The sequence below is a fragment of the Equus quagga genome, chromosome 4 (genome assembly GCF_021613505.1).
Source record: "Equus quagga isolate Etosha38 chromosome 4, UCLA_HA_Equagga_1.0, whole genome shotgun sequence".
Taxonomy (NCBI): Eukaryota; Metazoa; Chordata; class Mammalia; order Perissodactyla; family Equidae; genus Equus; species Equus quagga.
Window position 1 is genome coordinate 53,878,619 of NC_060270.1, and position 144,179 is coordinate 54,022,797.

The window sequence follows — 144,179 nt, forward strand, 5'->3', positions numbered from 1 at the left end:
AAAAGCATTTATGTACCTCTGTTACAGTTCTGTATTTTTCTTTATATTTGTTTTTACCAGCAAACTTTATATTTCATACATTTTCATGTTGCTATCTAGTGCCCTTTTCTTTCTGCTTGAAGGATTCCCTTTAATATTTCTATGGCTGGTGATGTGATAATGAAATCCTTCAGCTTTTGCTTATCTGGGAAAGTCTTTATTTCTCCTTCATTTTTTAAGGACAGTTTTTCAGATATAGTATTCTTGGTTGGTAGTTTTTTTCTTTCACCACTTTAAATATATTGTCTCATGCCCTTCTAACCTGTAAGACTTCTGCTTAGAAACCACTGATAGTCTTATGAGGGCTCCCTGTATATGAAGAGTTGCTTTTTTCTTGCTGCTTTCAAACTTCTCTCTTTGTCATTGAATTTGGCAATTTTATTATAATGTAATTCAGTGTGAACTTTTTTTGGTTCATTCTAGCTAGAGCTCATTGGAATTCTTGAATCTGGATATCTATTTCCTCCGTCTTAGTTTTGAGAAGTTTTCAACTGTTATTTTTTCAAATAAAGTCTCTGCCCCTTTCACACTCTTTTCTCCTTCGGGGACTCCTATAATGAATATTGTGCCTCCTTGGCAGTTCCCATAATCCCTTTGGCTTTCTTCACTTTTTTTCATTCTCCTTCGTTTTTGCTCTTCTGATTCCATAATTTCAAATGATTTGTCTTCAACTTTATTTATTCTTTCTTCTGCTTAGTAGTCTGATGTTGAAATGTTCTAGTGAAATTTTCAATGGAATTGTTGTATTCTTCAGCTCTGAAATTTCTGTTTTCTTTCTTATATTTTCTATATCTTTATTTATATTCTCATTTTTTTATGCATATTTTTCCTGAGCTCTTTGAGTATCTTTGTTACAGTCATTTTTTATTCTTTGTTAGTCAGCCATATACCTCCATTTCCTCAGAGTCAGATTCTGGAGATTTGCTTTGTTTCTTTGATTTTCCATTTTTCCTTGTTTCTCCATGTGCCTTGTAACGTTGTGTTGAGTTCCACACATTTGAAAAAACAACTGCTTCTCCCATTATTTCCAGACTATCTTTGTACAGGGAAATACAGGATTCTCTTATCAGCCCAGATAGAGATTCTAAGGGCCTCTCAAAACTTTTCTATGGATATGTTTTCTCTGGACTTGTGTGCATAACTTCACAATTAGAGGGATTTGCATTGTTTTATTTAGGAGCTCATAATCTCTTTCTCCCTTTTGTATCTTTCTCTGGTACTGCAGATTCTCTGGAGCAGCCACACATGGATCAGCTCTTTTTTTATCTAAGCAGCTACTGAGCTTCTAGAGTATGCTGGCTCTTCTCAGTGTCCGAGTTTGGTGAGACAGAAACCAGTCCCTTGGGCAACCCCCTGAAAAGCTGGAATGTTAGTAGATGCTCCAAATCTTTCCCGCCATAGGCAGAATTTCAGAGTTGGAGATTTCATCTTGCTTATTCCATGCTGAGCTGGGAGGAGGAACTATGATAAGTGAGTGTTTGTTACACCAAATCTTTGCCTTTGTTCTTATTGGTCCCTAATATAGCACTCTTTCCCATCACTTCTTATATTCAGGCAAGACAGAAGCCTGTCCTTTGGGAAGGTCCCCCCAAAAAGGGAGAACATTATATGTACAGTTTAGACTTCTTTATCATTTCCCAGGGAGAATCTGATTGCTGAGCATTTCCTCCTGATCACATTACACTGTGCTGGTGGGGAGGGTGAGTAAGTGACACTATGGCAAGCGAGTGCCACAAATTTTCCTACTTGCTTTGAATTGCCTGGTTTTATACTGGCTTAGAGTGCAGGTGCATCTTAACTGGTTTTTGGATTTCTTAAAAAGGGCACTGGTCTGTGTATTGTTGATGAGTCAGCATCCCCCTGAGGGAAGGAGATTTGAGGCTTCCTATTCCACCATCTTGCTGATGTCCTACTGATACAGTCCCTGATATCAGTTTCCCTACATTGAAACCAGCATATATAGGGTTAAAACCAAAACACTCATTCTCTGCTTACTCCCTGGCTTCCTGGCTCAAGAATCCACTATCCTCCATGGAGACAGACACTGCAAGCACAAGGATCTGGATGCATTATATCCTCCCTGCAAGGAGATACAGGCTGGTGGGAAAGATGCTGGACAGCAGGCTGCTGGGAAAGATGTTGGCCTCTCTGCGAGTAGTCTCAAGGCCAAACACAGGCTTGTGGGAAAGCTCTGACTAGCAAGGCCATAGGCTCCCCATCCTCTACCTAAAAGCCCAAATAAAAACCCTTAGTTTTAGCTTTTCAGGGAGTTTGGGATTTCAGCATCAGCTGCCCTTTCTCCTTGCTCAGCACTGTGCAATAATAAAATTCCTACTTTCTTCCACGACACCCAATGTCAGAGATTGGCTTGCTGCACAACAGGTGAGTGAATTTACTTCAGGTTGGGTATCAATAGGGACATTTTTTAATTTCTTATAATATGTGGTCACTTGGGCTCTTCCTAAATCTATTCAACCCACTTAATAACCCTGTCAAAATGGAATTGAGATTATTTAGAAATGACTCAATGAATCCACCAAAGATAATTTTTCTAATGTTTTCGCAAAATTATTTTAATGACTTAAAAATAATATATTGTAGAGTTTTGCCCTTGATTAACAAGTTTTGACAAGAATTATTGAAATGCTCCCCAAATAATTAGTTGTAGAATTTTTCCCTGAATCAATATGTAAACTTAATAGTATTTAGTTCACAGATTCAGTTATTGTCCTTTGAAATAAGATTTGCTCATTTTGATAACACCATCTCTGCATCTTTCATTATTCCTTATATATAGTAATAAATTGTTAGCATTTTTCTAGGATTAAAAATTATCTTAGATAATATTAATCCAGAAATGAAATTTAATTTCAAAGTATAGAAGCCACATGCTGTTGTCCATCTTTGCCTATGTTGGGATTTATTCTTTCATAGTTCTATTTTAGTGTGAAGGTCATTTTATTTCCCAGAGAAGATCTTCTTACACATAAGGAATAAAGTAGTTCTGGTGTCTGTCATGCAATACTACTAAACTGTTAGTCAAAAGGAGTAGGATTTTCCTTATTTATTTGTTAGTACAAATATAGTTTGTGGACCATAGTGATTTTCACAAACTTCTCTTTTAAGACATTATGAGTCAGATATTCTTCTGAGTCAGATTATCCTAATGATTCATGTGACTCATACTTGTCTTTGTTTTTACTCTTTATTTCTATCATTGCTATATATGCTTTATAAAATTTAAGCTTTTTTGAGACCTGGCCTTGCAGTCATTCTGGGATTTTTTCTCATTTTACTCTTCAGCATATTATTTGATTTCTATGTTGAAATTATGCCTAGTGAGATATTCCCCAAAATATTGGATTATCTTCTTTGGAGCATCCTGAATGGAATGAACAAGTTAACAGCATGAAAGAATATATAGCCATTTATTATTCTTAATTCTTCTGTAAGTGAAATGAAACAACAGTATCTGATCAAAATCAGGGGCTGGCGCCATGTCCAAGTGGTTGAGTTCATTTGCTCTGCTCCCTTGGCCTAGGGTTTCACCAGTTCAGATACTGGGCATGGACATGGCATCACTCATCAGGCCACGCTGAAGCGGTGTCCCACATAGCAACAACCATAGGCATTCACAACTAGAATCTACCACTGAGGGGCTTTGGGGAGAAGAATTAAAAAAAAGAAGATTGGCAACAGTTGTTAGCTCAAATGCCAATCTTTAAAAGAAAATCAGATGATTACTTTTCATGCAAACAAGAGTATTTTCAGAAGAATGCATAGGTATTTGAATATAATTTAAGCTGATTAATTTTCTTGCAATTTGAGGGCAATAAAGGGCTTCACACTTCAAAGATATAGAATATCACTCCTTAAGGCTTTAGGGGGAAGTTTCAGTTTATTTGAAGAACTCATTAGCTTAAAGAATTTGATGGGAACACCATTTCCTTAGATAGAATAGACTCATCCAAATGTGACATGGGTCTCCTTTCCTTTTCTTTCTTTTCCTTTTTTTTCTCTCCATTTTATTATTTTTTTAATTTAGTAAAACTGAAGCATAAAATGACTTTAATTGTCAGGAATGAAACAGAAAACTACTGAATAATAGTTTAAAATCCAGTGAGATGTAACAAATAGTAAATAATTGTCTTTTCTGTTATATACCTTGAATTCCTGATCCCCTCAAAATAACATTTGCATATCAATAAGGCAGGATCAATATATTGTTTTCACAAACTGTCTGATAAAACTAACAAAAAAGGCATGTAAAAATTTTTTGATTTTACGTTTCATTTTCCTGTATATCTAAAGGAAGGATTCAAATGAAATTTCACATTAAACATATTAAAATTTGCACTTTAATGAAAGTACCATTGCCCTGTTGAATAAGAGTGATTTCATCATTAATTTTAAAATATTTATGTAATGTATTCTGTTATTGAGTAGTACTATGAAGAATAAGGCAGATACAATGGACTTGTCTCACACAGATTCCAACTGATTAGAAATTAGATGCGTAAATTATTAGATTCTAATTGAGGATGCAACCAAATAAACTGGTCATTACATTGAAGTGTCATTAGTGTTATGATGAAGTCACTTTACATTTTAGCTATTGTATTTCGATTTAAATTTAATTTGTAATTTTAAATACATTTTCTTCAATAGATTTAAAGTTGCGTGACTTTAACACACTTCTTTTGGGTGCTTACAATATACAGGACACTTGATAAACACAGAGATAATTAGTCCACATTAACATATAGTTCTCATTCTGAAATTTGGTTGTAATCCAGCTTGAGAGACAAACTTGTAAATTGCTATCTATATTCTAAGGCTGAATAAAATAAGTTCTACTTTAGAGATTTAAGGAAAAAACACTGTATGGCTGGGGTAGGACTTTTGCGTGGAAAGAATGAAAGGAGGCACGGGATTGAGAAAAAGACTCAAGGGACATGGTGACGGTGTGAAATGACTTGTATATGGATCCCTCTAAATTCCTGAAACCTTGATACTGAAGTGTGATGTTTATTATTTCTAAGCCTCCTCCTCAAAAGAGGAATATTTGTATTGACTGATGCTGCTCTGAGCTTCTGCCAACCTAGGAGGTTAAAAGCCAAAGCCGTTCAAGGTCCCTTATTCTCATCGTGGCTTAATTGTCTCTAAGTGAAATTTTAAGAACTAAAGTTGCTCAGGCAACTGGAGACAATCCCTGGAAACGGACTGAGAACAGACAGTCCTGTTTAATTAAATGTTGAGTAAAGGATTGGTTCCCTATATAGATTACCAATTTAAAATATTATAAATATAAATTAATACACAATAAATGCTGATCATTAGAGAACATTTTCTGTTAGTTCTTCTGAAGACACTTTTGGAGCGCATCTAAATTACACGATATGGATTAAATAAATTTTCATTCTCCAATATTTTGAGGAGATATTCTAGTAATATTTTATTTTCCTAATTGTTTGTATCAGGATATATGGATGCTTACTAAGATTGTTAACCTAATTTTGGTATGATTCTTTAAAAATCAAGTGTGATGGAAGCATCAATGGAAAGTTCAGAAATGGCTGGAAAGCCAAAGGATGCTAGGTAGTGCTAGGAAACAGCCATGATAAAGCCTAAGAATGATCTGCTTAGGATGCTGTCAGCAATGTTAGACCCACCACTTTGCTATTTCCCAGTGAATCATCTCTGGTAGTTCATGTAGAGAATGGTAGAGCAGGGAAAAAGACTGTCTGCTCTTTTTATCCTGAGGGACAGTCCTTATTTCCCATGTCTTGGGGTCTTCCCTCCAACAAGGGTTTTGAGATGTTATTCTATGCTTTTCTTTTAGCCAATCTTTATTTAAGGTAAAAGTGATTACATTGAATGTCCTTCATTGCTAAATGATAACATTAAGTAATGATATTATAAAAGAGGTGTTATAGACAATTTAAAATTAATCAATGATGTCCTTTTTGAACACCCTCTCCAATATTTTGTTTTACGTAGTTTTCACATGTTGACATTTGGCAACCTGTCTTTCAATTTCAGATTTTATTATCTGCGCATATTATCTATGACTCAGTGGGTTTTAATTGTGACTATAAATAACCCAGAATATACTTATATATGCACAATGATTTTATTATCCCTGCAAGATGGCATTGCTTTACTTATCATTAAATGGAATAGTTTCATTTTCGCAAGACTCATGTTCATTAACTTACCAGTCAATCAAAAGTTATTTATTAAGTATCTGCTCTGTTTTCAGAGTGGAGTAGAGTTTAAATAAAAATGAAATGTTTCTTGATATAGAGGGAGAAAACATATTATGTAGAAAGTTTTTCAAATTATAAATTGGAGTAGAATTGGACCCAAATTTTGCTGTGTGATTTTAGGGTAAACATTAATCTCAGTCTCAATGAACCATCTGTAAAATGGGAATTATATTCTACTTAGCAAGGTTTACTAAGGATGAAGATTACCTAGTTAAGTCATTTAGGACGTAATATTCATAACTAAGTCGTACACAGCTGAAACCACTAGGGAGCAAAACAAGATACACCTAATCTTAAATGCATTGTCCAAAGGTTATAGAAATTCTGGTAAGACAAAAACCCTTAAGAGCTGAGATGATCAAAATGCTTGATGCAAGAACTGAAACATGAAAAATGATGGGTAGATTTTGAGGATGCTTACTATAGAAATGGTGGCATTAAAAGATCTTGAAAAATTTTATGATAAATTTTACAAGAAAAATGCTAAATTTGATTTCAGAGCTGTTGACTTTGAAGGATGTAAGTTCATTCAAATAAAAACGTGCAGTAGAATGTAAGGTATATTGCTGTTTAGGTGTGAAGATGAAACAAGAAAAATGTACAATAGAAAGTTAGGCATACTGTAGTTTAAGTGAGAAGATAAACTAGAAAAACAAATTTGGTAGTTTTCAGTATAGAAATGACAATTGGAGGATGAGTTCTCTGAGGGATGTGATGCTGAGAAAGAACAGAGCTCCAAAGCAATTTTGAAAGTCGATAAAACTTATTATTTTTTTGCTGTTCTATCTTTTATCACCTAACTCAATATTGCCTTGACAATCGTGAAAAATATGAAAATCCCACTTTCAGAAAGTGAATATTGTGCTCCTTAAAATCGTATCTGGAAAACAAAGATGCAAGTCTAATTATATTTTAACTAATATACTCATACAAAAAATATTTCATTTATAGATTAGTTAGGTACATTTTTTTTCTAACAGAAAATTTTTCCCCCCAAAATACTCTGTCCCTTTGGTACAAAAAATCTATGAGGAACAAGAAACTATCTTTATTTTTTTAGTAAAGTGCACTTTCTAAAAAAGGCCTACGGTAAACTTTAAAGAGAATGTATTTCTTTCTATGACCCTGAATTATAACTGAAAATAAATTTGTTTTGTATTGCCAGTTTTTCATAAAAAGTTATATCAAATGCAAATGATTCCATTTCTTATGGATTCTTATTTAGCAGTCAGTTATGATTAGGGACAGCCACATTTGTATTCAGTACTTGCTTATTAGGACAAATTGTGTTTTTGAGATGTGAAATCATGAAGATCAACATAATCAAATATTTCATTCATGATTAATTATTGTTTCTAAGTTCTACAAATAATTTTACGATTAGGGGACTAATCATTTATTTTCAAAAATTTTATCATGTCTCTTCATATCTTCGAATATTTTCTAGTTTAACCTAAATTCTCAAATATTACTTTTTCTCATATTCAAGATACTTGACTCAATGTAATATTTTAGGCATCTTTCTCATCTCATAAACTGAGTATTTACATCTTAATGCATTTGTTTCCCAGTATCCTTTCCTCATATTCTTCCAAAATGCCTGTTTTAAAAGAGAAGGAAAAAAATGCTGTATAAGAAGATAAGAAAAACGGATAACATTTAGATTTAGATCTTGAGTACTTGCATTCATTTTGAACACACACACACAGAACTTGTTGGGTTATATGGTTGAATTATTGCCACTCAATCTTATCTATCCTTCACTTTTAAGTCCATAGAGCTAGAAATCCCCAGGAGAGTGAAATTCAGGCATGTTCTTGTTAGGTTCCTTTACTCTTGTAGGAAGATGTCAGATATACCCTCTGTTCAGCTGACCATCCAAGTGCCTGCAACAGCAAATAGCACTTGGGGTACCACTTGGTGAATGTAACCAAAGTCATTGCCAATTAATTCTTATCAAATACTCAATTTAGAGAGACAATGACACTCAAGAGAATGTTCACTATTCTACCCTTTACTTTTCACATACAATAATATTTACTTCTGGGATTTTACACATCTTCACATTTGACAACATAATTGCTTTACTAAATTCATTGAGCATCAGATGAGGAAAATTTTTGAAACTTTAATCACACCTAAGAACAGATTTTTTTGGACACTCCTAATTGGATGTCCTAATTATGTGAAACACATACTTGTTATCACAAATAACAGAACTTTTTTTTTCATTTTCCACTATTGTTTATTTAAAGTATGGGCAAAACTCATGAAAATACCCAAATGCAGTAGTTGCAAAAACATGGCTCTACAGAAAAAAACAACAAAGCTGCTGAAACTAAATTATAAGTTATTTTTAGGTAACATTGTATCTCAGTTTATGATTACTCAGAATACTTTTTCCTCTGGTGATGCTCAGAAGTGTAGACTGGAATACAAGGTAGTTTGGGGTATCAGTATATATCAAAAGCTGTAGGTGAATCAAAAATTGAAAATCATAAAAGATGGACATTCTAAAATCTATACTTGGATTAAGCCAGATAAGGAAAAATTTAGTCTTAATATGTCATTTTTTAAAATAATTATGAATTGAGATTAGTTATACTGAAGTTTCCTTTGGCGGTTTTCTTTGGGCTAATTCTGAGGGGTGGCAGAAAGGACAAACCAGTGAAACTCATTGCCTAAGAGACTATAAAAGAGGAGGGGTGATGTTGATTCTGGAGTTTTATGCACAAAGGTACATGAGCTAAATACATTCACACTCTCAGTAGAAGGAATTGGTGTAAACTTCCTGAACAACTGGCTTGAATTTAACTAGTGAACACTGGGAATTACATAAATGATTCTGACTTTCACTTGGCATAGGCTACTAAAGAGCATAGAACAAAATTGTGCTCATTGTTCTGGAATATTCAAGGAATTGTGTCATCAATTTTTGTATAATTATCAATCTTAATTTCTTTTAACTATGTTCATTCTCATCTCTCTCTCACTCTCTTGCTTTTCTCATTCACTCATTTTAAATAATATATTTTAAGATGTATAGATTTATATCACTCTCAAATTTTTTTTGCTGTCACTGAGTTATATGTAAACAAATAGGACTGTAGGGTAATGCATTCAGTAATATTTACTGAGTGCTTACTATTTGATAGGCCACAAGCTAACTAGTATTTGGCCATACGCTAAGTGGTTTGGAACACTGAAGGATTCTTAGTAAGACGGTTGGCAAATATACACAAATATTTATAAAACCAATTAGAAAAGAAAGACGTAAGAGAATCCAATGCACCATATGAAGTTTCAGAGATAATAGAAATTGCTAACAGGTAGGGTAGACAAGAGGTGTGGGAAAGTTCACAAAAGTCTTCATAATAGTGAGAACATCAGAGCTGAGCTCTAAGGAGTGGTATGATTTAAATATCAGCACTGTGCTGTATGGAATATAATTCTTGTAAATATGGTGAAGTGAGTTTACTTCTAAAAATTTTAACTCACATTCCTTAGAGGTAGCAAGCAGCCTGTCCAAGTTTAATAAACTAAATAGGAGAAACAAATTTCTTCTTACATATTTTGTCAGGACAACCTTCCCAACAACAGCAGAGAGAATAAATGATTTTCTTCTTTGGGGTTTTGTATTAGATTTAGTTGAATTTCTTAATTAGCTTTGTATAAAATTTATTGATTTCCTCCTTTGTGCCAAACATGGTGCTCTACACTATGGAGGATACCAATATAATAAAAATAACAAAAACGAAAATAAGCACACAGTAAATTACATACTATTTCATGTTCATTGTCTTAGAGAAACATTTCTAGTAAAATAATTTAAATAAATCAAACAAAAACTAATAGACAAAACATGCAAGTGTCCAAAACTCCAAATACAAAACCCCATAATGTCATTCTATTATAGTTAAAAATACAAAATAGATAAAATTAGAAAATAAGAATTATCAACTGATTTCTTATGTTTTTGATACAGAACATCAGATATCAGAAATTAAGAAGATAAAGTGTTAAAATGAGAAATAAAAAATCAAGCAAACAAAAACCATCTGCAAAGTGAAGACTCATCCTTGAAATTTATAGAACTGTGATGGCCAATGATAATCAGACCCTCTCCTACTTGATTTTCAAGCACTTCACTTCTTAAATTACATTGTCATAAGTTCTGCCCTAGAATACCTTTTTTAATCATGATTGATTTTCACTTTGAGTTTTTAAAAGTAAATTTTCTTGCTTTTGTTTTTGTTTTTTACAAACAATGTGTCAGAATCTGCTAGAATTACCTGGATCATATAATCTTAGCCAATTGAGCTTAGTTTTGTTTATTTTTGTTTTGTTACAGTGCACTATAAATTTTATTTGGCAACGATTTTAATGTTATGTTTTGGGAAAATAATTGAAACGAATAATATTTTCTACTTTCCTCCTCCATTTATTTTATACTTTTTATTTCAAGTACCTCTACTTTATTGGGGTTTTTTTGGTACTATAATTGAAAAGGTTCTACCTGTTTCCTTCTAATTCAAATTACATGCTTTTTTCTTGTTGCCTTTATTACTATTCCCTATAAAGGAATAATTTTTGAAGTGTTTTATAATAAAAACTGTAATTAACAAAGCAGGAGTGACAAAAATAGGTTTGTAAAGAATGACAACAATATATGAACAAAATCACTTATTTAGGCCCTTGAAAGAAAACACAAGCGAAGACAAAAAAAAAAGAACATAGAGGATCACTCTGTATGTTTCTTATTTTAAAACATGTTCATATTAAATAAGAAACACTTCAATGGATTACATTGTAATTGTGTAAGTTAAGTCTTCCATAATGGTAAAGGAAAAGTTAAATCAACTTACAGGCATTATTCTTACTTTTGTTTTTTTTTTCTATAACAAAGATAAGCAAAAATCAATGGTTCACTTAAGCTGCTTCAAGTGTATATGATTTGACCTTATTTTGAAATTTTCAGTAAAACCTTTCAAAGTAAAGGTCACACCATGGCAATTTCATCATACTTCTAAGATGTATTAGAAGTCTCAGCTCTCCTATATGATTTAATGAGGGGAACATATCATTGCCTTGCGGAAGTGGCACAGTATTGCCAGAGAGGATGGTCTCTTATCATCCTCAACCATTGACACACTTTCTATTTTATTATTATAGTAATATGGAGGTTGATAAAAATATTTGAAAAGAAAATGTAGTTTCCTGTCAGGCATGTAAGAAGCTGAAAGTTGCTAATCCATCCTAACAAAAAATAAAAAGCTGAAAAAACTGAAAAATCAACTCTTCCTGTATTTGACAAAGATGTGGGATCACCGAGCAAATGACTATTCTTGAAATTAAAGAGACTGATAGGTGAATGCAGGGACTCATTGATTGCTGGAGCAGAAACCCAGGAACATGAAACTCTATGGGAAACAGATGAATTTCTGGAGACTTAGTGTGGGCAAATATGAGAGTGGAAAATTTTTCTGGGACCCGGTCTTCATGCTCCTAGACTTTTGTGAATTTTACCTCCAGGACCTCAGCTGGGTTCTCAAGGTGAATATCACAGAAAAATTACCTCATACTTTGGCAGGAGGAAGGGAAAAGGAACCATTATGAAATACTTCCGAGCATTCTGTTTTTCTTAACAAGGTCCACCCTCAGGAGAAACTATTTAAGCAGAGCCTAACCTAATGGGTTATTATCAAAGCCTAACTGATCTAGGGGAAGGGAGACACTGAACTCCAGCTGGTTCTAGCTTTCCACAGGGAGAAAGGGAGATCCTCAACTTCAGCCCCCTCTAGCCATGCTGTCCTACCTATGGTGGGGAGGGTAAAACACTAAGAAGCACATGTAAAGTTCGTGGTCCAGAGGTACAGGCTCACTAAAAGTCTGAGACCTATAGAATTATTCCCCTCTACTTAGACTTTATCCATAGATTATTAAAGCCCCATTTATGGCAGTTCTTTATACCCAATATATCATATCTAGTTATGAGGAAAAAATTACAAGACTTACTAGAAAACGCAGTTTGAAGAAACAGAGCAAGCATCAGAACAAGAATCAGACATGGCATGGATGTTGGAATTCTCAGACCAGGAATATAAAACAAATATGATTAAGATGCTAAAGGCTCTAAGGCATAAAGCAGAAAGTGAGAACAGATGGACAATTTTAGAAGAGAGATGGAAAGCCTAAGGAATAACCAAAATAAATTCTACAGATCAAAAACGCTATAACAGAAATAAAGAATGCCTTTTATTGGCTTATTGGTAGATGGTATATGGTTGAGGAAAGACTCTCTTAGCTTAAGGATATCCCAATAGAAACCACCAAAACTAAAAAGCAAAGAGAAAAAGACCGCAAAAAAATGAAAAACATAACAGAATATTCAAGGACTGTGGTACAACTACAAAGGTGTAGCATACTCATAATGGGGATTCCAGAAGGAGAAAAAAGAGAAAAAGGAACAGAAGAAATATTTGAAGCAATAATAACTGAGAATTTCTCCAAATTAATGTCAGATTTCAAACCACAGATCTAGGAATGTCAGAGAACTCTGGGCAGGATAAATCCCTGAAAAACCACACATAGGCATATCATTTTCAAACTACAGAAAATCAAAGATTAAAATGTATATCTTGAAAGAAACCAGAGAATAAAACACTTTACGTGTAGAGGAACAATGATAAGAACTACAGCCAACTTCTCAGAAACGGTGTAAGCAAAAACAGAGTGGAGTGAAATATTTAAAGTGTTGAAAGAAAAGAAATCACTAACCTAGAATTGTGTACCCTGAAAAATCATCCTTCTAAAGTGAAGGAGAAATGGAAACCTTCTCAGACAAACAAAAATTGAAGGAATATGTTGCCAGTAGACATGTCTTTCAAGAAATGTTAAAGAAATTCTTTAGAGAGAGGGAAAATAATAAAGGTTGGAAATTCGAATCTACATAAAGAAAAAAAGATAATTGGAGAAGGAATAAGTGAAGATATTCTTAATTGATCTAACAGTGTTCAAAGTAATAATAGCAAAAATGTATATGACTATGTATGCTTATATATATATGTGCTATGTATGCTTATATATAAGTGAAATGAATGACAATAATGATACAAAGGATGGAAGGAAGGGATTAGGATTATTTTGTTATTATAAGATACTCGTATTACCTGTGAAGTGGTAAAGTATTATTTGAAAGTGGACTTGAATTAATTGTAAACGTGTATTGCAAACTCTAGGACAACCACTAAAAAAGTTTAAAAAGTAGTATAACTAATATGCTAATAAAAGAGAGAAAGTGGAATCATACAAAAATACTCATTTAAAACCACAAAAGGCAGAAAAAGAGTAGAAGGCAAAAATAGAAACAAAGAATGAGGGCAAAAAATAGAAGACAATAACAAATATGGTAGGTATCATTATAACAATATGAATAATCACTTTGAATGTCAATGATCTAAATGCACCAATTACTAGATACAGGCTGTCACAATAGATCAAGAAACAAGACCCTACTGTATGTTGTCTACAAGAAACTCAAAAGACAAATATAGATTGAAAGAAAATAGATAGAAAAAATATATCATGCTAAGAATAATCAAAAGAAAGCAGGAGTAGACATATTAATTTCAGACAGAGTTTACTTCAGACCAAGGAATGTTATTAGGGATAACAAGAAGCAACATATAATGATAAAGGGGTCATTTCTTCAAGAAGATATAACTATTCTTAATGTGTAGGCTCCTACAACAGAGCATCAAAATATGTGAGGTGAAAACTGATAGAACTTTAAGGGGAAAAGATGAATTCACTATTATAATTGGAGACTTCAACACCTATCTACCAGAAATGGACAAAATTAGAAGGCAGAAAATCAGTAAGGACATAGTTGAACTCAACAACACCATCTATCAACTAATTATAATGGACATCAATAGAATAATTTATCCAACAATAGCTTGTACACATTCTTCTCAAGGTCATAGGGGACCTTTGATAAGATAGACCATATTCTGGGCCATGAAACACACCTTAACAAATTTGAAAGAACAGAAATCATACAACTCAGACCACAATGGAATTAAATTAAAAATCTATAATAGATAAATATCTAGTAAATCCTAAAATACATGGAGATTAACTAACACTTCTAAACAACACATGGGTCAAAGAAGAAATCTCAAGAGAAATGTAAAAATTAGTTAGAACTAAATGAAAATGAAAATATACTTATCAAAATTTGTTAGATGCAGCCAAGCAGTGCTTAGAGGAAAATGTATAGCATTGAATGCCTATATTACAAAGAATAAAGACCTGAAATAAATCACCTAAGCTTCCATATTAAAAAACTAGAAAAAGAAAAGAAAATGAATTCCAAAGTAAGAAGAAAAGAAATAATAAAAATTAGAACATAAATCAATGAAATTGAAAACAGGAAATTAATTTTAAAAAATCATAAAACAGGAAGATGTTTCTTTCAAAAGACTAATAAAATTGATATGCTTCTAGCTGGGCTTACTAAGGAAAAAAGAAACAGGACCCAAATTACTAACATCAGAAGTGAAAGAGGGGGCATCACTACAAGATTCCACAAAGAAAATAAAGAAATACTGTGAACAATTGTATGTCCACAAATTTGATAACCTAGTCGAAATGAACCATTCCTTGAAAGACACGTTCTGCCAAAACTCACACTAGATGAAAAGGATAATCTAAATAGGCATATATCTTTTGAGGAAATTAAATCAGTAATTAATAACTTCCCAAAACAATAAGCCCTAATCCCAGATGGTTACAATTGTGAATTCTGCCCAACATTTAAGAATGAAATTATACCAAATCTCTACAATCTCTTTGAGAAGATAAAGCAGAGAGATTACTTCCAAACTGATTCTATGAGGCCAGCATCACCCTAATACTGAACCAAAGATATTACAAGAAAAGAAAAAAGCTACAGACCAATATCTCTCATGAACACAGATGCAAAACTCGTCAACAAAATATTATCAAATCAAATCTTAAAGTACATAAAAATAATTACATTCCATGACCAAGAGGGATTTATCACAGATATGAAAGTCTGGTTAAACATTTGAAAATCAATTTAATCTATCACATCCATAAGTTGAAGAAGAAAATCACATGGTCATAACAATAGATGCAGAAACAGCGTCTGACAAAATCCAATACCATTCATGATAAAAATTCTCAGCAAAGTAGGAATAAAGGAGAAATCCCACATCTTGATAAAGAACATCTTTAAAAAACTTATAGCTAAAATAATAGTTAATGGTGAGAAACGCAAAACTTTCCTGCTAAGATCAGGAAGGAGGTAAGCATGTCCCTTCTCAACACTCCCTTTCAACATTGTACTGGAAGTCCCAGCTCGCGCAATAAAACAAGAAAAGGAAATAAAAATTACGGATTGAGAAGGAAAAACTAAAAGCCTTGGTTTATAGATTACACAATTGTCTATGTAGAATATCCAAAAGAATTGACAAAAAAACCCTGGAACTAATAAATAATTATGCCAAGTTTGCAAAATACAAGGTTAGTACACAAAAGTAAATTGTTTTCTTATATGCCAGCAACAAACAAGTGAAACTTGAAATTAAAAACACAATACCGTTTACATCAACACCTCCAAAAATGAAATACTTAGGTATAAATGTAACAAAATATGTACAGAATCTATGTGAGGAAAACTACAAAACTGATGAATGAAATCAAAGAATAATTAAATAAATGGAGAGTTATGCCATGTTTTCGATAAGACGACTCTATATGTGAAGATATCAGTTCTTCTCAACTGGATCTATAGCTTAAATGCAATCCCAACGAAAATCCCAGAAAATTATTTTGTGGATATCTATAAACTGATGTAAAGTTTACGTGGAGAGGCATAATGTTATCAATTTTTCTTCCCCCCATCCGACTTGAACCCACAATCAGTCCTTTCTTCCTCAGAGGGTCCTTTTTTGTTCGTTGTCACGGATTTGAAATGAAACCGAAGCTGAGCGAAGTTGTGTTCAGCAGCAGAAGCTTTTATTCAATGGCCAAAGAATGGAGAAGTGGGAACTATGTTCACAAATCAACTTCTCAGCTCCTGGGGTGATTAAGCAGCTGCTATAAAGGGTCTAGGTAAGGAAGGGGAGGATTATTCATAGTGATTCAGGGAAATGGGCAGGCTTTTCTGGGGAGCAAGGGCGCCACATCTTTTCTTTCCTTGTTTGGTTATATCCTGACAGTGCCATGGCAGTTGTAAACTGTCATGGTGTCAGTGAGTGTGTTCTATAATATGGTGATGTGTTACAATGTACATATAATGAGCTGTGGGGTATATATCAGATCAAGTAGGACTGCCATGTTGCCTTCAACTAGTTTTACCTGGTTTCGACTATACGTCTCAGCGCTCTCCTTCCTCTCTTTGTGGTTTCCTATAAGCTAAAGAGAACGTGCTAGGTTTGTTCTGAGGAGGTTGTGGTTAATGTCTTCTAGGGCCAGGGGAAGGGGCAACAACAAGACTTAGAAAGGCTAACTCTGTATTAAAAGACAAGAACAAAGTTGGAAGACTGACACTACCTGACTTCAAGAGTTACTATAAAGCAATAGTAATCAAGACAGTGTGGTATTGGTGAAAGAATGGATAAATAGATCAATGGACAAAGAGAGAGCCCAGAAATAGACCCACATAAATATAGCCAACTGGTCTTTTAAAAGTAGCCAAGGCAATAAAATGGAGAGAAGAAAGTCTTTTCAGCATATGGTGCTGGAAAAACTGGACATCCAAATGCAAAAAATAAATCTAGACACAGACCTTACACACTTCACAAAAATGTAAAACAAGTAAATGTTTTGTAATATTTAAAATATATAAATGTAAAACACAATATTATAAAACTCAGAATGTAACATAGGGGAAAATCTTGATGACTTTGATTATGGAAATGATTACATACAATACCAAGGACATGACCCATAAGAGAAAAATTGATAAGCAGGACTTCAATAAAATTGAAAACTTCTGCTCTGCAAAAGACAATTTCAGGAGACTAAGAAGACAAGCTATAGACTGGAAGAAAATATTTTCAAAAAACACACTGATAAAAGGCTATCATCCAAGACATACAAACAACACTTAAAACTCAACAATAATAAAACAAACAACCAGATTAAAAAATGGGTCAAAGCTCATAATAGACACCTCACCAAAGAAGGTATACAGATGGCAAATAAGCATGTGAAAAGACACTCCACATCATATGTCATCAGGGAAATGCAAACTAAAACAACAGTGAGATACCATTACACACTTATTAGAATGGCCAAAATCCAGAACACTGAACAACACCAAATGGTAGTCAGGGTGTGGAGCAACAAGAAGTCTCATTCATTGCTGGTAGGAATGGAGAATATTACAGCCACTTGAGAGAGAGTTTGGCAGTTTCCTACAATATGATTCATCAATCCAATGGAGTTAAAAATTTATGTCCACACAAAACCTGAGCACAGATGTTTATAGCAATTTTACTCATAATTTCAAAACTTGGAAGCAACCAAGATATATTTCGTAGGTGAATGGATAAATAAACTGTGGTACATGCAGACAATGGAGTATTATTCAGTGCTAAAATGAAATGTACTATCAAGTCATGAAAAGACCTGAAAAAACCTTAAATGCATATTACTAAGTGAAAGAAGCTATCTGAAAAGGCTATATAGTGTACGATTCCAACTATAACATTCTGAAAAGGGCAAAACTATAGACGGCAAAAATATTAGTGTTTGCCAGGAATTGGGGGAAAGGAGGGGTGAATAGGCAGAGCACAGAGGATTTTTAGGTCAGTGAAACTACTCTGTATGATACTATAATGGGGAATATTTGTCATGACACTTTTATCCAAATCCACAGAATGCACAACACCAAAAGCAAACCTTAATGTAAATTCTGGACTCTGGATGATGATGATGTGTCAATGTAGGTTCATGAATTGTAACAAATATCCCAGTTTGGTAGGGGGTGTTGGTAATGAGCGTGGCAATACATGGATGGGGGCAGGAGATATAGGGGAAATCTCTATACCTTCTTGCCATTTTGCTGTAAAACTAAAACAGCTCTAAAAAAAGTCTATTAAAAAATGAAAATATAGAAAAAGAAAATAACCACTTATATTTAGGCTAAAATAAAAGACAAGGGAAATAATCTTGGGATATGGTGAACTACATTTGTGGCTTAATGAACTACTCACATAAAGATGAAATTTAAATAAACATACAATAATTACTTACATTGGTTTACTTTTAATATTTAAAATGGAAGTGAAAACTATATTAGTTTAAAAACATTTAACAAATTCCTCCTTACATATTGAAGGTTCTAACAAAAAACAAAATCATAAACAAACCAAATAGAGAGAGAGGTAGGAGACAACTGGATTTAAAATATTTACCCTTGAGTCTTTAGAATGTTAGAGATAAATATTACTCTGTTAAATTACTGTTTAATCATCTCTCTCTATCTCTCTCCCACTAAGTTGTGTAAGACAATGCATTGTCTTTTTATTACTATAATCCTTGTGCCTAGAACAGTGCCTGTTACAGGGAGCTTGCTGAATAATTGTCAAATAAATTGTAAAAATTTAAAACACAAAATATACATTATAACAATTATTTTACAGAAAATGGCCTGGAGAAATCTGAGTAGATCTCATGTTATATTTTAACAAATGTATTTGTGATAAAAATATACTTAATATATAAAATATTTTAACTGGCAAATTGATTTTATTGATTTTTCTCCTTCACCTCATGAACTTATCAAATATTTATTCTAATTTAGAAGAATAAATGCTAAAATCAAGCACACTTGAAGTTTATGACATTTGACCTACCATTCTAAATCAGAGCATATAGCTAATAGATTATAATGTCTCTGCAAGGAATTTAAATTGTATGTAAAAAATTTTAGTGTAATAAATATCTAGGACCAGATTGTTTCACTGGTAAATTCTACCAAACATTTGAGGAAGAAACAATACTATCACACAAAATTTTTCAGAGTATGTAAGAAGAGGAAGCACTTCCCAGTTCATTTAATGAATCTGACATTACACAGATACCAAAATCAGACAAAGAAATTAGAGAAAATAAAAAGAAACAGATCAATATCCTCATGCAGATAGATTCAAAAAGCCTCAAGAAAATATAAGCAAATGAAACAAACATTATTTAAAAAGCTAATACATTATGACCATGTAGGATTTATTCTGAGAACAGAGGATTTTTCCGAGTATTTGTAAACCAAACAAGAATAATTTAAAAGACCAAACAGGAATAAGCATTTGGCCATCTCAATAAATGCTGAAAAAAATCTTTTAAGAAAATGCGACATCTATTTCAGCAAACTAGGAGAAGACAGTAATTTCCTCAACCTGATGAAGTGCATCTACAAAAAGAACCTTGCAAACAATATTATTCTTAGTGGTGAAAGATTGAATGATTCCCTTGCTGATGAACAATAAGGCAAGGATGGCTGCTCATGTTGCCCCTATTTAACATTTTACCATAAGTCCTAGACAGTGCAGTAAGGCAAGAGAAAAAAACTAGGCAAGGGGATTGAAAATAAAGAATAAAACTTTCTCAATAAGCAGATGACATTGGTCATCTATGTAAAAATTCCAATGTTTCTACAAAATAGTACTAGTATGTATATTTAGCAAAATTACAGGATACAAGGTATATATACACAATTCAACCATTTTTCTATATTCTAATGATGAACATTTGCATTTGTAATAAGAAAATATCATTTACACCAGCACCACAAAACAGAAAACAGTTAGGTATAAGTTTTTAAAATGTGGACAAGATATGCATGCTGAAAACTTCTAATAAAAGAAATCAAAGAAGGCCTAAGTTAATAGGAAGATATACCATGTTAATGAATTGGAAGACTCAGTATTGTTAAGACATAAAATCTCCCCACAATGCTTTATAGATTCAATGCAATCCCAAGTAAAATCCAAGCAGGAATTTTTGGTAGACATTGACAAACTTGTTCTAAAATGTAAATGGAAAAAGGCAACTAGAATATGTAAAGCCCTTTTAAAAAAAAAAACAAAGCTGGGAGACTCATTCTACCAGAATTCTTTCCAGTATAACTGTGAAACAACAGACTGGGATATTTGAGACATGCTATACATACAGATCATTGGGATAGAATAGACCTCAAGAAAAGTTGTGTTTTTGCAGATTATTCAATTTTGTTGTTGTTGTTGTCAAAGTGGTAGCATTATGATATTTCCAAATTTCTATATTCCAGGCAGAAGTCAGTCTCCACATGTTGAAGTGTGAGTAACATGAACTACTTTTGGAGAAATCATGTTGCTGAAACTGGCCTAGCAAAAAGTAGAAATTCTTAATAACTCAGTGTTTGCAGAAGAAGCTGATGTATTATTCCTTCCAAAACATGTCTTGGTGCAAGGAGTTTTCATTTTGTGCTGGCAGCCTAGTGGCCATCCAAAGCATAGCACTAGATGTTTTCTGAGATGTTTTCCTCTGTTAGCTGGGAAACAGCAGAACAGTTAATGAAATGTGTATATTATAGATGATGTGCGACACGTGGACTTTTCCTGGCTTAGTATTTCTTTTAATATAATTTGCATAATGTAGCTCAAACCTAAAATTAACCCCAACTGTTAGTCTGACTTTATATTTTTGCTATAGATTCTCAGATATTCTGGGTAAAATGACTATAATATTAGTATCGTAGCCTTGTTTTGTATTTTCTGAAAACATCAGGGAAGTTTGCTAACAACTTAAAATGCCATCACTATGGCCTATGTTCTCATTTTAATTGGACTGTTTTTCTTTCGTGTCACAAACAGTTTAAGTTAGGACTTGCACCTGGTGCAAGATCTCACATACTTTATGAGGCAGTGATTGTAGAAATGGGAGTACCATTCATCTCTTTATCCTCCTGAATGAAGAGTTGGCATTTTGGTAACATATCAATAGGTTAGAATGCTCATAAAAAATCTCAAAATGTAGTGAATGTGAGTATTAGAGCTAGACAGTTTCTTACTTCAATGGTTGTTCATTGACTTGGAAAACTTAGGAGTTAAATGAGCTTTTCACCCTATATTTTCCTACAAAAAATTTATATTTCATAAAACTATTTCTGATATGGATGAATACAAAAATGAATGTGGGAAAATAGCAGATGTAATCTTAATTGAATTTTAGAAAATTTACATCTTGATGCTCACTCAGAGGGAGTACTTCATTAATTTCAAATAATGTATATTTAAATTAATTTAAAATTCACTTTTAGTAATTATCAGTTAATAAATATTTTGTGAATTGTTACATGTGTACACAAATAAACTGAAGTGTTTAGTCCATGTTTCATTGAGAACTTACTCGCATTGATAAAGCTTTTACAGCATTAGAATTGGAAATTTGTTAAGCACAGAGTTCTATGCAATTTTTACTTTCTCTTGTGTAGAATATAGAAATTGCCTCAGAGGAATTTAGAAAGCAGGTTTCTAAGCTTGCTCCGGTATTTTTAGCTTATTTGCCAAAGAAATATCACTTTAAGCCTCTAGTAAATATTTAATTAACAGTGGGTAGATCTCACACTGCTAAGAGAATCAGATTAACTTTAGAACAGCCTTTAGTCACTTTATTTTTATTTTTCTCTGCTGTCATTTATAAAACTCCTGTTTCAGGAATGAATATATTAAATAGCCATTCCAGAGAAAGTGTGGTGTGTTTACTCTAAATTCCTTTGTTAGTCTTCTTTTATTGGCTATTTCCCATATGTGAATGAATATTTCATACTCTAAAAGTGTTTTTTTTCCTAAAATAAACCCCATAGAATCAAAATATGGAAATAGGGTAAAGAAGATTACTAACAAGTTGGAAATTTAGGACTGTTTTCAGGAACCAAATATCATTTTCAGTGATATTTACAATAATTAACAATGACAATTATAAAGATTATTCTCAGACATTCATTTTTATTAGTTATTTCATTTTATGTAAACTTCATAGATCTCAGTATGACACAGACAAAATAGACTTCTTTAACATATCATATGCTTGAAATTTAATAGATAGCAGTCTATTTTTCCTGTTCCAGTGATGATTAAATGGCAGGTTTTGAAATTTAACTTATAAGGAGTTCTCTGAGAACTTATATTTGAAATGAGTGATCCCTTCCCCCTTCAAGCCCACAGTTCACGTTCAAGAATGCAAATTTGACTAAAATAAATAAAACCTTTCCCATAAAATAGCAAAGCATGAGTGAGACCTCTTTTCATTTTACATTTCATTTTACAATCATTTATAGTGATGCCATTACTCCTTTTAAGAGTTTTATTATTTCTTATTAATCCTAGATGTTTACTCAGTGTATGTTTGCATATAGTTTCCAGCTTTGTGAAAATACTTGGCAAGCTACATAATGGAAGGCCGGAGGAGATAATGGATAATACACATAATCCAACTATCAACCTCTTGATCCATAGTGGGCACACTTAACATTTCATCATTAGAATTCATAATTTAATAGCCAATATCTATTCTCACTATCTGTATTTGATGAGAATAAAGTACTCTAATAAAGAGACTAAAATGTTCACTGGTTCAAAAAAGATAGATTATTTCTCTCTTATTTAATATTTCAGAGGAAGGTTAATGATCTGGGGCAAATAGATAACTCTAGTCCACAAGGTGATTCAGGAATCTGAGACTTTTCTAACTTGTTATTTCACTGTCCTCTGGGGGATACACGGTCAAAGCTGACTTACAGAACCACATTTGTGTTTGGCTCACAGAAAGAATTTAATAGAGGGTGTGGAGGGCAAGAAGTTTCTTCTTAAAAATGTAATATGGAAGTTGACTGTGCGAATACTGCTTTAACCTCTCTGACTAGAACTTAGTTACATAGATAAAATTAGCATCATGAAAAACTGAAAAATGTAGTCTAGACTCATAACCATGTACCCTATTAAATTTAGGGGATTCTGCCACTAAAAGGAAGAAAAGAGAGAAAATGAAAAATTGGATCTGCTGCTGGTGAGACTGTGATAAACAATGTTTTTAAGTAGACCACATTTTTGTTGCAAGAATTGACTTTTGAATGTGTTGCTGCTTTGTTACCAATGACAGCCCCAGCTCCACTTTGCTCTTTCCACCTGTTAAACAAGGATTCTGATACCTAATAGTTGAATTACCCTTGGTTCTGGACTTTATCCAATTCAGACCTAATTCTTCCCTTCTCCAATTTCTCTTTTTAGTCACTGAGCACAAGTCCGAATCCTATAATAAACCCCTTCCAACTTTGTCTGACTAAGACAACCTCTTCTTTGTTTGACTACAGTTGTGTTCCTGGTGGCCTTTGGTTGAGCGTTTGTGACCTTTGACAAGGGAGAATAGATAAAGGTATACTATTGGCTGTCACTGCTATGTTCTGCTCCATGAACAACACTGTGTGCCGTATTGTAAATTAAGTAAAGGTGAGGAAGGCATTGTCCTTGCTTTGTAAGTGTTTTCAGTCTCATGTGGGCAATAGAAGCAAGCATGGATAGCTTTAATGTGAGACAAGCTAAAATAGCACTGCAATACAAGTGTAAAATACATTGTTATGGAAGGGAAAACGGGAGAAATTAATACTCTTGAGTGTTGATGCAAATAGATACAATTTGAATTAAGGAAAGGCGTCCAGCTTCTGGACAAAATAAACATAGATGTGAGCCTAAGAAAGTAAAGAGGTTAGCAGATGGATTTGGCAGGAGAGTGGCTTGATTGTGGCATTTAAGATGAAATGGCAAACACAAAATATACATTTTTAAATATAAGATTAAGCAGTCTAGATCTTTACCTCTAGGCAGTAGATACTATTGGAATACTGTGCTGGGAATAAAACAAGCTGCACTATTTTCTTGGGGAGAGCTATGTGGATACTTTAGGGGTAAGAGAGAGAATTAGAATAATTGGAGTCTGGAAGAGCAGTTAGGAAACAATTACAGTAATGTAGGCTTGAAGTGATAACTTACAGCAGTAGCAGTAAAGCAGTAAAGTAAAGAAAGCATTGAATATAAGATATCAAAGGCAAGCCCATGCAGAATTAAACGTCAACATATGATGCTGAACAAAAAGGAGTTGAACATTTTGAGGCTGTGTGACCTGGAGAAACGTGGAGCTATTAAGAGAGAGATAAAGAAGGGTCTGGATGGAAATGGTAATGAGTTCTGTTTTAGATCTGCTGAAGATGAGTTATCTGGAGATTCAGGTCTGAAGCTTTTAAGAATAGTCAAATCTAGATGCAAAAGCTGGAGAGTCAGCTGTGCCATTTGTCAGTGAATGATAAGACTGGGATACCAGCAATTGTTTATGCCCTATTTTCTGGCTCTGTTCACATAGTTCACCAACTCTTGGTCTCTCTAATGGTGCTGGCTTCTAGCTCCTTACTTCTAAACTCCTTTGCATCCAATATTTTAAATGCGTCCTAAGGCAGGAGCCTTGGCTTCTCTCTTTGTATTTGTTTCTACTACATCTGCTTCTGGCTTCTAGAGTCAACAACTTAAATCCAACAACTCCTAGTGCCTACTTCCATCCTTTCTCCCTTCCTCATGTGGCCATTTTCTTTCTAGATTTTTCACAGTTCTCTGAAAGAAATAGGACATTTTTGGTCATTTAGTGTTTTGGAGTACCTCTGTGTCATCTGTGCATCATATTCTGAAAATTAGATTTTCCTCTTCTGTTGTATTATGGTGGCCAGCAACACATGAAACTCTCATATTAAATAACATAATTTTTAACCTAAATTGTATGTTTGATATACATGGTTTAACCACTACATGTTTAAAATTGTGAAATGCAAATTATAAAGTCTAAGTACAGCAAAGTCTGTAAAAAGTAGTTGAACACTAATCTCTTCTGATTACTGAAAGTGTCAATCGCTAGGTATGGTTTAATTTTGTTCTTGGTGTTTACAAATTTTTTTGCCTATTGCCTACCCAACTCAATTTTTGTATTATTTTATTTCATGCAGTTTTAATTTTTTGTACAATTTTTATATTAATAAGCAAAAGTTTAAAAGTTAATAATTGCTTTTAAATAAAAACAATGTATTTTAGGTTAAAATGCCTTCTTTCATTAGTGTATATAATTTCCTAATGTCTATAACTGAGTAGGCTTATAATGTGGTTTTGTCTGAATTTACCTTTTAGACAATTCATGAGCACATTCCTCCCCTATTGGTTGAGGTTGATGAGTGGAGTCAAAACTAGCGTGGGGGAAGATATGGAACAAACAGAACAAAATAAATTACTCAAGGCAAAGGCCAGCTTGTGGCACCAGACAGGGAAATCTGGATATGAAATAGAGGATATGAACATTTTAAATCACATAACGATCTTTTAAATAGAGAGGACAAAAGCTCTTATTTAAAATATGTCTACACATAAGGGAATCTAGAAGATGACTAATTAAAACTTGACAGAGTTTTACAGTTTTAGTATAAAGATGTGAGAAGCTAGAAAGAGTGTTTGCACTCACTCTCAAAAGAAGGGGGAAAAAAGCTGGACAAACTGCTAATTAATTACTTTTATTTTCAACCAATCAGAAAACTGAAATTGCAGGGAAAGCAACTAACCCAAATGTTATGGTTGATTTCTGTTATTGCATGAAACAATCTTTGTAACTATTCATTGCTGAGTACTATTCCATTGTATGCACATGCTAGGTGTTGATAGATACCTGAATTGTTTTGAGTTTGGGGGAATTATAAACAAACATGCTACAAACATTGATTTAGAAAATTTATAATCAACACATCTACTTACTGGGATCATTACTGAGATTATATACATATTTTTAAGTCATATGTACGTCACTATATTTCAACTTCTGTGTAGACTATATCATGTTCACCACCAAAAGACTAGTTAGCATCCATCACCATAGACATGTGCCCATTTACCCCTTTTGTCCTCCTCTCCCCTTCCCCCCTGGTAACCACCAATTTATTCTCTGTATCTATATGTTTGTTTGTTGTTTTTTTTTATCTTCCACATATGAGTGAAATCATACAGTATTTGGCTTTCCCCGTCTGACTTAGTTGTCTTAGCATAATGCCCTCCAAGTCTATCTGCGTTGTCAGAAATGGAAAAATTTCATTGTTTATTATGGCTGAGTAGTATTTCCTTGTGTATATATATACCACATCTTCTTTACCCGTTCATCCAATGATGGGCACTTAGGTTGTTTCCGAGTCTTTGCTACTGTGAAAAACGCTGCAATGAACATAGGGGTGCATATCTTTACACATTAATGTTTTCATGTTCTTTGGATAAACCCAGAAGTGGAATAGCTGTATCACATGGTAGTTCTGTTCTTAATTTTTTGAGGAATCTCAGTACTGTTTCCCACAGTGGCTGTGCCAGTTTACATTCCAATCCATGAGCAGTGAATATCTTTCCATTTCTTTGTGCCTTCAGTTTCTTTCAACAATGTTTTATACGTCTCAGTGTACAAGGCTTTCACCTCTTTGGTTAAATTTATTCCTAGGCATTTTATTCTCTTTGTTTGATTGTAAATAAGATTGTATTCTTTTTTTTTTTTCTTGCTGAGGAAGGTTCGCCCTGAGCTAACATCTGTTGCCAATCTTCCTCTATTTTGTATGTGAGCCACCATCACAGCATGGCCATTGATAGACAAGTGGTACAGGTATGCACCCAGGAACTGAATCTGGGCCACTGAAACAGAGCGCACTGAACTTAACCACTAGGCCACCAGGGCTGACTCGTAAGATTGTCTTCTTAATTTCTCTTTCTGCTATTTCCCTGTTAGTATATAGAAACAACTAATTTTTGTATGTTGATTTTGTATCCTGCAACTTTACTGTATTTGTTTATTACTTCTAATGGTTTTTTTCTGGTGGATTCTTTAGATTTTCTATATATAAAATCACATCATCTGCAAATAGTGGCAGTTTTACTTCTTCCTTTCCTATTTGGATCAGTTTAATTTTTCTTTCTTGCCTGATTGCTCTGGCTAGGACTTCTAGTACTACATTAAATAAGAGTCGTAAAAGTGGGCATGTTTATCTGATTCCTGTTCTTAAGGGATAGCTTTCAGTTTTTCAACATTGAGAAGGATATTAGCTGTAGGTTTGTCATATATGGGCTGTGTTATGTTGAGATACTTTCCTTCTATACCCGTTTTATTCAGAGTTTTTATCATAATGGATGATGTATCTTGTCGAATGCTTTCTAGTTATCTATTGAGATGATCATGTGGTTTTTAGTCTTCATTTTGTTAATGTCGCGTATCACATTGATTGATTTATAGATGTTGAACCATCCTTGTGTCCCTGGAATAAATATCACTTGCTTGTGCTGTATAATTTTTTAAATGCATTGTATTCGATTTGCTAATATTTTATTGAGGATTGGGATTAAATTGAATATGTAAATCTTATTATGAAGAATCAACAGCTTAACAATATTGAGATTTCTAATCCATGAATATGATTTATGTCCCTATTTATTTAGATCTTCTTTGACTTCTTTCATCAATATTTTGTTTTCAGAATAGAAATTCTGCATGTATTTTGTTAGATTTATACCCACTACTCATTTTTCATGCTATCATAAATTATCTATCCATTTATATCTATAGATATATGCTAGATAGATACGTCTCTATCTGAAACTAATACCTATATTAGTTTCAGTTTCCCATTGTTCATTGTTGTTATGTAGGAACTGGTTTCCTTTTATTATTAACTTTATATCCTGTGACCTTTCTATAGTCACACCTTGATTACAGGAGGTTTGGATTGATTTAATAATATTTTCCATATATATAATTATGTGCTCTGTGAATAGAGCACTCATAAAATCTATTACATCGGATTTAGTTCTACCCACTGAGACCATTCTAGAATGATTCTAAGCTGATCTCCATATCACTTCACTTTATATAATGGAAGTTCTCCTTTATATACAGTAATCCATGCATCCACTTCTTTTACTCTTTCTCTTTAAACTCTTATTCAAGTTGCCTCAAAAAAACTACCTACTCTGTGTGACCACATTATTTTATTATATATTCCTTTGAAAAGGTAATGCCCGGATTATGTGCAGAACTCAGATACTAACCATTTCAGGGTCAAATTGTACTCTCTTTGTGATAGCAGAGCTTCAATAATAATAGAGTATGTTAGTTCATATAATTTTCACAATGTCCCTATGGGTAGATGTTTTCATTTTCACTTTATAGATAAAGAGACTTAGGCTTAAATAAATTGGCAAACTTGCCCATGATTTCTCAGGTATATAGTACAACTGACATTTATTCCCAGGTCACTTACATCAAATTCTTTGCTGTTAAACACTATCCTAGCTTAAACCAGTCGTGTAGTTGATACTTTATTTTTTACTGTATGAAAGGGTGAAAGGGTGTTTACAATATAATTTTTGATAATTAAATGAGTGCCATAAATAATAAGTAAATAGATAAATAAAATGTTGATTTTATTTCTGGATCGCTTGTTTACATATCTCTACTTCTAAATTTTATTCTTAAAGATTTTGTCAGTTCTTCAGTCTTAAGGTTAATAATGAGACACAGGAGATGACTTTTATTTAATCATTGCTTTTTATGAAATATTACCTTCTAATTATTACTTTCTGCAAATATTTTCCAGGTCCTAGCTTACCAATATGCTTTACTTTCCAGTGAGAGTTTAAATTTCACACAATGAGATAAGACAGTTGTTAAAACAACATCGAAATAATAAAAGAAATAAGATTTAGAAAAGAGAAAATATAAATAAACACTTTTATGTTCTTAGGGTAGTTCATAGCTTCCAGAAATCAAAGACTATCTAAGAGCACAATTATTAATTAACCTAGGTTCCCAGAGAGAAATATTGATGCAAACTCTTTTCAGAGTTCAGGCTTTTTACAATTGCATGTTGAGCAGAAGTTTATTAAATACTGATAGGCTGGTGAGGGTGCAGTAAAACTTTATGAGTAGCTCAATATATAGCTGAGCAGTTTTCCCTGATCATTACTTTGGCAGCCTCAGCCTACTCTGGTACAACATAGCAAACAGAACAGGCTATGAAATAAGGTAAGTTTATGGATCATATTTCTTTGTTACTTTCACGGTTTCCAAGTAATTATGTGTTCCCTTAATTTATGTTAGCAATATTCCTGTCTATCTGCACTTCTTTAAAATAGCAAAGATAACATATTTTCATTTGACATTTTAAATATATAACCACTTGCACTAAAACAGGAGAAAACATTTCTAAATTTTTTTAAGATATCAGAATATTTTCTTTGCCCAGCTCTTCATCATAATTTTTGTCAGACTTAAGTGGAATCATGGCAGGTTTAATTTAGTTGCTCTGTATAGAAGAAAATAAAAATCAAAAAATGTTTTGAAAAATAAATACTTTAAGTATGATTAAATATATTTTATTTCAGAAAACATATATTGATGGAGTAGAATGCTACATTTATAAAACATTTAATCTTTTCTAGCACATCTTTTAAAATCAGTCATAAAGCTACCATCTAATAAGGTATTACTCATTTTGTAAATAAATATACAGTGAAAGGACATCAATATATAATTTCCTCCAAAATATTTTGCTTAAAATTACTGTAATATGATCACTTGTAATTACCACCTACAACGTATGAAAAATTTTAGTACTGATTCTTTATGAGTACTCATATGAATAATTTAATTTTGGTACATTAATTTTGTTCTGATACTTCTAAGTAAAAGAGAGTTTGCTTCATGACAATATGCATTTTTTTTAGACTCCCCTTAACAAAAGAAAAACACAATTTTTTTATTGGCTTCTTGATACCAAAGTAGGTTATTACTTAGAGTGAGACTTAAACTTACTTAAAATTAAACATTAAATGCAACTGTGTCGTTTCCTACATAACATGAGCATCTGGGTTTCATTTTCTAAAAAGCTTTATCTATCACCTGTCGCTTTGATTAAGTTTAGCTGGAATTCCGGCTCTCTGAAGATTACTGATGCAATAAACAACCTACATGTCTGTAATGGGAAATCATATACAAAATTTGAATGCTAATCTTTCAGCATTTGTTCATAAGGTATATTTAAAAAAATTGAGCTTGTGCTTACTCAATGTCAAGCTCTGAACTATTTTCATGATTCTTGCTAATAAGAATGTAACAGTCCAATGAAGGAAATTAATATATGAATAAATAATGGCGATAGATATGCTATGTGCCGTGGTAAAATGGAAAACGGATAGATTAACTCTGCCTCTAAGAGCAGGAAAGAACTCAGAAAGGACATGGCACTTGAACTGGGCATGAATTGGAACTAACCTAGAATAGCAGATGTGGAAGTGTTGAGGAAAGATTAAACAGCACATCCTAAGAAGTCATGTTGTCCAAAAAAGATGTTGCAGGGGTGGGCATAGGATGAGGGTATAATTCTGAAAATATTTTGGAGGTAGACTCAACTGGACTTGTTGAATGATTGAATTTGGTAGAAAGATATGGGAGGGGGACAAGAAGTTTTAGGTTGGGACAAGTAGATATAAGAACTGACATAGTTAAAAAAATTAATTTTAAAATTGGAAATTTATTAAAGCAATTACTGTGGAAATTCCCAATTCCTATCTGGGTATATGCCATTGAATTAAGATTTACATAAAAATCATAGAATATAGAAGAGCCATGGAAACTTGAAGACTAGGAAAGATGAGAAATGTGTGGTTAAAACTAAATTAAACAAATAAGTTTTAAGATAATTACTAAAGAAGAGCTCTTCCAAATATACATTTAGGTAGTCTTTGTGTGCTAACTCAAATGCGTAATGTTGTTTGAAAATAAATATATATTTTTGATATGAGAGTTTGGTATATTTTATTTGCTCTTTGAGGGAGGAATTTGGAGATCATGCGGTTTAAATCTTCTTTTTTAAGCAACCACTCCCAAATATATACTGCATATGTAAGTTCTTTTCCACAATATTCACATCTATATTCTTTTATATATTTATATTCCTTCCCACATATTTATATTTTTTCCAAAACATTGTTGTAAGAAAGCAGTGTTGGAACTGGAGATACAGTAGGAAGAACTGGATTTTTTGACTTTGAGAAAGTAAATTATTTTCTATAAATTTGAAATTTCTAATGACTAAAATGCGAATAACAGCATCTCCTTCATAGAATTGTGAGAATTAAAGAGCATAGTGCAAGTGTGAGGTTTCTTTGACTTGAAAAATGCTCTAACATGAGAGAGCAAGGCACACCTGCTTGGAGATCTTTTTTTCCCTCTGTAGCATGCTACTATAATGTGCATCGTGCGTTCACTCCCTTTACTTAAAATTGCATGTGTTGTTCCCCTTTTTGCCAATGTTTATTATTTTATATGATAAACTGATAGAGCTGTCTGTGCCTCTGCTTGTGTTTTACTTAGTAAAAATATAAAAGGAAGGATATAATATCATGATAATGATGGTGGCTAATTGTAGTTATATATTTTACATATTAAACTATATTCCTTTTCTTTCTTTAGATGGCAAAGAAGAAATTTACTCCTTTAGAAATCATTCTGATTGTCCTCTTTGTTATAGTTACTATAATAGCTATTGCCCTAATTATTGCTTTAGCAACTAAGACACCTGCTGTTGAAGGTAAGTAATGTTAAAAATACTTATACATTGGGACCGGCCCCTTGCCCGAGTGGTTGAGTTCGCATGCTCCGCTTTAGCGGCCCAGGGTTTATGGTTTGGATCCTGAGCGCAGACATGGCACCGCTCGTCAGGCCACAGTGAGGTGGCATCCCACATGCCACAACTAGAAGGACCCACAACTAAAATATACACAATGTACTGGGGGAATTTGGGAAGAAAAAGCAGAGAGAAAAAAAAGAAGATTGGCAACGGTTGCTAGCACAGGTGCCAATCTTTAAAAAAAAAAAAAACATACATTATAGTGAAATTAAGATAAAGTTTACTCATAATAATTATGGATTTTGAAAAGTGAAAAAAGATCTCAGGTAAGTTATATAATTGTTCCAACTTTTTAATCTATTGTATCCTGGTTATTTCAATGAAGTGCCATTGTAATTAAGGAATCTATTAACGGCCTTTCCCAGATTGTGTTGCTTGAGAAATAGCAAAGAGGCCAAGGATCAAGGTGTTAATGGAAAGTGGAATAATTGTCTACTGCTAGCAGTGAGGTTCCTGTAATTAGTGGGAAGACTGGCTTTTTGCTCTGGCTTTCAGACACTTGCAAAGCGGGTAGGAAATTTGGAGGAATACCCTCTTTGTCTTAGGCTCAGTTCTTTTTTAAGGAGAGAGAGGTTGTATGAGAAAAACAAGTAGAAGGAATGTGAACAAAGGCTTGAAGTGTTTATCTTTTTCCCCGAATATTTGTATGGTCCACCTAACTTACTTTCTCTTTCTTCATCATTCTCCCTTGACCAAATCAGAATTGGAAAGGATGTCACAGATCTTCTAGGCTAACTGTAGTTAGCATTTTCTACTGCTGTTAGTCTTTTGTTTTACCTTCTTGCAGTAAACTGAAAGCTCACTACATTGAGAAGCAATCAATTTTGTCTTACCCATATCTGATTGCTAGAAAGTTCCTCTTTATTATATAGAGTTAGTATTTGTTTTTCTTTGCTATTCTCTGCTTTCTCTTCTATTCACTTCAAAGTACCTTCTTCCTCCTATTTTCTCTTTTCTTCTCTAATTCTTGTGTCCTTCTCTACATCCTTTTCCCATCCATGTTTCTCCATCTTCCTTTTTCATCCATCAAACACAAATTGTGAATGTGGTGGGAATGTTGTTTGTACATTTTGTTTCCTTTTGAATCTACCTCATGCCCTTCTATGAGTATATATTTTTTTCTGAAGAAACAGTCAACAGGACTCTGCACAGTCAATTTCTAAATATCATTTGGATCATTTCATTTGAATGACTGGGAACTGAATGTGCAAATAAATTTTTAATGCAAAATTTATTTTCATTATATATAAATTAATGTATTCTTTTAAATTGTATTCATTACTTGAAAAAATCTGGAAAAAATTAATAGTATGTTTTATTTTATTGACCATTTTCTTTCTCAGGAGTTAGTACTTCTACTCCAGCTACTAGTACAACCACTGCATATCCTGGTTCAGAAAATTGTCCAAGTGAGCTAAATGATGCTATCAATGAGAGAATAAACTGCATTCCAGAACAATTTCCAACACAGGTTTGCAACAAAAGTCTTTAATGATGTTATGAATATATATTATATATTATAAGAATTATTTTAAAATAATTGCTCATATTGGATCAATTCCATATTTTTAAAGATCTAACCATCAACCAGGTTGAACTATCTTTTTATTATAGTTCTATAAAAACAGATGAGAGATAATGGAAATTACTGAGCTTGCTTTTCTGTACATGTATTCAATTCTAGTTAAGTTATTTTTCCATGCTTAACAAGCTATTGTTAATTTTATAAACCTTCCTGAAATTCTATCTTCTCAAATCCATTTCTTAAAGAAAAAGAAGTATTTCCTTTGACAATATAGAATATTTGAGAGAGAATAGTGCTTCATTAGGGCATTTGTAATGACGGCATTAAGAAGTGTCTGTGGAAAGTAAAGTAACACTGATTTTTTGAAAATTATTATTACTTATTTTTATTACTTGCTAACTGGGGAGAAGAAGCTCAAATGGAGAAAATTAGGGTAACTGAATGGATTCATGTAACTCTAAATTGACTCTTTCTTGGTTTTCATAACCTGTATGGAAATAAAGGTCAATGAGTGTGTGTGTATGTGTGTGTGTATAATCACGTTTTGCAATATCTACATATGATATGCATATCTATAATATATTACCATCTCTATATAATGTAAATATTCCATTATAAATCATATTGAAATTATTATACATTATATATTTACTATAATATATTATGCATATCTATGATATATTGTATACTTTTATTATATGAATATGTCTGTAATATGTTATATCTATATCTATAATATGCATATCTGTATCTCGCCTCTCCCACTCCTGTCTTCACATACAAAATAACAAATAAACTATAAAGTTCTGTTAGCCCTATTCTACCATTGGTACATCATAGTTAGTACATAATTTTCTGATTAATTTACCATGAAAATTTGCTAATAGCTGAGATTCCTCTTGGGACAATATTAGGAATAGTGGATCCTATTGCTTACCTATTGATAAAAGAGCTGGATAACATACCGTTTACTATGACACACTGGAAAAATTGGCCAGATATTCTCTTTAGCTAATATTCTTCTTAGGAAAGATTGAAGCTTAAAATAGAATTCTATTAGGAACAATATGGCTGTTAGAATCTTAAAGGGAAACACCTTTTAAAACCCAATGGTTTAAGGTTTTGATGCCTACTATTAGTTTTTAATGTCAAACTGTTAGGTTGCTAAAGGATGTTTTCAGTGTGAAACAAATTAAACTTAAGAAGTTAACAAATTTCAGCTAATATATTTTATATTTGTCATTTAAGAAAAGATGGTGAACTTAAAGTGGTAATTCTATAATTCTACCTAGAGCATATTAGTCAGCTGGAGCTTCCATAATAAAATCTCACAGACTAGGTGGCTTAAACAACTGACATTTATTTTCTCACAGTTCTGTAGGCTAGAAGTCAAAGTGACATCAGGGTTGGTCTCTGGTGAGACCTCTCTTCCTGGCTGGTAAACAGCTGCGTTCTTATGGTGTCTTCACAGGAATTTCCTCTGGGCAGGCACAGAGAGAGAGAGAGAGAAAGATCTCTGGTGTCTCTTCCTCTTCTTATGAGGACTCCAGTCCCATCAGATTAAAGTCCCATCGTTAGGACCTCACTTAATCTGAATTACCTCCTTAAAGGCCCTATCTCCAAATACAATCACTTTGGGGGTTAGGGATTCCTACATCTGAATTGTGGGGGGACACCATTCAGTTCATAGTCAAACCACTATGTATTATTACATATCATTCTGTATACATACACTGACATACAATAAAAATAAGAACCTAAGAAATGTATTGTATTGTTACCTACTTAAGTTATACCTATTGATGCATATTTAATGTTTTAATTCTTTGCTTTTTCAAATGTAGCAGAGAAAGAATTGAAGTTAGATTAAGAATTCAAGATAATCAGAGAAATGCCTGAAATCCTGAAAAATAGGTAGAGCAACTAAAAATAAATACCGCATCAAAATCTATACAAAGTAAACCAAAATTATTAGTATCGCAAAAGCAAGAATAAGGATATACATTTTAAACTAATATTTTGGTTTGTATATGCAGTGGGTTGAATGATGTCCTCCAAAAATTCGTGTTTACTTAGAGACTCAGAATCTGACCGTATTTGGAAATAGGGCCTTTGCAGATGTAATTAGTTAAATTAAGTTATACTGAATTAGAGTGGACCCTAAATCCAATGACTGATGTCCACACAAGAGGAGTGGATGACACACAGAAAACCACAGGGAAGAAGTCTGTGTGAAGATGGAAGTAGAGGTTAGAGTAATGTATCTTCAAACCAAGAAGTACTGAGGATTACCAGGAGCCACTAGAAGCTGAGAACAGATCAGGAAGTATTCTTTCCTAGAGTCTCAGAGGGAGTTCGGTTTTGCTGACACCTTGAATTAGGACTTCTAGACTCCAGAACTGTGATAGAATAAACTTCTGTTGATTTGATTTAAACCACCATGTTCACGGCTGTTACAACAGCCCTAAGAAATCAATACAGTATGTTTGGAGGAACTTCGTGTAATTCCATCTTACTATATATTCTTTATATTATAAGATGCAATTATAATTTGCTTATTTCCTTTCTCTTGTTTTTTTTAAATTTGGCACCTTTACACCTTTCAAAATCAATATATCTATGTCTAATTCTACCTTTTTGTTTTGTATCACCATTTTAAAAAAGTCTTTCATAAAGGGTACTGTAAGTGACAATTTTTGTAGAACTCTCTCTTTGTATTGCTGGGATAGCAGAAGTAAAATTGCCTGATCAAAAATCACACACTTTAGGGGGCTGGCCCCGTGGCCGAGTGGTTAAGTTCGTGCGCTCCGCTGCAGGCGGCCCAGTGTTTCGTTGGTTCGAATCCTGGGCGCGGACATGGCACTGCTCATCAAACCACGCTGAGGCAGCGTCCCACATGCCACAGCTAGAAGGACCCACAACGAAGAAGATACAACTATGTACTGGGGGGCTTTGGGGAGAAAAAGGAAAAAAAAAAAATCACACACTTTAGATTTGGTTAGATAATGACCCTCCACAATGGTCAGGTCCACTTGTACTCCTGTTTGCACTGTACGTATGTGTGTGTATTTCTGCACACATATGTGTATCTGATGCCACTTTAACTTGATATTAAAATAGGAGAGAAGTTAACATGTATAGTGTCAGCCACTAGCAGTAGAGGCTTTAGCTTTTTTCAATGCAAAGAGCCAAGAAAAAAAAGCCCACAGGTGTTCAAATTATAAAAGTGTGTCACACTATTAAATTTAAATAAGTAGATTTTTAATAATACCAGTGTTAACACACAGCATAAACATGTGTTGAACTTTTTATATCAACATGCATACCTTTTCATTTTCTTTCACTTCACATAATCTTTCCATATAGATCACAAAATTACTGAGAATTCAATATTTTGCTTTATTTATTCAATGCAGCAGCAGCAACTAGTTGCAAACCTGGCACATAAACTAGTTTAAATAGTTTAATTAAATATTGATCTAATAATTAGCTGGAAATAACTACCATAAACCTTATATTTAGGCTTGAATTCAGGGCCGTGTCTTCATCTTTATAGCCTGACTGGCAGCTTGATACATAATTAGTACACAATAAGTTTTTCAGCTCTTCTGCATTGACTGTATGACAACAGAATAGATTATAATTACCCAGAGGGCAAGAACCTGTAAAATACACGAGCTTACAATAATATGTATTGATATATAAATTTGATAAATCACATCTCAGAGCATCAATCTCTGATGGGGTAATTAATTCAATTCCTCCAATATTTATATGTCTTCCAAATGAGAGAAACAAAAGAATAAGTGAAATTTTAACATAGTGTGTATTTTAAGAAATAAGGCATTTTTAAAACATTTATTCCAGCATTTATTAGAATGAGTGAATGTTTAAAACATAGAGACTGACACATATGATAACAATACTAATCATATGATTCTTCTTATAAATGTTTTTATCAGGCACTTTGTGCATCGCGGGGTTGCTGCTGGAGGCCATGGAATGACTCTGTTATTCCTTGGTGCTTCTTCGTAGATAACCATGGCTATAATGTTGAGGAAATGACAACAAATAATGCTGGTGAGAAGTGTGCTATCATGGTGATCTCATATAATATATTTTAAGTGGAATGAAAAAAATAAGTTTTAAATTTTTCTTTAGAAAAATTTCTTAAATACAATCAAATGGGAATTGTGTACACAAAAATGTTCAAATTGGTTATATTAAGGATTCATTTTTTGAATGAGTGTATCTTCCAAGTTAAAAAATATCATTATTTATGGTAAAGGCAGTAAAATTATAAAAATATTTAATAATTATTAATCTTTATGAATAAAGTCATCACTCATGTCAACTTTTTCCTTTCTTTAAGGGCTTGAAGCCAGATTAAACAGGATACCTTCACCTACGCTATTTGGAGATGACATTAACAGTGTTCTCTTAACAACTCAAAGTCAGACACCCAATCGTTTCCGGTTCAAGGTTTGATTTTTGAGATTTCTAATGAAGGATTAATAATAAAAGGCATGATATGAGCACACCCGTCACCCTAATAAGACATTTTCCCTCTGAAGAAATATTTATTCAAAGCAAAGGACTATTTGGATTAGTTATTTCACTTCTCTGTGCCTGTTTAATCAAATGCAACATAAGAAATAATTCCTCTGGCAGTTATGTTTGGAGAATTTAATAATATCTTCAATGTAAAATATTTGATACACTGTTAAAAGAAGAATAAACACTTAATAACCTGTAGTAATTTTTATTATTTTAACAACAGATTATGATGAAGAATTAGTTTAAAATTTAATTTGAGAGAGGTATTAGTTGTGCTGCATAAGTGTGACTTAGACTCAGTAGTTCTTTTGATTGGTGTCACTTTATTTATGATTTCTAAGAAACTAATCCCTGCTGTTTTCTTAAGAAGTAGTTTACTAGCATGGCTTTTTGGATCTGGAAATGAAAACAACACCATATCCTTTGTATGTTATTTTTTAGAACAATTCACAGGAATTGAGTTTTTTTAAACAAAATTCAAGATTCTTATGGGATTTCTAACAGAGTGAACACTGAAAAGCAACAAGGAAATTAAATTTGTAAGACGTATTGTTTAAGAATCAATATTTGGTAATACTGTCGTTAATTGTTTTATATCGGTCCAGTAAACATCTTTATTTTATATACAATACTTTTATAAACAATTAATTCTATTTATTCCTTAACAAATTATAAAATTTATTCCGTGCATAGCCATTTAAAAATGTTAAAAAATTAAGTTTGTGACTAGATTAATAGCTCATTTATAAATTTATTAAATTTATTAATTTCTGTTTAGAATTTGCATTTAACACAATTCAGAATTGGAAAGTAGTAGTTTTGAATCAAGTAATGCTAATTTGTGTAAATCTTTGCAGATTACAGATCCGAATAATAGAAGATATGAAGTTCCTCATCAGTTTGTAAAAGAACCTACTGGAACCACAGATTCTGAAACTTTATATGATGTGCAGGTTACAGAAAATCCATTTAGCATCAAAGTCATTAGAAAAAGCAATAATAGAACTTTGTGAGTAATTATCTCATTTTACAATTATATAAGTTTAAAGAACTGGTGATTTTATTCTATTATCACAGAATTAGTAAAGTCTTGATTTCAAGGCATTTTCAGAAAGAAGAAATTTTCTCCCAAAAGAGCGTGGGTGTACATTTTTGTAAAAATTATAATGGCAAAGGAGTTTTATTTCCTGTAGATGAAAACTGTGAGAACGTGAATGAAAATCTAGAAATTGGGGCCAAAGGTGAAGAGGGAGAGCATCACTGGTGCGATGCTAGCCGTGCCTATATTTGCATGCCTAGAATTCCTGTGTGACCTTTCCACGTCATTTATCATGCACTGTTGCCAATTTGTAGAGTCAAATAGTTACTGTTCAGAGAGGGCCTAATATTCATAGTAATACTAAAGTTCTTTTCATATATATCTATGTATTAAGTTAAATATTGCTTGAATGCCTTCAGTATGAATGTATTTTGAAGGACATTTGTGGCAAGGAATTTAATAATTTTCAGAATAAATTCTCTTGCATCTCCAAGAAAAGTTAATTAAGCAATTGACGAGCTTGAATCTCAGCAATCGCTTTTCTTAAATATGTTTTAATAATTTTCAATTGACTGTTAAATCACAAAAATATTGAATGCCATTTACCATTTCTCGTAGTATATTTTTGATATGCGTAAAACATACAACCTTTTCTTTTTGGAAAAATGACTTTGAAGTTAATTTTACTATATATGTTAGAGGTGTGGAAGCCAGTATAGTACTATATATTATAACCCTGTCTCTGAAACGACCCAGAACTGTGTTTGAAATCTGGCTCTGCTGCCCACCAATTTGCCCCCTTAGAAAACAAGAATTGATTCTCCCAATTTGTGTCATCTCTGCAATGGGACTGATAATGGTAGTTATACTTTGGGATTGTGATGAAGATTGAAGGAGAGAATTCTTGTTAAGAATCATGTTGGTGATGATGAAGTAAATTGTGTTTGTGAAATTGGCAAGTTCTGTTTATGGTATAATTCATGTGTTCCTAAGAAGTGATCACAGCTAAAGACTGACATATTTAAAATGAAATATTCTGGATGATAACATAGACCCATATTTGGTAGAACATTTTCTGTTTCAAGATCATTTATTTCTCTCTTTCATGGTGCAGGTTTGACACCAGCATCGGTCCCCTGGTGTACTCGGACCAGTATTTACAGATCTCAACCAGACTTCCCAGTGAATATATTTATGGTATTGGGGAACATATTCATAAGAGATTTCGTCATGATTTATATTGGAAAAAATGGCCACTTTTTACCCGGGATCAACTGCCTGGTGATGTAAGGAACTATATTTCTTGTTATAAATAAAATCATTATATTGGAGCAGAAGTTGATTTTAGCCTATTTGAAACCATCATTTATTTGATGTCAGTTATTTACTTTACGTTTACTTTACTTTACTTTTAGCTTATTTACTTTAGGGATGAAGAGTGATAGAAAAGTCCTAAATTAACTCAATTAGTGACCAACAGACGTAATGAATGTTTAAAGAAGTATTTCCACTTTATGAATGTTTTATTTTGATTTTCATATTTTATTATTTCCTTTTTAGCTACTCTTGTATTTAAATCTGTCCATGACTAGTCACTGCAGTAGAATAATTCCAAATACTTACCATATTCTACATGGATTTGTATGATATGTAGAAGAAATCTTTGTCTGCCTATCTATTGGGTAGATCTATCTATGCCTACTTCCTTCTCTTCCATAACATATGATATCTTCCATAGATTCACATATTTGCACAGGGAATTAGTTATCTTTGTACGTACTAAACTTTCAAATTCTTTATCATTTATGCAATAAGCCATTGAGAGCTCATTTGAAGTTTTGCCTCATAAGAACATCTCCAAAACTCCCTCATATAGAATTAGTCTTTCTTTTCTAACCCTTTTTTCATAATTTGATATGACAATCATCACCGTATATCATTTGTGTATGTGTTTGTCTATACTTCTAGAATATGAGATTCTTCAAGGGCAAAGACCATAACATTCTAAGAAATTGTTTTTTATTGATTCATGATTGCTTTGAGTCAAATATTAGTGATTTTTTTAAATGCCAGTGCTAACTATTTCAGTCCCCCAAATGAATGTGTTTTTGTTTTAAAGAGCCTCATTTGGTACAGAACTACTAGTAATTTCAACTAATCTTTGTTTATGTCTTCTTTATCTGTAATAAACACCTAAAAAACACCAGGCTGGGAACCTCATAGCTATTTTCCATACATTCTTTCCTTTGAACCTCCATATCCAATCAGCCAAGAAGTCTTTTCTCTTTCACCTTATAAGTGTATTTCTAACTTGCCTCTACCATTTCATGCACTCATCAGCTCTCAACACATGTACTGCAAATGTTCTATAAGGGTAGACATCATCTTGGAGTTTCCTGCAGTGCCTTGGGCTTACATGGGGCATAATGGATGAACATGCCATTGCTCTATCATTAATTGCTCATTAAAACTTATGTAATCACAATAAAACATAAAGAAAAATTGTGATATGTTAATAGCATAATATATGTTTTTATATCTTAATATATCAGTAATTAAAATAAGGTAGATGTTTTTTGTGCTGCAAGTTTTCATGTCGTACACACTGTAGAGAAAATTAGTGTGGAGATGTGAGGAGTAAATTACAGAAACAAATTGGAAGTCATACCATTTTAAATACGTGATCTTTTTATTTTAAATATGCTTAAAGGTTAATTTTCAAATTTTTGCCTTATAGAACAATAATAATTTATATGGCCATCAAACGTTCTTCATGTGCATTGAAGATACTTCCGGAAAGTCTTTTGGTGTTTTCTTAATGAACAGCAATGCAATGGGTAAGAGTAATTTATCTGATAATATATTCAAATGAGATTTAACTTGAAATGTTTTAACTGCTCCCTGTATTCTAATCAAAGATATCATGTATCAGAGGAAACTCTATTGTTAATGATTAGCGTGTGAAATTATTATAAGCAGGTTTATTGGTTAGTGAGACAGTGGATTTTTGCATATCAGTGCTTCTATTTTGGGGAGAATATGCTATGTTGTGATCTTCAGGTACCTTTTTTTTTTTTCTCTTCAGATAAACATTGAAACACATCCATGCAAACGAATATTCCCATTCCTACAGCCTTATCTGTTAAGATAAGTTAATATGTCACTACAAACAAAAAAAAAAAGAAAAGAAAAAAGAAAAAAGTCTATGTAGGGATTGAAAGAAGGAAGAATAGTTTTTTAGTTTATCATAATCCAAGTAATGTAGAATCCTTTGTTTCTTTAATATTGTGAGTACAATACCTACATTTAATACATGAATCAGTGATGATATAATGTTATAAAAATTTATAATGTTCCAGCAAGAAAAGTATATATTATCTGGCTATCTAGGCAATTGCTATGTTTTACATATAGAAAAATTAAATTAAAAAGCTTTGTAGTATTTTCTTAGAAATTAACGTGATAAGGTGATCATTTAGAGAAACTTCAATTAAAATAACTAATTGGCATTCGATTTTAGAAAGAAATCTTTTTGTTGTGCAAGGACTGATTGACTATCCCTTGCTCTGCAGTCTCCAGGGGAGCTTTGCCAGCCTCCGGAGAAGGAAACATCTGGGCTAGCCTGTCATAAACCTCAGACATGGTGGCATTCTACTTTTCTCCTATATTCTTCCTATCTTCACTGTCTTGTTTCATCTTAACTATTTAAAAATAGTGTAAACATTATATGGTTGACAGGAAGTAGTTTAAGTAAACTCTGTAATTATTTTGTCACTCTACATATTTTTACTATTTACATATGTTTTCCAATTTTTATTTTGTAGAGATTTTCATCCAGCCTACTCCAATAGTAACTTACAGAGTTATTGGTGGCATTCTGGACTTTTACATCTTTCTAGGAGATACACCAGAACAAGTAGTTCAACAGTATCAAGAGGTGCGTTTCAGGTCTATTTTATGAAATCCTTTCCTACCATGCTTTCCTTTCAGCGAACATGCCCACATATTTAAATGGCTTTCTTTAAGATATCTGGGGCCTGTTAGCTAAATATATTTTCATATCTTATCATTTTTAAGATATGAGTAGGTGGTTTTTATTTTTCCTATACAATGAAGCTTATGTCTATTTAAACATCTATATTTCTGATATCAGATTGTTTCTTGCTTGTAGGCAGCTGAGTTCAGTTGTTGGATTTCTTTGAGATGTTGCATATTAAATCTTTACTTATTTATGACCTACTTTGGTGGAATAAAGCAAAGGGAAGTATGTTATCTTCAAGACTGAGGACAGGCAATGGCTGTATAGGTCGTACATCCCTGTGATAAAAATCCTAGAGGCAACTGAGTTATGAGGAAGGCTAGTGAAACTTGCTGTCAGTGCACAGTAGGTGAACTCCAGGAAAACTGGCTCCGGCATTCAGGCTTAGAAATGTAGATTTTGAGGCATAGTCAGAAGTCTTATGTCTAAGGTCACTGTCTAAGCAACTCTCATTTACATATTAAATAACATCTTAACGTGCCTGAGACCAAGATGGACCTTAGAGAGGTAAGGAATCCAGGGCTTACCTTGAACCTGATTTTAAAAGTTTATTCCAAATAATTGTTCTCCTGTGACTGTTGGCATATGTAATTCCTGGTGTTATCATGGGAAAATAAACTATTTTTACTGGTATGTTATTTAAGGACATGACTATTTTTAAATTCTTGTTTTATTGATATATCTTTTGAAATGTAATTCTCATTTCCTAAAATGATCTCAAAGGAGAAGTAATTACTATCAAAAACTTTTTTTTAATTAGGGTCCAAAAACCTGAAATAAGAGTAGCTAGGATTTTACAAAATTAACTAATTTACAATGTCTAACAATCCTCAAGTTGCTGTTCATAGATGTGAATTTCAGAAAAGCACACAAACTTTACAGTCTCTGTAATATGAAATCATAATTACAGTGCTAGGCTGGCCTATGCACAGACTTTGTGTGTGGTTATCACACCATCAGAACAGAGGACAGCACATTTTTTGAAAGAATTTGATATTTGATTTGTGACATATTAGTTGGAATAGTTGTCTATTACATACTCAGAAAAGACTGTGGTCAGCAGTAGTTGCCTTTGAGTCACGCTTGACATGTGAATGCAGCATCCGTATGACAGTAGTGCACTTGCTTACATCATTTTGTGGGTACTTGATTGAATTGACTTGAATTTAAGCAATAAAAGACTAGTGTAGAACATAGCACCATTAATCACTGCTGCATTTAAATGAGGCTGAGATCATGTAGAGAGTAGGCAAAAGAAACTTTATTGTTTGAAGAAAAACAAATCATATTCCTTGTATAATCTAACCTATTAGCGGTCTCAATATGTTAAAATTTAAAATATAATTAATTTGAATGACCAGTTTTAAGACAATGTATGCATATAAAGTATAATGAATATTATATAAATTGATATAAGATTAATAAAATTTTACATACTTTAATGAAAAATAAACAAAAATAAATATATAGCACATACACGAGGGAATTTCAATCACATATCCAATCTCTAAAGAAATTTTGTGGAACATAAGATGTTTAAGAATAGATTTAAAAAATATTGACTTTTTGACAGTTTTATTTGATGCCAAGTTGTTTTTTAAACAAATTTAATGCTTAAATTTAAATAAAATGCAATAACCCAACATGAGTAGTTTTAACATAGTATATATTATACATATAATTATTAATTATACATAATATATTATTATATATTTGCCTAAGATTTTTAGGCAAATTTATTTGCATATTACTACATATAGGTGTAAACCAAAGAAAATTCATCATGCGAAATAAAGTTGTCTTAATGTAACCTAATACTCAATTTTTAATTCTTTCTTTTTTCCAGAGGAATATTGGCCCTGAGCTAAAGTCTGTGCCAATCTTCCTCTACTTTATATGTGGGTTGCCACCACAGCATGGCTGAAGAGTGATGTAGGTCCACACCCAAGATCTAAACCCGTGAACCCAGGCCACCAAAGCACTACATGCCAAACTTAACCACTAGGTCACAGGGCCGGCCCCACTAATTCTCAACTTTCATTGAAAAAATTTAATATCAGTTACACCCTTATTTCCACCTGCTAAATCATATTCTTTCTTGTTGTGATGAGACACTGATACTCGGCTGCGAGTGTGCCCTGGGCCTGCTTGGGCCCTGAGGGAGTGGAATGAGAAGGGGCTCCATCTGGCCCCTGGGGAAAGGGAAGAAACCAAGGCCCTGCATGTGAATGAGGAAAGTACCTGTGAGATAACTGGGTGAGAGCCCTGTCAAATATTTATTTTATTAATATTTTTGAAAACCAGGAGCAAAATCAGTGTCACAATGGAAGGGAATAGAAATTGTTTACTTTATGCATCTTTTCTCTTACATGATGACTGTTATTAATTCCTTCATTTGTTGCTACAGGAAGTGTGAGTGTGCTGGCACAATTTCCTTTTCCTCTTATCTTTGGATGCTATTCTTTTATTCTCTTCTTAACTTTCCATGCTGCAAAATATATCTTGGCAATGCTAATTTCTCAAGCACTAACTTTCTAAGTTTTTAACACAAAATAAACTGAAGATGAGTGACAAAACATAAATGTAAGTTTTTCATAAAATTATAGCAGAATATCCAGGACACATTTTAGAATGCAAATAATACTAAATCTTTGTTTAAAATTTTTAGTTAAACTTAAATGAATGTTAGAGATACAGCAAAATAAGAAACATATTAGCATTACTTTATAATGCTCTTTATTGAAACTAATTAAATATCCATTTACTTCAAGCTCATTGGACTACCAGCAATGCCATCATATTGGAGTCTTGGATTCCAACTGAGTCGCTGGAATTATAAGTCGCTTGATGTAGTAAAAGAAGTGGTAAGAAGAAATCGGGAAGCTGGCATACCATTTGTAAGTGGAATGAAGGTTTTGTGGGAATATATATCAAGTTAAATGCTGTCACAATAAGAAATGTAGGAAATTGTCAGGATTATCATATATATATGGATTATTAAGCTGCTTTTTAGCTATAAAGTACATATTAGGTCTACATGCAACGCCAAGACCTACCTGAAATTTTGAGAACTGATTATGAATCACACCATAACAGAATACATGCTTAACTGTGAACAAAATCATTTCAATTTTTTAATAGACTTTATCCTTTTGGAGCCTATATACTTTTTAATGTAATAAAAACAATGTATTTTATGTAGAGTGTAAATTTTTGTTGTCTATGCAATGAATCCCATCATATATATATATGTAGCATTACAATATATATATATGTAGGATTATGCTATAATAATAGCCTAGTACATATCCAGTGATCATCACTGAAACAAATGTGAATAATCAGTTAATGCTTTTCTACTTTAGAATTAGGAAAACTAGTTTTATAAACAAAATCATTCTCTTTAATGGAATAAAATTAATCTAAGTTCATTTGCTTTTTAATCATTATATTTTAAATACAAATTCGTTGTACTTAAATACTTTTTCAGTACTATTCAGTATATTTATTGAAATATACTCTGCTAATTTGCAGGATACACAGGTCACCGATATTGACTATATGGAAGACAACAAAGACTTTACTTATGACAAAGTTACATTTAGTGGGCTCCCTGAATTTGTTCAAGATTTGCACGACCATGGACAGAAATATGTCATCATCTTGGTATTGACCGATTATTTACTAATACATTTTCAGTATTTACACATTTGTAAGTTATTAGATTTTCTATAGTTTATTCTTTCTATTATTAGGACCCTGCAATCTCCATAGACAGACGTGCTGACGGAACAGCATATGAAGCCTATGAGAGAGGAAATGCACAAAAAGTGTGGGTAAATGAGTCTGATGGGACTACAGCAATTATTGGTGAGGTAAATCATTACATTCATTAAAGTCTTTTTACTCAGATGTTCTATTGTGCAACAACAAAGTTTTCATAAGTGTGTGTATTTGTGTGTGTGTGTGTGCGTATGTCCATATTGCTTTCAGATCTGGGTTTGATGTTTTGATTGTGTAGAGAAATGTTAGACAGAGGAAATACTCCAATTATCTCTAAAGAAGTTCTTGTAATAAGACAGATAATTTTTAATGCTGTACGCAATTAAAACTAAAGCTAAAAAATACTTTGTCATTACAAAAATTCAGATAATTTTATGCAAAATAATTGTATATGTAAATTGAGTACTTATGTACTGGGTATTAAGTTTCATGGTTTACATTTAATTTCACAATAAAATGATGAGATAGCTATAGTTAAAATTCTTGGTTTACAGGTGAAAAAAGTGAATTTGAGAGAGGTGGACTAACTTTCCTAATATCACAGAGGTAATAAGCAACAGAGTCAAGAAACTAACTGCCTAGCTTCCAAATGCATAATTTTTAACTAGGATTAATATTTTTTTGAAGACAACTTTGTAAGACATCAAAAGCCATGATACCTAGATACATTGACTTGGTAATTCTACTTAAGTAATTTAGTCAAAAAACAAAAAAACGAAAAAACAGGGGCTGGCCTGGTGGCGTATTGGTTAGGTCACATGCTCTGCTTTGGTGGCCTGGGATTTGCAGGTTCAAATCCTGGGCCCTGACCTACACGCTTCTCAAGAGTAGCAGCATCCCAGAAACAAAATAGAGGAAGACGTGCACGGATGTTAGCTCAGGGCCAATCTTCCTCACCAAAAAAGGGAAGATTGGTAACATATATTAGCTCAGGGCTAATCTTCCTCCCACCAAGAAAACAGGAGAAAATATTAATTTATAGAAATATGTTTATTAGAGCATTATTTAAAATACTGAAGAATATCCTAACCATCACTTTTTATTACATTCACCAAAGTTAAAATTTCTGGTGAAAGTCTTCTTCAAATAGTTATGAGACCCATTAGGAAACAAAAACTGAATTTCATCCCCATAATGCCTATTAATATCTCACAGAGCACATTTTGTTAAGACGTTGCTCTGTCGGATATGGACAGATCAGATCAGATGGCCAATATGCACAACTTTGATATAAAACGATATTATTTATCTCAATTTATCTGAAATTGAATTTCTCTGGCCTAATGACATTTTTTTAAGTAATAAGCAAAATAATTTGAAGAAGCATAAATCATAAAGATGCAGCATAGTATGCAAAGTGTTTAATAGCATGCACTCAGATATGAGCTGCCTGGGTTTGAATTTCTTCTGTGACACTTATTAGTGACGTGACCTTGAACAATGTATTTAACTTAGCTGTTCATCTCTTTTCCCACCTATAAAATGGGTTTGATTTTAGTACTTACCTCATCTGTACAGTGGTGAGAAAAAGAGTACCTTCGTCCTAAAGTTCTAGTGAACATTAAATGAGTTAATAATTATAAAAATGCTTGGAATAGTGCCCAGCACTTAAAAAGTGTCATATTTACATTTGTTAAATAAAAAATAAATATACAAGGACTTTTTTTACTTGAACTTTTTGAAAGCAAATCCCTTTGGAAATGAACTAATGTATTTCTTTTCAGACAATAAATATATAGTTTTGTGTTTGTTTTTTAACCTAACCAACTAGGATGCCAAGAAATAAATTTAGGTGCAGTCAAAATAGCAGCCTCATCCCATGTTCTCATATTTTTCTCTTCCTAAATGATTCATGTTCTCATTCTTTTTTTTTTTTTTTGAGAAAGATTAGCCCTGAGCTAACTGCTGCCAATCCTCCTCTTTTCACTAAGGAAGACTGGCCCTGAGCTAACATCCGTGCCCATCTTCCTCTACTTTATACATGGGATGCCTACCACAGCATGGCTTTTGCCAAGTAGTGCCACATCCGCACCCAGGATCCGAACTGCGAACTGCAGGCCGCGGAAGCGGAACATGGGAACTTAACCGCTCTGCCACTGGGCCGCCCCCGTGTTCTCATTCTTTATTTTAACTACTGTCCGTTAAATTCATTTGAAAGTAAGCCTGAGATTATTGTAAATTTAGATGGCACATTGATCACATATACTTAAAGCAGTACAATATTATAACTTTCATATTTTTTTACTATTTTTCTTCTCTCAATTAGTTTGAATTCTCACTTATTCATTTTCCATTTGACTTATGTGTATATGTGAATGATCTCTTCTTCTAGGTATGGCCAGGATTGACAGTATACCCTGATTTCACTAATCCAAGCTGCATAGATTGGTGGGCGAATGAATGCAGCATTTTCCATCAAGAAGTGCCCTATGATGGAATTTGGATTGTAAGTAGCGATTTTAAATCAGTGATTTTGGACAATGAACATAGAATTATTTTTACATAAAATAATTATTGTTTACCTGATATATTTTTAATATATTAAACATAAAGTTAAAAGCTATTATAATAGTTTTCTAGAATGCACATCATGCTTGTCACCTTCATGGGGTCAGAAAAGAAAAAAAAACTAAAGACTGCAAATTGGGATTTTCTTTCTCCAGTAATACACTTTATAGAATAAATTTTATTTCTGTCACTATGGTGTTGTATCTTTATGACAAATCAATTATGTGTGAAAAACAATCAAGATTTAGAGATAAGCCCATAGTAGTGCAACTCTGAAAGCATTTATTAAAGTCTAAAATAGTCAAGCAATTGCAGCCATATAGGCCTGAATAAACCCTCACTCTTTAGAAATTTCCTTTTCAGTAAGTTATAGAATAAAACAAATCAAAAGTGGCCATAGGTTGTGTTTTATCTCAAGATAAATTAACAACAAACCACATCCTAGATATTGGTAAAGTTATTAAAGGAAAACACTAGTGTTTAGAAGTTTCTTTAGGGCTGACCTGGTGGTGCAGTGGTTAAGTTTGCATGTTCCACTTCGGCAGCCCGGGGTTCCCTGGTTCGGATCCGGGTGCGGACATGGTACTGCTTGGCATGCCATGCTGTGGTAGGCGTCCCACATATGAAAAGTAGAGGAAGATGGGCACGGATCTTAGCTCAGGGCCAGTCTTTCTCAGCAAACAAAAGAGGATTGACAGCAGATGTTAGCTCAGGGCTAATCTTCCTCAAAAAAAAAAAAGTTTCTTTAGATAAAATTTCATATCTGTGGCTATTGATAGCCTGCTGCTAGGTTTATTGTATAGAATAATGCTGGATGGTAGTCAATGATGCAGTGTCTTTTGTTATGGAAACTATAACCACATTTGGGGAGTGAAACTACTGGGTGACCCCAGGATTCTAAATTTCAGAAAAAAGGTCTAATAACCCAGAGCACAGGAGAGCACCAAGGATTTTGTTCAAAGGTATTGCAACTGTACAGAATTTTGGAAGGAGAGATAGTGGATATCCTTGGGATAGCTATCATTTCTTTGGCTAAGTCCACAATATCTCCACTTTCCTGAAGAGCTCATTATTCATTATTTTAATTATCTGTTTAATAACTCATTTACTTGTTTTTTCAATCAATTATTTAGTTAAAAAATATTTGTTTTGCACCATCGATATATAAAGTATGTTGTGGGGAATACAAAGATAAGAAAACTGTATTTTCTGCTGACAACATGGAATTGAGCAAAAGATTAGCATAATCTTCAGGATTCCTATGATGTAGAGGAATCAAGATGGAGAAGTTTTAGTTATTTGACACAAAATCAGTGAGGTCACACTTACAACATCTAGCTGCTACTGGAAGTAACAAAATAAACGCGCACTATTGTTGAGTTTTGTTTTTAATTCTAGCTCCAATTTCAATTGTATTATTTAATTTATATCATTTCGGTATCCATGTATTCATTTTTTGTTCCTGCTTAGAAAACAATTTGAATCCACTAGAGCAGAGTTACAAGTACAAATGATACTTTAGGAACAGTGAAAGAGCATCTGCTGTGCTACAGAAAGAGAGAATACTCCATTTTCTACATCCATTGAAGACTGAAATACCTGATTAATCTCCAAAGGGAGGTGGGGAAGCGAGAAGGAAGAGCATCTGCGAAAGCCAGAGTTGTTCTGTTACTAACACAGAAGCATTTTGACTTATGCTTTAACAAAAGAAAAAAACTCCATCATAATTAGTATGATTTCAAAGCTCACTAAATATCACAGAATTAATACATACTATGTATAAGCAGTGGATATTCTGCTGCCAGCTATCACTTGAATAACCAAATCTTACAGCTAAATTGTTTCTCTACTTCTTTCCCTATTTTCAGATTATTTTTTGATAGAATAATATACAGTAAAAATATGTTGTTATTTAATTGATAAAATTTTATTTTTATGGCAAATTTAAAAATAGTTTTATAATTTACTAGATTTCTAATTTAGATTTTATGCTAATGTCTTTGAATTTTAAGTTTAAATATTAAAATCACTTTGGAAATTGATGTGAGCTTAATTTTCACTGAAAAATAGATTTTTTGCATATAAAGATATACTTGAATTCTCTTTTTATGCCCTATTCTTGAAGAAATCTCCAAATCCTTGAGAAATAAGAGCACACTACTGAATTTGGTATAATTAAGACTAAAGCTGTGATTTCAAAATAAAAGTGTTAGTCAATATCTTTAAAATTCAAAAGTATTTCCATTTTTCTGAACAAATAGGCATATTCTTATGATCAATTTTTGTGGTTGTTATAATTTGATTCTTAAAAATCTAATACAAAATTGTACCATAAAGAAATCTAATAATTTAATATACGGTACTAGGAAACTTAAGATTCATTGAGAAGATACATCCACATGCATTCATATATCCAAATAACTGGGGGCTTACTTGGTTTTAGTCTCTGCACATTTTATGGGATTGTTATAAAAATTAAAGTATTTAAAAATTCTTTGAAAATTAAGACTATTTTTATTTAGATTTAGTTTAAATGTGAAGTTATGAAATGCCACCAGGTCTTTATATATAGTTTTCAGTGGATTTTAAATAAAAGAAGCTTCAGAAACATCGGTAAAAATGTTGCTAACAATCCCTAGAAATAATCGTTACTAGACTTGAGATTATTTGAATGAAACTTGAATATCTGTAGGTGTATTTACTACTATCAATCCGCTGAGATCTTTGACTCGTGACTTACAGTGCTTTGACTCTCCTGATTGTAATACTGAAAATACTAACCGAATTCACTTGTACATGATGTTAAATAAACGTAGCATCACTTAAATCATTTGGTTAAATTAGAGAAGAGTATTTTCAGAATTTTCAAAATGGCAAATACACAAAATACACTAAAAGAGATACAAGCAAATTCTATTAAATTAAGTGTAGTAAGTTTAATCTATTAATAATATAATCTTGCCAAGCATACAAGACATTTTAACAAAAGATAATCAAATCTCAAAGGCTGTATTTGTTGTAAAATATGGTTAAAAACATATAAAAGTGTTTACTTTTTCCTTTACTAGGTTAATAATTTATCTGCTGAAGTACAGAAGACTTTTTCCCCTTATGTTGTGAACTAGTAGAATTATCACATTCTGATTTAATCCTTTTTACCTGGTTGTATGATAAAACCATTAAATATTTTTGATCAATCCTTTCATGTGAAATCAATGAAATTTTTGTTAAACTTTATTTTTATTGTTAAATTACATAAATGATGTCCATTTTGAGTTAATGTTGGAAGATTCTATGAATTTTATTTCAAGTTTGCAAATACATGAATTATGGAGAAGAACATTAATTTCATAGTTAAATGTTTTGCCATTACATTTTCTCAGTGAATATTATATACAAGAGTTGTTAAAATGGTTTAGAAAAAGACACTTCAAATTTAAAATAATGTGACTCAGTTCTCAATTACGAATGTCAACAGTTTGAAGTTGTTTTTGAATTTAATTTAATGGGTGAATTCATGAAGAAAAAATACTCAGGTTTATCTAAAATTATTGGTTGTGTAACTATAGCATCTTTTTGTATTAATTTTACTGGACATAGGAAAAGAAAATTGAATATAATATTCCAGGTAATCTCAATAAAATATCCCCAATGTATACTTTGAATAACTACCTCCTTTCCCTTCTTCATGGTTCTTAAGAAAACATTTGGGAAATGAAAGCATTTACCTTTTAAAATCTGTATCACAGTAAGAAATGTATTCTTTTTCTCCCTCGAACACCCTAATTTCTCATATTAATTCCATCTGGGCATTATATGGATAGGAGAAGGGAAGAGTAATAAGGAGAATATACTTCTTCTGAGGAAAACAAATTTAGCAAGGACTTGACTGTGAGGCCTTTGTGAGAGTGTAGAACATATTTCAGAGATGTGGGAAATACGGCTCAAACATTTATAGACATTCTTCAGTGCAATTAACAGAGGAGAAAGAAATATATATTTCTTAAGCCTGTGTCGCATGACTTTATGTACATTATTCTTTTTAGTCCAAAGACTTGATTTAACTGGTTATAGTCACAGAACTAGTAAGTGACAAGTTTGGGACCTGGGTTTACATGGCAAGAAAATCCATAAACACAATACCCTACAACTCTTTCTCCAAGAGATGTTTAGGTCACGAGTTCTCATGAAATGGTCCAGCAACCCTAGGGTTCCCTGAGATTCTTCTAGGGATTTAGTAAGGTCATAACTTTTTCTTAGAATACTAAAATGCATTTTACCTTTTTTTCTCTTTTTTTCTCTTATGAGAGTGTAGGAGATGTGGTCTAGGCAAAGAGTGCTGTGCCTAGCTGCTAGCGAGGCACATCATGGAAACTAGACAAGTGCCAGCAGAAATGAACAAATTGTGTTGAATAAATGTGTACAATGAAACGTGTACAATGAGAGACTCACAGTGAGAAGATTGGTATAACTATTTACAAAAGACTGCTGCTCAATACTTGTAATTAATGTTTTATATGTATAATTAAAACTAGGTAGATGAAATACATTATGGTTGTATGCAATCCCTGAATTCCATCTAAGATATTTCTATTATCTAGTATATACATTTATGCAAAAGCTAGTAATACTAATTTTTTCAGCTTAATGACTTTTCCATCCCTAGAGGTACAATCAAGTAGTGAGTATAGCTAAGTAAGTTTGTTTTTAGGTTTATAGCTTATATTTGTCTTCTAGGAGTAAAAGAACATCATTTAACGCATGTAAATAACATATTTGCAAACATTTAGAAAGTTTCTGATTATATGATTGATAATTACTCAAAATCTACTCTTCTTCATTTTATATCTATTCAGGACATGAACGAAGTTTCCAGCTTTGTTCAAGGTTCATTGAAAGGATGTGATGTCAACAAACTAAATTATCCACCTTTTACTCCTGGTAAATTGCATTTGGTTATCTACTTACTATTAAGTGAGAATAATTTTCCTTGTTGACTGGCAAATTCTAGCATATATTTCTAAATCACAAACTTTAGCATAATTTTAAAACCCTGAAACTAATGTCCTTTTTTGTTTTACTTTTGGCCAAAATATTTGTGCCTAAGAAAAGGAGCATCACTTTAAATTTTGGTATAGCATATTGATTTATCTTTACCATTGATAAATTGCCAGTGATTAAATAATTAATTGTCTGTACCAAATGTGAATAGTTATATCTCACATATTCTAAAAAAGATGTTTTTCACTATTGAAAGTGGGTAAAAAATGTAACCAAAGAAAAAGATGTTATCTTAAGGGACTAGATCGCTATGAGAATCTGAAGAAAGATGAAAATAATTATTGCAAGACTATGTAAGCTTGGAAATCAAAGCACAATAAAAAACTGAAAAGCAGAGATTTGAGTGGTTTGTAATTGTGTAATAGGTCTACAGGTGTAAAATTAGATTATATATAAATAAACTAATCTACTATAAAACTTAATTGGTCTATAGTCATACGATGCACAATATAGATGCGTATATTTCCATATTCATTTTAAAGGCTATTTTCTCCATGGATTCATTCACTATTGAAGTTAGGAAGCAGAGTATTTATTAGTGTAAGTGTAAATCTAATGGTTAATCAACAGGAGTGTAGGATGGAGACCTAATTGGAACTTAGCTTAAATCGTTGTCTTGCACTATTTTTAAGCTAAGTATGGTATTACATAGCACATCATTTAAGGATTATAAAGTTTAAAATGGCAAAATACCTCTTAAGAAATGTTTATTATGTATTTTCTCTAAGATATTCTTGACAAACTCCTGTATTCCAAAACAATTTGCATGGACGCTGTGCAATACTGGGGGAAGCAGTACGATGTTCACAGCCTCTATGGATACAGCATGGCTATAGCCACAGAGCAGTAAGTACAATTTCAGTCAGAAGCCCTTTCATATTTATTCTTTAGAAATATATTTGGTAATTTACTAATATGTTTGGAAAATCACAAAAGTAAGAAAGGAAAGAAACATAATATTTTCATGGTAAAAAAATTAGGACATTAAGAGTATCAGTTCTTTTAATAATATTCATGAATTTGAAACTTCGTCATCAAGAACTACATGATGTATGTATTTACCTGATTCTTTTTTAACTCATAGATTTAAATTATCCTTCAAAATTTCGATTCAGTTTGCAGTCTCTGAATATAATTGTGTTCTAAGCGTCAACTTCACAGTTGGCCTGGGAGAATGTTACTTCTAGAACGGCTTTATTTTTCAAAAACAAAAGTTTCAATTAAGATGTAGTTTTGTATGCAGTATCTCCCAAAGTAATTTTCTAATGCAATGTGTTACTTGTATATAAAAAAGGACCATGATACAAAACAAAGGAAGGAGACCATCATATGTTAATTGCCTGCTATTTTCCAAGCATTATATAAGGACCTATAACGCAATAGTCAATAAAACCCAGATCCCAGTCTCAATAAATTTTTAATTTTCTCATAATTACACAACTATTGTCAAGTTTTAATTCAAACCCATGTTTGTCTGGTTCCAAATCATACCATGATATCAAAACTTTTACATACTGTCTTCATAGTGTTTACTTCACTTTTAAAATTCAATAGAGCATTATATTATTGCACTGTATAAGTAAATAAATTCTGGAAGGAAAAAGTAACACTATAGTTCAATTTTATAGAGGTAATAATATAGAAAAAGCCCCTGAGAATACTATTATATTTTTACTAAGATAGTCTGGATAATTTTATATACTGAATTAAACTTTTGTATCTTTTCTTGATTATTTCCTATTTATGGAAAAAAAATTGTCAATAATACTCAGATACCAATAGAAGTGAGATGAACAATGCTAGTAGTTGTGGATGGTGAATTTCTAGAAACAAACGAAATAAAATGTCTCTCAAATATGTAAGTTTTATCTTAACATTACTTGTTAATATTTGAAAATGTAGACATTAATATGTAATTAGCATCATTGCACCACAAAAATATGTATTGGCTTCAAGTTCAGATAACTATAGTTTACATTATAAAAGGATTTTAATGAGTTTAAATCGTATATTTCAAAAACAAATGTTGAGTGGATACAGAAAGGCACCTCTTTATTTAATTCGGTAAAGTCAGTCATTCAAAGCCTGAATCACTGGTAAAAGAATTCCTTTATCTGTGTTTGATCAGAATGTGTGTAAATAAGTGAATATTGATAGCTCAAAACAAAATTGATATAAAAGATTGCTAAAATAGTTCCAAATATTATAGCTTGGCTCTACTAATGGTAATATATGCATTTGAAATTAAAATTTTAGGATTTATAACTATCACTATTATTTTAAAACAAATCTTACTCATTACTTTGATTCTATTTTTAGAGCTGTACAAAAAGTTTTTCCTAATAAGAGAAGCTTTATTCTCACCCGGTCAACTTTTGCTGGATCTGGAAGCTATGCTGCCCATTGGTTAGGAGATAATACTGCTTCATGGGAACAAATGGAATGGTCTATCGCAGGAATGCTGGAGTTCGGTTTGTTTGGAATGCCTTTGGTAAGCAGTTTCATACAATGTTATTTATAACATTATGAATTACACTTAATTTTGTAATAATATCATTTTAATGATTTTTGGTAAAATGATTAAAGGTATGTCACAGAAAAATTCGATCTTTATTCTCAGGAAATTTACGAGAAAAATAAGAATATGGATGATGTCTATAACATTCAGTATTAGAGTGGGAAAACAAATGAAGAAAATTCAATCAAATAAAAATAACTCATGAAACAAATATCACTATAAACAAAGCAAAGAAAAGCTTATATAATAAAAATAAAGCACCATATAAGATGGTAGGGAAAAATTCAAATACACTGGTAGTAAAAGTCAATGGTAAAAATCTAAATATATTTAAAATATTATATTACCAGTTTGGATGAAAAATAAGCTAATGCTTTGTATTTAAAAGCTAAAATATAAAGATAGAGAAAATTTCAAAATTTTAAAAGCAAATAAAATTTATACTAGGAAATTCTAAACATAAGAAATCTGGTATTTGTATCAGGCCAAAAAGAAGTATGCAGCGTTGATGTTGAACACTAAAGAGAACTACGTAACAAAATCAATGTAAAATATATTATGAAGTTACAGTGATTCATTTATTCTTTCTTTGATATGCACTGAACAAAATGAAAACCAAAAACCAACCAAACAAAAAAAAGCTAACACACCAACACACATGAGTCTTGAATTTGAAAATTAAAAAGCATATTAGCAAATAATTCATGAGTCAAAAAATAAACTGAGTGGAAATGGGGGAAAAAAACCCTTATAACTGAATGCTAACAATTGTACCTCAGGAGCCAGCCTAGTGGTGTAATGGTTAATTCTGCATGCTCTGCTTTGGCCTGGGGCCCGGGGTTCACCAGTTGAGATCCTGGGTATGGAGCTACACACCACTCGTCAAGCCATGCTGGGACAATATCCCATGTAGAAGGATCTACAACTAGGATATACAACTATGTACTGGGGCTTTGGGGAGGGAAACAAAAGAGGAAAACTGGCAATAGATGTTAGCTCAGGGCCAATCTTCCTCACCAAAAAATAAAAACATGGCTTTAAAATAAACAAACTATTGTACATCATATCAAAACTATGGGATATTGGCTAAATTGGTACTTAGAATATTTATGTTATATAAAATATATTAGAAATTCGTATTTACAGCCTTCAATAAAGAAAGGCTGAATAATAATTCAGTGAAATAATGAGTGAAATGCATGAACTAAGAAGAAGGAAAAAGAAATACAGAATAAACCTAAAGGAAGACGTTGGTAATGAAAATAAGAGAAGAAATTAATGCAATGAAAGCCAAGTCTCTAGAAAAATTTACACAAAGTACAGAGGTGACATTTTGAAAATTTGTCTATAATTGAACAATTTATAGAAAGTTTCGTCCAAAAATGGAGGGAAAAAAGCAATGGTACAATATATTTTAAGATGAGGTGTTCTATATTATAGCAAAAAATTAACAAAATATAACCAGGAGTAAATATTAAAACTAAATTTTGGACTGTTTTTGAGAAAATTAAATAAAGATATACCATGTTCATCAATAAGAAGCCTCAATAGATTAGAAACATGCATTTTCCCCAAACTATTATCCAAATTTAGTGACATTCCAATTTAAACTATAAAGGAAATTTGAGGAACATAAAAGATTATCCTAAACTTCATATGAAAGACAATACAAATTAATTAAGAAAAGAGCTCAAAGAGTCGCCCTACCAGATAAAACAGTAACATAACACAATGGTCCTTGACCGTAGACATTCAAATAGATTAAAATGGCAAAATAAGACACAGGCCCATTGCATTAATGGACAATTGTTGAATGATAGCACTATCACCATAGATCAGTTTGAGGAAAGAATCAACTATTCATATAAACAATGGATTATCCATTTAAAAAATAAAGTAAAATGGATCCATGTCTCACACCATACAAAAAAATTAATCCCAAATGGATTAAAGACCTATGTGTGAAAAATAAACTTAAACATTTTAGAAGAAAATATAAATGGGTGAATTTATGACCTAGGGCTGGGGAAATAATTTCTTAAACAGAACGCAGAAGGCAAAAATAATAAAGAAATATGTATAAATTTGACTACAACAAAATGAAAACTTCTATTCATGGAAAGAGTATTGCAGGGGGCCAGCCCAGTGATGCAGTGGTTAAGTTCGAGTGCTCCACTTCGGTGGCCTGGGATTCACTGGTTTGGATCCCAGGTGCGGACCCATACACTGCTTGGCAAAGCCATGCTGTGCCAGGTGTCCTACATATAAGTTAGAGGAAGATGGGCATGGATGTTAGCTCAGGGCCAGTCTTCTTCAGCAAAAAGAAGAATATTGGTGGCAGATGTTAGCTCAGGGCTAATCTTCCTAGGAAAAAAACCACAGCATTTTAAAAAGTTAAAAGTTACCTGAAAAACAAACAAACAAAAGTTACCCACATACTAGGAAATTATATTTTCAATTCATATCGCCAGTAAATAATTTATATTCAATGTAAAGTACCTACTAAAATCTATAGAATGTAAAAACAATAAAAAAATTATCAATGGATATAAACAGGCTATTCTATAGAAAGAGAAACCCACATAAATTCAATAAAAATATGACAAAATTCTCAACTTCTTTAGTAATAAGAGAAATGCAAGTAAAAACTTTGGTGAGGTACATTTCATATACATAGGTGGTAATAATTAAAAGTCTGAAAATATAAGGAATTATCATGAAAATGGAGCAATGGGAAATTTCATGTTCTGTCATTGTGCTTTCAAATGGTTACAACCAATTTTGATTAAACAATGGACATTTCTGGTAAACCAGGAAACTAATCATATGTATATACATATGTAATCATTGAATATGAATAACTTTTTTACATATTTACAAAGAAACCTATATATAAATGTTGTAGAAGCATTTTCATAGTCATTGGATCTGACACAATAAAGAACTAGAGCCACATTAACATAACAATCGCACAAGGATAGAGCTTTGAGAAAAAAGTGGAGTGCAATGTAATGCATACAACATGCCATTTATATAAAGTTGAGAAACATGCAAAACAATGTTATATATTGTTTATAGATATATATATTTAGAAAAATAAAAATACTTTTATAATTTATAAATTTAGCAAATACTAAATTAAGCATAGAAATTTTTTCTCAGGGTCCTTGAAGGAAGAGAAATGCAATTTTATATGGGTACACCTCTGGCAATGTTTTTTACTATTTTACTCCTACTGTAATACATTGTAAATGGGAAAATCAAATCATGGGAGGTGAATTTTGGATTAAGAAGCAACACGTTTTAATAATACAATTTCACCTTCTACATTGACTTAATGCTTAGATCAAAGAAGAAAAATACACAAGGCTAAGAAAATGTATAAAGAGACAGTGAAGAAAAGAGTGTAAAATAATGCAACTAGTGGCAAGTATGTAGCAAAAATGGAAAACAAATAAACTAGGTTAAGGAAGAGTATATGAAGACAGCAAAACAAAAATATTGTAAGTAACGTAAATTAATCAGTCAACGCATAAAATGTGATGCTCTGGGAAAATTTGAGGATCTTCACACTATAAATAATAGATATATTTGATATTTAGGTTGGAGCAGATATCTGTGGATTTGTAGCTGATACCACAGAAGAGCTTTGCAGAAGATGGATGCAACTTGGAGCATTTTATCCGTTTTCTAGAAACCATAATGCTGATGGATATGTGGTAATTGCTTCTTGTTCTCCATATTTTGAGATCAAACATAATCTTATTCTTAGCAACGTATTTAAATTAATTTATCTAGATGAGACAAAGTCTGAAAATTTGTAGCATAATTTGTAAAGTTAGAGACCTCATCTCAATGCCTGTAAATATTGTGTACATAAAAAATTGCCAAATAAGCAAATCATAAGGTAGTCACAACATAAATGTTTTATTTAAGCCTAAAGCATATACAAGTTTGATAAATCACAGTATTTTAAATTAAATCCAAAGCTTTCTGAGTCTGGATTCTTGGATTCTAATGGTATAAGTTACAGGTAACTTTTCTTTAATAAAAAATATAATATCAAGGATTTCCAGGTTTGGTTTCATTAAACGAAACACAAGAAAATAAAGACACTTGCAAAGGTGGTTGAGTCCAGAGTCTTTCTATAATAAGTAAAATTGGAATGACAGATTGGAAAAAATAAAACTAACACTTTTAAAACATGCATCTGAATTGCTAGGCACAGAAGCACAAGAATACTGAGCTATTCTACCAACCCTGAGAATTCAGCATGCTGTGGCCTCTCATAGGCACGTTTTTTAGAGGGAGTGGGGAAATTAGGTGAAATCGTTAAGTAAATTAAGTGCCTGTTGGTTAAGAAATTATTCACTGTTCACTTACTAGTTACACATAGGGCCTTAATTCTGTTTGAGAAGAGGGACAATTGCTCAGAGGTCAGCCGGGAACAAGGCATGATAGAGCAGAAGTTAAAGGTATAAATTGGATATTAGTCACTTCCTAATCTACCTAAAGCCAGCCCTGGAGGTCTAGTGGTTAAGATTCGATGCTCTCTCAGCTTGGGTTCCTTTCCTAGTCAGGGGAACCACACTACCTGTCTGTGTTGTCATACTGTGATGGCTGCATGTTGCTATGATGCTGAAAGCTGTGTCACTGGTATTTCAAATAGTGGACAGATTTCAGTGGAGCTTTCAGACTAAGACAGACTGGGAAGAAGGACCTGGCCTCTCACTTCCAAAAGAGTTGGCCACAAAAGCCCTATGAATAGAAGTGTGGCATTGTCTCATATAGCACTGAAAGCTGAGAGGATGGTGCAGAAAGACTGGGCAGAGCTCTGCTCTGCTGTACACAGGGTCACTAGAGGGCGGAATGGATTCAACTGGCACTAACAACAAAGTAATCTACCTAAATGGTGCTTTCAAGAAATTTGTATTCATGGGAGGTCCAGATGCCAATTACATGATGCTCTGTTCATTTCTGTTCTCCAAAAAGCAGATGTCAAGACAGAATTAAAGACTTTAGAGATTTGTTGGTGAAACACTTGTGAAGGATAAAGGGGAGGAAGCAGGAGAAGAAAAGTGGAGGGAACCTTCAGATCACAATCCAGATCTGAACCTGGTGAAGATGAAGGCAAGGATGGAGATTTGATAGGAAGAGTTGTGTACTGCAGTCCAATTCTAAGGATGTTTCAGCCAGCTCAATGGAGTGATCACGGCAAAGTTGCCCATTGGAAGAGTCCTGTATCTCCTGGAAATGGGCCTGAATACTATTCCCACCATGTTCATAGATTAGCTAGGATCAGCAAAGCGAAATATGTCTTCAGGGTAAACATGGTGGTGAATCCAGGGAGGCTGTAACTGATGCCCTCAGTTAACTTTGTTATCCATAGCAGGGGATCAAAGCAAGTTTGCTCACGTCACTGCACCTTGGCTGAATGGCTAGCCTGAGCTCAGCAGGGAGACTGTTCTTCAAGTTGCAAGCCTGCAGGCTGGCCAGGCAGCTGTGTCCCCTATATACCTGGGACAGCAGATTATGTGGGCCTATCCTTCTACTGCCAATGTCAAGGCACAAGGTAGCAAATTCTCAGGTAGCACATTTCAAGCCCTTACTTGAATATGTCACATGTATTAAGACTCCATTGGCCAGTGTATGTCATATAGCTGAGCACAAAGTCAAGTGGTGGGGAAGTCCACTCCACCTTTGGTGGTAGGGACCACAAGATTGTGTTGCAAATCTTGTGGGTACAAAAAGGCAGGAAAATTGGCACAATAATTCAATCTACCACAAATAATATAGGTGAAAAATTCTTTGCGAAAAGATTTTTAAATTTTATTTGTGTGTATGTAAATAAGAAATATCTAATTTAAAATAAATTTAATTAAAACATATATCATGGGGGCTGGCCCCACGGCTGAGTGATTAAGTTGGTGCGCTCCACTTCGGCTGCCCAGGGTTTTGCCGGTTCAGATCCTGGGCTCAGACATGGCACCACTCAGTAGGCCATGCTGAGGTGGCCTTCCACATGCCACAACTAGAAGGACCCACAACTAAAATATACAGCTATGTACTGGGGGAATTTGGGGAGAAAAAGCAGAAAAAAAAAAAGATTGGCAACAGTTTTAGCTCAGGTGCCAATCTTTAAAAAACAAAAACAAACAAACAAGAATATATCCAAATGAAAACATAAAAACAAGAAATATTTGCATACTTTGATGATGGATAGCAGTAATCTCAACCTTTTATAAACAAGCTAAAATATGTACAATTTACTTTTTAAAAATAGATTAAATGTTTCTGTTTTAATTTTCATTAACATATTAGCTTTCTTATTTCCCTTTCTCTTTTTATCCCATAGGAGCAGGATCCAGCATTTTTTGGACAGGATTCTCTTTTGGTTAGATCATCAAAATACTATTTGAATATTCGCTATAGCTTATTACCTTTCCTCTATACTCTGTTTTACAAAGCCCATAAGTTTGGAGAAACAGTAGCAAGGCCAATTCTTCATGAGTGAGTAGCATGTTTAAGAATTTTGATATCTTTTGAAGTACAATCAGATGTATATTGAAAAATTAATGGAGATAAATTAAGATGTCAGGCAGATTTCTTCAGCTCATTTTTACATTTGTATAGTTTGATGAACTGCAGAATGATACTAGTAAACATAATTAATTTGGTAAATTGGAAAAGATTAAGCTAGAAACGTGAGAATTGAATACAACTTAAAAGGAAACAGATATATAGATAGAATATATTGGGGAATCATATCAGTAATTATTAAATATAGAATTTTTGAAAGCATAATCCTGTATATATTGTAAAATCTAAATAGAGGTCAAGAATATACTATAATTACAAAACAATTAATTGTGCTTGTCTTTGTAAATCTTGACGAAAGCATGAACTTTCCTTGAGAAATGACAAAAGACCCTTTCAAATCCAAGTCAAAATGGGAGTTTATAGGGGCTGGCCTAGTGCATACTGGTTAAGTTTGTGCATGCTTGTGTGCATTTTGGTGGTCCAGAGTTCGCAGGTTTGGATCTTGGGAGCAGACCTATACACCACTCATCAAGCCATGTTGTGGTGGCATTGCACATATGAAATAGAGGAAGATTGGGACAGATGTTAGCTCAGGGCCCATCTTCCTCACCAAAGAAGGGAGTTTATAATGAAAAAGTTTAAAGGGAAGAAAATAAAATATGAAAGATTTATGATACCTTATGAATATATCTTTCAGGAGAAAATGAATTAAACAAAATATTTGTTTATTACAGACAAAAAGTAACCTTTTCATATATGATAGATTTTTCTGTGTCCCAGATGAACTATTTTCCTCCCTCCTTCCCTTCATCCCCTCCTCCTTTCTTCCCTCTCTCTCTCCTCTCCTTTCTTTCTTCTTTCTTAAGTGTCAGATCAAACCATAGGATGTAAGAACTATGGATTCAAAATTACGTATCAAACAAGTAAAATTAAAGCAAATAATTATTCCCAGGGAAACCTGAAAAGATAAACCAAACAAGAAATATGGATAAATTTATTTTGCATCTTTAGATTGTAAATGTTGTCATTGTTCTTAGGTTTTATGAGGATACGAATAGCTGGATTGAGGACACTCAGTTCTTATGGGGCCCTGCATTACTGATTACCCCTGTCTTGAAAGAGGTATGTTTTACAATTTTAATGGTTGTTGCTTAAACATAACTTTGTATAACCAAATCCATGCTAAATGACAAAACATCTGGGTGATAGATGTTACTCTATAGACTGTTTCAGCCAGATAAGTGTTGAATTGAATTCTAAAATGGAGAAGAAATTTTGAAAAATTTAAAAATATTAAGTAGATTTATGCTTTTCAAATATGTAATGTATAACTGGAAAGAAGAAAATTTTATAAAATAAGTGTTTTTCTGAAAAAGAAAGCTTTATTTATGTAATCAAAATCAAATCTTATAGTAATAATGAACTCTCATTTAAGTAAACATAGACATTGAAATTTTGCTAAACTGTAAATAAAGGAGAACTTAAAAGCAAGCTGATCATATGAAAATTTTGAAAAGATAGTGGAGTGAGATATTTGGTTTTCCCTATTATTTAAAAGTCTATATGCCCAAGCAAATATACAGAAATGAATGTGTTCAAATTCACAATTGCCATGTAGATTATTACAATACAAGTGCATGCATGCATTATTTTAGTTGCCACAAATTAATTTCATCTTTGCTTTTGGTATAGTTTACATTATATTACCCAAAATGAGTAAAATAGCCTATTGATTATTGTTTATAGTAAATGTAGGAGTGTAACAACACAAAGGAAGTTTTTTCCTTTGACTATGAAAATCCAACAATATTTGATGTGATTCTCTTATGTTAAGTATCGAAGTAAAAATAAATAAATATAAATATATGTGTGTGTATATATATAAACATACATCCATATATATATATATATTATCTTTATTTTAGGGAGCAGATACAGTGAGTGCATATATCCCTGATGCTACTTGGTATGATTACGAAACTGTAAGTAACTTTAATATAATAATATACTCACAAGTATTATATTGTCAAACTTCTGTCCATGGAACTTAACTCTAAACACATAGCGTATCTATTATAAGTATTTCCGTTATTTTTATAAAAAAGAAGAAGAATTACAAATTTGAATAATGTGTATAAATTTTGTTGCAAATGATTAATAGAAATTTATATTCTTTAGTATAAAGAGTTATAGTATTTATTTTTAAATTGTGGAAATAAAAGATCAGAAGCAACTTTGGAAATGAATGGTGACTTATTTTAATACTTTTTCTATTTTATATATCTATCTTGTTGCCAGAAGAGTTGAGTATTGAGCTAGTCTTAAGCATTTGTTTTTACATGGTACATTCAAACGTTTGGGAAAGGTTTTCATTACAACTTTGAAAAGGCAACATAGCAGCATTCATACACACAACCTATTTCTTTAATTAACCAAGAGTTTTTGAGAAGTATTTTAAAAGGCATTATTTTACATATCACATATATTTACTAAGCAGACTCTTTATTTTTATAGAAACAATGATTTTTTTGAAAAATTCTTTCTAAAGACATCATTAACTTTAACCCAAAACAAAGAATAAAAAATAGCGCTAATTAAGAATAGTGTTAATTATTGTACAAGGGAAATGTTTTCTCTGTTTGATTTTTTATTTTTTTAATTTTTTTATTTATTTTTTTTAAAGATTTTATTTATTTTTTTTTTCCTTTTTCTCCCCAAAGCCCCCCAGTACATAGTTGTATATTCTTAGTTGTGGGTCCTTCTAGTTGTGGTATGTGGGACGCTGCCTCAGCGTGGTTTGATGAGCAGTGCCATGTCCGCGCCCAGGATTCAAACCAACGAAACATTGGACCGCCTGCAGCAGAGCGCGCGGACTTAACCACTCAGCCACGGGGCCAGCCCCTGATTTTTTTATTTTTTTGAGAAAGTTAACTTATTTTTCCCGTGCTTTTTTTGGAAAACTGAAAAATAAATGTTTTATTTAAAATTTAGAGAACGTATTAATATTCATTTAGATGACATGAATTGCCCATAATAAAAATTATTTCTATGTGTAAATTTTAATTCTTGTTAAATGTGGCTTAAAGTCTTCACTAATAACAAAAAATGTTTTTTACTTCCAAATAAGTTCCGAATCTTTTTAACTTCCAAAATCTTTACCTCCAAATTTTTAATTTTCGAATTTTAGGGAGCAAAAAGGCCATGGAGAAAACAACGTGTCAATATGTATCTTCCAGCAGACAAAATAGGATTACATCTTAGAGGAGGCTATATTATCCCCACTCAAGAACCTGCTGTAACTACAAATGCAAGGTAAATTGAAAAATAATTAACTGAAATCTGAAATATAATTCAAATTTTAATATTTCATATTTTTCTTAAGAATAAAAGATTGATGTTTAATTCCCCACCAGAAGATATTTTACATATGGAGGGAATTCTTAAATATAGCTATCACAGTTATAAAAAGAAGAATCAAATTATGTATATTATTATAAATTTCTTAATTTAAAAGTGTACATAATTAGAAATTTATTTCCTATGTCAAAAATTTACTGACATTCTCTATAGAATATGTGTAATTAAAGGTAATTGTTGATTCTTAATAAAAATATGACATATTAAAGTAAGTTATATAATTAATAAAACTGTCAGTTGTTACAGATTTGGAGTTTCAATACATAAATGTCACAGTGTTTTTCTTTCTGCTAAAATGTTTTAATTTTAAGTTGGTAAATGAGGTGGATATTTCTGTTTAGGTGAAAACAAGATAAGAAGTAAGTTTTTCAGTAAGAATAAATTCTAGAAATATTTTGAAAAAAAAAAGAAACTTGAAAATTCTGGTGCTCCATCTTGCAGCATTCATTCTGGGTACAAGGGCACAGAAGGTGTCATATTGAAGCCACTTATTTCCCCATATTCTGCAACACCCCAACAGAAAGTGACTCTCTGTTCCTTGTCCTGTTGTATCTTCTTCCTAACCTTAAGAATATTTGGAATTATATTGCTTACTTTTTCTTGTATGTGTTGTGTCTACTCCCCTAGACTATAAATTCCATGAAGGCAGGGACTTGACTTTCTACTTCTTTAGTCCCCAAACCAATAATAGTGTCCAGCCCCTAATAGGCTCACTATTTTCTCTAAATATTTGTTGAAGGAACAAATTCATGAGTGAATGAATGTGTGTTAGTAATTTAATTATTTTGGCATTCTAGAATTGAATATTTTTATACTGTAGCTGTTTCATGATTATGTTCTCAAAAAATTAGTTATACTCTAGAACTATATTGAACAAGAGAAACATACATGTTGGTGAATGCATGCTGGAAAGAACATATTCTGTAGAGAGCAGTTGCCTGGACTGGATAGCCTCAGGGGCACTATTTTAGGTTTAAAAACCTATAGTAATAAATAACTAAGAAAAATAGTTTTATTGATCATGTCTCATTTCTCATGATAGAATTAGTTTCACTTATAAAATTATTAGAGATTCCAATAAGCATTTAAAAAAGATTTTTATATTGTACATTTCATTATTTTGTATATAAGATGTAGCCCTGATAAATCACAATTTATGGTTGATATGTAGCAAATACATGTTGAATTGAATATTCATAAGATATATTTAATTTTTCTTGTTCAAATTGAAATATTGCTATACTGCTTCAATTTTTCTGATGTCTTAGTCTCCAAGAAATTTTAAATTGTATTTATATTTATGCCTTTCATTTATTTTCTAAGTACATAAATTATTTTTCTCATTGAAAAATTACCAAGTATATAAGCATGAATTTTATTAATATCAATTTTATCATGTGACTGCAGAACTAGAAATCTGTTAGGTTGAAATGACTTATTTATAGGATATTTCACTATTTGTTTATAATTTTATTTATTTATAAATTTATTTTTAATCATATATGCACCCAAACTTACTTTACAGCCGACAGAACCCTCTAGGACTTATAGTTCCGTTAGATGAAAATAACACAGCAAAAGGAGATTTTTTCTGGGATGATGGAGAAACTAAAGGCAAGTCTCAAAGTGATATGCTTTTAAATATTCATTCTGTTGATGGGAGATTTTGCCTTTCTTGGTATAAAGTTGTTGATGTCACAATCCAATATACACTTCAGGATAGATTTGGAGAGGGCTGATAACCACTCTGAGTTTGTTATAACCAGCATTTCAATATATACATAGCTTACATCTGTTAAACATACCTAGGTGTTCTGGATGAGGTAATTAGCGAATGCCAAGAATTCTTAGTGATTTCTCAAGGAGCCCTCTCTTGGCCTCTGTTTTGATATTATCATGTGATTGCTGTGCTCGTATATTTTTATCTCAGAGCAGGCAAGGTCTCCTAGGCAATGGCCCCTCCTGCTCCTGATATCAACATCCTGTCTCCATCTGTGCCACCAGGTGACTGCACCTGTCTTAGGTTGCCTCCCCCTGGAGGTCTTACCGTCATTGGCTGACTGGCCTTCTCACCCTGGGTCACAGTTTGTTGGCAAGCCTCTTCCAGTGATTATTAAGCCTTCCTGCGTCGGAGGGGCTACAAAAGTCACATCTGTTTAAAAAATATCACATTTTAACTTTTAATTGCTGTTTTTTATCTATCTCAGAGTTTTAGTATACCTTATGAAATTAAGGTTATTTTACAAAATTTAGATTACTTTATGAAATTTAAATTAATTGTTATTTAAATTATATATATTTAAAATACTTAAAATTAATTTGCATATTTGTTCATTGTAAAAGCCTTCAACAAGTGTAGGTATCTTTGTTTATTAGATTGTTATTTTTAATTAGCATAGTTATTAAATTCACAGATATACAAACTGAATCATATTTTCAACTGTCTTAAATGATGCTGGTTGTTAGAAATAAAATTTTTTATTACTATAAGTGAAAAGGAAGCAAATATTTAAGGCTTTAGTTAATTAATGAGAAGTTATTTGAGGTAAGAATACCATATAAATGTTTCAAAATTTATTTCAATTATTAAGTTTCTTTAATTTTATACCGTGAGCTCCAAACTTGAGAATTCAGTACACCAAGTAAATAAAAAAAGAGCCATTTTTTGCTAATATCTGTTTATACCGTAGTAAATTTATCTGTTTAGATTTCATTTTTTTATCCCATTTCTTTTAATAGAAAGCTCTTAGGTATGTGTTTTATATATGTGTGTATAAAAAAATTATAGTTTTGCTTCTGTTTCCTTCACTGCTTCTCAGGTGTGTTAAAGAATATTCTATATACCTTTATATGTATATGAAACATCCAAATATCTCTAACTTAACTCCAAGAAGTAGTCTATGTATTGGTGTGCTCCCTTATAATTTGAAAATAAATCTATAGGGGCTGGCCCCGTGGCCAAATGGTTAAGTTCATGGGCTCTGCTGTGGCCACCCAGGGTTTCACTGGTTCAGATCCTGGGTGTGGACATGGCACTGCTCGTCAGGCCATGTTGAGGCTGCAGCCCACATGCCACAACTAGAAGGACCTGCAACTAAGATATACAACTATGTACCAGGGGGGATTTGAGGGGATAAAGCATAAAAAAGAAAAGATTGGCAACAGCTGTTAGCTCAGGTGTCAATCTTTAAAAAATAAAAAAAGAAAACTATAAAAAAAAATTCTTGTTATTTTTTAAGTCTTATCTGTCAATGAAAATGCAAATTGCCACAATACATCTCCTCCACCTACAGTCTTCCCCTTGTCAGTTGATGGTAATTTCAGCTTCACAAGATGCCGAAAGCCTTAGAGTTGACTCTTCTCTCTCACAACCTAGGAATTTCTCTTCATTCTACCTTGATCTGGGTTCTCTCATCAGCTCCACAACTATCATCACTATGTTTCATTTTGGTTACTATAGTAGCTCCATAACTGGGCTCCAGGTTTACAGCTCTTGTCAATCCCCTTTTACATTCTATTTACAATCCAGCAGGTAGAGTGATCCTTTTAAAAGATGATTCAGATCATCTCACCTCTCCTCAAAACCCTCTAATGATTCTCTGTTTTAGTCAGTTAGAAGCCATAGTCTTTACCAAGCACTAGAGTACTCACCATGGTCTGTATTTTTTGCATGTGTGCACATACAACATGCACACACATACACAGAATTATCCCTTTCTGCTCTCCACTTTTCATTCTACTCCAGCACAGGAGCTTTTTTGCACTTTCTCAAATACCTTAGAGTTGATGCACACTAGGGTGAGCTCTTCCATGAGAATATATTCCAAGCATTTACTACATAGAAATTCTGTAAAAATGGATTCCAGAAAAAATAAATTATTTGTAATCATCAATTAAAGAATGTTATTAAGATAATACCTCTGTTGGTAGTCTATAGGACTTGATTTTAAGGTTATTCTTATTTCTCATATTATGTAAATATTCCCAAATATATTCCTTTCTTTCTGCCTGTAAAAATTTGTATTGATATCTTAATTTCATATAAAAAGAAGGTTAAAAGTATGAGAGAGATATGATATAATCAGGCATATAATATGGTAGCTATATAGTTATGTGTTTTGAAAAGTTGAAATCAGAATTTTCTGAACAGTCAATTTATAAGTAAATATGCAAACAATAAAATGACCTTCAATTCATGTCCTGACTCTAATTATATTTTCTAGGATTAAAATTATAGGTAAATTAATGTTATTGAAAGTACTGTTTATAAACCTTAGGATTCCCTATACATTTTTACTCTGCTTCTTCCTAATTACTTTGGTCGTAATCTTTAGTTTCTCTGTTAAACAAATATGCTGATTAAAAACTTTTATTACATAGGTGGTGCAGAAAATCATTGACATTTCATTTTCCTCATTAAAGTTCATTTCAATCTTTAACATGTCTTCAGATTTACTTTCTTCCCTCAAATAATGAAAAAAAGTTAAAAGATGCAAAATAAAATTGTGGTATGCCTTGTATTCCCAAGATAAACTGAATGTTACATGGTTTAGTAGAAAGAGATAAAATATCATTAAAAATATTAAATTTATAATTTCATATGTTTTACTATGTTTTGCTATCTCTGAATTTTTGACAGTCTTTTAAAAATTCAACTAGGCAAATATGCATTCATACCTTTAATTACTGGGAAAATAAACTATCAAGATTATTTTGTTTAGATATAATTAAAAACCTTAATTTAAAAAGATAATCTGTTTAATTTGCCTCATGAATAAACAGTATCTAATTTTTTCAAATTTCTTAAGTGTATTATTACTGTAAAAATAGAGCAAAGAATTTATCATTACATTTTCATCTGATAATGTTATTTTTTTCCCATTTCAGATACCATAGAAAATGGCAACTACATTTTATATACATTTTCTGTTTCTGATGTAAGCATTCTCCTTGGGCACATAATTAAATGTATACCTTGTTAGTGTGTGGGTTATGCCTTTATTGTGGATCTTTTGGGAAAAGATGTTTACATTTACCTTCAGATTTCAATGGATATAAATTCAATAAGTTGTAAAATTAAATTTTCAAATTAAATAAATTTTTAACTGTTTCCTTAAGTTTCTACATTTAAATGTAATAAATGAGTTATGATGATGAAATTAATGCACAGAAATCTTCAGACTTCTTAAAGTACAATGTCTGGTTTAAGCAACATGCCACAGGAAAGTAATCTCAACATATACAAAAATGTTTTAAGACATCAGTCACAGAAATACTTGTCATGGATTTTGAATGAGAATGAAAAATCTATGCATAAGGTTAAATTTTGAATAATTAAAAGCAATCCTTTTTGTAAATGTTAGATTTCTTCATATATTCGTTTTTTGTCAAACCTAAGTTCTTCTTCCTCAACAGTAGTGCTAGAATGAGAAGGGACATATATATAAGTTGCATCATGAGTAATTTAGGTTATCTCTGAAAATAAATTTTGTGGCATGTATACAAAAATAATTGAAAAGAGTTACTAATGAGTGCATTTATATATGCTACTTGGATGTGGAGAGCTGGCTGGCAGGCGTGGAGGGAAGATGATTGGTTCTCTTCTTATTTCACACCTGTATTGTTATTTCAGGTTTGTATCTAATGACCTTCTACTTAACATATAATCTTCTATACTTTTTTTCAGAACAAATTAGGTATTATATGCACACATTCATCGTACCAGGAAGGAACCACTTTAGCATTTGAAACTATAAAAATCCTTGGGTTGACAGAGACTGTTACATACGTTTTAGTGGGGGAAGAAAATCGACCAACACAGGCTCACAGCAATTTCACTTATTATCCTTCCAACCAGGTAAATACAATTTTTAAAATATTTTAGCTGTCATACAGTCACACATTTAGCATTATGTAACCATTCAGGCTCTTGGTTTTGTGATTTTTTTTTCCTTCCTGACATAGCTTTCTTTTCTGTCTTTTCTTTTTGCTTCCAATATTCCATTTTAGGTCATTCCAACTAGTATTTAGAAATCAACATGAAGGGGCCTCCTTGCTACTTCTCCCTCTCTATTTCATTTTATCTTGTAAACGACTTCCATATGCCTAATTTTTTTTATACCATTCTCCTACCCTGAACTCTAACGTACTCACTTGTTGCATACAATAAAGATTCTAAATGTTTTAGCTTCTCATTTAAGACTCTTTGAGATATTAATTTAATCCACTCCTTCAGTCATTCTCCCTGCTCTTCCTTCCATGGACACTCAATGTCCTCAATATATCTTGTACTGTTTTTCTTTAAATTTTCATTTATATTGTCCCCTTCTAGTACAAGACCTTTCTTTTCTTGTAATTTTTGTCTCTTTTAACGGTTGTATAGAGAAGGAAAATAAGTCACAGAATTGGGCTCAAAGATCACCCCTGCAATCTGTGAATTTAAACATATTAAATTAATCTCATTATCTCAGCTTTCTCATCTGCAAAATGTAATATTTAAATCCTACTGTGGCTTTGGGTAATAAATTAATGTATTTAAAATGTTACACAATAATAACATAAAACATGGAAATGATTCTTACTGGCATTTACTTTTTCACCATTCGTATAATACTAAATTACCAGTGATATCAGCATAAATAAATTCTAAACTGTTTGAGATATAGAACATTTTCTTAGAGTATTTTTTGTCTAACTCCTAAGCCCTCTGGCCCAGAGTTTTGTCTTAGCAACTTTTATAAAAATATGTATTGGTGACTTATTTTGTATTTAGTAAATATACTATAATTTATATATTCCTAGAGCTATAAGAATTAATCCACATAAATTAAATGAAACAGGCTTATTGAGAACTTTATGACTCTAACAAAAATTATCAAGAGGGTATAACACAAAAATCATTTTATTTGGGTTTTGCAATCTCAGTTTATATCTGTGTTTGTTTTTATGCTTATGTAAAGATTTACACAGTCACTATTAGATACAACTTCTTAATTCTGCTGTGTTTAGACTGATCTTTATATGAATTTTCATTCCTGAATATAGACTTATGAAATTAAGTTGATATCAAAAAATAAGCCATGCTGATGAAACTCTGGGATAATTTTTGCCCATGTTATTCCCAAAGTATATAATCAATGACCAAACATAACTTTGCAATGTTCTAATAATAGGAATAATTATGTTTTAGAATATATATATATATAACTATCCTCTCATCTTTTGCATAATGCCATATTATCTCCTCTCTATCTTGTCCCTCGAATATTGTAAGCAGTGGATAAAATTAGGGACAGAATTAAAGAAATAAGCATTCAACTCCTCTGACTCTGGGAGCCTCCAGATCAACCAAAGTGGTCACCTTTTCTCCCTGAGGGAACAAACATTTGTTGCAAATCTCCTCAGATGCTCCAGGCTTTTTCCTGGGTGCTTTACATGTCACATATCATTCAGTCTGTATAGCAACCCCTTTAGTCGGGGTCATTGTCCCCATTTTAAGGGGGACAAATTGATAGACAATTTTCATAAAGACTCATGAGTATTAAACGACGGAACTGAGCATTGAACTCATGTCTGGATTTAAAGATAAATACTTTTCATCAGTACTCTACAATTTCCCCTAGTGGTCCTGTCTTGAGGCCCTAGCCATTTCAGTGGCATGACACGTTTTCTTCTTTCCAGTCTGTTCTTTAAGTATTATATTAAAATATTAATGATTTGATTTGAAAAATTGCTGTGGTTGAGGCATTTTATAAATGTTAAGTATTTTAAAATTATCCAATGGTCATAAATATTCTTTAATATTTTCTTTATTTTCAAAGAGTCTCCTAATTTACAATCTCAATTTTAACCTTGGAAGAAATTTTACCGTTCAATGGGACCAAAGTTTTCCAGAAAATGAAAAGTTTACTTGTTATCCAGATGCAGACGTTGCAACTGAAGAAAAGTGTAGACAACGTGGCTGTCTTTGGGAACCGGTAATAAAAATGTTAATTATGATTCATAATACGACTATCACATAAGCATTTCAATGTAAACTTTATATATTATAATTTTAATTCTACAACATAGAAACTAAATTCATCTAGAGAAGCATTTGGAATTTGAAATTAGGACTTCTGATAGACAGTTTGTATTTATCTTAATTAATTCTCCAAAGACATAGCTTAGTAAATGTCAGACTAAATGCATGTGTGAGTTGCTTTCTAGGCACTTTGGATAGTCTAACTTTATTTCATAACACAGTACTCCATTTGTTGCTTTCTATGAGGTGTTGAGTGGGGCTGACTAGTTTAAGTGAACAAGGTATTATGCCAGTAAGGGACAGTCTTTCAAAAGCATTGTCTCAAATTATAAAATTTCTGAAATTGATTGATGGTCCCTGTCTCTTCCTCTAAGAGGTGATAATGTGTGGTCAGTTAATTTGGTCATCTTTTCAACAGAATGATGAAGGCTATTGATGGCAGAAGTTTTAACAGCAAATGATATGGAAAGTGTCCCCTCTTGATATGCTTATTTTTCAAGTTCTGAGCTTTTGGTTACATCATTGAGTTTTGTCAGCAAAAACATTTATTTCACATAACCAGAAAAATAAATGCATGTGTTATACCACTGAGGAGAGTCAAGACATGTCTGCCAGCAACTTCCCAGAAATGTCTGTGCTTATATGAGGAAGTACATAGAATGTGTGCTACCAGAGAAATTTCTCCCATTCCTGTCCATTGCTTGATAAAGCAGCATGATCTTTACCATTAGGAATGTTTATGGAAGAATAGAAGAAAAGAATTGAGGAGGAGAAAAGATCCTGAAATCAATGAAAGACAAATAGTGAAGTATATTTCCATGCCTACAATATCTTCTCTTTAAATTGCAGCTCTGCATTCAAATCCATGACCATGCCCCATTGCATTCAGTGCATGTTCACTTACTTCCGTTATCAAAATGAATCTAAAGGATGGGTACTAAAGCGAAAATAACTTCTAACAAGAAAATGTGAAAAATTTACTTTTCCCAGAACTGCTAGTATTTTAACACCTTACAGAATGTGAGGTCAAGTAAATGAAGCTTTACCAATGAATGCCAGGCATAAAGAAATCCATTAAATATGATGATTTAGGGTACAGATAAACTTCCTTATACTTCTTTAGATGATACTGTTTATTCATTGATTCATTTGATAAATACTTATTGAAATCTACTGTGTTCTAGGCACTGTTTTAGGTGAACAAGAGAAGCAAAACTTTCTTCCCTAATAGAGCTTATATTCTAGTGTGGGAAAACAAACAAATAAGAATAAAATTATGTGTTATGTTAGATAAGTACTATGGGGAAAAATAACACAGGAAAGGAGAAAGGGGAAAGAATGCCAGCAGTGTAATTTTAATGACTGGACAGGGAAGATTTCTTTGAGAAGATGACATTTGTTAAAAGAAAAAAAAAAGAGAGATAAAAGAAAGAAAGGAGGAGCATAATATTCCAGAAAGAAGAAACATCAGCCTGAAGTACTTTGAAGTAAGAATGTACCTGGTATAGTTCGCAGACAACAAGGAGGCCATTGTGTCTGAAACAGAATGAGTGAAGGAAAGAGCAGCAGGAGACGATATTATAGACATATGGAAGCAAATAATATAGCTCAATCACTTAGGCCATTTTTAGGATTATGATCTTTACTCTGAGATAGAATGCTCCTGGAGACTTTTGAACAGATAAATGAGAAGATTAAACTTCCATCTTAATGGGATCGTATGGCTTCCGTGTTGAGAATGGACTGTTAGAGGATGAAGGCAGGGAGACCAGGAAAGAGGCTGTTGCAATAATCAGGGTAAAATATCACTGATAGAACTAGAATCAAAATGTATTTGTAATAAATTACTGACTTCTGCGTGTGTTTTTAAGATAAAGCCAAAAAGGTTTGTTCTTTGATTGGTTGTGGAATATGAAAGAAGCAAAGAATAAAAAATGTCTTCAAGTTTTTGGTTCGAATAACTGGGAAAAAGAGAAAGTTGATGTTCACATAGATTGGGAAAACTGTGGAGGAGCAGGCATGGAGGGAAAGAGTTACGTATAGGCAAATGAAGGTTTAGATGTCCAACACAAATCCAAGTGCAAATTGCCAACTGTGAGATGTATTTAAACTAATGAAATTGAGAATTTTATATCACAGATAAGTTATAAAATTCAGAGTCAGCATATACACAGTGATGGGATAAAGCCATGTGATGGTATGACATCATCAAGAGAATGAGCTTGGAGAGAAAGGGAAAAGTTCAAAAAGTAACCCAGAGTCATTCCAACATTTAGAATCAGGGAGTTGATGAGGAACCTGAGAAGACACTGAGAAATAATTAGCTTGAAAACAAAGAAAATGCTGGTTCCTGGAAGCCTAGGGAGCAAGGCATTTCAAGACGGAGAAAATTACACTTATAAATCAGTAAGATAAGAAGTGAAAACTAACATTTGGACTTGGCAGCATGGTGGTCTATGGTAACTTTTACGAGAGAAATATTGATGAAGTGCTGGGAGTAAAAGCCTGGTTAGAGTGAGAGTGAAAATTCAAGTGAGAATGAAGGAACAATTGGAGATAGAGTATGGTGAAATTTTTATGTTTTGTTCTAAAGAAGGAACAAAAAGTGGGGCAGTAGTTGGAGAAATTAGTGAGGTGACAGTTTCTTTTGTTTCAGATGAGAGAAATAAAATTGGCTTATGCCATTGAGTGTAATCTATAATGAGTGCAATATTAGAGATTCAGGAGAGAATATTGAGAGTTGTAAGAGAAACATCTTAATAGGACAAGACACGTAGAGCTGAGGGCACAAATGAACTGGTTCACCTTAGATAGAAGCACAGGCAGTACATATCTTGTAACAGAAGGTGAAGTGGTAGGTGAGTAGAGGTGGTGTTTTCTTCTGATTTTTGTTCTGTTGATTTTGTTTTCACATTGAAATAATAAGGAAGACCATTAGGGGATAATGAGAATAGGGAAGGATTTGCTGGTGGTTGGAGAAGAAAAAAAAAATACCATCCAGTGGTGTGTGATAGTGAATGAACTAGGAAAATGTAATATGATTGCACCATTAGGATCCACTCTAACCTTCTTGACTATAGAAAGGGAGAGCTGTCTGCATGATTGGGTATGTTTCTCAAGCCATAATTGTAGGCATTGAGAATGTAGATGGTAGATTTTTTCCCAGGATTATTGTTTTGCAACTGAGAACATGAATGCAAGCAAGGGGCATAGGGATTGAGATTATATGAAATGGTGTGATTTAGAAAAAAAAAAAAAGTTTGTTAAGAAAGGAAGTGAAGGCGTAAAGGGGTGAGAGACAAGTAATGGTTGGGTTGTGTGGTTGCTCTGGTGTGGTCACTCAGTGCATGAATGCTTAATTTGCCTAATCTGATTGGAAACCAAACACTGAAGAAAAAAATGATGCTTTCTCAATGCTTAATATAGCAAAGAATTGTTGACACTTCCTAAATTCCTGATAATGCAGAAAAAGAATTATCTAGAATTTCTTAGTACCTCTGTGATTCTTCAAAATCATCCCTGTATTTACCTAATTTCACATTGCTACTTAAAGCTGACATCAGATCACATGAACTCTGAGGTTCCTGTTGCTCTAATGTCATCTGAAAACCTCAGATTTAAAAATCTCAGAAGTGATACTCCAAGTGGTAACTTCTCTACTTCTAAAACATATAGATGTGTGGAGGACAGGTTTGAGTATTGAAAAAACAAATTACTCAAAGATATATTTTAAATTTAATCAATTAGATCCTGCTTGGGTAAACCAAGTTTTAAAAAAAATTATCTGTTGAATATTAAGCCTATAGGTCTTTACACTGTTTCTGTAAATTAAGTAGCAAGATTATTTTCATCCTAACTACAAGAATAGGAATGCTGATGACCTATCAATAAGAAAGACAAATGAGAACACTTACAGAATGATAAAGGGGAAGTGATACTGGGTAGAAAGATAGCTATGAGGTAGACATATACAGACTTTGCAATTTTCTAAAGTCAGTTATATTCCTGGTCCTATTGGTACTCAATTTCTTGCATTTGGAGTGAGCACTGTAGTAGTCCTATCTGTTAAGGATTGCTTGAACCTAAGAGTATACGAGACCTAAAATCTGATTTGGTTAAACAAAAGAGGATTTATTTTTCTCTTACAAAAAGGAATCCCAGGTCTAATGTGCTGGCCTCTCAATGTCATCAATGCTCTATATTTATCATTTGTTTTTCATCTTCAAGGTTGCGTTACACCTTCTGCCATTATATTTTCGTTCCATACCTGGAAGGTGGAAAGGCAAAGGATATCCTAATTTAACCACCTTCCACTCTTTTCTTTTAAGAACGTTTTGGGGTCATATACAACTTTCTCAAAAGAGATTGAGAAATGTAGACAGGCACACTGCTTCTTCTAACAATATAAGAAAGGTGGGAGACTGGATTGTGGTAACTAGCCCTCAATGCCACAGTTTATCATTCTTTTTCTTAGCTCCTAGCTTCCACTCCTATATAAACCAATTAGCTCTGATCTTTGGCCACAGTTCCTATTTCAAATACTGGTCAGGATATAACTGACCAGTATAAGGACCAGTCATGAAATAAGGAATAATATAGTTTCATTGTAAGTGAAAGAAAAGAATAAGTACATGCCCTTCTGATGGTTTATGTAAAGCCACTTTACACACAAAAGGCAATAGTCAATATGAAGAGTAAGAACAAGCATGGGATCAAAATTTTTCAGTATACTTAATTTTTGCAAAGGTAACACAATCATTCTATTTTCTGAATTGAAAAGCTATGCCACTTGATCCTTCTGCTCTACTGGTCAACCTTTAGAGTCAGAATATAAGTATTCTTGGTAACATTTTAGAACATGGTATCTGAGGTTGCATAATAGATGTTTTGTATTGTGATTGCAATTTTATTTTAGTATTAAGCAGTAAAATTTGTAAATCATACAACATGTGATTAAACATGCCTACCTTATCTTTTTTAAGAGTCAAATATTGCAATGCTTCCAATTTCTGGCACTGACTATCCATTGTGTTTTTAGAGTTCTTTTGGATCCAGAGCACCTGACTGTTACTTTCCTAGAGAAGACAACCCTTATTTAGTCAGTTCAATTCAGTATTCGTCAATGGGTGTAACAGCTGACCTCCAGCTGAATACTGCAAAAGCTCGAATAAACCTACCTTCTGAACCCGTCTCAACTCTTCGTGTGGAGGTGAAATATCACAAAAATGATATGCTGCAGTTTAAGGTATGTTTAATACAAACAATTTCAATGCATGACTTATCTCTCATGACAGGAGATTTTCAATAGAATAGGTGCTTGATTTTTAATATAGTATTAAGGATTATTAATTGGATTGAAGTCATTTTGATTTTATAAAAATAAAGGTTTTGTTTCCTACACAGCTCATAGCTAGGTGCACAATAAACAAAGCTTCTGATTTTTGCTAACTGGGAATAATTAAACATATAGTGGCGATTTAAAAAAATAATTTAAATTCTTGCCAAAAAGCTAAGTCACCTAGAATTGAACTATGCTGGTAGTTCCATGAAAATAAACAAAACAGAAAAAAATAAAAGAAGATGCTTACTATTTCCATTATTTTAAGTAGTAATCTGAATTTTATGACCAATGCAATAAGACATATAAGAGAAACAATTTCTTTCAACAGGACACACTTAGCAATTTTTTTAACTTAGGAGCTCAAAGGAATCCATTAAGAAAACTATTAGAAATTAAAAGAAAGCTCAGCAAAATGAATGGATATAAAATAATATCTCCAAAAAATAGTTTACTGTATACTGTCATTCACTCTATAGAAGCTGGCAAATTCCATTAGATAAATCAAATGAGGAAAATCATCAGATAAACAATTAAAATATAAAAAAGCATAGGGGTAAGTTGACTGTCTATAGGGGAAAAATGCTATTAAAAACGTGTCGATAGATATTAAGTGTTAAAGTCCTAAATAAGACTAATTTTTTAAAGTTAACTCATTTTAGATTAATTGATGCTTTTAAAGTATTTACATAGAAATCTCAATGGAATATTTTTTGAGATTTAATAAAATAACCATTACTTTCATGTGGAAAAATAAATATATGACAATGGCAATAGTTAAAACTTAAGAAAAACAGAGGAAGAGATAAAATTTACAAAATTCAAACAGTATCAAACTGCAGTTAGAATTACCTGAAAGTTTATTGAAAAAGAATGGCATGAAAGATGTATATGTGTATATATATATATATATATATAATATAGAGAGAGATATAAAAAATACATATGTGTATATATAAAATAAATCAAACAAATGTAGGCCCAGAAAAAAAATTAGGTACATATTTATCTTGTATCTGGCTAGTAAAAGACTTTCAAACCACACATACAAAGGCATAAATCTTGTCAATAAAAATTTATATATGTTGTTACTTAAAAATTAAATGTTTCATCCTTTTTATGGTTGAGTAGTATTCCATTGTGTATCTATACCATGTCTTCTTTATCAAATCATCAGTGGATGGGCACTTAGGTTGCTTCCATGTCCTGCCTATTGTATATAATGCTGCAATGAACTTAGGGGTGCATGGGAATTTTGGAATTGCTGATTTCAAGTTCTTTGGATAGATACTCAGTAGTGGGATGGCTGGAAAATCATCCCATTCACAACAACATGGATGGACCTTGAGGGTATTACGTTAAGTAAAATAAGCCAGATTGCGAAAGACAATCTCTGTATGACTCCACTCATATGTGGAAGTTAAACATGTAGACAAAGTGAACAGACTAGTGGTTACAAGTGGAAAGGCAGGGGGTGGGGGGTGGGCACAAAGGGTGAAGTGGTGCACCTACAACATGACTGACAAACAATAATGTACAACTTAAATTTTACAATGTTGTAAACTATCATAATCTCAATAAAAAGTTAAAAAATTTAATGTTTCAATGTCAACAAACACTATAATCAATTAGAAGGCAAACAAAAATGGATAAATATCTGACATATGTATGACAAACAGCAAGCAATTTCAACTCATATGATCACGAAAAATATTGACCTCATAAGCAGACATTTAACAGAATAAGAAATAAAAATATTAAAATACACTCATTAAAAATCAAAGGAACAAGAGGCAAATTCAAAGTGGGAAACCTAAATGTTGGCTAATGACGTAGAAAAAGGTTCATCCTCATTAGCAAGGAAATAACTGACAATTTTTGAAAAAAAGCACTTTTAGCAGTATAAGTAGTACATAGTAGTATAAAGTAGTATAAGAGTACACTTTTTGGTGAGAATATTAATTAGTACACTTCTTCTGGAAAACAGTTTACTAATAGATATCAACGACACTGCAAATGTTAGTACACTCTGACCTAATACTATCTCTTCTAAGATATGTACTGAGGAAATAGAGAGATGAATAAATATGAATTAGCACTAACATTCATTGTCAGATCATACATTTGACAAAAAATATTGAAACAACTTCTATGTCTAATGTGAAGTAGTAAATAACTTTGTATATCCACATAAGAGTATATTTAGCGCTAAAAGTTTTCTTTTTGAAGATTTCTCATTGTATGTCAAAATGAATTACAAAGCATTAAAAAAAGAGAAAGTGTAATACATACTTTGATCCACATACATATATATATATGTATGTATATGGAATTCTATATAGACATATGGGCCATGGATGCAGAATTAGGAATTATATAAACAAGAATTCTAAATATTCTTGTTTGAATCATTATTTAAATTATTTAATGATATTCATATGAAACTTCAGCACTAAGAGCAAAATACATCTATTCTGATTATTTCTCTGCAATAGATTTATGATGCCCAAAATAAAAGATATGAAGTTCCAGTACCATTAAACATTCCAGATACGCCAACAAGTACTTATGAAAATAGACTTTATGATGTTGAAATCAAGGAAAATCCTTTTGGGATTCAGATTCGACGGAGAAGCACAGGAACAGTCATGTAAGTGACTGAATTGTTTGATATGGAATATATTTTGATTTTAGCTTAGGAAAGGAAAAGTAAGATGATTATTTTCACGGCCTTTGCTTTGCTAAAGTATCATCACACTAAAATGGTTTTAGTTGTATTAAATGACTTGGCCTATTTTAACATTCTTAAACTAAACAATAGCACACCTATGGGACTATCGTTAAGTGTTGGCCTAAAATTTCATTTACACTTTGGATGTGATTAATTTCATTGTTAAATGTCAGATTGTCTTCTAATCAAGTTGAGAACCAACACCAAGATTCCTCTTGAAAAGCGTGACGAGTGTTGGCAAAATAAGTAATTGGAAATGTCTTATGTAAATATTTTATTAGAACTGTTGAAATTGGAGTTTGTTAGTCCTGGAATTTAATATAATTAATACTATCTCTACCAGTAATTGATGAAAGGAAATTAAGATCTAGATATATTTTTATGTTGTGATGAATAAATTTAGAGTAAAAAATTATTATCTTTATTTTAGGAAAAAACCCTACAAAGTATAGTATATTAAAAAAATATTTTGTGTGATTTAAGTTTGCCATGAAATCTTTTAGAAGATATTGTCAGGATGGATACAAATAACGAAGAAAAATATGTCTGTATTGTTTTAAAAATTTTGTTGTTATGATAATGTTTTTGTTCCAAAGGATAAGAAATTAAATCATTTCGTACAGAATTCCTGGTGTAAAGGCATTCTTTATGGTTACTTGGGAAGCATTATTCTTTAGTAAATACTTTTCCAAAATTGTTAATATAAAAATTTGAATATGTCCCCAATTTTTCATAATGCTTATATTTCCTTTCCCTGCCAACTTATTTATTTTCCTCCTCCTTTATATTCTTGCAAATGACTAGAAAAACAGTACATTCTCTGTAACACATTTCTTCTGGATTTCTTCATAAACACTGATTTTTATAAATATAAAATAAAAGAAGGAAATGATTGGGAGTATAAGGGAAGGTTTGGAATTAAAACATCCATGTACTTGTATAGTTTGTTTTAATATTGATTTCTTTTTATTCTATGTGTAGAAAAAATTTACTGTGATTATCTCGATGGAATGGAAAAATGGAAGACTTTCAATTCCTAGAACATATATTACTTCTAGCTCATATATTATGTATAACTTTATATTAATTTTATTTTAAAAAAACAATATATGACTAAAGGTAAATATATAAAATCACATTACGATTAATAGGATTATGTATTAGTAATGCTGAATATGTGAAACTTTTTTAGATATTCCTTAACCTAACCAAAGGAAAAGTGTATTTGAATAATTATTTCCATCTGGGTACAATAAGGTATATAGAGAAAAATGTTATTGCTTTTCAGATTACCTAAGAAAGAATTACCATTATATCACAAATGATGTGATGTCACTTTGTATATGTTTACACAAATAGAATTTTTTTCTTTTGTTTTCAGTTGGGATTCTCAACTACCTGGGTTTGCTTTTAATGACCAGTTCATTCAAATATCTACTCGCCTGCCTTCAGAATACATATATGGTTTTGGGGAAGTGGAACACACAGCATTTAAGCGAGATCTGAACTGGCATACTTGGGGAATGTTCACAAGAGACCAACCCCCTGGGGTAGGTACCAATGTTTGAATACCTCATGAGGCAGCTAAAACCATGATTAGGATCCCAAGCCACTTCTTTGTAGGCCTGTACCTCAGTATTGAAGTAATGGCAAAGGGACTAGAGATCCCCAGAGCTGCTATGGTGATTTTTCTGAAAAACAAATAAAGTCACCATAAATCACAGGTGAAAGTAGAGGATTGGATGGATCACATCCTAGACTACAGTGAGAAGTGAGGTTGTGACCCAAACCCTTACTCTCTCAATAGCAGAGAAAGAAGATTCAGATTCAATATTCCTTGCCAAATCCATGTTTACTCTTAGCTTTAGAAAATAACTGTCTAGGATTCACCTTAAAATTCTTTTCTACTTCTTAGGCAGTGATTTGATGCTAACTTTTTTCCTTTATAACACCCAGCTGCAGTTGTAGATTTTTATGAGGCCATACTGCTCTTTAGAAAATGTTTTTAAATGCTCATGTCACCTTTCCCAAAGTTTTGTCTTATTAATGAAATACATTTAGTGAATACTTAATGTACTACACAACTAATATTAACTATAATTATTCTAAACATATCATGAAAAAATACATTTTAATAAAAATACTAGCTCATTTCCATTTTCCACGTGTGATGTGTACTTAAAGTTATATTCAGTATGAGATCATAAATGTGTATACTATTGAAACCGTTTTTTATTGTTAGGTGCTCTAACATTTATTTGCATCACAATGGTTCAAACAGGTTATGAAAGCTGTTTTTCATTTATACCAACTTAGAAAACTATGTTTTATCAAAATTTACTTTTTGAAAACCCTTCAACATTAGTATTGGCAATATTAGTTTAATACAATCTTAATTTTCAATATATAAATTTTCTTTCATATGCTAATCAATTACTGAGGTTCAGTGTGGGTCAAAGATGTCAATTTGATTAGGAATCATCAGCTTATAAGTTTTGTGACCTAGGGATCATTGGCTTATATGTCATTTCATGACCCTAAGTATAGATTTTCTATTCTGAAAAATGAAAAGGTCTAGCTGAAAATGAAATGAAATACTTTATAAATATAAACTATTCTATAAATGATATTATCATTTAAAACGTTATTATAAAATTTTATATAAACTTAGATATTATCATATTAATTACTTAAGGAATTTGGGTACTTTGAACACTTTAATCATTTCTAGGACAGTATTGAAAAAGAAGTGACAACTTATAAATAAATTAAGACATATAACCTGTGGAAAGAAACCCAAGTAGTCTAACACCCATGGTTTTTACATCAGTTAATGTGGTGGTATTTGTGGATGTTACACCTTTGTCTATTCATTTTCATGATCTGAAGCAGCAACAGTTCAAATAATAAAGAAATTATTTTCTAAGGGAAATGCATTTATTTTAATTTGAGCACAGTTTGTGTGTACAAAGAAGGGACATTTAAATTCCTAGGCTCAATCTTATAATGAATTTAAATATTACATTGACAAAACTCACATGCTATTATTTTTTAAAAATCTATTCTGTTTCTCTTTCTATTTTAGTATAAACTTAATTCCTATGGGTTTCATCCCTATTACATGGCTCTGGAAGATGAAAGCAATGCTCATGGAGTTTTCTTACTTAACAGCAATGGAATGGGTAAAACAATCACTTGTTGAATTTCTCATATTTAATGTGCCTCATTGATAAAGTGATCTACATAGATAAAAATGTAATTATATTTTGGCTTTCCAGATGTTACATTTCAGCCAACTCCTGCTCTAACCTACCGCATAATTGGAGGAATTTTGGACTTTTATATGTTTTTGGGCCCACATCCAGAGGTTGCAACAAAGCAATATCATGAAGTATGATTACATATTTTTTAAACAAAACATAAATTTTTCTTTATAATATAAAGTAATTCTCCTAGTTCACAAATAATGTTTTTTTCAAAGGTAATTGGCCAACCAGTCATGCCACCTTATTGGTCTTTGGGATTCCAATTATGTCGTTATGGGTACAGAAACACTTCACAGGTTCAGCAAGTATATGAAGAGATGGTGGCTGCTAGGATCCCCTATGTATGTATACCAATTTTTAAGACAATGTTAAATATGTCATATATAAAAGCAGGATGAAATAATTAAACACTTGCATGCTTTAAAATTGTTTTAAGCATTTGGCAATAATCAATGCTTAGTTTTTTAGTAGCACAAGTTCTATGAACCTGATTTGTGTTGAACTTGCTTTTCTCTCATAAACTTTGGGTCACATAGGTAGTCAGACACATTTCCCATGCTTTCCTTAGGTGAGAGTAAGAGTCCACAGGAACTTGTTTCATCAACTGATGTGACAGATTACAGAGAAGCAATTGGAGGTGAAATGGTGATTTTTGCCCTGGAATGGATGATAGTTGTAGTGTTAGAATATAGAATTAAAGGGCTTGCAGAATCTCCTCTTCCTTCAATGTTATGGAAACTAGATATTCCTAGGTGTCCAGAAATAATCAGTCTCTGTGATTTTATATTTTAGCAAGATTAAGGAATCCCAGAGATCCTCCTGGTATATAGTCTTGGTATATAAGAACTCATTTTAAAAAGAATGAGAAGGACCTCATTGTAAGGCATTGGTATATATAATAGAATCCGATATATGGTTCCTGAATAAATTATTATGGGGAAATTAATTACATAGATTGATCATATTGAACTACGCAAGTGGAATTTTTTTATAAAAAGGGAGATTTTCCATTATTAAGTCCACTATGTCAGCCATGTTTTTATAGCACCTAGAAGAAAAACTTGAGCTAATGTCTATTAACAGAAAATAATTAACAAATTTGTTATTTAGGCCTAAATTAAATATTTCATAATAAAATCAAACCTTTATTAACTTAACCATGCTTGTCAATACTTATTTGTAAGCAATATTTTGCTTATTTAAGCTTGGGCTATTATTCCAAAAGTGACATTGTTGAAAAATAAAAGAATAATACAATAATGGATGTATTTACTAACAATTCTTTCTTATCCTTTAGTAAAATTAGAATTATTTTAAATTATCCCATATTTGCTTGATGCTTCCAGAAATAGAGCAACACTTATTTCTGTATACACTGTACAAAATTCCAAATTGCCATTTAAAATAATTTCATAGCTTCATAAATCCTTGACTCCTGTATCTTCTTGTTTCCTTTCAAAATTATATAAAAGAAGATATTGGTTTGAAAGAATGTTTACTTCTAAATTAAAATTGCTAACCAACCGTTATCAAAACATAACATTTATATGAATTTGTTCTTAGAATATTTTGCATCTTTACAGCATTCTATTTTTATTCCTTGAACTTTGCATTACTTAGTTAATTCTCTTTAGGATCAAGCAAATAGGCATTGTAACTTTCATATTGCTGTTATTTTCCTAAGTATGATAGAATGTGATGTACTCACTCTTGTGATTCTTTCTTCTTACACTACTACAATTCTCATATCTTTCAGGATGTTCAGTACACAGACATTAATTACATGGAAAGGCAACTAGACTTTACAATTGGTGAAGCATTCTCTGACCTTCCTCAGTTTGTTGACAGAATAAGACAGGAAGGAATGAGATACATTATTATTCTGGTCAGTATTTATATTTTATATTTTATCTGAGTCTTATTATCTTGATTTTATTAAGATATCTCTCCTAGAATGAGGGCAGGGGGAAGGTGTTTCAAAATATTCCTTCAAAATAGGAAGTATATAACTTTGGTTTCTACTCCCAAATCTAAAACTGTTTTTGATACTTCACTTTCTTTACATGCAATGCCACCAGGCTACCTTTCGACTTAGGTCTGTCTTTAGAGATCTGTGACTGAAGCTAGGTGTCAAAGACAAGCTGTTTCCTAGTAATTACCCAAGCTACAACTGGCCTCAGTTTATAGAAGCTATCACAAAGTGACAAGGGATTTTCTATTCCTATACGATTCTCAGATTGTTCACTGAGACTGCTTCTTATGCTTGTCGTGTTTAAAAATTTGCCTTCAAGTTAGTGATTCAGTGGGGAAGGTATTTTATCAATATCTTACAGGAAGCTAGCTTGGCAGCCAGAAATCCCACTGGAGCAATAAAAACAAAACAAAAAACATTAGTAATCTTGCTTGAAATCATAGCTAATACATTTTCAAAAATTCTTAAAGTTTCCTTCTAAGGAATTTGGAAGACAATCTAGCTGGAACACTAAAATTTATACCATCGGTCCATTTGTCAGTTCATGTGAGAGTACAATATAATGATAATGTAATAATGGAAAATTGTAATGTGTCATAACAGCTACCCAAGTGGCTATAGTTTTATTCCACGCTTACCTGATTTGCATTTCATTTTAATTTTAGGATCCAGCAATTTCAGGAAATGAAACACAGCCTTACCCTGCATTTGAAAGAGGACAGGAGAAAGATGTCTTTGTCAAATGGCCTAACACCGATGAGATTTGTTGGGCAAAGGTACTGAATTGATATCTAAAAATAAAATCAGTGTAAAAATATTATTTTATTTAAACTTTCTACTTAAGTGAAAACTTGCTAAAAACACCTTCAGGGGGAGATATATATTATACAGAAATGCAATAATTTGATAGCTAATAAATAAAATAATATATACCTTTTGAGTTCAATCCACCTTGTTAGAAACAGAAAAAGAATTCATACACGTCATATGTACAATACGAATTGTTTCATCTTTAAATTGTCTTTGATTGTATTTCTTGGTACTTCTTGTCTGTTACCATTAAAGTACCATTAATAAGATGTCAGTTCATTATTCTATACGGCAAGAATCATTTAAGTGTTTGTTTTTCTCTTGAAAACATCTCCTTAATAAGAAGCAATGTCTTTAAGGGCTATACTTATATTCCTGACTTGAACACAGAATATAATTCATGGTATTTCATTTAAGCCACAATATTTAGACCTGGGTATGTAAATATGTGGTAGAAAATATCTGATTTGGCTTACTCATGAAGGAATAAAGAAAAAATATCCATAATTCATAACTGGATTGAAAACAATAACAAAATTCCATAATGGGAGACATAATTAAGTGCAATGTGGGATCCTTTTTGGATCTTGGATTGAAAATAGGATATTAATGATAAGAGTGGTGAAATACAAACATGGCCTGTAAATTAGTTAATAGTACTGTATTAGCATTAATTTATTCATTTTGATAATTATTTAGTGGTTATAAATATTTTAACATTAGGGGAAACAAAATGAAGAGTATAGAAAAACTCCAGGTATAACTTTTATGGCTTTTCTGTAAGTCTGAAAATATTACAAAATAAAAAGATAAAAGTAAAGTAGAAAAAATCCTATGATAAACTTAGCAAAACATCATAATATTTTAAGAAACATGCAAATATATAATATGGCATATTGGTCATAGAAAAGGACTTTTTTCTTCCTACTTTCTTCTCGTTCTATATTTCTATTCATTTTCTCAGATTTCTACCCTCTGTTCCGTTCCTTTTTACCACTACCTATCAACAACTAATCCCTTGTAGGTAACTAGTCCTTTGGGGATTATTTACATTTTTATATGGGACTTTATAATTTCTACAACATAGATTCAAATTCCCAGAGCTTCTGCATGATTGAATTTGGGCTCTGTTTTGGGGTAAAGGAAAACATTGGTAGGCAAGGAGGCAGAGGCAGGGGTGGGAGTGTAAGGGGAAAAGGAGAGGGGGGAACACCTCCTGGGAAAACCAAGATGATATTTGCCATATCATGTCATCATCCAACTCAGATCTTCAATTACTCTCAAATAAAAATATGCTGATTGTTCTTAGATTTTAATCCTGGAGTAATTGTAGAAATCGTTTTTATATACCACATTTAAATTTAAATTTGGTAAAGTTAAATTTAATATATGCTTTTCATATTATTTCTTAACCAGATCTTTTGGTTTATGCATCTTTCAAAATCACTACTTATCATGGATATTATCATTCTTTTTGTAATTTGTCATGTTAAAGAGGAGATTAATATGGAAAATGGGAATAGTTTGCAAATGATACATAAACTCAAACCCAACCTGAAAAAAATAACTGAAGGATACTAATCTGGGGATCTTGAGTCTATAATATGCCTCCAAAATTCTATTATAATTTATTTTCAACACAGTCATATCATACTGAAATTATTTTAAGCTGTTTTCCAATTTCTTCTCTCTTTGTAGGTTTGGCCAGACTTGCCTAATATAACAATAGATGAAAGTCTAACAGAAGATGAAGCTGTTAATGTAAGTTTTATATTGATTAACTATATAGCTAAAAGAAATTCAGTACTTGGATTTAATGATCACTTTGACTAATAATTCAATTTGAATGCTTTCCTTAAAAAAGTAGATGGCTTATTTTCTAGTTCTCTATATCAGACAATATTTAAATCAAATTTATTTATTTTTTCCTAAATACCGACATGTCAGTCACTACTATGCAATCTTACACTTTATCTTGTTTAATCCAAGCCATATTTTTTTAATTTTATTTTATTGTAGTAAGAAGATTTAACATGATATCTACCCTCTTAAATTTTTAAGTTTATAATGAAGTATTCTTGACCCTAGGGACAATGTTGTACAGCAGATTACTAGAATTTACTCATCTTGCGTAATTGAGAGTTTATGCCTATTGCGTAGTAACTCCCTATTACCCTCAAGCCCCAGCCCTTGGCAACCACCATTTCACTCTCATTCTATGAATTTGACTACTTTAAATACCTCATTTAAATGAACTCATGCAGTATTTATCTTTCTGTGGCTGGCTTATTTCACTCAGCATAATATTCTCAAAATTCATCCATGTTGCTACATATTGCAGGATTTCCTTCTTTTATAAAACTGAATAGTATTCCATTGTATGTATATACCACATTTTCTTTTCTTTTTCTTTTTATTCTTTTTTTCTTTTATTTCCCTCAAAGCTAAAGCTGGCCATAAACTTCATCTGGGGCAATTTTTATTTCTTTTTTAAATATTTTATTTAATTTTATTTTTTTTAATTTTTATTTTTTTCGGATGTACATCGTATTTCAAATTCTGGATACATTACATCATGTTCACCACCCAAACACTAATTATATATACCACAATTTCTTTATCAATTCATCCATCAATGGACATTTATGTTGTTTCAAATCTTCACTCTTGTGCATGGTTCAGTGATAAACATGGGAGTTCAGATATCTCTTTGAGATCCTGATTTTAAGTCTTTTTGCATAAATGCTCCCAAATAGGATTACTGGATCATATGGTAGTTCTACTTTTAATTTTTTGAGGAATCTCCATACTATATTCTTTAACGGCTGCACCAGTTTTCATTCCCACCAACAGTGTACAAGGATTCCAATTTCTCCACATCCTTACAGACACTTACGGTTTTTGTATAATAACCCAAAGTGAAGTGATATTGCATTGTGTTTTGACTTTCATTTCCCTGTTGATAAATGTAGTTGGACATCTTTTCATCTCCCTGTTGGCCATTTGTATGATATTCTTTAGAGAAATGTCTATTCAAGTCTTTGCCCATTTTTTGTGGGAGTTATTAGTTTTTTTTCCTATTGAGTTGTAGGATTTCTCCACCCTTTATCTAATATGTGTTATGCAGATATTTTCTCCCATTCTGTAGGTTTCCTTTTTACTTTGTTGATTGTTTCCTTTGCTGTGCAGAAACTTTTTAGTTTGATTAGTCTTGCTGGTCTATTTTTCTTTTGTAGCCTGTGCTTTTGGTTTCATATACACAGAAATTTTGGCAAGACCAATGTCCTGAAGATTTTTCCCTATGTTTTCCCCTAGAAGTTTTGCAGTTTGAGTGCTACATTTATGCCTTTAAGTCCATATTGAGTTGATTTTTATATATGGTATATGATAAGGGTCCAATTTCCCTCTTCTGCATGTGGATATCCAGTTTTGCCAGCACCATTTGTTGAAGAGAATGTCTTCCCCTATTGCATATTCTTGGCATCTTTGTCAAAGATAAGTTGACTATATATATATATGTGGATTGATTTCTCTACTGTCTATTCTGTGCCATCCATCTACGTGTCTATTTTTACTCCAGTAGCATACTGTTTTAATTATTGTAGCTTTGAATATATTTTGGAATCAGGAAATCTGATGCCTCCAGCTATGCTCTACTTTCTTAAGATTCTTTTGGATATTCAGGATCTTTGTGGCCCCAAATGAATTGGACTTTTTTCTACTTCTGCAAAAGATGCCATTGAGATTGTGGTAGGGGTTGCATTGGATCTACAGGGTGATTTGGGTAGTATGGACATTTTAACAATAGTAATTTTTCAAATCCATGAACACAGAATATCTTTCTATTTGTTTTTGTCTTCTTTAATATCTTTCAGCAATGTTTTGTAGTTTTCATTGAACAAATCTTTCACCTCCTTAGTTAAATGTATTCCTAAGTATTTTATTTTGTAGCTATTGTAAATGGGATTGTTTTACTAATTTCTTTGTCAGGTAGTTCATAGTTAGTGTGTAGAAATGCAACTTACTTTTGCATGTTGATTTTGTATCCTGAAAAGTTACTGAATTAGTTTTATGTGTGTGTGGGGGGAGGTTCTGAAGAGTTTTCCACATATAAGATCATACCCTGTACAAACAGGGACACTTTTACCTCTTCCTTTTTGATTTGGATGCTTTTTCTTTTCCTTTTTATGCTGAATTATTCTGTCTAGGACTGCCAGTACTATGTTAAGTAGAAGTGGCAAGAGTGTGCATCCTTACCTTGTTCCTATTCTTAGAGGAAAAATTTTGCTTTCTCTGAATGAGTATCATGTTAGCAGTGGGTGTTTAATATACAGTCTTTATTAAGTTGAAGTAACTTCCTTCTATTTCTAGCTTGTTGAGAGTTTTTATCATGGATGGGTGTTGAATTTTCTCATAAGCATTTTCTGCATTGTCTGTTGAAATGATCATAAAAATAAACTTTCATTCTTAATTCTGTTAATTTGGTATATCATTAATTGATTTTCATATGTTGAACAATCCTTGCACCATAGGGATAAATCCCACTCATTCATGGTGTATGATCCTTTTCAATGTGCTGTTGAATGTGATTTGCTAGAATTTTGTTGAAGAAATTTGCGTCTGTATTCATGAAATGCATTGCTTTTGTGTGTGTTGTGTGGTGTTTTTTACTTTGATATCAGGGTAATGCTAATCTCTTAAAATGAGTTTGGAAGTATTCTCTCTGCTTCGGTTTTGTGGAATGACTTTGAGAAAGATTGGCATTAATTGTTTGGAAGCATTCATTAGTGAAGCCATGTGGTGCTGGACTTTTGTTGGGAGATTTTGGATTATTGATTCGGATTTTCTATTTCTTCTTGATTCAGTCTTATGAGGTTGTATGAATCTAGAAATTTATCTGTTTCTTCTAGGTTATCTAGTTTGTCGGGGTATAATTCTTCATAGTAGTCTCTTATGATCCTTTACATTTCTGTGGCATCAGTTATAATGTCTGATCTTCCATGTGATTTTATTTATTTGGTTTTTCTCTTTTGTTTTCTTAGTTAGTCCAGCTAACAGTTTGTCGATTTTGTATATGCTGTCTACAAGAAACTCAGTTTAGATTTAAGGATATACATAGACTGAAAGTGAAGCGATACACAAAGATATTCCATACAAATAGTAACCAAAAAAAGTAGGAGTGGCTATAGTTATATCAGACAAAATAGACTTCAAGTCAAAAACTGTCACAAGAGACTAAAAAGAACATTACTTTGTGTTCATAATGAACATAGAACAACCAGACAGAAAATCAACAAAGAAACAATGGACTTGAGCAATACTATGGACCATATGGACATAAAAGACATATATAGAGCATTCTTCCCAACAGCAGCAGAATATACTTTATTCTCAAGAGCACATGGAATATTCTCCAGAATATATGATGTTAGACCAAAAAACAAATCTTAACAAATTTAAGAATGTTGAAATCATACCAAATATGCTCTCTGTATTCCACAGTGGAATACAACTAAAATAAATATCAGGAGAAAAACTGGAATATGTGGAAATTAAACAACACGCTTTTGAACAACCAATGGGTTAAAGAAGGAATCAAAAGAGAAATTAGAAAATATTTTGAGATGAGCAAAAATGAAAATAAAAGATACTAAAACTTATGTGATGCAGCAAAAGCAGTACTAAGAGGGAGGCTTATAATGATAAATGCCTATGTTAAAAACGAAGAAAGATCTCAAATAAGCAACTTAACTTTACACCTCCAGGGACTAGGAAAAGAAGAACAAACTAAGTCCAAAACTAGCAGAAGAAAGAAAATTTAATAAAGATTAGACCAGAAGTAAATGAAGTAAAGAATATCAAATCAACAGAAAAAAGCCAATGAAATAAGAGTTGACAATCTTTTCAGTAGATCAAATTATAATTATTAAATAATAGAAATTCATGTAAGTGTGAAAAATTAGAGGAGAATTCTTACTCAAAACTTACCAAATCATTTCTAAAGTAGAGTCGAGGAATTACTGAAGTATGTTGTTGCGGAAAAAAGTTAGAGTTTTATCTCAGTTGGAGTTCTACCCATTACTCTTGGGTAATATTGGCTACACTGGAGAGGAAGCCATTACTTCCTTATATAGATGTTGGAGGGCAGCTTCAATTTACAATGGCTTATGTAGAAGCACTTGGGATAGTCTTCCACAAAAGGAATAAGGAGTGTTGGATCACATGTCCCTGATGACATTTCTGGATATAGCCAATGAATTGTATTAAAAAAATAAAAGCAGCCACCTAAAAAGAATCAAATAAACAGCAAAATCAATAACTTGTGGAAAGGGCAGAACAATAGAAATTACGAAAAAAATATGGTGTTACTTTTCTTACTGTTTCTTGTTGTGATCTATAGCAGATCCTAGGTAGAAAATATTCATTGAATATAACCCCACTAAGCCTTCTTTCCTTATGAGTAAGATATAAGTATTGGGCAAAATAATAAAATGAAGTGTCTTTCAATTCTAAAAATATCCATGATATGTGTATTTTGTCAATCCCTGCAATCCCTCCTCTCTGCATTTTCTCTCGCACAGCGCCCTCCCATGTCCTGTTCATGGAGAAGTCTGTTCTGGCAGTCACTACATAGTCTTAAAGTGTGACAGGAAAGTGTGCAGGTGATGCTGTGTTTTTCAGGCAGTTGATTTACCTGCAGGTCAATCTTCTACTAACACACAAACTCTAACCTTGGGATTTATATGGGTAGGCTGGAAAATAGGGAATTTTCTTAGTAGGAAAAGCAGTAAACCACCTCTTCCCTGCTGGGGTGAAAAGGGTTAGATGTGAGAGAGAAAGAGAAACAGTTGGTGGGGGTGGGATTGTATATATTGGTTCTGGAAGGGCAGAAAGCTGGGAGGCAAATTTTTCTTTATCGGAAAAGCAGGCTAAACTAAGGCCCTTTCCTTCCCCATCATGCTCCGCAGCAGTAAACCTGCAGTATATGGCTCTCAAGAAATGGAAAAAAAAAAAAAAAAACCTTCTTTATCATTCTAAAACGCATTGAAAATATCTTTCTATGTGTTTTGAACTGTTTCTTTACAATCCATATATGACCCCAAGGCAGTTCTCTTCTTGCTCCATGTATGTCTCTCTCTCTTTTTATTCCCCATTGCTGCTGGGGTGGTTGGAAAAAAATCATATATGTTCACGTAATTAAAGTTGAAATCAGGTTGCCTTCATTATCATTTGTGCACAGCTTGTGAATCTGACAGATAAGTGTCTGACGTACAAACGTACTCTCTCATGACTTTCTACATGAGGGTCTGAATTTTGTTTTAACAGGCTTCCAGAGCTCATGCAGCTTTTCCGGATTTCTTCAGGAATTCCACAGCACAATGGTGGGCAAAGGAAATTTTAGATTTCTACAATAACAAGATGAAGTTTGATGGGTTGTGGATTGTAAGTAAAATTTGAGAAATATACTTTTCATTATTTTTTTTAATTGCAGTAACATTGGATTATAACATTATATAGCTGTCAGATGTACATCATAATATATTTCGAATTCTGTGTAGATTACATCATGTTCCCCACCCAAAAACTAATTATAGTCCATCCACTCACATGTGAGCCTAATCACCCCTTTTGTCCTCCCCCCTCCCCCCCTTCCCCTATGGTAACCACCAAACCAATCTCCATTGCTATGTGTTTGTTTGTCGTTTTTATCTTCTACTTATGAGTGAGATCATATGGTATTTGACTTTCTCCCTCTGACTAATTTCACTCAGCATAATTCCCTCAGGACCATCCATGTTGTCACAAATCTGAGAAATTTACATTTTAAGTTATTAATTGTGTAGTGATTATACAAAATTCTTACTAGAGTCTAATAATGTCAATGAAGTACTCTTTGTGAAAGTTCATTCATAATTTCATAGAACTGTTTTATGTAAAAGACTGCTAAAATAGAGTTTTAACAATTCAATTTATGTGTACGGATACTATTTCCTGAATTTTAAAGTTGAATATTTTCAATTTGGCCAAGGAACCAAAATAGCCTCTTTTTTCTAACCATTCATAAATACTTATAAACCTTCGCTTTATTTTCTTTCAATGGATGAGTAAATCTCACACTCAACTGTCAGTCTTTTGTGTAAGAAATCAAAATCTCTTATGAATTTAGCAAAATTATCTTTCAAACCATCTCCTAATTTTAGGTGTAACTTTAAAATTGTAAAAATATTTTTAATAATATAATTTTGAGATAGCATAAAAAAGAATACACTTTACCACAAGTAAATATTTAATACAGGAGATTTTACATAACACTTCTCTAGATGTTTGGAGGTGACATTTCTTACTCCATTGATTTTTCAACATATCTGCATTAATTTAGTTATTTTTTAATTGAAAAAACCTTTATAGAGGTTCAGTTATGCGCAATCGTTGAGGATATAAAATTGTATAAAGCAGAGTTTTTTTTTAATTGATGGGAAATACAGGTTTGTTTGATGTATAAATTTATATACCATAAGGGATTGCATTGAATATATCCCAAGAATGATAGGTTGATCCGGAAAAGAAAACCTTTTTTTCAGGTAGGGGAATTACCTTTAAAGGGTAGCTAATTTATATATTTGGATGATGGTCTCTTTATATATGGCTACTGAGATCCTAAAATGTGTGCTCAATAGAGATACTCTTTGAACTTTTCTGTATTTGTAAACTATATCTTGTGGTTTTAAAAATGACAAACCATTGCTTTTTTAAGCAATGGATACAAGGTTCTGGGGAGGAATGGAGGAAGGATGTGGGAGGACCTGGGGGAGTATACAGTATTATAATTTAATTTTATGTCTAGAAAGCAATTCACTTTTATATGTATATCATATCCACAGAGAACAATAGGACATTTTATGTTTTTCAAAAGGAGGCATGCATTATAAAAAAGTTAAGAAACGTTGAGCTAAACTAAATTCTTTGTTAAGATGCCCTTTATTTTTGCTTTTTAGAATTGTAATTGTGCTATTATTCAAATATGCTACTTTAATTTATTGGCTCTCTGAATTCATTCTTTTGAGAATATATGTTCTAAATTTGCTTTTTGTTTACTTTTTCTCTCTTTTTTTAAGGATATGAATGAGCCATCAAGTTTTGTAAATGGAACAACTACTAATCAATGCAGAAATGAAGGGCTAAATTATCCACCTTATTTCCCAGGTACAATATTGTTGCTTTGCCTTTGATATCATCATGTTATTATTATTTATAAACCAGTTTATGTACCTTATGATGTAGGGAACAGGATTCACATTCCCAGGGCACACCATCCCTCTACACGCTGGACCATACTTCAACCAATTACCAATATTATTTAACACTATTTAGAGAAGAAAAATCAAGAAACATGTTTTATATATATGAATACATTTCTAAATTTGCTTGAAATTGTTACTTCTCTTTTCTTAAGACTCTTCCTAGGTTTGAAAATTCTCAATATTCTTTAAGATTAAAAGAAAAACTCAAACTTTCATAAAGATTTTTTAAAAGTATTTCTTTACTAGGAAAAAATGAAAGAATAATGACACTTCTTTGGTTGTCCCTGACCTGGGAGGGAAAGGCCAAGCCTTCAGCGTACATCCTCATGCTCTCATGTAGTCAGGAGACTTCATAGACTGTTAACGTCTAAAGTGACGGCAAAGCTCTGAAAAAGCCATCTTAACACTGAGCAAAAGTATCAAAAGATAGTGTTATAACATTTACCTGCTCTCAACCCCAGGGCTTTATGTTACCAAATGGATTTTTTATAAAAATCTGTTTAATCAATATTTCTTATCTATGTGCATGAAGCATAGTAGACATTTAGGAGTACACTTATTTTTCAGGTTTTTATTAGTTCATGTTAGTAAGATATTTGTTATTAAATACAGTAACATTTCTCACATATTTTTTAGTCACAATTAGAATGCAATTGTTACAATTTCAGACCATTTTTTCATATATAATTAGCATAGACAAGGTGTACAAATGTCTAAAAAAATCAATAATATTTTAAAAGAATGATGAATGTTTTTTTCCAAAAGAATTTATAGTTAGAATATACACATTTCAATAAAGGGTGCTTTATAATATATTAATATTTTTTCATTGATTTTCCCCAGAACTCACAAAAAGAACTGACGGATTACACTTCAGAACTTTGTGTATGGAAACCGAACAGATTCTTAGCGATGGGTCGTCTGTTTTGCATTACAATGTTCACAATTTATATGGATGGTCGCAAGTGAAACCTACTTATGAGTAAGCAATGTTCAAAGTATCTTTCTGACTCTTTATCCCCTTTAGATGTTAGATTTAATGTTACCTACTTTAAGGGTCTTTCCCTGCTGACCTTATCTGGTAGCACTTTCCTACCTAATAGTCTCTGTAACTAACTTAGTCCTTCACGGCACTTAGAAAATTTGTGTTTCTCTCTCTTCGTCTCTCTCGCTTTCATCTGTATTATTGTTTTAAATTTTCATCTCATTCAAAAAAGAACCCTGAGCCATGAATTATTTAAGATGTTATTACATGAATGAATGACCACAGATTTATTCATCAAATTCCAATGAAGGGACACTAAGATCACGTAGAAAGACTAGGAAATGTCATTCTTAAGAGTAAGCAAACTGGTCTTCAACAATGCCTTTTTGTCAGAACAAACGTTTGTTCCAATTAACTCTACTGGAACATAAGATTGCAGCACAGATATCCTAAGCTAACCTCACTTTACCATAAAACCGTAGATATTAAAAAGAACAAAAATCTTGAGAACTGACTGATGATCCTATTAGGAAAACTTATTCATTTTTGAGATGAAATTGAAAGAAATATTTTTGTTCATAGAAGTCAATAAATTGAACTTTTGGAACACATTGCAGAATCTAGCATTGTTCCAAACACGTTGTGGGGTGCTTAGTAACTTTAAGTGAATCAATTCTTATCCCACAATAACTATCAAAATTGTAAAAATAAATTCAAAGTAAATGTAGGTAAATTTCTAAATTTGATATACAAAAGTACTTAGAGACTTGAAGGTCCGTTTTAACTCTTAAATAACATTATGAAGAAGATATCAGTACAATCTTCTGAAGAAAATCCTTTAATGTAAAGTCATGATACATTTCTTTAATTACATTACTTTTGCTCCTCTTCATAAAAGTTTTCAGGAGAAGTTTCACCACGTTTATTTAAATTAAACAGATTAATAAGTTTTAAATGTTGAGTTAAATAGCCCAATTTACACATAGCCATAGACCTTTCATATGTTTTAGATACTTTTTTAATGTTTCACTTTTCAGTTATATGAGAAACAAATTGTTGCACTCTCCTTCAGAAATTTTAGAGATTAAATATAGTCATTATATGTTTAAAGACCTAGACAAATGTAAAAGGGTGCTATAAATAAATAACATTTACATTTAAGCAAACGATGGCCACTTCGGCATGTCACTCTGGTAAATGTTGGAAGGGAAGAAAGATGTCCTTCATGCCTGTTAGGATGTTATAGTATAAGGAAGGAAGAGTAACTTAGAAAGGTCTAGCTGTAATAAGAGAAAACATAGACACCATAAATCAAATATTTTGTTTTTTATGAAGTAGTCATAAGTAGAAATATCTGAAGAAAATACCTTACATAAAAACTCATAGATCCTTCTCCATCTATATTAGTGCATTGCAGAGGACAACTGGCAAAAGAGGAATTGTTATTTCTCGTTCCACATATCCTACTGCTGGAAGATGGGGGGGACACTGGCTTGGAGACAACTATGCACGATGGGACAATATGGACAAATCCATCATTGGTATGTGAGCGTCACCATCTTTATCATTATTCTCTTGAGTTTTCTAATTAGATATTCACTTTTGCTGGTGCTAGTTCAATATACTTTATAAGTACTTCTCAGAAATATGCTTTTGGCTTCTATTGTACGACAAATAGCATCATGACAAGACAGTGGGCCAGAAAGCAAGATCTGGGATGCTGGGTAGAAACTAATGATATAGAACTAATTTATTTTGAAAAAATAATTTCATCCCTTTTTGTCTTAGTTTCCTTCTTGGAAAGGTCAGGAGCTGGGAAAAATAACATCTAGGCTGAGAATAGAAATGGGTAGAAATTCTAGATTATAGAGAATAAGAATCACTCACAGATACTAAAGACTGAAACATTTCAAACCAAATTCTGAAAGAGTTTTCTCACAATGGTTGCATAAATAGTAAATGAGATATTATCATTTTAAAGGGGAAATGCATAATTTTCTGTTTCAGATTTAGTCTTAAAAATTCATTACTATTTATGTTAGGATTCAAGGAAAATACTTAGTGTTCAGATATAGTCCTTTAAAAGAAGAGCAGGGGCTGGCCCCGTGGCCGAGTGGTTAAGTTCGCGCGCTCCCCTGCAGGCGGCCCAGTGTTTCGTTAGTTCGAATCCTGGGCGTGGACGTGGCACTGCTTATCAAACCACGCTGAGGCAGCGTCCCACATGCCACAACTAGAAGAACCCACAACGAAGAATACACAACTATGTACTGGGGGGCTTTGGGGAGAAAAAGGAAAAAATAAAATGTTTAAAAAAGAAAAAGAAGAGCAGAAGATTCTTCAGAAGATTTTATTTACTAAGGATAATTCAATTTGTCTCAAATAATGAGGCCTGTGGTTAAATAATTACAGAGACAACCTTTTATTTTAAAAAAATGAAACCAAGGAAACCACTACCACTTTCTTCTCGTACTGTAATGTATTCATAACAGTTTTGTGCTCTCAATATGTCATCTTGAAAGTGTCAAGGAAAGGTAGAGTGTCTTATTTTTACAAATGTCATTAACACTATAAAGTAAAAAATGTATGACTATTATAAGAAGAAATGATAGAAGTATATTAATAATCTGAAAAATGATTCATTGAATTATAGGTTGATATTAGAAATACAACATCTTCATAAATAGAAAAAAGCAGATATCAAAATAAATGAAATAGCTTTCTAAAATTTCCTTCCTAATTTTTTTTAGGTATGATGGAATTTAGTCTCTTTGGAATATCATATGTAAGTAGCTCTGTTCCTTTTATCTTCATAACTTGTAAATATTAAAAAAACAAACCATTAAAATTAATTAAATGTAACAATATATTTTAGACTGGAGCAGATATCTGTGGTTTCTTCAATGATACGGAATATCAGCTCTGTGCCCGCTGGATGCAACTTGGAGCATTTTATCCATACTCAAGAAATCACAACATTGCGAATACTAGAGTACGTAATGACTTCTTTTACTCTCATTCCTTTCTCCCCACTAAACTTAGAAGTTTTTGAATAGAATTCACCCTACCTGGCTGATTTCCAGAGGAATGCTTTGAACTGCTTTACATTTACTGAGGATACCTGAACCCATCACTTCGTCAATTTTCTGACTTGGTTTACTCTTGTTTATACTTTTGGGTTCACAACATTGTTAGCTGGCATACTTACTGTTCTTCTATGTAATTTTGGAGTAGCGGGATTGGGGGCAACGTGGGATGGGGGATGGGACGCTGTCTCTGGAACTTCTTCCAAACTGTGGCGGAACAATAAAAAAATCAGATTCAAACTTCATAATTAGAAGTGAAAAGTCTGGCGGCCCAGTGGCCAAGTGGTTAAGTTCCTGTGCTCCACTTTGACGGCCCAGGGTTTCACCAGCTGAGGCAGTGTCCCACATAGCACAAGCAGAGGGACCTACAACTAAAATATACAACTATGTACTTGGGGACTTTGAGGGGAAGAAGAAGAAGAAGAAGAGAAAAGATTGGCAATAGATGTTAGCTCAGGTGCTAATCTTTAAAAAAAAAAAGTCCTAATTAAAATCCCAAAACGTTGAAAAAAAAAAGTGAAAAAGTCATTTGAAATACTAGTATCAATGCATGAAATGGGCAGATTTAAAAGGCAAATGTTAAAACGAGCTGAGAAATTGAGAAAAAAAAAGGAAAAGGGTATCATGAGAACTGATTTCTGTGTGATGGCACAACTATTCACTTTACTAAATTGTCTGGAGGCAATTTTTGAGTGGGGGGAGACAATACTAAAAATTACGGAAAAGTTTGAACAACTAAAGGCAATATCTAACTAAGTGTTAAATTTTGTGATATTGGCTTTCAGTGAAGAAGTGCAAAGGACAGATAAATTAGCAAATTTCACCTCATGGAAGAGCTGTAGACATAGCTGGCCTTTGAAGGATGAGTTATATTCATAATACGGGACCGTATTTGGAAGAGTTGGAAAACTGTGCAATAGAGATATGGTGGAGTAGGAATATTTTAACAGAAAAACTGGTTGTCAATAATGCAATTTAGAAAGCTGTAATATTGGTAGAGTGGGGCATGAATACATAAAAACCCAGACAGGGATTCATTCAACGAGTGTTTATTGAGAGTCTACTTTTTAATATTTACAAAGTCCTTGCCCTAATGAATCATATAATGTAGGAAGGATAGAGATAGTACACAATTTTATAAACACATGTAATATCAAGTACAAATAAATGCATATGAGGGAAAAATAGAGTAAGCTAAAGTGATAGAGATTTATGGGGTTTCTGTTTTTGAAGGGGTGTTCAGGGAGGTCCTCTTGAATGAAGTGACATTAACATTACAGCAGAGACTTGAGTGAGGGAGAGCAATCAAGGTAAATATATGCGGGAGGAGAAATCCAGATGGGGGAAATAATGAAAGACCTCAAGATGGGAATGTAGCTGGAGTATTTGAGAAGATGAAATGGAGGAAGGAAAGTGTAAAAATCTGCTGGAACAGAAGCCTCAACTTAAGTTTAGTTATGAGGTAATATAATTGAATTTAGCATGTATGGTTTAGAATTAAGTTTGTGTATCAACATGTTAAAACTGAACTATTATCAATGAAGTTAATAAGCAGCAGATGCGATCTTTGCCTCTTCTTGACTTTGGAACTAGTTAACAATAGGATCAGATATAACTTAATGGTTCTTGGACCATTTTATTTTCAAGTTGTTGCCTATTCTAACACTGCATATGCCAGTGATAACACTCAGTCATCATTCAAGCTTTCTTGCTTCTGAAATATAAAAAAATTGGAATCTGTAGATATGGCAGAGTTCTTAAGGGCCCCATTCCTGTCGATATCAACAAAAAACATTGAAAGTATTGCCCCTTCGAGTTATGTGGCAGCTTTGTTTGTTCCCCTGGTACAAATTGAAATATAAAATACAAATCACTTTCCTTATCTATTATTTTTTTAACCTGTAAGTGTAAGAACATTTTTTACAGGCTTTTAATCTTTCCAGTACCAGTTTTAGTCTTTTTACCTGAAGTTTGTATTCCAAAGCGGACTTGGGCATGTTATTTTCTTTTATTCAACATTAATTAGGTCTTCTCTTCCTCCTATGCTATTAATTCTTTAGTACTCTAATTTATTTATTTCTCATGAGAACACACAATGTGCAGGGTCACCATGATGGGCTCTGCATGTCTCTATTTCAGCCCACTTTGTATAGCATTTCTTTTTCTCCTAGACTTTTCACCCCTACACTGAGTATCACCATAATTGGATATGTCACCTATTCAAATGTGAACTGCTATTTACGTATGTTCACAAAACGAAATCAAGTCATGGGCTTAATTTGCATTTTTCTTATTAAAATATTAATATTGTGCTCACTCTCAATCTTATGAGATATAAATATTATTGCATGAGATTTTTGTGAAGAAAGTATATAGCACTTGACAGTGAATTAATACTATTTCTTACTTGTGATTCTCCAAATATGTGTTTGAAAGTTATGATTTAAACAAGGACAAGAGTTTATGACCATTGACCATTTCTTTTTGCTTTGTTTCAGAGACAAGATCCTGCTTCCTGGAATGAAACTTTTGCTGCAATGTCAAGGGATATACTAAATGTTAGATACACTTTATTGCCCTATTTCTATACACAGTTGCATGAAGTTCATGTTCAAGGTGGCACTGTTATCCGACCCCTTTTGCATGAGTAAGTGCAAAAATTGTTTTCCTACTACAGAGAGAGAGCTTTCATTTAATTTACTCACTAATCTCTTATAGTTCAACACAGAATATTTTAAATTGGAAAATTTTTCATCTTTATTTTAGTATACGTTTTGGGTTAATAAACATACAAAAATCTGATAAACAGACTAATATATGCTATTAAAAATTAAACAATAATCAGTTATTAAAAAGTAATAATATTTCTTAGGAATAACTACAGTATACCAGGTGTTATTCTAGATGATTTACATACCTTAATTTCATTGAGTAATTTTTCTTGGACATAAGTAATATTACCTCTATACTATGATTGAATTTAAATTAAAGTTTACAGCAGTTAATAAATCAAGTTTCTTCCAGATTCTTATAGCACACTTGTCTCACAGTTCTCTCCCGGTGTTTATGATTTTTGCTTCCTAGTTTGTTGATCTTCTACCAAGCAAGGTTAATATTCGTACCTCTGTGAGTTCTCTTCAAAGGAGATTGCTCATTCAGTTGGCCTTACTTGTCCATCACAATTCTCTGCATTTTGCCAGGAAATTTAGCTGTAGTCTAGATTTACTCATAAAGTATTGTACTACTGCACACTGAATTCCAAGTGACAGTCTTGTTTTTGAATTTTTGTTAGTTTGGTTTTCATTTCAACCCACAAAAGTCCGTATGGCAAAATGTGATTTGAATAATTATTTTATAGTATTCGAAGCGATAAAGTTCTTTGATTTAACTATTTGTAAATATTTTATCAAGGTTCTTTAATGAAAAGCCAACCTGGGATATATTCAAGCAGTTCTTGTGGGGCCCGGCATTTATGGTTACCCCTGTAATGGAACCTGTAAGTCCTACCACATAATTTTGTTCACAAAATAATTTTTTCTTGATTTTCATGTTCTTAATGACTATATTTTTAAATTTCAGAATGTTGACGTTGTACAAGGCTATGTCCCTAATGCTCGGTGGTTTGATTACCATACGGTAAGAAACTAAGGAATTCTGGGAAATTGACTAACAGAAGTGGGTAACAGTTTGAGTCTAGCCTGTTTATTAATGACATATTTGGTTTACTTTCCACTTAAAAAGAGTAAGATATTTCTTGCTAATTACAGCTGAAGCAAATTAAGACAGTGAAAGAGAGTTAATTTATTCCGCCATAGTTTGTTATATAGTTATTCATTTACTTTACCAAATAAACATGGAAAGTGCACATTATATGCTAAAAGGTCAGTGCTTTCTATTGGATATGCAAAATGATCATTAAAGGTAATGCAGTCCTTTCAAGAATAATGTAGATGGCAAGTCAGGAATAGCTTTTGTGACCTTTCAAAACCCCATACATTTTCTGCATGTGTGCAGCACAAAAACAAGTAGTGTAAATTACTTTCAAGGCTATCAGTAAACTAAGAATTAAATATATGCTTTAAACAACATGATTTCCTAAATAAAGGTGTTTTTATTATTTTTTAAGTTGAAAAGTAGATCATTTGATTTTAAAAATGTGCCCCCTCAAATATCAATATTGCTGATGATTATACTTCTTGCTTCTTTTATTCTACCTTCCAACTATCTCATTTCCAGGGCGAAGATATTGGTTTCAGAGGAAATTTTCATGTATTTGATGCTCCTTTAGATAAAATAAACCTACATGTGCGTGGTGGTCACATCCTACCTTGTCAAGAGCCTGCTCAAAACACATTTTACAGGTACGCAAAGTGTTTACAGGGCTCAGATTAAATTTTGAGATACATCATGCTAGAATTGTCAAAAACCAGAAAGGGTCTGAGAGTTTACTCTATTTCCAAGCTCACAAGTTAGCCTGCCTCAGTTCCATGGATGCTGGGTCAGAGACAAAAGTCTTTCTTACTCATGGCATTGCAAGAAACGTGAGCTTCATGTTTGCTTCAGTTTTTCCTGTCCCCCAAGTCTCACCAGGGTGACATGGAGTGGCCCAAGTGGATGCTGGACATGCAGGAGGTTTGTGTCTCAGCTGAGGAGCTCCAAGCTTAGGGACACTCAGTCTTTTATAATGGGCTGTAAGCAAACTTGTCCATTCTTTGCTTTGAAGGGAGATGTTATCTTTATTATACCGGACGGTAAAAACAATTTCAAACTAATTAAAAAACACACACTGCACAGTCTTCCAATACTGTTTACTTTAATAACATCCTTTTGAAAGATAGTTCATATGAAAAACTGTCAGTGCCTCTGTATGCAAGATATACAGAAACTTAAGAAACTCATGGAAAACTATCTTCCAACATAATTTTCCCTCTTATAGTAAGTTTCTCAGTCCAAAATACTAACTGAAATTTAATGTCCTCTGTATAAATATGCAAAGGTATTAACAAATAAATGTCTTTTATTTGAAATGGCCGCTGCAACTGTTTTCCTTGTCTTTTCTGCCTCTGACGTGAAAAGAAATATTATTTACTTCATTAAAACATGATTTTTAATGAAATTTTTTATAGACTTTAAGCAGATATTGCTCAGAAAATTTCTCTCTTTCCATCTTTTCTGTTACCCTTTTTCTGCCTCCCTGTCAGTCTTGTGAAATAGTCTGTAACTCACTTTAGTCTATGAAAATGTAGATATCTATTGACCATATCACTACTCCTTCAAACTTCTAAGTCCCCTTCTGTCCACAGAAGAACCAGAACTGTTTCTTTCTTTCTTTTTTTTTTAAAGATTGGCACCTGGGCTAATAACTGTTGCCAATCTTTTTTTTTTTTTTTTTCCTTTTCTGCTTTATCTCCCCAAACCCCCTGTACACAGTTGTATATCTTAGTTGCAGGTCCTGCTAACTGTGGGATGTGGGACACCGCCTCAACGTGGCCTGACGATTGGTGCCATGTCCGTGCCCAGGATCCAAACCCTGGGCTGCTGCAGCGGAGTGCGTGAACTTAACAGTTGGCCACGGAGCCGGCCCCAGAACTGTTTCTTAGCAGCCTTGTCCTGTATAAATATGAAAGATAACTCAGATTTTCTATCCATTACCATTCATAACTGATCATCTAACTAAGACCCTCTCTTCTTTGCCCCAGGACCCCTTACCTGATATTCTCTTTGTCTCATTCAGCAATATGTCCAATCTACCTGGGATCATGTGTCCACTATGTCTCCTGTGACTGACGTAAGGGTGAATCTCTCATACCAGTCACAGAGTCTCTACTCCCACTGCCTAAATTCCTGGCTTAGACATTGAGATTCTAGAGCACTCAGTCCCTGTTTCTCTTCTCTTCTCAAGTTGTATCCACTCTCTTGGTGATCTACATGCTCACAGCCTCAGTTGGTGTGCATAGACTTTATCTCCTGGAACCACCCAGATCCATTTCTATCAGTCTTCTATCTTGGTATCGAGTAAAGAGGAGAAAAATGATTATATCTGAGAAGTGAGGGCTTCATGGAGGAGACCATTCATAAGTTGTGCCTTGAAGAATCTTTTTGTTGTGACAGAGGAAGAGAGGCCATTCTGTGTGTGTGTGTGTGTGTGTAAGAGGGTAGAGTAAGTAGGATATCAGGTTTAGGTATATATACAGGGTAGAATACAAGTTGAAAAACTCTTTTTAATCTCAATTTTTAAATATGTTGGAAAATTGTGGGTTAAACTGGATTTTTAATGTTACTAATAAAATATCTTTTACCCCAGTGACTATGAACCGAAATACATATATGCATTCATGCTAAGAAATGCTAACATCTTTACATGGAAAATATCAAGCAGCTCTGGAGATTTGAATTCTACATAGTCTGGATATTTTAAGAGACTTTCATGGCAGTACAGCCTTCATTTGTGATTGGAAATGGCAGATGGCTAAGCATAATTTACCTGAGAAAGCCTTCCTTACCAATATGAGACTGACAAACCAAGGCACTTGTACAATGAGCAAGGAAGCAGACATTTAGTTCACAGATAGGCCTGTGCAGGCACAAACTTAGGAGGTATTGTCCATTTCAAGAATAAGACTTATAACTTGTTAGCTACTCTCCACATTCTTATTAACAATTTCCAATGATAACTCAGTGATTTACGTTTGGGAATGGGAGGAAGGATTAAGTCATAGGAGATTAAAACAAAATGCTACTAAAATAGTGTCATATTTAATGGTCAATGATAGGATTACTACAGAGAAGAATACATATATCAATAAACTTAATATGGTTTTAATTGTTATAAATGAGACCACTTCCAATTTGTTACAATAGGTGAACCCATGAGATCAAAAGATATGCATGATATTTTCTATTAAATATGAAGTATTTTAAGGTTTGCATCATTCCCATTAACTCAGTAATAAAAGTAAAGTCCTTTAATTTTCTTTGTCTAAAACAGTTTTTATTCTCGTTGATTGATATTCTTATTTGTGTTCCTTTGGATAATTATATGAATGTCATATGATAACAAGACATATGCTACTCTCTAAAGATTGGTAAAGTTATATTTCTTTCTTATAGTCGACAAAATTACATGAGGCTCATCGTTGCAGCAGATGACAATCATACAGCACAAGGATCTCTGTTTTGGGATGATGGAGACACTATAAGTGAGTGTTCCATTTAGTAGATAAATGTAGTTGATGACATATTATCTCACATTACTTTTATGTTGCCTATTAATGTACTATGGAAGCTGAATAAAAGGCTAATGATATTCTTCAAAGCTAAAACAGTTTAATAAATGGTTGAATCAACTTAAAAAAATAGTTGCAAACATTTAAAGACTTTCTTCCTATCCTAAATATAATAATCCTTATGGTAAATGACTGGATAACTAAGAGATTTATGATGGCCAGGATTGTATATCGATCATCTTTGTATTCCCAAAAGCTAGCCCAATGCCAATCACGTAATACACACTCAGTCTGTATGAGGTCAATTCAGTTGCAAAGCAGTGTTCCACGTGTACATGTTGACACATAAAGGATGCTTCTAAAACATGAGATAGTCCAGCAACAAAACTCAATTTGGTCTCTGTACTTTATGGCTATTCTTTTGTTTTAACATTCAGCACTTTTTTACGTGAAAAGTTTAAGGATTTAAACTTAAATCAATATTTACTCCATGATTGTTCCTCCAGACCAGGCTGAACTGCTAAATTTTTGGCAGTGTGTGCTCTGCCAACCATTGTTATCAGTATCACCTCGGGTATTTGTAAAGAAGGCAGATTCTGGGGTCCATTTAAATTCCACTAATTTGGGGAGAGGTCCAGGAATCTGTCTTTGAGCAAAATGCTCCCACGTGATTATCATGCTGTTAAGTAGACACCAGCAGAGGATTAGTTTTACTGACTGCAATTAACAGTGCCAGCTCTATTAGCTGGGAGTTCTGAACGTTTTCTTGACACAAACCTCAGTCTTAAAAACTAACATCTGCATGGAGCTGAAGTTCTCCTGGGGTATTTCTCTGCAATTTAAATAACTTATCCACAGATGAGAGATTTTTTCATTAATAGAGAAGACATATCGTTCATCTTTTCAGGTAAATCATGGTTAATATTCTGCAACCATAAGAAATAGGACCCTGTTAGTAAATAAAGTATATCAGAAAGTTGATATAAGAAGCAAATGGTAATAAGCAAGACTCTTAAAAATTAAAAAAACCTCTCCCTAGTATTTTGTGATTCAGAAGGTGAAGAAATCAACTGCTGTTAGTTAAAATCCTATGCTTTTAGGCCGTGACCTTCGTTAACACATTAACTGAGGTTCTACAAGGATTGCAGCCTTTCTTTCTCACCAGGGCCCAGTAAGATGCACTTTGATTTGCCTCCAGTTTCCCAGGGGTGTAGATTCAAGGTATGCATAATTTGCATCCTTGTCTTGAGATCTTTGAGTCTTACTATCTAACAAATTGGGTCAATTTATTCTAACAGCAAGGAAGACAAAGCTTCTCTTAAAATTTTTTCTCCAGGTTTTCCTATCAAACTGAGATACAGATGACAGAACTTGGCATGACCTTTACGCTATTGAATGTTCATTGCAGATTTTTTTTCATCACTGCAGAGTAACTGAGTATAATTCAGATATTTCTCTGTGATCTCTTCATGCAAGCATTCAAAATTGTTTAGGACCTTTATATCTACTTTTTCGGTTATATTTCATAATCTTATTATATTTGTCACTATTAAGTACAAAGATTTCAAATAATCCCCTGAAATTTCTTGAGTAAACAGCAACAGCAATACACAGCAAATGCTTAGAGTCTCTGGGTTTATTAGATTAGAATCTCCAAAGAAGATTTCTCTCGCAGCAAGCTGGTCAATCTAGTTGATAGGTACTCATCTAAATGATTTCCTCCTTTAAATACATTCAAATTGTGTGGAATATTATTATTTGCTGCCATATTCTTTCTTCTCTCAAAGAAAATCAAAGATAAATCAAAATAAACTTCTCTTGAAACTTGTATAAATTAAGTAAATTTTGACCATTCTGGCTAATAAAGTTGTGGCTTAGTAAAATGTTAACTTGTCTTACTTATCTTAATGAAATAGGTATATGTGGACCCTTGACCAAGATCATATGTGGTATCTTTCTCTTATTCATTAAAAACAACAAAACTGTTCGTAGCCTAATAGCTGTCACTTTTGTTTTCATTTATCTCATAGTCCTATATTTGAAAAATTGCTCTGAAAAACTTAAGCTATCATTATATATTTAAAAATTAAAACTAAAATATTTTGCCTCAAAATGCATTTTAAATAAGCCATGCATACTTGAGTATAGAAAGAGAAAAAAGTTTTAGGCAGGATATCATTTAATTTTAGCATAGGCAACATTAATTGAAAATTAAGCAATTTTTCAGAGGATTAACAAATACAATGCTGGCATGTATAAGTGGAAAAGGGAATTAAAATTTGTTGCTTTTCCTAACGCTTGTTTCAATCATGCATTTGAGTCTACTTTCACTTTCTGTCTCATGCATGATGGTGTGGTCTTACATCTGAACACAATCTAGAAGTCAGGAAAAACTGGACTTGATTCCAGACCTTGATAATAATTAGATGTTTCACTTTTGGCCATTTATTTAACTTCTCTGGGACTCACTTTCTCTTCTATACAGTGAGAATAATAGTAAAACATATCTCTTAAAGCAGTGTGATAAAGTACTTAGAATTTACAAATGGTAAGCACTTAATGAATTCTGACTGTAAAATTATTTTTAGAATTTATTTTAAATATGTTGAGATCATATGTTAGATAAAGAGATGGATATAAACCGTGTGTTTTATCAATTTGATTTCAGTTGACCTGTAATATTCTCTAAAAGATGAATATTTTTCCTCAAATGACTCTAGGATAAGTTACCACTGTGTTCATTTTCCTTTATATTTTATTATTGTCAATCATTGAGGTGGCCAGTAAGTGAACACCACCGTCACCACCCAATTCTGTTTATTCTTGTACTTCCTCCACCCTCCCGGAGCTGTGTTAAGGTGGTTTCAGGCCTGTCACTGCTTTCGTGTTGACTTCTACACACACAGACACATACACACCAAATACCCTCTCCTTCTAGGCCCCTTTCTGGTGACTCATCCTTCATATTTCAGTGATCCTTGGACTGTGTTTGGACAATTTAAATAAACTTAGAGAAAAATCGGATATGCATTGATGGTATTTGGTACCCTTCAGACTGGGAAGGAGAAGCAAAATATATTAATATTTACTGGAAATATAAATATATCACCTTTTTTTTCTCTGCAGACACCTATGAAAGAGACCTGTATTTCTTGATACAATTTAATTATAATCACGTATGTATTCATGTCAGATCATTTACATGCAATTGTGTTAAATAATACGTGACGTTTTATGCTGTATTTTATACTTACACATTTTTTATTTATTATATGACATACCTCATTTCAAATATGGAAATAAATAATTTTCTATACTATGAAATACATTTTGGTTAACAGAAATATATTTTTTAAAGATTTAATTGTTTGCACAAGTGAGGGGTTTAAGGTACTTTTTCTTTGTCTTTATAGACCACCTTGACAAGCACTGTATTGAAAAATGGTTACATAAACAGAAGCGAAATGAGGCTTGGATTCATCAACATATGGGGGAAAGGAAAGACTCCTGTTCAGCAGGTTCATCTCACATATGATGAAAATACATACAGTCTTCAGTTTACGCAAGAAGCAGACAAAGAGGTAAGTGGCCTAAGAAAATATTTTTTTAAATGGAGCTATTCAAAACTTCTACATGGACATCTTATATTTCTCAGCCCTGAAGAAACATAATTACGGGTCAGCTATGACCTTCCTTGTTTATTCATTTTAATTAAACTTCCATATGTATTCCCATATTATCATCTCTAGTAACTTGTTATACAAATCAACCTAATGGCGTCCACTTTATAGTTATCCAGACATAATCAAAGCAAGATTAAATTTACATTAAACTTCTAAATCATTGTTATCCCTATATGGTGAAGTGCCTCAACATTTATTGTTTTTCAAAAATAAAATGTCTACATTTAAGCATGTAATATGTCTTAGATAAAATATATTAGAAAATTCTTGCAAAATTAATAGAGCTATCTATTAGCACCCATGAATATTTGACATACAGGTGATGAGGACATGATTCCCACATTAAACCAAGAGTCAGGATTCTTATGTTAAAGTCCCGTTGCTGCCAGTTATTAGCTTCTTACTTTGAACAAATAACTTTAGACCCTCTTTTTCTTTCCAATTAAATAAGAATATGCAAGTAAACAATCTCTTGAGCTCCTTCCAATCCTAAATTCTGTGAAACTATGTCCTGTAAAGGTGGATTTCAAAAAAAGTGTATTCTAGAAAACAATTGTTGTGTTTGATCCAAGTTTAAGGCTACGTCTGTCTGCACTGCTAACACTGTAGGTGTTTGTGCACATACCTATTTGTGTTGAATAAAAGCAACTAGCTATTAATCAACCAATCACTTCAGATGAATTTAATTTACAAAATAGTTGTTTGACTGACTTCAACCTAAAAATATAATAATTGTGTTTTGGACAGTCTTAGATCCTCATGGATTTTATAGGATGTGAGAGTTGAACAGCACCTGAGAGACCATTTCATCCAGTTGAAATTTAACACCTGTCCTTTTGTTACTGCTATTCTGTAGGCAAGTGGGATTCCCCATTAAGATAGAACTATGTCTTAATTGCTTCTTTGGCATTAAAATATTTTTATTTCTTTGAGTTATATTAAGGGTGGGAAATTAGAGTTTTGTATATTTAATGTCATTCCCTGTAAAGTAATAGTTGATAACCCAGTGTCTAACCCCCATTTTTCTTCTTTTTAAAATTTTACTGGTTTATAAAACTCCAAAGTAAGGGAATCACTGATTTAGTCCAGTGGTCTTATGTGGCAAACCAAGAAACTGAGTCCCTAAAAGGAAAATTAATTCCCCAGGAATAGTCAATTGTTATCAATAACAATTAGAAATCAGTTAGTTTTTTTGAACTGCCCGTTGTTCAATCAGATCAAAGAGGGGTAGCTTGCCTTATATATTTTCTTGCTCTTTACTTACTACTACAATGGTAAAGAATAAAGCTCACAGTTTTTATTATAAAAATAAATATAGTCAGATGAACAACATCAAATAAGATATTTTAACATATGAAGTATTATTTCAAGCTCATTTTGACCAAATACTTGGCATAAAAACATACCATTTGTAAGGAAAAGTTTGTTCCACTGCTTTCAAACACATTCACAAAGAATTTTAAGTATTAAGAAAAATTTTTTTACAATTTTTTATTACATCAATGATTCAAAAAGAAGATATTAATTTTAACTATTAACAATGGAGCAGTTCCTTCTCTGTGCATTTAAATAAAAGAAATATTCATGAGCACTTACTGTTGTACAAGCCTTTATAGATATATGGAAAAAGGAGAGAGTGACCAATTTCCTTCTCTCTCCTGGTTTCCCTTCTCTGTGAGTGTGGGAATTGTGTGTAAAGAATGGTTTAGTTACTCTATCCATACAAATTTTAAAACATTCCTAGTAACAATTACGCCAAGTTGCCTTTTGTGCAGGTATTAGAAGCTGTGTGATGTACTTGTTGCCTTTCAGTTTTGGTATAAAGGAATTAGGTTATATTTTGGTGTAAGATGGGTCAGTTTCAAATCTGGCTAATGGATATTAAGAAAATGATTTGTTTTACCTTTTAAAATTTTCTACTATGAAATATGGGAAATAAATCCTAAGATGCTGTGCTTTAGTGAAGAATAGATTTTATAAAGTCCCAAGGAAAGTGCCTGGTATTCAGTAAGGAGTAAAGGAGTATTGATTCTCTTCCTCTTATATTGCATCTTTGATGATTGAATACAAACTTTCTGAGCTAAGGCACAGAGAGTCTTCTGAGCGTATTGTAGAAAATGCAGTAATGGTAAAGTCTAATGAAATCATCATATCGTAAAAATATTACAGATGATTGACTACAGCTGCTTAATTGGTCACCTCCATAATTAGTCCCTGTATGGTCCAATCAAAATTCTCTCCAGTGAAAGAAAGTCATACTCACAAAATTGAAATCATTGATAATAAATTCAGTATCCGAAAACCCTTTGAAACTGACATAAAAGAAAACATTTTTAATCTAAATTTGTGTATAAATGACTGGATAATATTTGAGGGTGGGAAGCATAGAGATTTATATAGTGCAATTATGAGCAACTTCATGTTTAGGAGTCATGGAGAAAGAGTGAAGTAATATAAATTAAGTTAATTGATTAATAGACTTGATATTCCACTGTCTTTTAATGACTATTCTACCTCTCTGGAGTACATTGTCCTCTGTATAACGGCTGGATTGAGTGAGATTATTGCTGAAATGATTGTGAACTCTCTGGAATAAAAATTCATCAAAATGAAAAAGAAAAGCAAAGTATATACTTTTTACTTAGAGAACATTTATTTATGGACACAGTCTTTATTTTAAAAAACCATGGTTCTGATTAAAAAATTAATTACTGTTTTTCATTTTTTTAGATATTAAATATTGATCTGAGACCGAACAATTTTACTCTAGATGAACCAATAGAAATCAAGTGGTCATGAAGATCATCATCAATTCCTGTTGTAAAAGGGATATTAACAGTGGAACCTAAGTTTGACTGTACTTATAATTTTCCCTCTTAATTGGTTTCTTATATTGTGTAAAATATGATATTCATAACACCTATCTAAAGTTATTGAACAGTATACCTCAATATTAATACTAATTTTATTATATTAATGTAGCCTGGATTCAATTTTCTAAACATATTTAGTAGGATTTAAATAGTTCTAGTTACCCTTGCTAAGAATCAGATAAAACTGTAAACTAGTTACTAAATATATTTGTGTATAACTAAGCAAAAATTAAAACAAGTAATTTTTTAAATTAAGTGAAATTTTTGTGCAATTGTACATACAATATTTTCTTTAATGCTTAGTAGATTTAAGTTATGCACCAACATTTGTCATCAGATTTAATTATTTCTTAGTATGTACATTTAATTACAAAAGAGAAAATAAATGTGCATAAGTATATACAATGTATGTTTTCTTTATTTTACAAAAGGAAATTGTCTTAGTTTGGGTTGCTGTAACAAATTACCATAGACTGGCTTGAATAATAAATATTTATTTCTTGTAGTTCTGAAGGCTGAGAAGTTTGAGATCAAGAACTTGAGATAAAGATTGATCTCAAACCAGCAAATTGGGTGTCTGGTGAGGGCCCTCTTTCTAACCTGCAGAGAGCCATCTCCTCATTGTATCCGCACATGCAGAGAGCAAAGAGAAAGGACACAAGTTCTCTCACGTCTATTCTTATAGGGCACTAATCCCATGCATGAGTGCTCCACCCTCATGACCTAATTACCTCCCAAAGGCATTACCTCCAAATACCCTTATATTGGGGATTAGGGGTTCAATGTGTGATTTTGAAGGGAACATAAATATTCAGTCCAGGGTAGAAATCCAAATTTCTTTTCCTAGGTTTGCTTTATATGTAGAAGAAAAAATATTGCTGTCTATTCTATTTAGTTAGTTGAATAAATCATCCTAGCACATTCATTTAGGTTGGAGGACTCTCTAAATCATGGTCTAAAATAGTACTCACTGTTTTTTGTGGGTTTTTTTGAGGAAGATTAGCCCTGTGCTAACTACTGCCAGTCCTCCTCTTTTTTGCTGAGGAAGACTGGCCCTGAGCTAACATCCCTGCCCATCTTCCTCTACTTTATATGCGGGTTGCCTACCACAGCATGGCTTGCCAAGTGGTGCCATGTCTGCACCCAGGATCCTAACCAGCGAACCCTGGGCTGCTGAAGCAGAACGTGGGAAATTAACCGCTGCGCCACCAGGCCGGCCCCTCACTGATATTTTTTAACACTTAAGTTGCTTTGAATTTACTTTATCAACTATTATCTGTAACTTAGTATAATTCTTTTGTAATTAAAAAATTAGAATATTATTATAATGGAATATTCAAGACAATTCATAACTCAGAATACAAGGACTGAGAAAAACAATAACAATGATGATGATGGCTATTATCAAAAAGACAGGAAATAACAAGTGTTGGAGAGGGTGTGGAGAACAGTAAAGACTTGTGCACTGTTAGTGGGGTTGGAAATTGATGCAGCCACTATGGAAAACAGTATTGATGTTCTTCAAAAAATTACAAATAGAACTACCGTATAATCTAGCAATTCTACTTCTGGGTATTTATCCACTGAAAATGAGAGCACTAACCTGAAAAGATATGTGCACCCCTATGTTCATTGCAGCATTATTTACAATAGTTAAGATATGGAAAAAAAAACCTGTGTTCATCAATGGGTGAATGGATAAATTGTGGTGTGTATATACACACATATATATATACACAATGTAATATTATATCCAGCCATACAAAGAATGAAATCTTGCCATTGTGACAACGTGGATGGACCTTAAGGGCATTATGCTAAGTGTAATAAGTCAGACAGAGAAAGACAAATACCGTATGCTCTCTCTTATATGGGATACCTAAAAAAAACCCCAAAAAACAAAAAAGACAAGCTCATAGGTGCCGAGAATAAATTGGTAGTTGCCAGAAGTGGGTTGGTGGGAGGGAGTGTGGGAGAAATGGGTGAAGTGGGTCAAAAGGTAAAAAAAAATTTTTAAAGAAAACAATTAGAATATTGTTATGATGGAATATTTAAGATAATTCATAACTCAGAATAAGAGGACCAGTGAAAACTAATAATGATAATAATGACATTAGTAATGATAATAATAGCCAGCTCTGGTGGTCTAGTGATTAAGATTCAGTGCTTTCACTGCTGTGGCCCAGGCTTGTTTCCCCATCAGGGAACCACTCCACAGTATCTGTTGGTTGCTACACTGTGGCAGCTGTGTGTTACTGAAAGCTATGTCTCCAGTATCTCAAATACCAGCAGGATCACTCAGGTGGACAGGTTTCAGCAGAGCTTCCAAACTAAGACAGACTAGGAAGAAGAACCTGGCCAACCACTCTCAAGAGAAAGTAGGCATGAAAACCCTACTAGCAGTGCAGCATTGTCTGATACAGCGCCAGAAGGTGAGAGGATGGCAAAGAAAGACTAGGCAGGGTTCCACTGTGCTATACACAGGGTCGCTAGGAGTCAGAATTGACCTGATGGCAGTAACAACAAATGATAATAATAATAATGATAAATTAAGTCTTCTTCCAAGAAATATTATAGCAATTGAGGGGAATTGACAGATTATAAATTAGAAAACCAGGTGCTGCCAAGGAATCCATAGTCACTACAGATGGGATTATAAATGAGTGCCACCATTTTTGAAGGACAATCATGCAGTATTCAGTAAAATTAAGTTTCTATATTCCCTCTGACCCATAGTTCCACCTTGAGATGCTCTCACAGAAGTGCACAAAGAAGTATATGAAAGCATATCTACTGATTGTTCTTGGGAAAGAAAAAAGTTAATCATTGAGCACTGTCAGCTTGGAGTTGGCTTGACTTTATCAGGCCATGATGATTTTCTGTTGAAAATAAACATTTTTCACAGAACGCTGACATCAGACAAGGTCGTGCTGTAACTACAATGGACCAAGACAAGAACAAGACCACTCCGTAATCATTTTTGAGAACAGAAAATAAAAAGACTCTCCAAATCACAAAAATAGCAAACACCTCTTCTCTGGGATAGTACAAGTGACTTGCTTTTTTACCAATTGTAGGCTTAGTCTTATTTCGTTAATTCCATTTCCTAGGAAAAAGAAAACAAATTATTTATATAAAAGGCATCAACTTTCATTATGACAGCAAACAATTGGAGATCTTGTCTGTCCTGGTCAAGCTTCTAATTGACAATACTTTTTGTGGGGCCTAAGTCAATTTGTAACTAGAAATTTTGGTCTCTATGATGAAATTAGTTAAAATATGTTAGCGTTAAATATAAAGCTAATTGGTGCAATGTGATTATCACTATAGCAATTGTATTTAGTTTTCAATGTCATATTTCATATACAAGAATGTGAAGACTTCTAGATATACATTTAAAAAGGGAATGATATGTTAATTGTAGCTGTCCACATAAAAGTGAGATTCCTATACTCGTCACTCCTAAACAACCTGATGCCATCTATGCCTCTGCTCTATGCCACTGCTGTTTAACCTTATAATGTCTCTAACTGACACATCGACTTTCCCTTTCTGGGCAAGGAAGAACTGACTTACCTTGGGGAACTTCAGGCTATCAAAGCAAATTCTCCCAGGGCCAGATATACCTTATTTTTTGGTAAAGAGGTTTACTTTTAACTTAGTCTCTCACACTCATCTTGTTTCTTCCTACCCTCACTACCTAGAAGGCTGGTTCTTTCTGCCTTGTTCTCTCAACAAACCTCTGTTATCATAAAATAGCTAAACTTCTGTCAGATTAATGGGTATGACTTTCTAACTCCTCAAAACAAAATTAATTCTCTCTTCCTCCATGTGCTCATAGTATTTCCTGTATTACATTAACTTGAAATTGAAATTGGCTACTTGTATTTTATAACTAGATTATGGGCTTTTGAGGCCAAAGAACTGGTTGCCTTCCTTCTTCCAGTGTCCAATATCTAAATCAGTAGACATTATGTGTACTGATGGGTGCTAATTGTGGGTGCTATTCCACTGTTGGTGCTAATATTGTGAGTGCTAATAATGTGTTGAATAAGTACTAAAAAAGAAGAATAAGAAGAAGAATGAATTTCAAAACTTTATTAAGTTCTTGAGGATTTAATGAGAGAGAAGATAAATCAATCAATAAAGCTTATTCTTTGTCTAGAATTAGACAAGAAGAGAATAAGATATAAAGGATGAAATATAGATGTCTTACTGTTTTCTGCATCCAGAAAATTGCCAGTAAAAAGGTAAAAAAAAGAAAATAGTAATCTTATGCACTGTTCTCCCAACTATAGTGCATAAAAGCCCAAAGTGAAGACAAGGACATTTTATACTATGGGATGAGAATGAAGAAATCCAGTGGGAATTTTATGAGGAAATTGATTTTCAGTATAAGGCCAACAAGACGGATGAGGAGCTGTAGACATGGAAAGAGAAGATGAGCTTGCACTCCTGAGATTCTTTTAGTTCTTAGAGGGTGAAACTGTCTCATTGTGCCCACTGAAATTGACAGGAGACTCAATGCTGGGCTTCTAGGCAGAGACGTCAGTGCAGAGAACCAATGGAAGGAACCATACTGCTGAAGACACAAAGCAGACTCCTGTGTCAGCTAAAGCTGAGTGGCCTTCAGGACCTGAAACAGATGAAAAAAAAAATTTACATATCAACAAGCAAGTTATTCTGCCTTTGAATAAACACATTTGTTTATGCCTAGGAGAAAGTATAAAGAGGGATTCATAATAAATCTCTTATTTTCTCAGATGAAATGTGTACATTTCTTACAGGGTAAATGGGAGATTGACAGAATATTGATAGTAAATTTGAGTCTATTGATTTTCAGTTTGTATGAATTTCTTTTATTTCCTTTTTTTTGCTAAGGAAGATTAGCTCTGAGCTAACATCTGTGCCAATCTTCCGCTATTTTATATGTGGGTTACTGCCACACCGTGGCTGACAAGTGGCATAGGTCTGCGCCCAGGATCTGAACCCATGAACCTGGGTCACTGAAGCAGAACTAGGCCATGGGGCCAGCCTCGGTTTATATCACTTTTGCAAATGTTAATACATTTTATAACAGCTTTATTGAGATACCATTGACATAACATAAAATTTGTTTTTTAAAGTGCATAGTCAGTGGATTTTAATATATTCACAGAGTTGTGCAAACATCACTGGTATCTACTTTTAGATTGTTTTCATCACCCCCCTAAATACTCCAAACCCATTAGCAGCCACACCTCATTCTACCCTCCCCCCAGCCCTTGGCAACCACTAATCTACTTTCTATCTACAGTTTCGTCCATTCTGTACATTTTATATAAATGGAATCAGACAGTATATGATCTTTTGTGACTGGATTCTTTCACTTAGCATAATGTTTCCAAGGTTCATTTATATTGTAACATGTATTAGTAATTCATTCATTCCCTTTTGTTACTGAATAATACTCCATTGTATGGATATACCACATTTGTTGATCCATTCTTCGATTGATAAACATGTAGATTAGTTCCACTTTTTAGCTATTGTGAACTAATGCTACTGTAGTAAGTGCATACAGGTTTGTGTACAAGACATATATTTTCATTCCTCCTAGGTGTATATCTAGGAATGGAATTGCTAGGTGATATAGTAACTCCATGTTTAGCATTTTGAGAAACTTCAAAACTGTTTTCCAAGGTAGTTGCACTATTTTACATTCCCACTAGCAGTGTATGAAGGTTTCAATTTCTCCACAAGCTCACTAACACTTGATATTGTCTATCTTTTTGGTTATAGTCATCTTTGTGGGTGTGAAGTTATATCTCATTGTGGTCTTGATTTGCGTTTCCCAAATGATGTTGAGCATCTTTTCAGATACTTATTGGCCATTTTTACATCTTCTGTGGAGAAAGTCTGTGTGACTTATATAAGTATATGTACACATGTACAGGACAGTGTATAAAGGACTAATGTGAAAAAGTGCAAATAAGCAGGCCCACGCATAAAGAGTCAATTAATTTTTTTTATTTAGGTGGAATGCAACTCATAGCAAAATGACAGTCTTTTCAACAAATGATTATGGAATACTTGGTCAACCATTTGTAAAAAAATAGACCTCAAGCCATCTCTTGCACCACATACAGAAATTAACTCTCAAAATAGCTTATGGACCTAAACGGAAAGGATATAAGAATTATACATCTAGAAGAAAATATAGGAAAATGTTTTGTCACCTTGGATTAGTCAAATATTTGTTTGATATGACATCAGAAACACAACATAACAGAAAAAATTGATAAATTTCTTTTTATAAAATATAAAAACTTCTACACTGCCAAAAATACTGCACAAAGAAGAAGACAAGTGACAGACTGAGAGAAAATATTTAGAAGTCACGTATCTGATAGAGACCATTTATCCAAATATATATAAAGAACTCTGAAAACATAATAACAAGAAAATAAATGAATCAAAAAATGCACAAAGACTTTAGTAACATTTCACCAAATAATGTATATAGATGGCAAATAAGCACTTGACAAGATGTCCAACATCATTAGTCATTAGGGAATGCAATTAAACCAAAATGGGATACCACTACACACACTAGAATGGCTAAAATAAAATTAAAAACTGACATTTATCGAATGCTGACAAGGTTCCAGAGCAGCCGCACCTCTTAAACATTGTTGGGAAGGCAAAACGGTATAGTCACTTTGGAAAGCAGTTTGGAATTCTTAAAAAGTTAAGTATTCATCTGTCATGTGAGCCAACAATCTCATTAGTATGTATTTATCCAAGTTAAATAAAGACTTGTGCTCGCAGAAAAACCTTTATGCAAATGCTGCAGTGGCTTTATTCGTAATTGCCAAATCTGAAAACCAAATAAAGCTCTACTTGGAGATGGATAAATAAACTGTCATATATCCATGAAAAGAAATGAACTACTGAGACCTGTAAATCCATGAAAGAAACTCTAATGCACTACACTGAGTGCAGGAAGACAAACTCGAAGGACACATAGTCCATAATTATTCATTTTTTTTGAAACTCTGTAAAGGGAAAACTTTGAGACAGAAGACAGAATAGAATGGTCAGGAACAGGAGGTGGGGGAAGGGGTTGGCTACAATGGAGCACAGAGAAATATTTTGGGATGATGGAATTGATCTGTATCTTTATTTTGGTGGCAGTTACACAGATGTATGTGTTTCTCAAAAACTGAAGTCTGTAAACATGCAATGTGATGCCACATACATGAAGAATAAAAGGGAGGCAAAACCAATTGATGGTGATCGAAGTCAAGAGAGTCAGAGTGACTGGAGGGGCACAATCATGGTTTTTGTGTGCGGTAACATTCTTTTTCTTGATCAGGTTATTAGTTCCAAAGGTGAATTCACTTTTTGAAAATTCATTTAGTTCTGCACTTAACTTTTTGTGTATGTGTATTCCTATATCTACTTTTCAATGTGTACTAAAAAATTGAGGGATTCATCAGATGGGATAAATAGAAATATGTTTGATGACTTCAATTTAACTTCTATATTTTCTTTCTTGGAGAAGTGTCTGTCTTATCACATGAAAAAGGCCTGACCCACCATTCTGCATAACCGTAATTGCTATGTATAGGATAAAGATTCTTTTATGGCATTAACTGTAGAACGTAGATATAGATGTACTTACACTTGCTCTTAAAACTGTATGACACCACACGATAAAATCCTGATAGAGCCTTCTTTTTAGAAATCATTTGCTCCAAATATGTTGGTAGTTTCAACTAATAGTCTTCTACTGGTCTCTTTCTGCATTTTCTCTCTTGACGATTTTATCCATTTTCTTGGTTTCAAGTATGCTCTTGATGAAATCAACTATCCATGTCCATATCTCCCATGTATTTTTCTGTTCAATTCCAAACTCATGTTTCAATCTGCCTTTGAGGTATATTTTTTAAAATTCAGTTTTATGTAGTAATGGAGTCATATGGCTCAAAAATCATAAAGCACATAAGTTGTGAAATTACTCTCTCAAATACCCGGCATTAACTACTCATTTGCCCTCCATGTGATGTTTCAGCTTCTTTTATAAACCACTGTCGCTATTTGATACATAAGAAACAAATCTATTTATATACTCTATTTCCACCACCATCACCGTTTAAATTACGCAAATGGTCAGATCAATATGTCCTTTAGTCTTCTCAAGCTTACACAATTAGAAATTGAATATCTAACATCTAACATCTCACAAAATGAGGATCAGAAAGATGTTCACAGGTCACAGAGCACATATATCCCCACATTTCCCCCAAACAGTCCCCCTTCCTAACTTTCTTTCATTGAATAAGCCACAGTTCCATTCTCAGATTCTTGAAAACTTTGGTGTCATTTTTCATGTGTTTACAGTCTCTTCCAACTCATCCGTCCAGCCTTTTTGGCACAGTGTAGTTGCCAATTTTCTCCCTTCTTTTCTTCATAATTACAATGACCTAAATAAGATCCTCGTCACCATAAGTTGACATCATTAAATTACTTCTTAAGTAGCCTCTGTACCTTCAATCTCTCTGTCCTGAGCATCCAGTCTTCTCTGAACATGACCTCCAGATAAGTTGTTCTCAAACTCTACTTTCGTGCTTCCTTATATTCTTCTCAGCATACTTGAAAGATTTCCTATTTCTTTCTGACAGAATTCAAGTCTAATACTGTTAGCCTATCATGAAAGTCTTTCTGCAATCTGAGGAGAAACTATGACATATTGAGTTAAGGACAGTGGCTGTGAAGTTGGAATGCCTATATCAAATACACGTTTCACAATACCGGATATATGATCATAGGCTATATTAATAGTTGAAATATTGACTTTGTGTGACATACCTTACAAATATTATCTTAATTTTTCTTCATTAACATTTAATAGCTATGTAATATCATCATCTCCATTTTATAAATGAGGGAAGTAAGAAATAGAAAATTAAATAACTTGCCCAAGGTCATATATCTAGTAAATACCGGAGATGAAATCCATCTGACTCTAGATACCACACTCTTTACTAATACACTATGTAGCCTCGCTTAAGCTTACAAATCCTCGTCTATACGGTGGTGGTTAGGCTGGAACCTATTTCGTCAGCTTATTGACAGCATGAAAGGCACTTTGACTGTACCAGGCACATAGTAATTGTGTACTGAGAGACATCTTTCTATGTCTGAATCTGTGCGCTGTCTTCTGAGTTGGATTTCGAGAACACCCAGTCTTCACCACATTTTCATGCCCTTTCATGTATCTTTTTAAATCAATTAAAACATATTTCAATTTCTCCAGTTATTGTGTACATTTTTCATTTGATAATTATTCATATGATGGAGTGATCAATGAATTAATTCATCCATCTATCTAACTGATATATATCTTAAATTTAAATCAGCTATTCAAACTTTATGTCTTTTATTTCCTACTAGATATTCTTCTTTTGACAGAATTTTCCTATTGCTCTTTTCAATCACCAATGTTCTACAATTATGTCTTGCTATAGAAGGCATAACAAATATAGAATTGATCCTGAGAGACTTTCTCATGTTGCATCGACTGTAACTGATTTACCTGTGTTCGGAATTTCTTCATAGTCGTCTACTCTGTTTTGAATGAATGCCTATCATCTGTTCAGAATATTCTTGCTTTCATATGCTTCTCTAGATTTGTCTTCTTTATAAAAAGTTAGCTTTGATTTATTAGTTTGTGGGTGAAAATATGACCACATTAAATTTCAAAAAACACCTCACTTAGACTCGTGGCAAAGTTTCCTACTTGTCTTGATGGCAATAAAGGGAAAATTTTACTCAAAATAAATAAATAAATTTTTACAGTATTTACATTACCCAACACAATTTTCTTATAAAAATGGCAATAGGACCCTTAAATGCTAAAAAATAATTTTAATCTCACGTATACTTAAAAATTCTTATCTCTCTCTTAGCACTGAAAACAGTGCTGTTATATTTTTTGACATTACTTGATAGTTTGATGGCTAGAAATAATTTCAAACACAGTAACTTCCACTGCTAAACTCTATTCATTACATATTTTCTATACTCCTCTGTGTACTGTGACTTTATTGGCAGCAGAAGAATATATATAAATGCCTGAAAAGTGAATTTCTAATATTAACTTATATAACAGAATATAGTAGACCCCTAATTTAGGTTTCTATAACTTTACTTAAAGGGTTAATATGTGTGAATAGAAATTTATTTATATTTGATTCACTTTTGAAGATTAAATCTACTATTAGCTTTTCTAAATATAATCTGCCAACATGGCACTAAATTTAGTGAATTTAACCCTCTTAGGAATTATTGAACTTGTTACTCATTTCCCCTCTTGAACTCCGATAAATCCTAGGATGACTATGGGATGTGGGCCTCTGCGAACTGCAGGGAATTGGGAATTGGTCATAAGGAGAATTATTTAGAGTTACTTTCAAGTCTCCTACACACTGTATTTGAGACAGTTCCAAAAGGAATTGATAGATTCTTATTGTAACAGCTTTGGCACTCAACTTTGATTAATCTAGATATTTTTGTCTTCGGTTAGATTCTTTCAGACTGCAAGAGACTGACTGAGGCACTGGGCTTTATTGTATATAAAGTGGGGTAAGATGCACAGGTAGACAAGAGAGCATAGGCGAAAGAAAGGAGAACTGGCAGACTCAGAGAATTAGCAGCTTTAAAAATCTGCCACTCTCCCTCCCTTCTGTGTGACTACCAATGGCTTTTCTCTTCCTACTTTTGCCTCTGCTTACCCATGACTTTTATGTTCCATCTTCTCTCTACATTTCTTGGTTTCAGTCCCAAAGAAAAGTGGTGGTACCTATTGTTTTGTTCATCTGTTGCTATGTAAAACATCACTCCCAAATTTTGTGATTTAGAACAATAATTTTATTATCTTTCCTGGTTTCATGAGCCTGCATTCAGTGTGTCACGAGATGTGTCAGATGTAGGTTGAGACTAAAGTCATTTGAAGGCCCAATTGACTGTAAATCCAAGATGACATCTTCACTTACGTTTGGGATCTCATTGTTCATCCCCATGACCTCTCTTTACAGAAGAGTTGCTCGGACTTCTTATGTGAAAGCACAGAGCTCCCTGAGGAAGTGATACAATAAGTTAAAGTCACAGACCAACCCAGCCTCAAGGAGATGAAGGAATAGACTCTCTCCATGGAGGAGTGGCAAAATGATGGCAGCACCTTTGTAGAAAAGCTACCAGATCTGTGAGTTTCATATTCTTTTCCTTCAGCTTCTCCTTTCTATCTTTTGCCTCATTGATGGTACTAGTAATCTTCATTGTCTTTCCAGTATTAGTTTCTCTGGGATTTATATCTAAATAAATTGTCTTATTATATATATTAAGCAAGATTCCACTATTAGCAAATTAATTTTTACTCTATATATCAATTATTCCTCTAAGTAATTTGAGATTAAAAAGATTAGAACAATACAAAAATATGAAAGTGTAAGAGGCGACTCTGTGGAAATTAAATCTGAGCTATGTAAAATATTGTGCACATTTCTGTTTTCGTTTAAATTTGTCCCTCATATGCAACATGAAATGAATTCATACCCAATGTATTTTCCTCTGATTAACAAGTCATTCAAATGGCAAATTTTTATATGGCATAAATAGAAATAATGGCTGGTTGGGTGATATATTAGGAAAAATAGGTAGAATTTTTAATAAATAAAAACAGAGAAAATGGCTTTTTTTTTTTTGCATAGATTTGAGAAAGTCATATTAGGTGAGGATAAATCCAAGAATAAGGGAGAGGCAAGCTAATTGGTGTCATGCTTTCTGCAGGGAACAAAATATGTTTAACCTAGTGGATTTGAAGTTAATATTTTCACCTACATCAAAGGCTGTGAATGGCTATGCACCACGCACAAAGGACTCTCTCCTTGGGACATCTTTTGGTTCAGTGAGGTAGGAAACATTGAGATTCATCTTTTGAGAAGTTGAAAGATTACAGAGGAGATTGAGGTGCTTTTATCTTTGGGTTGTTGTAGCATTTTATGGATGCGTGTTTCAAAATTAATATAGGCTCTATAACATTAGGGGTAATTAAATATTATTTTATTAGCCCATAATATGTTTTGTTTTTCAAGATACAATTCTTAGATTCCAGAGAGTGAATGAAGTAAGGAGCTAATCAATAAACAAATTCTCTCACAATCTCTCTTGGGGGAGTGTGTGTTATCTTGTGCTTTCTGAGTACTATGGTTAAAAGTTGCTCATTCATATGTTTTTCTTAAATTTTACACAGACCAAAATACATCATTTCTCAACATTTAAATATTTTTCACCTTATATTTTCTTATAATGAAATTTTTGGACTTTTTTTTCCAAGTCAAAGTTTGCAGAAATTGTTTGAAGTCTGTTCTTTTATAAAATGCTTTTTCTTCTGCTTCTTGTCTGTTTTTTTTTTTAGCCCTTCATCATATTGTTAGATATTTCAATAATTCGGGAAATTCTCCAGATAGCTGAATATAGGTTTGTTCCTTTCTAAAATTGACATATCATGTAGGACTTGAAATGATCAGCCTTTTGATCAAATAATTATTCCCTTAATCATCCAGGGCTTTTACGTGTTATTGCTGACTTGCATTCCTGCCACATATCTGGTTAAGCTCTTCCTCCTGTGACATATCATGCTATTCATGTTTTTAACGTCACCTTAGTAGGTATTTTAAGGCTCTTTGATGTAACTTTCTATTTACTATAGATACAAATATTGGCTTACTTATGATAGTATGTAGTGACCACTTACTAACATCATTTTACTTTAAAAATGAGACCACAATAAAATATTTTAACTGGGAAAGAAAACACATATTACTGTACTTTTGTGCCATTGTCGCTGTAGACTTTGTACTTATTATCAACTGGTATCACATTTCTTGTTAGTAAGTTTGGGAAATAAATTATAGCTCACCTGGATGGAATTCATACTTTAAATAGATGAATGTGATATAATATACAAAAAAGTCACAATCACAATATATGATAGTTATTTGGGAGAATAATTATCTAGAAGTATAATAATGTTAAATAGCATTTACCATATGTTTACCCTTAAATTTCATCCAGTGCATTTAGTTAAAATGATAAGCTTATTATCAATACATAGATGTCATAGTAAGGCAAATCCTGAGAATTTGGAAGCAAAATTGTCTCTAAAATCAACATGCAAGGTCTCAGGGCAAAAATATGTCAACTAACCTTAGAGACATTCCACATCCCTCAACAACACTTAAAGTTTATATTTTTACCTCTATTTTAAAAATGAGGAAGCTGACTGTTAAGTTCGGGTAACAAGGAAACAGCAGGGCAGTTTTAGAATCTCAGCTGTTTGGCTACAAAGTACCCTTGTTTGATGCCCTAACATGCAGAAGAGAAAGTGTTTCCTCTAATAGAATGTTTGTTATTTAGCATGGGCATTCCCCGGGCACTCCATTTCTCTGTTTTTGTCTATTTTAAGTGATGTATCTTATAAGGAAACAGAAATCAGTATTATTTACCTTGGCACTGATGAGTTTCTGCATTTAAGTAGCCACTTATGTGGTAAAATTGAGTTGACCCAAGGAACATTCTCACTTGTATGAAACATCAAAATACAGGAAACATTTCATTTGATAGACTAAAAATATGAGTGCTTCCTTTTTCAGTTCAACACATCCTAATAGGTGTAAATTGTTTTAAAATGGGATTCAGAAATGTGTCTTATGTTTTCAAAAATTAACTTTTAAAATAGGCTTTGCTATAAAGAGAACAACATTTTCCTTGCTAGAAACAATGTTATAATATGAAAACTTTGGAAGCTGCATGCTACATTCTATGCTTATAACAGTGAAATCCCCACAAATACCCAAACACTGCCACAGCTACCATCACAAAACTACAGTAGCAAACACATTATTTCTTTGGAAAAACTTGGGATATTTGCTCAAACACAAGACCACAGTTCAGATAGTCATCCAGTTAAATGTTTGTGATCTGAAACCTTAAGCTTTGGTCTAGTATGATACTCAATTGTGGTAAGCAGAATAATGGCCCCCTGAAAATGTCCGTGTCCTGATCCCAAGAACCTATGACCATGTTAGGTTACATGTCAAAGGAAGATTAAGGTTGCAGAAGAAATGAAGATTTCTAATCAACTGACCTTGAGATGAGAAAATTATCCAGATTATTTGAGTAGTCCTGGTGTAATCACAAGGATCCTTACATGCGGAAGAGAGAGGCAGAAGAGAGTCAGTGTTGGAGTGATGTAATTGGCTGTTTTTGGCTTTGAAGATGGAAGGGGGCACAAGACAAGAAACACATACAATTTCCAGAAGCTAAACAAAAGAAAATAGATTCTCACTTGCGGCCTCCAGAAAGAATGTTGCTCTGCAGACACCTGAATTTTAGCTGGTGAGGCTCATTTCAGACTTCCAATCTCCACAACAGTAAGATAACAAATTTGTGTCATTTTAACCCACTAAGTTTGTGGTATTTTGTTACATCAGCGGTAGAAAACTACTACACTGATATGTAAAGTATTACCTCAAATGACACTCAGAATTGCCTTTTTCATGTACAGAACTTTGGAATCTATAAGTAGCATTTTAGAAGAGAAGCACTAATAATGTACATATGTAGAGTGAAATCTGTAACACTGTCTCAGGGATATGCCTGATCACTGCAGGAAAAACCTCACATCTACTTTCTGAAGATGGACATGTCCAGCCCAGGGCTGTCGCCATGGAAGAACGATTTCTCTCCTGGGTTCTAGGTCCAACATAAGCTTCTCGAACAGGAGCTCTTTGGCAAGAAACTGACAAAGGTTTATAGGCCTAATGCTCCTCTGGTGAGAATTTAGAAAGACAGGTGTGGTATTGAATATCAACAAGCATAATTGGGAATATTACCTGTATGGCTTTGGACAAATTATGTAATTATTTTTATCTGGAATAAAGGCTAATAATAGTATCTACCTTGTATATTTGTAAGGATTAAAGGAAATGATCTGTGAAAATACTTTAAAGAAAGTCTGATCCACAGAAAGAGCTTAATTAGCATATCTATTCTTGTCTTAATTTCAGGAGAAAATGTTAAAATAATAATACATGCAAGAGTTTGTGGGCATGGATTTAAATCCTTATTATTGTATCACTTACTGCCTGTATACATTTACTAAATTACTTAATCCTCTAACTTTTCCTTTCTTCAACAGTAAAACGTAAACACATTCACCTATGAGATAACACATGGCTGGCACATGAGGTGATGAATAAACTGAAGTCAGTGTTATTATTAGGAATTATTATTATCATGAATATTAAATTTAAATTGAATACCTTCTGATTACATTAATTCATTTGTCTATCAAAAAATGAAAGCTGAGTATAAAATATACAAACCTCAAGCACAGCTTGTGATTACATTGTAAGTCTAGATGTAGCTTGAGAAGGATGTTAATTCATGGAGAGAATTTTCTCCCTATCCCCATCCCAGTCAAAAATGAATTTTATAAGAAACTCAACTGACTTAAAACCTGGGCTTTCTACTATATTCAGAGGCTGATAAAAGCTCACAATAAAAACAAATCATTTTTACAATGTCTATAAAATATTTTAAAGGTATTAGAAAGAGTTTTTGTTACTTTCAATTAATTGTCTTTTAGTTAAGTAAATATAGTGCATTGCTATTCTTTAAATCAAGCAAAGCAGAAAATTACAAAAAGAAAAAATTTTGAATCACTCCAAATTATACCACCCAGAAGTGACTGTTATTTACATTTGATGATACCATTCTAGAGATCTCAGTAATTACATATGCATAAAAACACCACAAACTGTTTTTGATTGAATATTTAATTTTTAGTGTTAATGTTGGAGCATAAAAATTCCAATAGCTTTTATACTCTTCTTTCTGTTCTTCTTAATCATTTTAAAACTATTATCTTAGAAAACTGTATAGGCTTCTAATTATAGGGGTTACCACACTACAGTTTAAATGATCTACTTCGATTGTCATTTGGAAAGTGTTAGAAAAGCTAATTAAGATTTTAGTCTTTTACTTTTGTGACAAGAAAACAAAATCACTTTCCTTTTAATTTTGATTTTGCCTTCTAATGACCATATAACTACAGTTTTCCTAGTACAACATTGTTTTTTCTTATTTTCAGAGAGGAGTTTATTTAATTCTTATCTTTATCAGGAACAAAAAATTGTAAGCTCACTCTCAGGATTAAAATTTTCAAATTTATACATGGAATGAAATTTTGGGTAACATCCTTCAGCCCCACATTACAGTTATGGAGGAAGCAGACACAAGGGGAGAGGAGGGGAGCCACAGTGAATTTGTGATGCTGTGTGAAGCTAGGCTCAATTCCCAGATATATGCCCCGCTTCCACATATAAGACTTCCAGCATGTGTATGATTGAAATTTGTTTCACTGTAGAGTTGCACATCGCCATGCCATAGACTTTCCGAGTCGTTCGTGAATTGTCCGAACCAAGAATGCAAATGAAAGGTTTTATGGCATTTCATTTCAGTTATTTATATTTGCACTTCTGGCTTGAATTTCAAGAGGTTGCTTCAAATTATTTACAGAAGACTATAATTTTTACTTTTCAGACTGCTTGAGAAAAATAAATTCCCTAACTTCTCTAAGCCTCAGACTTTTCAAAGACCAAAAGAGCAGTTTACAGACAAAAACACTCTGGTCATCCTTACCAAATGTATAATAAGCCAGGAAGAATTCAACAATGTCTTTAAGAAAAGGTAGATATCTTATATTTAACTTCATTAAGGAAAAGGAGAATTGTTAAAACACATGAATAACTATCCTGACTTCAAATTAGAGCTATTTTATAGCCAATTCCAGATTGTTAAGACCTTCTTTTACCTTGTGTAGGTAATTTACTTCAATATAAACATACCATTTTCACTGTAATGCTCATTAATGCCAATAAAAAGGGAGAAAAATTTCAAAGTACGTTTAAGGAAGCAAAAAGGAAAAGTAACTAAAGTTTCCGGAGATAGAATCCATTTCCTTTTTTTTGTTGTTTAGGCAATTTCTTTCCTCTAGCTATTATATCAGCTATGTTTGGTCCTATGAGATGTGATTTTGTACTTAATACATGGCCAATGTTTACTAGAAATAGATAGAGTTCAGAGATGCTTAAATAAAATTTCAATAGTGTTGAGTAAAGTGTCACATTAGCAAACAATGAGTAATAATTAGATTACTCATTAATAGTGAAAAATGGCTGAGAATCAAAATGGTGATTCCCTAGGAGGGTGGTATTTCAATATCTTCTACTGTGTGAGTGACGTCAGGATTTACAATAAAAATATCTTGTGATAACAAGTTGTGATTGCTTATACTGTTTCATTCTTATGTGCAATAAAATATCATACAGTGCTGAATTAGATATATAGAGTCCATTTCTCAAAATATTTAAGGCAAAAAAGATCCTTTTCGTAGGTTTACAGTCTGTAATAAAGTGTGACTGTTTTTTAATTTTTGATACTAAAACAGAAGAATAGTTGTCTAACCTAACATAGCTACACAATTGATAAACAAACAATGGTTAATCAGAATACTTGTTTCTGGAGATGATTCTGGGAAAAAATTGAAAAATTCTGTGTAAAAACTTCTTTATGCAGATTAAAATTTTCATTAGCATGTGAAATATACTGTGAAACTTTGAAATATTGAAACATATAAATAAATCTACAGAGCGATTTTCAAATTTATGTCTATTAAATCTATTTTCCATAATAATATCTTTTAATATGTAGTTAAATTATTGTCTCAAAGAACATAATTAGTAGCATATTGATATAGTCCCCTTCTTAAAATTTACTTATTCTCCCTAGATTTGGGTTGTACCAATTCCGGGAAGGCAAGGGAACCCATTTTCTCAAATTCCTAGTTTTATGTCCTAGATTAAACAGATTATTTTCATAGTCAAATTTGACCAGCCTTACAATTATGATTTCCTATGTGCTACAATTACATCGTGATTCAGTATCACTTTCCAAATTATCATAAGCATATTTTAGTAAAAATACTGGCTTTTTTCCCATTTTGCAGATAGATGGCTAAAGTTTCTCATCTCAGAGTAACAGCAAACTATTAAAATATTTTGAATTAAAATCTATTTTTCTTTATTACCATTGAGTACTAGACAATACTTCCATCTGTTACTCAAATGATTCCCTGGGATATAAAAACAATAGTTTTATTCTGATTCTTTGAATATTGTCATGGGAATCTGTTACAATATGATAGGAACAAAAAGTCAATAGGTACTGGCCAGACATGTATATTCCTCAATGTCGCTTCCTTTTTCAGCAAAGAAAGAAAATGAATTTTATATGATTAAACATTTCATAAACCTTTAGGATTTCTGAGAGATTTGAATATGTTATACCTACAATGTGTGTTTGTTTCCAAGATAATTTAATCATGGGTTCTTTTTTCTTTTCTCTTTCCCTCTCTCTTATAAGGAGTGTATCTCCACACCAGTATCCCTCAGAGGAGGTTTTCAAAAAGGCTAGTATCATTTCCCATTATACTATCCTTAGGTTTTTGAAATTTAGAAAATAAAATATAAATAATTAAATACCTGTAAATATAAATAATTTGATTTAAAATTAAGTATTAGCAACATTTTATACAGTCATGGTTTTAAGTTCATTTTGCTACCTAGTAAAATCTCTCTCAATGTCGTTGAGTCACATTGTTTAGATACTCTAGCAAGATGACATAGTCTTTTGGATTTTGGGGAAAAACATGAGTTGACGAATATGACCTTGAATCTGTACTTGAAAACAGAATATACATGGCTTTTAAGCTTCTTTTCTTTTCTTTTCTATAACATAATTGCATTGCTCAGGAACAATCAGTTCCAGCTATTCTGTTTTGTAGCCATGCAAAGTTGTGTATTGTTTTATATTCTGAAAGCTAGTGTGTGTTTGTGTGTGCATGTGAGCACGTGTGCTATTGAAGTTACTTACAGGTGACCTGTGGAGAAAGACCTACCCTGAAGACCCCTGCATGGAATATCTGCGCAAGTGTACAGGATTAGTTTTATTTCTACATTTTTTATATATTGAAAATAGAAGCAGAAAACTAGTGAAGAGTTTAGAAGCTGCTGGTAAATGCACAGAATTCGGCTTTATTCACCTCTACTTCCCTAATTCCTCGAATCCAAAATCATAGTATGCTGTCACTCAAAGCCCCCTGAGAAAGGAATGTGTTGAATAGACATGGTGCAGTCTAAATTATTGAAATAAAGAACTGCATCATTGAGTAAGCTTACCAAGGAAATGGATTTTAAATTTATCTTGGAAATGGTAATTCAAAACTTCATCTATAAGCATTTACAAGTTCTATTTTTCCTCACTTTCTACAAACCTAAAGCAGTTATTTCCAGAAAACATACACCTTGTTAGTGATGATCCTAAAATATAAATATTTACAAATAGAGTGAAAGAACAAGATATTTTGATTATGGTTTACGTATACCTAACGCATATAAAAGAAATAGAAGGGAAGACTAACATAGAGTCAGATAATTACTTGCTAAATAAGGGAGAGATAAAACTGAGTATTCTGGAGGAAAGTGAAGAGAAAATTCAAAGGATATCTTGAAGTTCAGATCAATATGTATAAAGCCTGAAGTAAAAACAAGTGGTAAACATAAACTAAAATTATGTTAGAACTAACAAAGTAAATGGTACGCAAAGATTCAATAGACATCAAGTGAATGAGTAAATTAACATATGATAGTAACTTCTGATGATTTTAGCCAAAAATAGAAAGATTAAAAGCTGCACACGGGGAAAGAACCAAGTATAGAACTCTCCAATTTCAATTGTTGACTGATATGAAAAGAAAGGAGAGAAAAATGTAAAGCAGAAAAACAAAAGAGGGAATTTTGAATAGTCATTAGAAAGCAATATAAAATAATTAGTAATTTTATGTCTATTTATAAATGAAGATAAATTAAAGATGGAGGCAAAATGAAGGATAAAATTGAGAATATTAAAGTGTCATGTAGGAAAACACTTTTACAAAGGAGCTTTATGTGTGTTGATCAAATGTAGTTTATAGTCTGCAAAAAATAAGACCCTAAGGACAATTCATGGGGCACTGTGGGCTACATCCCAAATAAGAAATAAAATTTCTAGAGTTTTAAAGGCAAGAGAGAGTTCTACTCAAAACCATGTTGTGGTATTGAAGAGACAGTGAAGATGCCAGTCATCATGATGACCAACCAAAGCTGGGTAGAAACTGAAGTTGGAAGAGGGCACAAAGCCATGTGTAAAGAGAAATGTCCACTTGAGCCCTGTTTATTAAGGGCCATAAAATTTACTTAATCTTTGACCTAGCAATACTACTCCTGAGATTCCATCAGCAGCATATGAGGCAAATAAAGTAAATATCAAGTAATAGACATCCATGTAAAAAAAGTTTTTTAGAGCTTATGCAGGGAAAACTATCAAATATTGTGTGTACAACAATTAAACCTCATGCATTTGAATAAATTCTGAAAAATGAAACATTTAACTCAAGTAAGCGTGCGTATTCAGGCAAAATTATTAGATTGACGGAGCTATATAAACTCTTTTGAGTTGAAATATACTTTGGGGGCCTAAGCATTTTTATGTTAAATGTAGCACATGCTCATTATAATAGAAATTGAGCAACTGTAACAACAAGTAAGAACATCTACAATTCTTTCATCCACAGATAACCACAGTTAACCTTTAATGCGTTTTTCTTTTAATCATATTGTAGTTATGAATCGCTTTGTATCTGGTACACAGGCACTAGAAACATCCTATTGCGTTCCATTTTTTATTTACAATATGATAATGATTATTTTTATTGTTATTAAAGTCTTGATATTTAATGACTGCATAATATTTTTTAATCATTCTTCTGTTAATCAAAATTTGTGTCCATTGTCTGCTTCTTTTTATTTTGTAAATATCCTACTTTAGCCTGAAATGGCAAGCCTATAGTCCCAAGAGTCTTGTTACTAGTATGTTTTGTTCTCTAACAGTTGGGTAAAAAGAACAAATGAGCAATGAAGAGATGGAGAACATGGAAGACGGCATGGTGTCTATTTCCTATCCTTGCTTCAGAACATAAATCTGACCCTTATCAAAGGATCTCTCAGGAGAACATGACGTTTGAACTGAGAAGTGAATAAGAAGGAGGCAACGTGCAATGATGTGGTAGTAGCCTGGACTGGCGTGTGCGGAAGCCCTGAACTACGGGCCAGGGTCTGGTGTTTGAAGATCAGTGAGGCCAGTGTGTCTGGTGAGGGATGAGTGAAGAGGAGATAGGAAGAAGGATGAGGGATAAGTAGGTACAGGCCATTTCAGGTAAGATGATTCAAGTTGCAGAAATCAAAATGTATTTTGTCTAATTGTAATGGGAAATAGGAGATGGATATGATCTGATTCATATTTTAAATAGTAAGACTACATTTGGTGATTGCTTAGACATTTGAAAAAACATACACAGTGCTAAAAATCTTTTCAAATGATGATTAAAGCAGAATCACTTATTTAAAAGAAAAAAAATAACTCAAGCCATGTACAGATGGAAGGAAATATACTTTTTGTTTGAAAACAGCACATGAATTGGTGGCATTTTTTTGCCTAATCATGCTTATCTATCATTATGGCCCACAAATGCAGCTCAAAAGGAAAAAATAACTATTTTTTATAACTGTTTAAAAAATATATAGTTGAACCAAAAATATTTTTCAGCAATTAGATATCTGAGTAGTTTATAAAATTTCTTATTTTAATTAAAATCATAAATAATTAGAAATGTCTGTGTAAATTACTTAAAGGGAATAAAAGTGAGGGTAAATAAGATTATAATCTTTTAAAAGTAACTGAAAAAGAATATAATGTTTTGAAGTTGTTAGTGATGTATGTTCTCTTTCCTTATTCTTTTTTTGTGGTAAAAATATCTAAATATCTAATAAACAATATTATAAAAGAATATGGAGAACGTTTAGTCGCATTTAAAAAAATGATTAAGTGGTATATCCATAAAAGTCAAAAATTTAATTCAAAACAAGTAGCCAGTAATAACAGATTTGGCCAAGAATGCAGATTCTTATGGCAAAGCAGAAGTTATAACATCATGGGTTGGGCAACAAGTGGCTAAAGGGTTAGAACATATAGCAAAGCAGATATTGAAACTGAAAAGCTTTAAATAATCGTTATTTGAGGTTATTTTCTTTGTAAAGAATTGTCAAAATTTGAGGGAAACTATGGTGATTGAACTTAACGTATGTAAATAATTTTCATAAAGGATCTGTGAAAATCAAAAGAGAAAATATATGCCAAAGGACTTTTTAAATAAATCAGAGGAGAGGAGGCAAGGAGTTTTCTTCTCCCCCGTGAGAAAGTCAAGTCTTTGACTTACGGGAACAGCTCTCCCCAAAAACTGGCTGGGAGAGGCGGCCTAGGACTAATTATCTGGAAGAAATATGTGTTCCATTCTTCCTGAGCCCTCTTAATTAAAGCTTTGAATTGCTTAATTCTTTGATTCCCATACTGTTCCTTGCCATCACTAGCCTTCTTACTCATCTAGAGTACCCTTTTGTTGATCTTTTGCCAATTTGGGTTCTTGCTGTGGTTCAGTCAGTCAGGAGCAGAGAGAGAATGTCTTCCACAGGCTCCAGGTCAAGAGCCCGTTCTTCCCTTTTGGACTCCTATAGCCTTGCTTCTTCAAATATAAAGATGCAATAAATGATATTATTATGGGATGAAGAGTGTTCCCCAAAAAAGATATGTGGAACCCCCAGCAGCTTGGATTCTGACCTTATTTGGAAATATGGTCTTTATAGAGGTAAACAAGTTAAAATGAGTTCATTAGGGTGGGCTCTAATCCAATATGGCTAGTGTTCTCATCAAAACTGGAAATTTGGACACAGATCAGTCATGCACAGAGGGAAGATTACGTGAAGAGACATAGGGCGAATGTGATGTGAAGATGAAGGCAAATATCAGAGTGATGCCTCTACAAGCCAAGGACAAAGACTGCCAGCAAACGACCGTAGGCTGAGAGAGAGGCGTGGAACAGATTCTCCCTCACAATTCTCAGAAGGAACAAATCCCATTGATACCTTGATCTGTGACTTTTAGCCTCCAGAATTGTGAGACAGTAAACTGATGTTCTAGGCTACTTAGCTTCTGTACCTTGTTAAGTAACCTTAAAAAACTAATGCAGTATGTTTTTAAGAGGAAGTGGATAGGCCACATGACATTAATCACTGACGAGTTATTTTAGGGCCCTCACCACTCTTTAACGCCTTTGTTCACCATCTGTATCACAGCCTTAATTACATTTTTTATTATTTTGGAGATATTGTCTGGGAATCAGTGCCTTTTAGTAGTTGTTGTAAATGATAGAAGATAATGTCATAAGTAAACAACATGTTAATTACTAATCTGTTTCTCGATTATTGTTGTCTAGATATTTTATTTATGCAATATTATTCAGCTAACAAAAAGTATTTTGAGGGCCTACTTTGCTCAGCATTGTACCAAGGCTTGAAATGGTGAAATATTCCTTGTCTTCATAGAAATGATGAGGCAGGGCCAAAATCTAAACTGTTTATATTTATGCAACTGCCTAGCTGTACCAGCGACAAGAGTTTCACTTTCTACCCAAGGAATCTTATATTGTCCCCAGTAACTATTTATAATGTACCAGAAATTCATCTCAGAGGAGTAATCTGCATCAATTCATTCTGCTTTTCTTTTTTTTAAAATTTCCTGGTAGGCAAGAATTAATGCATTTTAATGTTCTGAAAAATAGATCAGAAATATATGTTTTCTGGATTGGATCATATTTTATCATTTATAAGATAGTTTCTCATAGTTTTGCTTGTCACTTCTTTTGTTTAACACACCTTATACCAGTGAAAAGCAGAAAAGAAATCACATGCCTTTCACCATGGGAATCTGGGTGGCAGTGGGCAGTTGAAGCCCAGAAACTGGGAAGTAAATACTAAAAGGGAGGGAACTGGGGTCCGCTGGTATAGTCAAAGTATCAAAACTCATTTCTTTCCGGAGTTCCTTAGGTGTATTCCTTGGGATTCTTTTCCTTTATTAAGCAGGGGATGAGAGAATAGGGAGAACGGGATGATTTTCTTACGTATCCTCAAAAAGCTAAAAATACAATTGCATCATAAGACTAAGACGATTCTACTCCAGTTTATGTATAAAGCATTAGTGAAAAATGTATAATGGTAGTTATCTATAATTTCATGATGCATTTAGTAAGTACAGTATTCTGATACTGTAATTCTCTTACTTAAAAATATTTAACAGATCGTTAAATGCTTCTATCTAAATTCTAATGTTTAGCAGAACTTGTAAGGCCCTTCTCAGTTTGGTCCACACTTCTCTCTTCTTGATCCTCCCTTCCTGTTATTTTTTCATATGCAAAAACATATTATACTCTGGCCATATTTTTAAACAGAACATACTTATTTTATAGTTTTCCAATTTGCATATGGAGCTTGTGGTATACCGTTATTACCTTTTTTAAATCAAAGACTTTATTTTTTATAACATTTAGATTTTCAGAACGGTACATTGAGTAGGAAAATAGTTTCTATATACCTCTCCTCCCAATTTTTTCCCCTATTATTAAATCTTGCACTAGTGTGGCAAATTTGTTTCAATTGATGAAGCAATATTGATATAGTATTATTAACCAAAGTCCAAAGTTCACATTAGGCTTTGCTCTTTGTGTTGTACATTTTATGGTTTTTGACAAATGTATAATGACATGTATCCACCGTTACAGTATCACACACAATGGTTCACTGCCCTAAAAACCCCCTGTAATCCACCTAGTCGTCCCTTCCTTCTTCCTTCCATCTGACTCCCTGGCAATCACTGATCTTTTTACTGTCTCCAGTTTTGCCTTTTTCAGATTGTCATATAGTTGGAATCATATAGTATGTAGCCTCTTTAGATTGGCTTCTTTCACTTAGCAAAATGCATTTAAGGTTCTATGTCTTCTCATGGCTTGATAACTCATTTTTTTCTTTCGCTGAATAATATTTCGTTGTATAAAAGCACCACAGTTTTCTTATCCTTTCACCTATTGTAGGACATCTTGGTTCCTTTCAAGTTTTGCCAATTATAAATAAAGCTACTATAAATATTGTGTGCAGGTTTTTGTATGGATATAAGTTTTCCACTCATTTTGGAAAATACCAAGGAGCATGACTGCTGGATTATAATAAAATAGGATGTTTAGTTTTGTAGGAAACTACCAGACTGTCTTCTGGAGTGATCGTACCATTTTGTATTCACAACAGCAATGAATGAGGGCTCCTGTTGCCCCACATTGTCACCAGTCTTTGTTTTTGATAGTACTTTTGCTTTGGGCTATTCTAATAGCTGTGTAGTGATATGACATTGCTGTTTTAATTGACGATTTCCTAATGACATATGATGTTGAGCATCTTTTCATATGCTTTTTTGCCATCTGTATATCTTTTTTAGTGATGTGTCTGTACAGCACTTTTTAAATTTTTAGTTGGGTTATTTTCCCATTGTTAAATTTTAAGAATTCTTTGCATATTTTTGATACCAGTCTATTATCAGATATGTATTTTGCAAACATTTTCTCCCAGCTGGTGTCTTGGCTTTTCCTTCACTTAACAGTGTCTTTTGCAGAGCAGAAGTTTTTAATTTTAATGAAGCCTAACTTATCAATTTTTCCTTCTATAGATTGTGCTTTTCATATTATATCTAAAAGTCTCCTAACGTAATGTCACCTAGACTTTCACCATTATTATCTTCTAGAAGTTTTTTAGTTCTGCATTTAAAATTTAGATCTATGGTTTGTTTTGAGGTTTTTTTTTTTTTTGGATAACACCCAAAAGCTGTGTCTAGATTAATTTTTTTTGCATGCAGCTGTCCAGTGGTCCCAGCACCATTTATTAAAAACTCTCTTCTTCCTCCTTGAATTGTCTTTGCTCCTTTGTCAAAGATCAGTTGACTACATCAGTGTGGGTCAATTTCTGGTCACCCTGCTCTGTTATTTTGATCTATCTATTCTTTTACCACACTGTCTTGATTACTGTAGATTTATAGTAAGTCTTGAGGGTGGGTAGTGTCTGTCCTCTAACTTTATTCTTCTCTTCAATATTGTGTTGTCCATTCTGGGTCTTTTACTTCTCCATATAAACTTCAGAATCAGTTTGTTGATATCCAGAAAATAAATTGCAAGTTTTTTATGGAGATTGCATGGCATCTATAGATCAAGTTAGAAAGCATGGACATTTTATTAAGATTGAATCTTCTTGTCCATGAACATGGAAAATGTTTTCATTTATTTTATGATTTCTTTCATTGGAGTTTTGTGATTTTTCTCAAATATTCTTGCACATATTTTTGCTATATTTATACCTGTTTCAATTTTTTTCTGCTAATGTAAATGGTATCGTGTTTTTAACTTTAACTTCCAATTTTTTATTTCTGCTATACAGAAAGGCAATTGACTTTTGTATATTAAACTTGTATCCTACAGCTTTGCTACAATAGACCTTTTGGTGATTCTTTGGGATTTTCTACATAGACATTATATCATCTGCCAACAAAGTTTTATTTCTTCTTTCTCAATCTGTATACGTTTTATTTCTTTTCCTTGTCTTATTTCATTAGCTGGAACTTCCAGTATATTACTAAAGAGAAGTGGTGAGAGGAGTTATCCTTACTTTTCCCTGATCTTGGTAAGAAAGCATCTATTTTCCCACCATTAAATATGATTTACCTGCAGATTTTTTCTTTTAGATATTCTTTATCAAGTTAAAGATATCCCCCTCTATAACTAGTTTTCTGAGTTTTTATATGAATGGCTGTTTGATAGAACCTACAGTTTTATATAAATTTTGTCTACAAATACATGTAAACATATAAGACATTTTGTCTCTAAATTACTTTAATTTCTGTTTTGAGGAATTTCTGCTGTCAGTTGAAAACCACAATATAAGCAATTTCAGTTTCTGCCATCTCCAATATTATTTCTAATTTTGGGGGCCTTTCATAATATAAAGGCATTTGGAGGTAGCTCAATCCGGTAATAGATGTCATCAGTCGCTTTGGCTGTCAGCTCAGTCATTTACCTTCCCTTGGTCTTGGTTGAGGACAGTGTTTCCCTAAGTATCCTTGAATCCTCTCTTTTGATCTGTCGAGGTCTGGTCAGTCTCTGCTATAGTTTGCTATGTTTGAGGACGTGGGGATTATTCTGCTCCTCTCAGTTTATCTTGGGACATAGGAAATGTCTATGAGGTTTTCTCAGGCCATGTTCTAAACACAACTACTTCTTGAAGTTTTCTTGAGAATCTGTTGGGCAGGCGATCAGACTAGAAATTAGGGCAGAGTTTCCATGTTACAGTCTTGAGGCAAAATGCCTTCTTCTCCAGTAAACCTGTTTTAACTCTTAAGGACTTTGAATTACTGGATGAGGTCCACCTGCACTATGGAAGGTGCTCTCCCTTACATAATGTCAACTAATTGTAAATGTTAGTCACATCTACAAATACCTTCACAGCAACATCTAAACTAGGTATCACTGTGAAGTGTTTGACCAAATATCTGGGCACCATAGTCTAGCCAATTGACACATAATTTAACCAGCAAAGCCTCATTATTCTACTTTTTCATAAAATTTCCTGTAATCTTTTTCAGTGTTACATTAT

At 32.8% G+C, this 144,179-nt stretch overlaps 1 protein-coding gene across 1 annotated transcript; it reads left to right on the plus strand.

Moving 5' to 3' along the window:
- The first annotated feature begins 31,901 nt into the window (after positions 1–31,901).
- SI (sucrase-isomaltase) lies at positions 31,902–116,323 on the plus strand. The gene is made up of 47 exons (XM_046659326.1): positions 31,902–32,019; positions 33,462–33,589; positions 37,606–37,723; positions 38,016–38,125; positions 39,058–39,209; positions 40,354–40,525; positions 41,977–42,076; positions 43,064–43,176; positions 46,050–46,175; positions 46,813–46,944; positions 47,034–47,153; positions 49,394–49,507; positions 54,426–54,510; positions 55,359–55,476; positions 56,950–57,121; positions 60,751–60,867; positions 63,504–63,658; positions 64,726–64,810; positions 65,614–65,670; positions 66,876–67,000; positions 68,631–68,719; positions 71,993–72,042; positions 72,792–72,962; positions 74,926–75,081; positions 80,167–80,373; positions 82,962–83,116; positions 84,579–84,747; positions 86,283–86,379; positions 86,476–86,588; positions 86,679–86,804; positions 88,220–88,348; positions 89,101–89,211; positions 90,944–91,006; positions 96,572–96,688; positions 98,362–98,449; positions 99,391–99,529; positions 100,940–101,073; positions 102,280–102,314; positions 102,405–102,521; positions 105,114–105,262; positions 106,027–106,111; positions 106,195–106,251; positions 106,852–106,976; positions 109,726–109,814; positions 112,968–113,017; positions 113,255–113,422; positions 116,255–116,323. Exons 1-47 carry the CDS (start codon positions 31,902–31,904, stop codon positions 116,321–116,323), a joined length of 5,475 nt encoding a protein of 1,824 aa, XP_046515282.1.
- The last annotated feature ends 27,856 nt before the right edge of the window (positions 116,324–144,179 follow it).

What these genes read in the sequence shown, in the direction of transcription:
- SI (XM_046659326.1), top strand. Translation starts at nt 31,902, where the DNA reads ATGGCAAAGAAGAAATTTACTCCTTTAGAAATCATTCTGATTGTCCTC. An exon ending in GGGATCAACTGCCTGGTGAT is followed by an intron (nt 40,526 to 41,976) that starts GTAAGGAACTAT and finishes TTTGCCTTATAG; the next exon opens with AACAATAATAATTTATATGG. An exon ending in GGTGGTTTGATTACCATACG is followed by an intron (nt 106,252 to 106,851) that starts GTAAGAAACTAA and finishes TCTCATTTCCAG; the next exon opens with GGCGAAGATATTGGTTTCAG.